The 144,179-nt window shown below is 41.5% G+C and overlaps 1 protein-coding gene across 1 annotated transcript; it reads left to right on the forward strand.

Annotated features, from left to right (window-relative positions):
- Positions 1-16,791: 16,791 nt before the first annotated feature.
- On the forward strand, positions 16,792-85,785 carry LOC126089677 (keratin, type II cytoskeletal 68 kDa, component IB-like). Its single transcript, XM_049906929.1, has 3 exons — positions 16,792-16,873; positions 77,627-77,897; positions 83,759-85,785. Exons 1-3 carry the CDS (start codon positions 16,792-16,794, stop codon positions 84,000-84,002), a joined length of 597 nt encoding a protein of 198 aa, XP_049762886.1. The 3' UTR covers positions 84,003-85,785.
- Positions 85,786-144,179: the final 58,394 nt, after the last annotated feature.

Below are 144,179 nucleotides of genomic sequence, written 5' to 3' on the forward strand. Positions count from 1 at the left end.
CAGTCTGAAATGTGGTTACTTGAAACTTTTAGAAATTCAGTAATAACTTGTAAGTAGGCTGTTTATGTTTTCTCTATGTAAGTAGGCTGTTTAGATTTTTATATTGGTAATGCCACGTAGCGCTCTGTATGAAAATGAAATCACTGGCTGTGCTGTGTGCAGCCTGTGGCTAGTTTGCATTGTTGTCTGCCATTGTAGTGTTAGGCAGCGGCAGCTGGATGTGAACAGCGCGTAGCGTTGCACAGTTGGAGGTGAGCCGCCAGCAGTGGTGGATGTGGGGAGAGAGATGGCGGAGTTTTGATAATTTGTAATACTGGATGTCAATTATGAATATTAAGGTAAATACATTGTTTGTTCTCTATTAATATCTTTCATTTGCTAACTATCCCTATCAGTAGTTAGTGCCTTCAGTAGTTTGAATCTTTTATTTAGCTGGCAGTAGTGGCGCTCGCTGTATTGCAGTAGTTCGAGTAACGAAGATTTTTGTGAGGTAAGTGATTTCTGGAAGGTATAGTTTAATGTTACTCAGGGCCATTCTTTTGCAGGGATCTTTGATAGTCAGATTGCGTTGCGCTAAAATTATTGTGTGTCAGGTTAAGCACAGTCTTGTATAAATTGTTCTAAGGGGACGTTTCAAACTTATAGTTCCATAGTAAAGGACATCAGAATACATACGCGATTCATAAAGTGAGGCACATCCAATGAAATAATAGTACTGTTTTATATCTTAAAAAGTACAAAAGTGACAAAAGTGACGAAATATTTTCACAATAAACCTTAAAAGTAACAACTTTTAAATGATTTGTGCGATTTCAACAGTCTCGGATGATAGCATAGCCCTACAGCTATCTTCTCTATAAGCTGTTCATTTGTATCTATTTTATTTATTTATTTATTACTTTTTATATCTCTTTCATTGTGCAAATGTCTGTCAGAACATTGTATTCTCCACAATAACACACCAACTGAATGCAGCAAGAATGCCTCATATCTTGTCATCCTTACGAAATAATTTAATGAATATTTTACTATTTTTGCCAGTAGCTTTATTTAAATATGATTACAGTTGATATTAACCACTGCAGTTTAAAAGTGGTGAGTTTCATATGTTATCTGACACCACCATTGAGTAGAGTTCTTAAAGACGCTTCTATCAAGTAGACTTATGTACTTATTTAAACGATATTTAACAAAATTTAGTTTCATTTAACTTGAGCACACATGCACAAGAATGTTGGTTTATGTTTTAATGAAAAAGGTATTATTTATACTTATTGTAAATGGTATGAGCGTGAGTGAATGTTTATAAGACTCTTTTTAGTAAACATTGATATAATTTACTAGTTTACCACAGAAAGTGATCAAGATGAGTCAATCAAGTCCGTAAAGTATAGGAACAACGTATTTTTCAGGGGAATGGCTTTCAGCCAATGAGAATTAGGCAGTGGCGGAACACTACTGGAGTCAAGTGAAGGCAGGTCCTTTTTGAGTGGTACACTCAAGGGAGTGATTCAGGACATGTTTACGTTAGATCCGGAAGAAGGTAGGCCTACTTGAGGTAATGTGTGATACTCAGTCATACAGGTGATAGAGTCTGGGTGGTGAGCGACAACTATGGTGTTTTAACTTTCGAAGGGTCTTTAACTTTCTTGAAGTCTGATTCAGAACTTCAACTTTTTCGCTTGCATTATGCAGCTGAGACTAGACAGAGTAAGAGTGTCTACTCTTTATCTCTAATGTTTTGATGTTTAAATAGTCATGTGGATTTCCTTAGCACATCTTGGTTGACTATTTAGTTTGGTGGTTTTGCTACCATTCTTGTAACACATTTAGTTAAACGATATTGCATTTTAATAAGGTTATCTTGCTGGCTGTTTTATAATTGGTAACTGTAGGACCACATTCCGTTTATTGGAAATTACGTAATTGAATGAACATTATTCATCATAATTCTCAGGCGTCGTCTATACAAGTTTCAGATGATAGAATGAAATGAAATATGCGTATTGATTTTGTGGCCGGGATCTCCCTTCTGGGAAATTCGGCCGCCTAGTGCATGTCTTTTTCTGACGGCACTTCGGGCGCTTTGCACATCGTAGATGATAACAGTGCTGATGAGGACAACGCACAAATCCAGTTCCGAGAGGGGAAAATCCGCGACCAGGCTGGGAATCGCACAACTAAATTATTTATTCAGGGACATGTCTCGAGATGATATCTCGTCATCATATTATACTGGCATTACAAAAACATTTAACACATGTTTACACCATTATTAATGCTTCTTTACAGGAATACTGTGATCATACTGTGGAGAGGGAGAGGAGAATAACTTAGTAAGAGGCGATGTCAGTTTGTGTATTCGTTTTCTGCTTACATGAAAATTTTATAATGCAATCACTCACTTTGTTCTTGTGGCTTTTATGTAAAGCTGTTTTAAGTTTCCCAGATTTTAATGAAGCAATGACGACATTCTTGTTATTACAGCGTACTCAACCACCATTTTTTTGACTCCTCGGTCCAAATAAGCCATTAATCACTTTCAGGCATACATAGACTGCAATAATTTTCCAGAAAGGGTTACAACATACTGCGCTGCATACGTGGATTACTTTGACAATATCCTGTCGTTTCACAAGAATTACTTTCCCTTCGATGGTCCAGGGATCGGTTATATGTCAATTGCTACTGTCAGCCTGGAGTGAGAATACACAAACGTAAATGTTAAACCATACAAGCTGTTAAAAAGAGTATTTCGATTGACGTTGACGAATGACAATTGTCGACTTACCTGCTCTACCGGACACTTTAATTACAATTCCTTTTCCGAAAATAATTGCCGGCCGCTGTGGCCGAGCGGTTCCAGGCGCTTCAGTCCGGAACCGCGGTGCTGCTACGGTCGCAGGTTCGAATCCTGCCTCGGGCATGGACGTGTGTGATGTCCTTAGGTTAGTTAGGCTTAAGTTGTTCTAAGTTCTAGGGGACTGATGACCTCAGATGTTAAGTCCCATAGTGCTTAGAGCCATTTACACCATTTGAATTTGGAAAACAATTTGCGAAGTCTTTGTGGACGCTGTAAGTACAATACTTACTTGTAAATTTATTTTTAAATCCCAAACTTCCTGTGCTTTTCCTTTCCGTGCCTTTTATGAAAGTATTAAACACAATATATGATAATACAATTATTTCGTTTCGTTTGCAGTCTAAGTAACAGAAAAATTGAAAATAAAAAAAAGAAAAAGAAATGTTTACAAACAGGGAATAGATCCTGCGATCATCCCAGTACCCTTCGTGCACTTTGCGCTACGCCAACCGCTGCCTGGAAACTACGCTAACATAAGTGGCTTATGACTTGCTCGATTTACCATAACCTTCCCTTGTTGTGTAGACAAGTCTATCTGCCTCACGTGAATCGCTGAGAGCATGTAGAGCATAGTGATGTGTCTGTGTTGTTATGACTGAAGAAAAGGGAGAGGACGGAACACGCTGTTGTCACATAGCTTGCCTTTCTCGACTAGCACCAAGGGGACAGTCTAGCCTGACGTCAGCCTCTTTCAGACAGATCGCCAACAACAGTATCACCTGCCCTTACTTCATGAGACGCTTCGGAGAGATTTGAAATATTTTTGGATATTCACAACGTCAGCTGATCAGAAACTCAATATCTTAAACATGGCTGCGATTCAGCAACTGTATAAATCTGAAGAGGTTGAAAGAAATCAGCTAACCTGTTGCAAATCAAAGGTTCATTAGGCCTTGACCATGGTTTCGATTTTTTGTAGATATATCTTCTTCAAAAGGAGTGGACCTTGTTACATCATTACGATCGGCTTCAGATTACGTAATTTACCAACATATGATGTAGCAAGGTCCACTCCATCTGAAGAAGATAGTTTTATAAAATAGCAAAACTTAGGTCAAGTGTTACATAAATCTTGGGCTTGCAACTGGTTGGCTGATTTTTCAACCTCCCCAGCTTTACACCAAAGTTCTCAATTTATTACGAAAATACGGATAATAACAGTAATAGTCCACAGATTGCTGTTCTTTGCGTTTTTGTTATTAAAAAACTTCTGACCATTACCTGCCCACGCTCCACATTTAGGTTCTGTAAATGTTTCCCTGTTCTGAGATAAAACATTGTAGTGTTTTCTTTATCCGCATCGCCTTCAAAATTGCTTCTTGAAAGGTCTTCTTTCCTTTCACGGAACTTCATTTTGTACCAAAAACTGAGTATTTTACCTATAACGAAATGATAAGCTAACCTCATAACCTCAACTTCCCTATTTGGGCGCATTCTTACACAATGACACACGATTATGTCAACTAACAGTGTATTATCTTCGAAGCGGTGCGGTGGGTGTGGTGTAACACTTTTGATGTTGATGCTATCTGCTGCATGGCATCAAGACTGGCAGTTTGCCTTCAAACGTGTTCATAAATACGTTTTGCGCCTGAAAATAGGAAACTGAAGGACTCATCATTAAAAATCAGTGACATGCAATAGAGTTTTGATGAAGTTTTTGAGGTATAATATACATTGTTTTTTTCTCCATTGCTTGGCACTCACTATACGAAATACAACTACAATGAGTTCTGTAAAAAATAAAAACCTGTCAGTAAGTTGATGTGGGTCTTTAAATAGATGTACAGAAGCTGTCGATTAGAGTTTAGAGATGGTAACTTAGTTACATACTGCCAAGTGACAATTGTAATTAAAATACGGAGAGAAACTGTGTAACACGGAACGCATCCGGGGGCAGGTTACATTTACGTTCACCAATTTATTGGTATAAGTTTTCCCTTAGCATATTTGTTGGTATAAGTTTTCCCTTAGCATTTCTATTCTCTGTTCGTAATACGAAATTTATTTACGACCACAATTCTGACACTGTCGTCCCTTTCTAATTATTTCTATTGGGCCTTCAGTATTTGTGATATTGAGTAGGGAAATAATAAGAAGATTTTTACGAACATGTCAAAAAAAGTGATTCAATGGTGTAGACAAACCAGACTGGACTTCGATAGACACGAAAGCAGAAGAATGTATGTGGCGTCACTACTCTCCAGAGTCTCTCATTCCCAAGCATTCTCCAATTCCATCAGCGTTCCTGAAAGGCGATGTTCTCGGAAACGTGAGGCCATTGTCGATGAAACGCTACGCTGTTCCGCGGAAATTCCTCCAAGTGTGGCTGGCAGCCGAACGACAGGTAAATGAATTACTGTTGGCTACGCCTGCTCGGGCAGTACATCGCTGGCTGCTGTCCTCACCAGGGGTTGAGACATTTTGGCTGTACACATTATTTCGTCAACAGGCGAACCACCAATTAAACTTCAAATGCTTAAATAAAATGGGGAAAAATAGGCACATGAACATTGACGAATACTGGTACAATGTACTATAAAATATTCCGCACACCACGTAATTCGATGAACAAATTATGCACTTACTTTGAGAGGATCCATTTCGAGGAAATGCGAGTGAGCTTGCCCGATGTGATTACGTGACTGATAGCGTCAACTTTTTTGTATTTCGAATAACCGTTTTGGAAAGTACGATAAATCTACATTGTTCTTGCTTCTTTGTTTTCATTTGTAGTGTCCTTTGGGCCCACACTTCTGTCATTCTTCGAGAATGTTGTTTCTTCGCTTCTTGTGTCTTCTTACTTCCAGTTCTTAATTTTTTTCTGCCCCGGAAGCCTACCTTTTCTGTCACTTCTTTAAAATTTACATCTGTTACCTTTACAACTTTTGAATGTAGTTCTGTATTTTATCTTAACCTGTATTCTGATTCGCTGCTTTTGGTTCTTTGCATTTTTCTTAGGAATCTTCTTCCAGTTTTTCTAATTTTTCAAGCTCACACTTCGTAGTTAGTTTTAAAGTTTCTGTTGCAGAGAATGTTTCTCGTCTTACCACTGTTTCATAGCATTTCAATATTGTGTTCCAGGATTTTTTATTATAGATGTTTCTTGTTATTTGAAAGGCGCTCTCCAATTTATGTATTCTAGTCTCTATTGTATTTTATTTCACGTTGTTTGATGTCCATTGTCTTAGATATTTAAAACAGTGTACTTTAAATATTGTGTTGTAATTTATTTTATTATTGATGTTGGTTATGAGCTGTGTTTCTTCAGGTGATAATTGTAACCCTACTTTTGGTATTTGACGTTGTAGTTCTGTGAGTTTTTCTTGTGCATTTTCCAGGGAGTCTGTTGTAAGTGCCATGTCATCGACAAATGCTAGGCAATCTACTATTGTTGTATTTTATTTCACGTTGTTTGATGTCCATTGTCTTAGATATTTAAAACAGTGTACTTTAAATATTGTGTTGTAATTTATTTTATTATTGATATTGTTCATGAGCTGTGTTTTCTTCAGGTGATAATTGTAAGCCTACTGTTGGTATTTGACGTTGTAGTTCAGTGAGCTTTTCTTGTGCATTTTCCAGGGAGTCTGTTGTAAGTGCCATGTCATCGGCAAATGCTAGGCAATCTACAGTAATCTTGTTTGGCTTTCTTCCTAGTTGTGTACTTTTAATATTTATGGCCTTCCTCTATTCGCTAACCACTTTGTCTAAAGCGCATTTAAAATGTAGAGGTGACCAGCCATCTTCCTGTCTTACTCTTGATTGTTTTTCAAAATTTCCTGACAGTTCCCACACAAATTTTACTTTTTACGCAACGCGGTTAAAGTTGCTTTAATTATTTCCTTTATTATTATAGATGCAGATTATTCTACTCTATTTGTAGACCCCTGTTATTCTTTCTTAACCGTTTCATTTTCTCCGACTCCTTTGGTTTCCTTTGGTCAAGATTTCCTGCACTTCTTCGACTGGCCACGATACTGCCTGCAGCACGTATTGTATACGTCAACAGCAAGATATCTGTAGATAGTTGTGGAAGTAGTGACGCCATAGCTGTTCTTCACTATCTATTACATATTACTGACGGAGACTGTAGCTGAAATACTCTTTTAAATACATTTGAAATTTTTTTGCCATAACGGTCTGGATCAAAACTACCACTTACCAATTCCCATTCGACGCTATGTTTTCCGGTGCCCAAAGCTGTCTAGCTCGTTCTCTAGCATAACTCCCGTGTGGGCGAGCATACGAACACTCAATAGTATAGACATAATATGAGTAAACTGTTGGTAACCAAAGTCGCCTGTAAGCCTGATTTCAGTCAAATACACTCATGATAGTTGATAGGACGAGGCAATGGTTCCGACGAAATACTCCCTTCGGCACTAGGTTCAAACTCGGAATGACCAAAACGATTAGATATTACTGAACGTTTTCTTAAGGCTATTTTTTTTATAAAAAATGGTGATTACTAAATATGTGCATTCGTGAAATCATGTGGACTCAAGAATTTGGTATCACCACCTGATGTGGAAGCAGTCGACATCGCCGGCATAACGCAACTGCGGATTATCTCAGTCTCCACCCTTGATGCCTCTAGCGGGATGCCAAAAGGGCTGGCTAGCCCTCTGATAGTTGGGTTGGCATAAAGGAGCGCATGACATCTAGCGCACCTTGTGTCTTCCCATGGCCCTACTTTTTTACATTAATATTATGTTGCTAATTGACAGGGTTGGTGATCGAACTGCTGCATGGGTCCTTTGCAAGAGGTCGCTTGCTTTAATCGTAAGTATATGTCCAAGTGATGCTAAATGTTATTATCTTTACATAAAGAAAAGTATTATCTTCTCAACAATCTCGTGAGCTACAATCTTAATTTATATATATGAAATTAGTGAATTTACTCATTCCACTTTTGTTGCCTATGTTTGGGGTCACTTTCAGAACTCAAATTAATTAAGTAATGTAATTCTATTGAATTTTGAATTGCTGATGTATCAATGAATTACAGCAATAAAATGAGGAATAAGAACTGTGGCTTATTTAAGTTTAGAAAAATGATGACAAGTTATTGTTCATTCTTTTATAACTACATTCGAGCTGATAAATCTCACAAAAAAAACTGACAAACATGAATCACAAGGGATGGTGTTTGACTGGCAAAGCATTTATTGGGGTGGAAACTATACAAATTCTCCCCTGAGTTGATTCCTCTTAGAAAGCAGTCGACTTTGTTTACATGAATCCACTGTGAGCCCCAATTCTATTCAAATGGAATCAACTATGACCAAGAGCGCCACGAAGTATGGTTCACGGAAAACAGGGAGCAGTGAATATCATTTAACAACCCTACGCCGGTGCAGCAATAATTTACCCTTTCAACTTGATTCAGGCGGCGGTAGAAGACGGCATGCTGTGGGTGATGAGCGCCATGGTGCTGCAGCTGTAATGTTCTGACGCGTCCATGAAAACTTACAAACTACGCGGACTGGAGTTCTGATTAATAGGAAGTGGGAAACTTCCTTATCACAGCCCTGAAATCCCGGTAGCCTTCAGTGTGAGGTGCATCCGTTTACTGGTCTGGCCAACCATTTTGACTCACTGACATGACGGCGCGTGCTGCAATTGTCAAACGTCAGACGGCCGACTCAGGGCCAATAAATTCACCCTCGTGCCGCACGATACGTCCGAGATGATATACAGTTCCACTTTCGGTACTCTTGGATACTGCCACTGGCCCTTAGTCCACCACAAGTCGCAGACCACAAGAGCCACCCACTAGGGAAAGACCTGAAGTTCCACACCAGGGGGGGGGGGGGGGGGGCAGAAGACGAAGAAGCAAAGAATTAATCACTTTACACCAAGCCTCGGTATGGGAGCCGAATTAGCAGAAAAAACCCACCTCCATGTTGCATTAACCAAGAGAACTACGCTCTACTCACTGAATCTCCCCTCTTGACTGTTCTGCTGGCCTGGTAGCCAATACAGACATGGCAGCGGGGTTCCCACACTGGGGGAGCAAGAATCTGCTTTAGATATCCTGAGAGGAGTTAATCAGCGACTCAAAATCTCTCTTGTCGGAAGAAAGAAGATTTTCAAATAGGGAGGCGTCTTTCTCATGGTAAGCATGGACACTTTTTGGCAAAAAACGACTACCTAGATGGGACCACAGGCCCTCATGTACAGAGAGATCTGATCTTTCTCACCCTTTCAAATTTCTGAAAGAAGGCTATTAAGCTTCCTAGACACTCATGCCCAGGAAATACAGGGTTATTACAAATGATTGAAGCGATTTCACAGCTCTACAATAACTTTATTATTTGAGATATTTTCACAATGCTTTGCACACACATACAAAAACTCAAAAAGTTTTTTTAGGCATTCACAAATGTTCGATATGTGCCCCTTTAGTGATTCGGCAGACATCAAGCCGATAATCAAGTTACTCCCACACTCGGCGCAGCGTGATGCGAGCTCGCAGTTCTGGCACGTTTCTTGGTAGAGGAGGTTTAAACACTGAATCTTTCACATAACCCCACAGAAAGAAATCGCATGGGGTTAAGTCGGGAGAGCGTGGAGGTCATGACATGAATTGCTGATCATGATCTCCACCACGACCGATCCATCGGTTTTCCAATCTCCTGTTTAAGAAATGCCGAACATCATGATGGAAGTGCGGTGGAGCACCTTCCTGTTGAAAGATGAAGTCGGTCCTGTCGGTCTCCAGTTGTGGCATGAGCCAATTTTCCACCATGTCCAGATAGACGTGTCCTGTAACGTTTTTTTCGCAGAAGAAAAAGGGGCCGTAAACTTTAAACCGTGAGATTGCACAAAACACGTTAACTTTTGGTGAATTGCGAATTTGCTGCACGAATGCGTGAGGATTCTCTACCACCCAGATTCGCACATTGTGTCCACTTCACCATTAAGAAAAAATGTTGCTTCATCACTAAAAACAAGTTTCGCACTGAACGCATCCTCTTCCATGAGCTGTTGCAACCGCGCCGAAAATTTAAAGCCTTTGACTTTGTCATCGGGTGTCAGGGCTTGTAGCAATTGTAAACGGTAAGGCTTCTGCTTTAGCCTTTTCCGTAAGATTTTCGAAACCGTCGGCTGTGGTACCTTTAGCTCCCTGCTTGCTTTATTCGTCGACTTCCGCGGGCTACGCGTGAAAGTTGCCCGCACGCGTTCAACCGTTTCTTCGCTCACTGCAGGCCGACCCGTTGATTTCCCCTTACAGAGGCATCCAGAAGCTTTAAACTGCGCATACCATCGCCGAATGGAGTTAGCAGTTGGTGGATCTTTGTTGAACTTCGTCCTGAAGTGTCGTTGCACTGTTATGACTGACTGATGTGAGTGCATTTCAAGCACGACATACGCTTTCTCGGCTCCTGTCGCCATTTTGTCTCACTGCGCTCTCGAGCGCTCTGGCGGCAGAAACCTGAAGTGCGGCTTCAGCCGAACAAAACTTTATGAGTTTTTCTACGTATCTGTAGCGTGTCGTGACCATATGTCAATGAATGGAGCTACAGTGAATTTATGAAATCGCTTCAATCATTTGTAATAACCCTGTATATGTTTTTACCATTCGCTAAAAGAACCTGGTGACTTCCTGGCTTAGGGGGAGTTACAGTCATCCCTTTACTAAAGTTGCGCACCAGCCACACTGCTCGAATGGTCCCAGCTTTTAACATTAGAATGCTTGTAGTTTTATGTCCATCCCACCATTTGCAGAAAAGCTTATATTACAGTAGTCTCTGTTAAATGACTTCCTCAACCCACTTACTGCCAACTGGCCGCCTTTGCAGTGATCTGTCCCTGGGTCCAGGTAAAATGTTTTGCGAGTCGGCATCCTCCTGCTCCAACCCTAAGTGGGAAGAATGGAGTGCCACATCCCGAAGTCATTCTGTAGGTAAAATTCACAGAGCACTGCTTCGCCGAATAACTTTCACAGCCAGGTCGCTAGTCACAACATTTATGGCTCGCAATTCATCTTTCTCCCTGTTCTCTATCGCCTCCACTATGGCCTCTTAAGTACAAGTTCTCTACAGGTTACACATGCAGTTATACGAAAATTCTGCCCACAATTTCCTCCTCTAAAAATTCATAAGCCATACATACCAAATGTAGTACTGGGGAACATGGAGATCGTGCCCTAAAATATGAATGTTAATCTGACTGCCAGTGTAGTTAAAGTGAGTGAGTGGTGCGCCACCTCACACCTTTTGTGCTTGTTTGTTGACAGATTTTGGAAAGGGATACATAATTAATGAGCTTGTGATCGACCTGTGTCTTGTCAGACACATTATTTACAGATTTTCGCCTTGTCTAACCACTCAAGGAAGTATCAGCTGATTAGCATAATAAAGCTTGTGTCTGCTACAATGCAAACAAGATGATTTAAAAGACTTATCAGTCTGTTCTGCCAAGTAATGACAATGGGCAGACGTGCAGTTGCAAATAACGTATAGCTTTCATAGTAAAATTCTTCCGTGAGAACTTTTTAGACAATAAATGTAGGATTTGAGCAACGCCATCTAGTTTTGAGTTTGTTTATAATAATCTGACGTACTGGACTGGTGCTAAACAACTTTTATAATCACTTGTAAAGAGTTTCTTGAGGCTTATAACACCGTTGTTAGATGTCTTAATCATAAAGCAGCGCACATAGTTTTACATTTTAGCTCTTGGCCACTTCTCGCCACTAGGAAACCGCAGTTTGGCATCACGTCACGGAGGAAATGATACTATTTTCTTCTGAAATGGCGTTGACTTCATCTCAGGGAAGGAGGTCTGAACTTTTTTCATCAACCTTTGATACATCAGAAGTGAGCCCAATGCGATAAACACCTGACCTACAGGCCGTGGTCGCTTTTTTGCCAAATCCTCTGAACCAGATATGAAATTCTCGATGGCTGTCGAAACGGTTATTTTATGCGACGTCACTGGAAGCGGACGTATATGATGAGGTTTGTTCTTGACGAACGCTCAAAGAAACAACACACACAATGAGAGGTCTAGCGAGCCTCGTGATGACTGGGTGTTGTGTGCTGTCCTTAGGTAAGTTAGGTTTAAGTAGTTCTAAGTTCTAGGGGACTGATGACCATAGATGTTAAGTCCCATAGTGCTCAGAGTCATTTGAACCATTAGAGGTCTAGCGAGCGTTGCTTCCTTATGTAGGTAGTGGTACCTTGGGTTGATCTTCACATTCGGTTGACATGAAAATAGGTAACGGGACTTACTTGCACGAATGACGTGGGCCAGAAGCCGTGAAAATGGAACCGTGCTCTTGCTCCTTCGCTGTTGTAGTATTCGACATCGTTTAAAAACGTTTTTGTAAACATTCTGTATGATTTCTTCGACGACAACCAGGCTGCTGACACTTTGTTTTGGAACAGCATAAATACACTTGCTTTTCGTTTGTCAGGTTCGGTCGTACTGAATCAGAGTTTCGGGCAAGTCAGCTTTTCTAGATAAGTAACAGGTCCGTGCATCACTGATATTAATTTTTTCTGGGGAAAAAATGTGCAGTAATGGATATCTATGAACAAGTGCCTGCCTCTTTGCCGGAGCATTATTCTGAAGTTTGTAAGAGCTGCTCTGCAGTAACTCCCGTATAATTTTCTTCACTGTCGATCCGACAACTTCAGTTGCTGACCAGCTACTCACAATGGTTTCTGCGCCAGTGTAGGAATTTTTGATTGTTTCTCGACAATTTTTGACTTTGTTCCTGGACAGTATCTCCACTTTCACTTGACATCACTAGCACTTCATTCACTGAAGGGGAAAAGTAAAGCTCCCGCGAGGCCGTTCGTACCTCATTTGGTAAATAACTGTTGTTGGATGATGGGATGTGTATAGATATTCATTTTGAGTAAGTGAACATGGAGCTTTCGATGCGTAATTACGACAGGGTCTTACATTCTTCCTCCACTTATAAATGATAATTCGATGTGCCGCATCAAATGAAAAGACGAATATCGATTCAGCACGGCGGGCCACACACTCATTTTAGCGGATAAAATGCCTATTAGATAATTCGGTTTTACATCACTTGATTTGTATTTCTGGAAACACATGAAGGCTCATGTGTGTCAGAACCCCAATAACAGTGAGGAAACATTCGTAGATATAATTGGTGCTGCGAGCGAAGTTCGAGATCAAGCTCATGAAAGATTTATTAACGACCAGCGATCCGTAGTTCGACGGATTGAGATGTACTCCCAAGGAATTGGCGCGCACAAAGAGCATTTGTTGTAAGATATATCGTAATTGAATTCAAATACTAACAGTTAAATAATTACGAAAACAAAAATCAAGGCCGATCTAACCTCATATTGCCTTATTTACAATGTATGTACGTGTTTCGTCCAGGTGGACCGAATGTGTTTGTGAATTCCTAAGAGATCAGACTGCTGAGGTCATCGGTCCCTGCCGGACTTCATGGCCGTGCGGTTCTAGGCGCTTCAGTCCAGAGCCGCGCTGCTGCTACCGTCGCAGGTTCGAATCCTGCCTCGGGCAAGGATGTGTGTGATGTCCTCAGGTTAGTTAGTTTTAAGTAGTCCTAAGTTATAGGGGACTGATAACCTCAGATGTTAAGTCCCATAGTGCTTAGAGCCATTTGAACCACCATTAATCGGTCCCTTCGGAGGGAGGGACCGATGGATAACAGTTCCCATGTTAATTTACTTAAAATTACATCTAGACCCGATATACCTCTCTCATGTTCAATTTGTCACTTACTTTTGGATCATCTTGTATACACTTCAGTGCGTGGCAGTGTGTAATTTTTAATGTGTCATGTACAAAGATTTCTTCTCATTCCATTCTAGGATGCAATGTGGAAGAATTTATTGGACTATATATCTTGTGAGAGCTGTTATTAGCCTAATTTTGCACTGACACTCTCTAGAAGAGTTGCTTTCGTCGCAACTACAAGCACTGTACGCTGACGGCGATTCATTTATGTTCCATCAATGAATCCACTAAATTATTAAGAGAGTCAGCGCTCACAGTTACACTAGATAATGTAATACGCCGCCTTCATCACTTGCGCCACGAGCAAAATTGTCAAGTTTTGTACAATACAAAGCGGTAACTAAGAAATATTGGAATGTGACTTGTTTTTATAATGCAGTTTTATCATGTTTTAAGTCTTTTGACCGTGCCTCTGTTTACTATACTTCATGTTTAATACACTAGTTAACAAAGACAGACGTGTCTAATGATGATCGTGTATGTCGATACTGGTTACAGAACAATACTTTTAGCGATCAAAGCCTGTTGAAATTTAACAAACTCTACGAGCGACGTGATGAGTGCAGGCAAATATTAGTAGTTTTCACAGTGAAACCTAATCCTTGAAAATGTATGAGTAGGATTACGCCAGCTATTAGCTATTATTCTCCGAAATTTTTTGGAAGTCTTGGTACAGACACACTCACCGTTGTTTTTATGCATACAACATCAAGTGTTCGTTTAGTTTGAAATGGGCTCTCAAACGATAGAGCTGTTTTCCATCTATCTACATCTACATGGATACTCTGCAAATCACATGTAAGTGCCTGGCAGAGGGTTCATCGAACCACCTTCACAATTCTCTATTATTCCAATCTCGTTAGCGCGCGGGAAGAATGAACACCTATATCTTTCCGTACGAGCTCTGATTTCCCTTATTTTATCGTGGTGATCGTGCCTCCCTATGTAGGTCGGTGTCAACAAAAAATTTTCGCATTCGGAGGAGAAAGTTGGTGATTGTAATTTCGTGAGAAGATTCCGTCGCAACGAAAAACGCCTTTCTTTCAATGATTTCCAGCCAAAATTCTGTATCATTTCTGTGACACTCTCTCCCATACTTCGCGATAATACAAAACGTGCTGCCCTTATTTGAACTTTTTCGGTGTACTCCGTCAGTCCTACCTGGTAAAGATCTCACACCGCGCAGCAGTATTCTAAAAGAGGATGGACAAGCGTAGTGTAGGCAGCCTCCTTAGTAGGTCTGTTACATTTTCTAAGTGTCCTGCCAATGAAACGCAGCCTTTGGTTAGCCGTCCCCACAACATTTTCTATGTGTTCTTCCCAATTTAAGTTGTTCGTAATTGTAATACCTAGGTATTTGGTTGAATTTACGGCTTTTAGATTAGACTGATTTATCAGGTAACCGAAGTTTAACGAGTTCCTTTTAGTACTCATGTGGATGAACTCACACTTTTCGTTATTTAGGGTCAACAGCCTCTTTTCGCACCATTCATATATCTTTTCTAAATCCTTTTGCAGTTAGTTTTGATCTTCTGATGACTTTATTAGTCGATAAACGACAGCGTCATCTGCAAACAACCTCAGACGGCTGCTGAAATTGTCTCCCAAATCGTTTGTATAGATAAAGAACAGCAAAGGGCGTATAACACTACCTTGGGGAACGCCAGAAATCGCTTCTGTTCTACTCGATGACTTCTCGTCAATTACTACGAACTGTGACCTCTCTGACAAGAAATCACAAATTCACTCACATAACTGAGACGATCTTCCATAAGCACGCAATTTTACTACGAGCCACTTGTGTGGTACAGTGTCAAAAGCCTTCCGGAAATCCAGAAATACTGGAATCGATCTAAAATCCCTTGTCAATAGCACTCAGCATTTCATGTGAATAAAGAGCTAGTTGTGTTTCACAATAACGATGTTTTCTAAACCCATGTTGACTGTGTGGCAATAGACCATTTTCTCCGAAGCAATTCATTACGTTAGAACATGATATATGTTCTAAAATGCTGCTGCATATCGATGTTAACGATATGGGCCTGTAATTTAGTGGATTACTCCTACTACCTTTCTTGAATATTGGTGTGACCTGTGCAACTTTCCAGTCTTTGCGTACGGATCTTTCTTCAAGGGAACGGTTGTATATGGCTGTTAAGTATGGAGCTAATGCATCAGCATAATCCGAAAGGAACCTAACTGGTATATAGTCTGGACCAGAAGACTTGCTTTTATTAAGTGATTTGAGTTGCTTCACTACTCCGAGGATATTTACTTCTACGTTACACATGTTGGTAGCTGTTTTCGATTAGAATTCTGGAATATTTACTTCATCATCTTTTCTGAAGGCATTTCGGAAAGCTGTGTTTAGTAACTCTGCTTTGGCAGCACTGTCTTCGATAGTATCTCGACTGTTATCGCGCAGAGAAGGCATTGGTTGTTTCTTGCCGCTAACATATTTCACATGCGACCAGAATCTCTTTGGATTTTCTACCAGGTTTCGAGACAAAGTTTCGTTGTGGAAACTGTTGTAGGCGTCTCACATTGAACTCCGAGCTAAGTTTCGAACTTCTGTAAAGGATCGCCGATCTTGGGGATTTTGCGTCTGTTTAAATTTGGCATGTTTGTTTCGTAGTTTCTGCAACATCGTATGCTGCTTGTGGAAGCGCACGTGTAGACTCATATCGACGTCAAAACTTTAGTTGGATCTAGAAGATCTTGCCGCGATGCGTGTTTTAACATGAAATTTGTCAGCTTGTATTTCGCATCCACGGTCAAATAAATTTATATCACGTAGTACCAGTCGTCCTTACGCCCCTTATCGGCTTCTCCCTGCTCCCAATATTTTTATGAGACTCCAGTAGTTGTCCTCTTTTGGATTATCTACGCTAATACCAGTAACTGAGTGTATCCTTGATTTCACGTCAGAGCACGGGTGTTCCCACGATCCACTGCGCGTGGTCCGTGAGACGTCGACGCGGGGCAAAGCACTTCTCGTCACGAAGCACTCGTCGCCAAAAACGGAGGGCGGACGCGCGCTGGCTGCCGGAAGTAGCGGGGGCCACGCCCCTGGGCCGTGTCACAATGCGACATAAGGGATTCCCGCGCCGCGCCGGGGGCAGGGAGGTGTTAAAAGGCCGGCGGAGCGCGCCGCGACGCCAGCCGTCACCATGGCGACGCCCCGCCACCTGCCGCTGCTGCTCGCACTGCTGCTGGTCGAGCTCGCCCGCGCCGCACCCACCGACATCGCAGGTCAGTAGGTCGTCCAGTCACTGGAGTACGTGCGAGGCATTAGCATCGAAGGGTAATGTTTGCTGCTGGAGTAAAAAGAACTGCCGTACGGTTCACGACCTGGTGCAAGCCTGGCCAACCGATGAGTGCAGCCACTGGACTCGCATTCTAGAAGAACAAAGATGTCCTTTCTGCCATCCAGTTTAGGCTTTCCTGACCCATTTCAGGATGGTTCCTCTGTATAAGTAATAGCCTGTTTCACTCATGGAGTACGACAGGGTTCTATTTTGAGTCCACTCCTATTCCTTATATATGTGAACGTCCTTACATTTTCATTAAGCAGAACTGGTACTTTTTGCAAGCGATTCTAGCGTCATAATAAACCCTATTAAGAGAAAGTAATATATATACAGGGTGGTCATTGTTCGTGACCGGGCCAAATACTTCGAGAAATAAGCCTCAAACGAAGAAACTACAAAGAACGAATCTTGTCTAGCTTGAAGGGTGAAACAAGATGGCGCTATGGTTGGCCAGCTAGTGGCGCTGCGATAGGTCAAACGGATAGTAACTGCGTTTTTTTTTTTTTTAAATAGGAACCCCCATTTTCATTGCATATTCGTGTAGTACGTAAAGAAATGTGAATGTTTTACTTGGACCACTTTTTTCGCTTTTTGATAGATGGTGCTGTAGTAGTCACAAACATATGGCTCACAATTTTAGACGAACAGTTGGTAACACGTAGGTTTTTTAAATTAAAATGCAGAACGTAGGTACATTTGAACATTTTATTTCGGTTGTTCCAATGTGATACATTTACCATTGTGAACTTATCATTTCTAAGAACGAATGCTGTTACTAACATGCCGGCCGGAGTGGTCGTGCTGTTCTAGGCGCTACAGTCTGGAACCGAGCGACCGCTACGGTCGCAGGTTCGAATCCTGCCTCGGGCATGGATGTGTGTGATGTTCCTAGGTTAGTTAGGTTTAATTAGTTCTAGGCGACTGATGACCTCAGAAGTTAAGTCGCATAGCGCTCAGAGCCATTTTTTTTGTTACTACCTGTAAATACCACATTAATGCAATAAATTCTCAAAATGATGTCCGTCAACCTCAATGCACTTGGCAATACGTGTAACGACATTCCTCTCAACAGCGAGTAGTTCGCATTCCGTAATGTTCGCACATGCATTGGCAATGCGCTGACGCATGCTGTCAGGCGTTGTCGGTGGATCACGATAGCAAATATCCTTCAGCTTTCCCCCCAGAAAGAAATTCGGGGGCGTAACATCCGGTGAACGTGCGGACCATAGTATGATGCTTCGACGACCAATCCTGTTATGAAATATGCTATTCAATACCGCTTCAACCGCACGCGAGCTATGTGCCGGACATCCATCATGTTGGAAGTACATCGCCATTCCGTCATGCAGTGAAACATCTTGTAGTAACATCGGTAGAACATTACGTAGGAAATCAGCATATATTGCACCATTTAGATTGCCGTCGATAAAATGGGGGCCAGTTATCTTTCCTCCCATAATGCCGCACCATACATTAATCCGTCAAGGTGGCTGATGTTCCACTTGTCGCAGCCATCGTGGATTTTCCGTTCCCCAGTAGTGCATATTATGCCGGTTTACGTTACCGCTGTTGGTGAATGACGCTTCGTCGCTAAATACAACGCGTGCAAAAATATCTGTCATCGTCCCGTAATTTCTCTTGTGCCCAGTGGTAGAAGTGTACAAGACGTTCAAAGTCGTCGTCATGCAATTTCTGGTGCATAGAAATATGGTACTAGTGCAATCGATGTTGATGTTGCATTCTCAACACCGACGTTTATAAGATTCCCGATTCTCTCGCAATTTGTCTGCTACTGTTGTGCGGATTAGCCGCGGCAGCAGCTAAAACACCTACTTGGGAATCATTATTTGTTGCAGGTCGTAGATGACGTTTCACATGTGGCTGAACACTTCCTGTTTCCTTAAATAACGTAACTATCCGGCGAACGGTCCGGACACTTGCATGATGTCGTCCAGGATACCGAGCAGCATACATAGCACACGCCCATTGGGCATTTTGATCGCAATAGCCATACATCAACGCGATACCGCCCTTTTCTGCAATTGGTAAACGGTCCATTTTAACACGGGTAATGTTCACGAAGCAAGTACCGTCCGCACTGGCGGAATGTTACGTGATACCACGTACTTATACGTTTGTGACTATTACAGCATCATCTATCACAAAGCGATAAAAGTGGTCCAAGTAAAACATTCACATTTCTTTACGTACTACACGAATATGTAATAAAAAATGGAGGTACCTATTTTAAAAAAAAACGCAGTTTATATCCGTTTGACCTACGGCAGCGCCATCTAGCGGGCCAACCATAGCGTCATCTGGTTTCCCCCTTCAAGGAAGACGACTTTCGTTCTCTATAGTTTTTTCGTTTGGTGCTTGTTTCGTGAGATATTTGGACCGGTCACTATCAATGGACCACCCTGTTTTTCGCTTTCGAATTTGAAGATAATGGATGAGGATAATGGGGAAGGGGCACTACATTAGTAAATTGTGTCGAAGTTGAAAATTTGGTGCTGGTGGGAGGCGTGCGAAGGGTAGTCCGTGCAGCTGCAATAACCACTGTGCCCTGATGGCTTCCGTAGTAAGTAGGAGATAGGGGTTCGAATCCTAGTCTAGCAGAAATTTTCAAATTTCCCCATAGACTTCCGTCAATGCCCACACCCAGCCAATGTCTGTAAATCTTTCCTGTCTTAGTTACTAAAATATTTATCTGAAATTCTACTCTCGCTATATTCTGCTATATCACACTATTCATTGCAAAACGTACACTTTCATGGCCGTAAACGACCTACTAATTAAAATACTCTTTGGTGTTATGCCGTGGTCGCATGAATTAATTGTTGAAAACCAACATTTCGTAGTCATCTGCGGTAAACATCTGTCGAAGAGGATTGTAGCTTTTTCAAAGATCTGATGGAAGCCCCGGCTCGCTACCGTCAATAGTTAGGTCGTGCATCAGACCTTCAAAAACGTCAGAACTCCCTTGAAAATATCTTCCGCGAATGGGGCCGAAATGCTGGGTTTTAACAAGAGACTGATCCGGCCATGGCACAATAGCCCGTGGTGTTTTAAATAGATGTGACACTATATTCAGTTTTGTACAACGAATACCGTCATATGAACAACGGATGTAGCAAATGCACAGGAGTCAGCAAACAGGGGTAGAATGCTTCAAATTTTTGGGTGTAATTATTGATGATACCTTCACCTGAACAAGCATATTATTGAGCTGCTTAAACGATGAAGGTCAGTTACATTTGCTTTTCGTATAATTGCTATTATTGGAAACAAGCAAATCATCGCCCTGATATATTTTGCATATTTACACTCTATTATATCTTATGGAATAATTTTCTGGAGTAACTCATCACTTAGAAAGAAAGTATTAATCGAACAAAAGCGAGCAGCAAGAATAATGTGTGTTCACTCGCAGTCGTACTGTACGTAACTATTGAAGGGGTAAGCCAATTTAACTGCACCTTCACACTATATATGTTTCCTACCCAAGTAGTAGTGTCCATAGCTACAGCACAGGAAGAAAAAAGTCACTTTTATTACCCACTATTAAAGTTGTCAGTGGCTCCGAAAGGAGTTCAATGTGCATCATTAAAAAGTTTTGATAATTTGCCCAGCAACATAACATAGCTGATTGTTAGCATCACAAGTTTTAATTCCAGTGTAATATCATTCCTTTTGCAATACTTCTGCTTCACAGTACAATTTTTATTTAAAAACTAGTAGGCTGTAAAAAGACTAGTTTTTAAAGCTAGTCACATTAATAGGAATGAAAAATAATATGTTCATTAATGTTAAAACTGATCATGTGTACATATCCTGTAAACTGACTCTTCCGTCATTATTTAAGCAAAAAAAAATATTCAGATGGTCTGTGTGACATGTACTGTAACGAGGTATCCCAGTCAAACTGAGTTTCCTATTCGTCACTAACAGTAAGATCAATGGGACGTTAAACTATCAACTTCCTTCGTTCCTTCTACCACTCCATACGCCCGTGTGCCCGTTTTGTTGCTTCTTTATCGAAGCAACTTCCGAGCTGGCCTCAAATGATTCAAAATCGGGGCACTTCTGTCACAAAAGAATCCCATACGATCGCCGGGAATCGAACTCGAGACCGTGCGTTGGTGTTTTAACTGTTGGGCAGATGTATAACTAGTCGTCAATTACGTGAAGCAGTTATGTACTCGAATTTTCATTGGCGCTTCAGTGTCACGAAATCATCGAGAGCAGAAACTCCAGGCAATTCTGGCGAGGCAAACTGTGTACACTGACGAGAGCTGATCTTGGGACCAGTCAAGGCTTTGCAAAGTGAGCCCAGAATGCACAACCTGAAAATAGTAGTTACGCAGGTTCGAATCCCACTCTAGCAAACAGCTTTAATATGTTACGTACATGAGATTGAAATCTTTAATGTCAAATTTTTACGTATGACAGAGGATTCCATATTGAATGTTTCGAGTAAGGAATCAATGGTCGTAAACAAATACGAGGGCTATTCGGAAAGTAAGGAACGATAGGTCTCGAAATAGAAAGCGCAGTGAAAATAAAAACTGTTTTATTTGCAACGGTTAGCTACACCTTCCAGCTACTTCTCTACACAGTCGCCGCTCAGACTTAGACATCTGTAGTAGCGTTGTACCAACTTTCCAATTCCCTCATTATAGAAGACAGCCGCGAGTGCTTTTCGACAATTTTCTACTCTGGACTGCAGCTTGTCGTCTGTGTCAAAATATTGTCTTCATAGCCAGCGGTTCATTTGTGCAGAGATAAACGTCAGGAGTAGCCAATTACGGGCTGTATTGTGGGTGATTAAGTACTTCCCATCTAAAACGCTGCAGGAGCATCTTCATTGCCTCTGCAGATTGCGGCCGAGAATTGTCGCGTAGAACGAACTGCAGGACTGTTATGTTATGTGGATTGCATAGCTTCAGGCGAAATCTTTCGCCAGGCCCTCGTACTTGGCGGGAGACGCTAATTTCTAGCCATCTTTACGTTCTCAGTGTGAGCTCAGAACTGAAAAGAGCGACATGATGCGATCGACGGGCGTACCAGACGCAGTGCCCAAAACACGTGTGCAAAGCTTAATCAGATTTTTACTGTATTTTCCATTTCGCGAGCAATCGTTCCTTACTTTCCGAATAACCCTCGTATTTCACGTAGTAACACGTTATGAATGGTGTTAACACGCAAGAAAGAAAAGTATTTCAAACTGCGTATGCTTTCCATCGACTTTAGTGGCACTATCTGTATAGAGCAATACACAATCTTCTGCTACCTGTTCGCGATGGAATTTTTCGTGTTCCTGTATGAAACAACTGTAGAAACCGAAGAGGAACAGTAGGGACAATGAGTGTGACAATTTTTTATACTCAGTTATAACATGCACTAAGAATGGTGGTTGTCACTTTGAACAGTAGCTGTGAGCTTAAGTTGATCTGTAAGGTGCAAGCTGTTGACATAATAAAGAACTAAATAGCAATTTTCGGCTACTAGTTTTTTAGCTCTAATACTCAGTTTAGGATCCTCGAGCATATGTATAGATTCGACCTAGAAAATTCTGAGCACCCAGTGTGTACTGACCTTGTTTAACAATTTGTTCTCAGATTGTGATCATGCTTCTGTGAGGTGTAGGAACAATTTCTTTATTAATTTATTGCTGTTAATCCATCAAATGATTATCTAATTCGTATGTATAAAAATCATTCTACACATGTATGTATGTATAAATGTACTTTCCACATATACTCCTAAACCACTGGATGGATTTCAACCACAGTTAGTACATGTATCACTTACTACCTGCAGAGAAGCACTGTGAGGATATAAACCACATACCTACCATACATTTGGGGGTGGAGACGAAAAGGTGCACAACCCAGGAACGTCTGGAGCAAATTGGTATATATATGACCCGTTATTTGTATAAAAAATACAAATGTCATGTGGCATTGTCTGCTGTGTGGATCCACTTGCCTGTTGGAAAGGGTGTTCTCCCTCCCTACAGACTGACCCTTTCCTTTCAGATATGTCATAGTAGTATTGTATAGCTAATGGATACGTGTATCTCTTTTTTTGCGTCATCAGTCTTCTGACTGGTTTAATGCGGCCCGCCACGAATTCCTCTCCTGCGCCAACAATTCAGATATGTCATAGTAGTATTGTATAGCTAATGGATACGTGTATCTCTTTTTTTGCGTCATCAGTCTTCTGACTGGTTTAATGCGGCCCGCCACGAATTCCTCTCCTGCGCCAACAACATCTCATAGTAGCACTTGCAACGTACGTCCTCAATTATTTGCTGGATGTATTGCAATCTCTGTCTTCCTCTACAGTTTTATCCCTCTACAGCTCCCGCTAGTACCATGGAAGCCATTCCCTCACGTCTTAACGAATGTTCTATCATTCTGTCCCTTCTCCTTGTCAGTGTTTTCAACATATTTCTTTCCTCTCCGATTCTGCGCAGAAGCTCCTCATACCTTATCTTATCACTCCATCTAATTTTCAACATTCGTCAGTAAAATCATCTCAAATGCTTCGATTCTCTTCTGTTCCGGTTTTCTCAAATAACATGTTCCACTATCATTAAGCGCCGTGCTACAAAACCACATTCGCAGAAGTTTATTCCTCAAATTAAGGCCTATTTTTGTTACTAGTAGATTCCTCTTGCCCAGGAATGCCCTTTTTGCCAGTTCTAGCCTGCTTTTGATGTTCTCCTTACTCCATCCGTCATTGGTTATTTTGCTGCCTGTTGTGTTGTTGTTGTTGTCTTCAGTCCTGAGACTGGTTTGATGCAGCTCTCCATGCTACTCTATCCTGTGCAAGCTTCTTCATCTCCCAGTACCTACTGCAACCTACATCCTTCTGAATCTGCTTAGTGTATTCATCTCTTGGTCTCCCCCTACGAATTTTACCCTCCACGCTGCCTTCCAATACTAAATTGGTGATCCCTTGATGCCTCAGAACATGTCCTACCAACCGATCCCTTCTTCTGGTCAAGTTGTGCCACAAACTTCTCTTCTCCCCAATCCTATTCAATACTTCCTCATTAGTTATGTGATCTACCCATCTAATCTTCAGCATTCTTCTGTAGCACCACATTTCAAAAGCTTCTATTCTCTTCTTGTCCAAACTATTTACCGTCCATGTTTCACTTCCATACATGGCTACACTCCATACAAATACTTTCAGAAATGACTTCCTGACACTTAAATCTATACTCGATGTTAACAAATTTCTCTTCTTCAGAAACGCTTTCCTTGCCATTAATCATACAGTAAAGCTGCATGCCCTCGGGAAAAATTACGGCCGTAGTTTCCCCTTGCTTTAAGCCGTTCGCAGTACCAGCACAGCAAGGCCGTTTTGGTTATTGTTACAAGGCCAGATCAGTCAATCATCCAGACTGTTGCCCCTGCAACTACTGAAAAGGCTGCTGCCCCTCTTCAGGAGCCACACGTTTGTCTGGCCTCTCAATAGATACCCCTCCGTTGTGGTTGTACCTACGGTACGGCTATCTGTATCGCTGAGGCACGCAAGCCTCCCCACCAACGGCAAGGTCCATGGTTCATGGGGTTGCTGCCTAGGTAGTAGAATTCCTTAACTTCATCTACTTCGTGACCATTAATTCTGGTGTTAAGTTTCTCGCTGTTCTCATTTCTGCTACTTCTCATTACTTTCGTCTTTCTTCAATTTACTCTCAGTCCTTATTCTGTACTCATTAGACTGTTCATTTCTCTCAGCATATCATGTAGTTCATTTCCACTTTCACTCAGGACGGCAATGTCATCAGCGAATCGTATCAGTGGTATAGTTTCATCCTGAATATTAATTTCACTCCCGAACCTTCCTTTTATTTCTGTCGCTGCTTCTCCCATGTAGAGATTGAACAGCAGGGTGAAAGACTGCGTACCTATCTTACACCTCTTTTTAATTACAGCACCTCGATCTTGGTCGTCCACTCTTATTATTCCGTCTTGGCTCTTGTACATATTATACAGGGTGGTCCATTGATCGTGACCGGGCCAAATATCTCACGAAAAATTACAAAGAACGAAACTTGTCTAGCTTGAAGGGGGAAACCAGATGGCGTTATGATTGGCCTGGTAGATGGCCCTACCATAAGTCAAACGGATATCAACTGCGTTTTTTTAAAAATAGGAACCCCCATTTTTTATTACATATTCGTCTAGTACGTAAAGAAATATGAAAGTTTTAGTTGGACCACTTTTTTCACTTTGTTATAGATGGCGCTGTAATAGTCACAAACGTATAAGTACATCTACATTTATACTCCGCAAGCCACCCAACGGTGTGTGGCGGAGGGCACTTTACATGCCACTGTCATTACCTCCCTTTCCTGTTCCAGTCGCGTATGGTTCGTGGGAAGAACGACTGTCTGAAAGCCTCCGTGCGCGCTCTAATCTCTCTAATTTTACATTCGTGATCTCCTCGGGAGGTATAAGTAGGGGGAAGCAATATATTCGATACCTCATCCAGAAACGCACCCTCTCGAAACCTGGCGAGCAAGCTACACCGCGATGCAGAGCGCCTCTCTTGCAGAGTCTGCCACTTGAGTTTGTTAAACATCTCCGTAACGCTATCACGGTTACCAAATAACCCTGTGACGAAACGCGCCGCTCTTCTTTGGATCTTCTCTATCTCCTCCGTCAACCCGATCTGGTACGGATCCCACATTGATGCGCAATACTCAAGTATAGGTCGAACGAGTGTTTTGTAAGCCAACTCCTTTGTTGATGGACTACACTTTCTAAGGACTCTCCCAATGAATCTCAACCTGGTACCCGCCTTACCAACAATTAATTTTATATGATCATTCCACTTCAAATCGTTCCGCACGCATACTCCCAGATATTTTACAGAAGTAACTGCTACCAGTGTTTGTTCTGCTATCATATAATCATACAATAAAGGATCCTTCTTTCTATGTATTCGCAATACATTACATTTGTCTATGTTAAGGGTCAGTTGCCACTCCCTGCACCAAGTGCCTATCCGCTGCAGATCTTCCTGCATTTCGCTACAATTTTCTAATGCTGCAACTTCTCTGTATATTACAGCATCATCCGCGAAAAGCCGCATGGAACTTCCGACACTATCTACTAGGTCATTTATATATATTGTGAAAAGCAATGGTCCTATAACACTCCCCTGTGGCACGCCAGAGGTTACTTTAACATCTGTAGACGTGGTATCACGTATGATTCCGCCAGTGCGGACGGTATTTGCTTCGTCATACATTACCCGTATTAAAATGGACCGTTTACCAATTGCAGAAAAGGGCGATATCGTGTTGATGTATGACTATTGTGATCAAAATGACCAACGTGCGCGTCCTATGTATGCTGCTCGGTATCCTGGACGACATCATCCAAGTGTCCGGACCGTTCATCACATAGTTATGTTATTTAGGGAAACAGGAAGTGTTCAGCCACATGTGAAACGTCAACCCCGACCTGCAACAAATAATGATACCCAAGTAGGTGTTTTAGCTGCAATCGCGGCTAATCCGCACAACAGTAGCAGACAAATTGCGCGAGAATCGGTAATCTCATGAACGTCCGTGCTGAGAACGCTACATCAACGTCGACTGCACCTGTACCATATTTCTATGCACCAGGAATTGCATGGCGACGACTTTGAACGTCGTGTACAGTTCTACCACTGGGCACAAGAGAAATTACAGGACGATGACAGATATTTTTGCACGCGTTGTATTTAGCGACGAAGCGTCATTCACCAACAGCGGTAACGTAAACCGGCATAATATGCACTATTGGGGAACGGAAAATCCACGATGGCTGCGACAAGTGGAACATCAGCCACCTTGACGGATTAATGTATGGTGCGGCATTATGGGAGGGAAGATAACTGGCCCCCATTTTATCGACGGCAATCTAAATGGTGCAATATATGCTGATTTCCTACGTAATGTTCTACCGATGTTACTACAAGATGTTTCACTGCATGACGGAATGGCGATGTACTTCCAACATGATGGATGTCCGGCACATAGTTCGCGTGCGGTTGAAGCGGTATTGAATAGCATATTTCATAACAGGATTGGTCGTCGAAGCACCATACTATGGCCCGCACGTTCACCGGATCTGGCGTCCCCGGATTTCTTTCTGGGGGGAAAGTTGAAGGATATTTGCTATCGTGATCCACCGACAACGCCTGACAGCATGCGTCAGCGCATTGCCAATGCATGTGCAAACATTACGGAAGGCGAACTACTCGCTGTTGAGAGGAATGTCGTTACACGTGTTGCCAAATGTATTGAGGTTGACGGACATCATTTTGTGCATTTATTGCATTAATGTGGTATTTGCAGGTAATCACACTGTAACAGCATGCGTTCTTGGAAATTATAAGTTCACAAAGGTACATGTATCACAATGGAACAACCGAAATAAAATGTTCAGACGTAACTATGTTCTGTATTTTAATTTAAAAAACCTACCTGTTACCAATTGTTCGTCTAAATTATGAGCCATATTTGTGACTATTACAGCGAAAAAAGTGGTCCAGCTAAAACATTCATATTTCTTTACGTACTACACGAATATGTAATAAAGAATGGGAGTTCCTGTTTTAAAAAAACGCAGTTGATATCCGTTTGACGTATGGCAGCGCCATCGAGCGGGCCAACCATAGCGCCATCTAGTTTCCCCCTTCAAGCTAGACAAGTTTCCTTCTTTGTCGGTTTTTCGTTTGACGCTTTTTTCGTGAGATATTTGGCCAGGTTACGATCACTGGACCACCCTGTATATCACCCATGATGAGTGTATAGAGTAGTGTTGCGCATTATCATGGTGAGATGAAGGACAGGGAGCCTGCACATGGCCTACTGCTCGGGAATAGCACCGAGGGGGCCGCCGAGTTCAATGTGCCTATCCGACGGACGGATCACCATAAAGTGTCGCATGTCTTCACTTCTTTAGACAGTGCGGAGAGGTTTGGTATTTTATGCAGGACACTGGAACAAGGAATAGGAATGACGATCAGGAACTTTACAGGCCGCCTCTTGCCCTCTTGCCGGCCAAGTATTAGCATCGAAAATTTCATCCAGTACCAGGATTCGAACCGGCTTATCTCTGAGTCGAGCGCAGTGCACAAGCATGCGTTAGCGACCTCCTCTAGGAGGGTGTGAAAAGGGCTGACATGGAAAAACGTTCGAAAACGACCGGTTGCTATTTCTTTCCTACATTTAGTTGAGTTGTTGTACTTTAAAGGTATGAAGTGTAGTCTCTTACCTGTATTTTTAAATGAGACAAAAAATTAAAAAAAGAAGTAATGCGAGTGAATGCGATGATATAGGCGATGTACTTACCCTTTACAAATGTAAAAAGTGTTTGTGTCATTTTTCACACCAAAACAGCTGAACAATTGCGCAGGACCCTTTGCATACATACACTGGAACAATTACGTTTCCTTACGATTTCCATGAAACCGGACACAATTCGTTACAGATACAAATGAATTATGTATACAAATATGTGCGAAGCGGGACGTAATCTTCTGCCAGAAACGCTTTCTGTTCTATTACAGTTCCGATTACATCCCTCGGCTGTTGTTAGCGATATTACGCAAGCAACTCTGCAGCTTGCCTTCCATGAGGACGACAGGAGTGTGACAAGATTTCTGAGACACGTTTTTCGAGGTAGTCAAGGAAACTACCATACTACGAACGAAGTAACGACTTGCCATTTCACTAGACTTCTGACAGATGCGATATACAAACCGCTCTTGCTTTCGACAACGCTGAAGGAGCGCACTTTTAGATATGAGACCGTTTTTCCCGTAGCGGCACAGATGTCAGCCAACAACGTTCCCATGGATCCCTTCGCGTTTCGTACTCGTAACGACAATGAAGCTATCGCTGTGTAATTTGAACTAAAGACCCTTTTGAAATTATTGAATTTTCATTTCAATGATTTAACTGCGGTTTCTTGGCGAAACATTGTATGTTGTACTAATTAAATGAAACACATGTGTAGCCTTGTTTCACAAACTTTATTATTATTGTACGACCTATGTTTCGTGTTATATGCCCATTGTCTAGTACAAATTGCTCACAGATGAGAACCAAGCCAACATAAACATTTCTGTTTGTCAATCTACCCATTCTTGATTTAAACTGTAACAGTTATCATTGTTGACAATTATTACCAAAGGATTTACAAAATTCATTTGGACAGCTTTTACAGTTACTACGATTAAACATAAGTTGGAGAGTGCTATTTTTGTCACTATCTATCGATGAATGAAAGCACCAAGGTTCTGCTCCTAAGAAGAGGCTGTAACATTGTCTAAAAGGAGTGAATAATTGAATTAATTTTGCTCATTCAGTAATAAATGTGCGATACAGACATTTGTTTCTTAATTTCTAATATTTCTGAGTAAGATTTTCACCCTTTCGCTCTACATCTAGGACTTAAATGTATTATGTATTTGTCGTTTCCGTTTCAGCAGTATTCAGCAAAGAATGGATCTGTCTTCCTTAATCTCCAGCTTCTACCGTGTTCTCTGAGCCTAGTACATACTGACCACACAGTCTGTCAATGTAACAAAACTGCCACTCTTGGCAGATAATCTTATAAGCCTAACTTTTCATGATGTCTGGTTGTTTACCTTTTGAACTGAAGAAACATATACCTAGTGTCTGTGGGACATAGAAAAACGTAGTGCGACCATTTACCTTTAAAATGTCGCTTATTATTTTTGAAGTTTTACCTATGCAAGGTAAACTCCATCACTTGCTTTTCGGTCTGTCTACATTGTTTATAAGGTACAGCAGGGTCTGGTTTGCTTCTACAGTCTTTCATTGAGAATTTTGTCAATAATATTGGAATCAGATTCATTATTTATGGCTATTGTTTTTACTGTACTGGGTTCCAAGTTATAATCTTCTTCGAAGATGAGGATAGGAAGGAGACGGTGGATCATGTGGTGGGATGCTGCATGTTTGTAGGGCTTAGGATTTTGAGAGGAACGTGGGATGAATGTGTCAGTAAAGGAGTATTTTCGGTAAATTTTAAATTTATGGTTGTTATTTCCTTTACAGATGAGAAACAGCAACCATAAATTTAAAATTTAAAAACCACACCAACGTAATATTTTATGTGCAAAGGAGGTATGCCTTTTGAAGAGATAAACTTTCGATACTTTTAACAGCGGCTGTTCTTGAAATCACCAGCAAAATGTGTAATGCTTTTTGAGATGTTGCGGACATCTTAGTGCACTCAAAAACTGATATTTATCTTGACTATTGTGTTAATTAATTTTATAGTGTCACTGTATCAATTAATTTTATACTGGCTTACGCGTTTCGGCGCTACGTCATTCTCAACAGCTGTACAAAAGAGATATATGACAGGGCATCAGTGAAAATACATTAGTACAATTACATAAAACATCTCAGTAGAAACGGCAGAAGCACGTCCTCAGTGAAAAACATTAATAAAATACATGGTATGAACATCATAAAAAATAGGGAGATAGAATACACAAAAAACTGTGACACATTCTTAGGTAAAACGAAGCTTAACTTCTCAGACATGGATATAGAGTACCTGGTCTACATTACTTGATGGTACCTGAATGCAAAATGGTTCACAGAACACATCGAAGTATATGATGAAGAAACGCCCAGGTGGCAGTACTACATGGTGCTCATGAAAATTTTGTGTTCTGAAATACAGAATGTAATTGATTGATACAATGTAGTTATAAATGAAAAATAACGTTCTATCTATTACACCACCCAGTTTAATATCTTACAAATATCACATTGTGTAAGGACTCTGGCGAAAATGATCACCAAAAGATGGCGTCATTGTACAAAAATTTAATTAAAACAAGTGAACATCTAGCTGTTCGATAAAATAATATATTACAGCAATGCGGAATTTAGTATTCATTAACGCATACATAAAAACTTTGGGCTCAGTGTATTGATATTGGAGTCATAAGATAAAACAAAATTTACAAAGTTACATGTAAAGTATAACTTAGTATGTAACAATTTTGCAGAGATAAGCATCAGTGTAAGTCCGAAATGGAATTTATCTGATGGCAGGTATACACCAGATAAGCGTGTATTTAATGTACAACTCAGCTATGGTACACTGTGAGTGTACCATTAAAAGTCTAGTGGTCTTGTATAATAACGTTCCACTTATGATAGTACCAGCAATATACCGGGTGTTCGGAAATTCCCGTTACAAACTTGTAGGAATTGCAGAGACGAATGGATACATAATATTTCAAACAGAAACCCGTTTCTATCGCGTTTTCAGTTCAGATATTTAACGCTTCCACTTCTGCGTGAGAAACTGAATTAGGCTTGTTGCAGTACAATTATTGGGCAACAGTCTGAAAGGAAACATAACGAAACCTCGATTTATCTCTTAAGTACATCGAGCAGCTGTTGTAATGCATCAGTACTGTTCTGTACGTAGAGCATGCTGGGTTCTTGTTTAGTTTGGAATTATGTAAACACTTAATGTTAAAGGGTTAATACTTCAAATGTTCTTAAGTGATAAATGATCGTACCGTTATGTTTCCTTTCGAATTTTTACTTAATAATTGTACTGCGTCACGCCTGATTCAATTCCTTAAGCAGGAATGGATGAGCTAAACATCTGAATTGAAACCGTCGTAAAACGGAAACGGTACGTTTACTGACATGGACTCCTATTCAAAAGCCTCGGGCATGGCTTTGTGTGATGTCCTTAGGTTAGTTAGGTTTACGTAGTTCTAAGTTCTAGGGGACTGATGACCTCAGCAGTTGAGTCCCATAGTGCTCAGAGCCATTTGGGCCATTTTTTTCCTATTCAAAATCTTATGTACTCACTCCTCTCTAGAAATCCTTGCAGTTTGTAACGGAAATTTCCGAACACCCTGCATAAAAACTGAGATAACAGTATGTACATTTTTTTAAATAAAACTTTTTTTGAAAAAGATTTACGTTTATCTGTAAAATTTTCATTGTTTTGAAATATTGGGTTATTATAGAAAATGGAAAATGGGATCAGTGCTATTTCAACAACAACAGCGACGATTAGAAACGAGCAACAGGGAGTAAGATATAAGGCTTCCACGACCGGTGTTTTTTTGGACAAAATAATTTTCGGTATTGAGCCGCGTCATCGTAAACTACTAAAACAACTAAATTACCGACATTTCGACCGACTTGCAGCGGTTCTCTTCAGGGAAAAAATAACAGCAATAAAATACCGAAAATCGGCTATTTCAGAAATCGGTTATTTCGAGCGGTTTCACAGTCATAAGAAACTGGAGTTGAAAGAACGGGTATAACCGAAAACCTGTTGTTTCAGCGATAACCGCCATCCCTAATGACGGTACTGGTTCGAAAAAAGATTCTTTTCCTCACTTCAGAGCATCGGTTACAAGAGAAGGGTCAGTTCGGTGGGTGGGGTCGTTATTGAAAGCTCAGTCCTCCACCTCGGTACGTTGTTGCTGAGAAATGACTGCCCACTTGCGCAAGGGCGGAACTGTCCTCAACCCGAAGGTTTGAACACTAAAGTGCGCCACTAGACGTAGCTGTATTGGTGGTAGTATGTCCTTCCCTATTTCCGGCCTTTGAACTGCCTTACGGAGGCAGTTATTTCGTTACCTACATTTCAGCATGGGTTCCGAATGGTGCAACGCAACAGTTTTCGCATTCGACATTCACTGCAGGAGGCGAAAGAAGAATTAAGTGCCAGAATAAATTTTATAAACTTCTGAACATTCATCCCTACGCCATTGGATCTGTACTATTATACCGGGTGGGCAAAATAAAAGTGACCCCGAAAATATTTTATGTACCTTAAGAGAGGCAACCTAACTAACATAATGTGCCTAATTGCGGATGATGTAAGTTGGGTTGGCTGTCTTAAGGTATATGAAATATTTTCTGGGCCACATTTATTTTTCTAATCCTGTAGTTACTTACATAGCCACAGGGACACTAGAAATCGAGTACATGCATGTTGTATCTAACGCTAATGCTATCTGTAATTTTAATTAACGTATTCAGTTTAAACTAGTTTATGAGATCCGAGATATTAACATCTTTTGGTTTCACGGATGGTACCAATAAATCTCCAATCTCCAGTCCGACAGTTCTGATAACAACAAAATTAGTTACTTTGCGAATTCTATGTAACACTTTAGGCTGGAAAATTACCTACACGTACAGAGGCCTAAATTATTCAATCTTTTTTATACTCGACCGTTCGGTGGCTTTATGAAGAATGAGTGTCGTGGTTGAACGTAACTGTTTCGTTTAGATGGCTGTGATGAGTGCGCGTGGAGTGTTGTGAGGTATTTGTATTGTTGGTAAACGAGAAAAAATAAGGCGACTTTCTGAACCTGCTCGAATCCTACTCGTCTCTAAGAGGAGCTATTGAACTTAGCGCCACTATCCGACAGAAGGATGCCCTCGCTACATGGGACATCGACAGAGCTTTGGAAGCTATCCCCGCACACTGGCCCTACGTTTGCTGATGGAGAACTTCATGCCACCACCTGTGCTTGCTTCACTGGCCGAATACTACTGTTGAAAATTACTTCCAGTAACAAGATGTGAAGCAGCTCCCTCCAGATCGAGCGCGATCGCTCAAGCGTCCTGGTACTGAATTGGATCTTAAATGAATCGCCTCTCTTGAAGTAGCTCTCTTAGTGCTTCAATTCATTGCTTAAACTTGGGCAGAACTGCCTATTTCCAAACCCATAGACTGTTATACATTTTATTCACATTAGCTTTTTTCCCGGGGCTTCGCCGGCGTTCATCACATATATTTCATATATATATGAATGTCACATCTATTTAACAATGTTGAGAGCGAAAGCGTTGATCTCATAAGACGCGCCGAAAACGATCATTCACTTCATTTAATCGAGTTACTCCTTGTTAACTACTTAACGAAGGTAAAGCATGGTGTTACTTGGATTTTCAGGAGGAGCGAGCTCTACATGCTTATGTGTAGTCCAACATAAGATGATGGCGGATGTCTTGTAAGGAGCCGTTGCTAATAAACGTTTCATTGTGAACTACGAAATCTACGTTCTGCAATCAATGTATTATTATGTGTAGTCCAACATAAGATGAGGGTTGTTGCTAAGAAGCCTTTTATGTGAACTACGATATCTTTGTTCTGCATTCAGTGGGTTAGCAGAATATTGAACAATATTTCTTATGAAGGCGGACGACTCTTTAGATCATGAAGCACAAAATAAGATACCTGGAATTCTTGGATCATGATGCGCAGTTATGCCAATTGCCTATAGTTCCCAAAATGGTCTCAACTCGTCGTCTGTGGGCTTGAAAGATAGAATTTATATTGGTCATTACTGGATCACGATGCGTAATTAAGCGAGTTACCTCTAGGTCCCAAATGGTCTCAATTCGTCGTCTGTGGTCATTTGACTCCAAAGTACAAAGACAGCAGATCTGTTCCCAATGAGAATCCAACTGAATATGATGGGAATCAGAATAATGGGTACAGAAACGCAGATCGGTGGTCTATCGGCAACAGTTTTCCGATAATGATCACTATCAATTAAAAGCTCGATGGGCATGTATTTTTGGGAATCTGTTCGTCGATCAGCTAAGTGCAGTGCGCAGACATGTGCCACCATAATCTTCTGGAACATAGGGCTGTGGCGTGAACCATTGATCAGTTTCATACGCGTCGACGAAAGTCATAGGATTAGTCAATACTCCTGTAATTTGGAAACTGCCAAGGCTGTACCATCACGAGGAGCTAGTATGAGATTCGGACGTGGAGACTCTAAGTTGTCGTTGGTCGGAGGCAGGCAGTTGCAAATCTTCTGTTAACGACTTTGATATGAGGGTTGCTTGGTTTCTGTTGTCTAATACACATCGAGTAAGTTTTCTTAGTCCTGTTGACCCTACGATACGCAACTGAAGCTTGGCGTATTGCATGTATTTTAACTTACTGAGGCGAATATACACTCTAAGATACAATAAAAAACAACCGGATACACCATGAAGGAACTATCCCAATTAGTCGGTAATTGGTAGAACTGAAATGGAATCATCGAACGGCATTGTCGGCCGGGAAACCCCATGCGGGGTGTTCGGCCGCCGAAATTGCAAGTCCTTTTTAGCTGACGCCACTTCGGCGACTTGCGAGTCAATTATAATGAAATGATGATGAAAGACACACAACACCCAATCATCTCGAGGCAGAGAAAATCCCTGACCCCGCCGGGAATCGAACCCGAGACCCCGTGCGCGGGAAGCTAGAACGCTACCGCAAGACCACGAGCTGCGGACATAGGTAAAACTCATACACATGTACAGAAAAACAAATAATTACAGTTTCAGAAAAACTGGATGCTTTATTGAAGAGAAGGAGCTTTACAAACTGAGCAAATCGATAACGCGCTGGTCCTCCTCTGGCTCTTACGCAAGCAATTATTTGGCTTGGAATTGATTGACATAGTTGTTAGATGTCCTCCTGAGGTATTCATGCCAAATTCTGTTCTACCGGCTCGTTACACAGCCAAAACACGAGTCGGTTTGAGGACTGCAAATAATGCTCCAAACGTATTCAGTTTGAGAGAAATCCAGCGGTTTTGCTGGCCGATGTAGGGTTTGGAAATCTCGAAGGCAAGCAGTAGAAACTCTCGCCGTTTGCGGGCGGGCATTATCTTGCTGAAATCTAAGCCCAGGATGGCTTGGATGAAGGGCAGAATATCTTCAACGTACCGCTGTGCTGTAAGGGTGCTGCGGATGACAACCAAAGGGGTATTGTTTTCCTTTTGTGAGCCCTCAGTCTTCTGAATTGTTTGATGCGGCCCGCCACGACTTCCTCTCCTTTACAGAGTGAAATGACTTCCCAGACCTTCACTCCTGGTTGTTCGGCCGTGTAACACACGACGCTCACGGTGGTATTCCACAGGTGACCTGGGCGTCACCAAACACGTCTTTGCTGGTCATCGGGGCTCATTTCGAAGCGGGACTCGTCACTGAGCACAATTCTATAGCCGGCCAGGGTGGCCGAGCGGTTCTAGGCGCTACAGTCTGGAACCGCGTGACCGCTACGGTCGCAGGTTCGAATCCTGCCTCGGGCATGGATGTGTATGATGTCCTTAGGTTAGTTAGGTTTAAGTAGTTCTAAGTCTAGGGGACTGATGACCTCAGAAGTTAAGTCCCATAGTGCTCAGAGCCATTTGAACCAATTTTGAACAACTCTACACCAGTCAATGGGATTCTAGGCCAAACGCTTGTCTAGAGACGCCCCGTACAGTAGTGGGATGTCAACCTGATTGTCACCAGCCATATGGTCCTACGACTAGGAGCGATTGTCTCGGGTGTCTTTTCACTTCATAGCAGGACCCCATTGTTTGTGATCCGCGGCACCCTTACAGCAGAGCAGTACATCGACGACATTCTACGCCCCGTTTTGTTGCCCTTCATGGCCAGTCATCTTGGGCTTACAATTCGAGCAAGACATTGCCTGCCTGTACATGGCGAAAGTTGCTACTGCTTCTCTTGGTGCTTGTCTAACTCTACCTTCACCAGCAAGGTCGCCGTATCTCTCTCCAACTGAGAACGTCTGGAGCATCATGGGCAGGGCTCTCCAACCATTTCGGGACTTTGACGATGTAACGCATCAGTTGGACAGAATTTGGGATGATACCCCTCAGGAGTACATTCAACAACTCTCTCAGTCAGCGCTAAGCCAAATAACTGCTTGCATCAGGGACAGAGATGGACCAATGCGTTATCGCCTTCATCGATTTGTGAAGCTCTTTCTCTTGAATAAATCATCCAATTTTTCTGAAATTATAATCATAGATGTACATCACATCTATCAAATTCCGTCCCATTCGGATAATTAATACGTAAAGTGTCTTTTTTTGTCTTTGTTTCGTCTAAGCACCATGACCGGATGTTGCTCGCTGCTCGCTGTTCTATATGTATGCAGCTTGATCAACGCAGTTCCTCTAATCTTCCTTCGGTACAGTCGTTTGACTACACAAAACTTTATTTTTTTGGCTAGTGGTTTTTTTCGTACATGTAAATTTATACCTCTTTAACTCTGCATCTTTTTTTTCTTTAACTTTCGGTCTTTGAACATAAAATGTTTCTCCACATTATGCAAAAATAATTATTAATTCGTACAGAAAAGTACCACTTTTTATAAACTGTAATCGTGATGTAATCGCAAACTACATGTAAAGGTACTTCTAAATACTCATCGGCAAGAGCCTCTGGACCTATTTCATGGTCGTTCGTTTCCTTTCTGAAAAGGGCCATCTCTAAAAGAAGGAGGAACTTCTAGACGCAAATGGTTACTACCTGAAACATGACATTCCTAAATACGCATACGGTACATGGAGACAATCACCTCTGCTACGTTGCTACCGGCGCAAACAGTAGAAATCTGTTCGCAGCGTGTAGTAAACACGATTTATCTCGTGATCCAACCTCGAAACCGGGCGCGAGACGTGAGTGAATTCGGGATCCGTCCGCAGCCTGTTAATAATGGAAGTGACTTTGTTCATTGCTACTAAGATCTTACTCGACGTACCTTCGATGCATATCGACCTGTGATTCGGTTTTTTACAGTCAGCACAAAATGCCATACGCTTCTTTCAGCAATATGATACTTTACGTCGTCGGTTTGGATATAGAAAACACCGGTTAGTATGTCTCAATTTCTGTTTTCATTCAGTGACGTCAGTAATTGTATTACATTTTTCGTCCCGATGGCCACATTCTTCGCAAAAAACGCAAAATAGACCTTAATTTTTATTGCCTTTGAGTAATGTCTATCTCTGATTAGCACAGACAAGAGGGGCCGCTGGCGTGGGAGTGTAAGTCGACGTTTTATTGCCACAACAGATCTCCTGCGAAGGAAGCTATGCGTCTATTACCGCTCCTACAAATTCCATCAAGCGAAGTATGTCCCCTTCTGTAAAATCTGTTTGCTTGACATGAATAAGCCGGCGTGAGCAGTTATCGTCGTGAAAGTTTTGAAAATTTTTGGTACTTGTACACGATCATAAGTACCAGGGTTGGAACTTTAATGGTGGCAACTATTTATTTATAGCTCGTACAAAATAGATATGTGTTTCAAAGTTTTAATGATCTTCAGACTGGTCACTAGCATTGTGTATAATCCGTTGCTAGCGATGTGGAAGTCGTAGGATACTCTTATCAGCGCCAGTTGTGTTCACAGTTCGAGCGGCTTGGTCTATTCCCCGACGAATTTGTAGCAGTTCTGAAGCGAATGACATGAAGTGTTTCCTTCCGTTTAGAAATCGAGTCGAACTTACGAGGGCTTAAGGCAGGGAAGTGCAGTAGTTGGTATAGCACTCAGCAGCCCCATCAGTCAAACAAATCAGTAACAGCTTGCACTGTACGTGCTTGAGCATTGTTCTGCAGAATGGACAACGCTCAAGCACGTACAGTGCAAGCTGTTACTGATTTGTTTGACCGATGGGGCTGCTAAGTGCTATACCACCTAGTGCACTCACCTGTATTGTATTGTATTGTATTGTATTGCATGTTAACCGGAGACCTACAAACGACGGAGAGGCTCCGTCCCCGCCGCAGCCACAGTGCTCCACAACCCCACGATGACTACCGCAGTCCTCTTCACCCCTACGCCGCCCCACACCGAACCCAGGGTTATTGTGCGGTTCGGCCCCCGGTGGACCCTCCAGGGAACGTCTCACACCAGACGAGTGTAACCCCTATGTTTGCGTGGCAGAGTAATGGTGGTGTACACGACGTGAACTTTGCGCAGCAATCGCCGACATAGTGTAACTGAGGCGGAATAAGGGGAACCAGCCCGCATTGGCCGAGGCAGATGGAAAGCCGCCTAAAAACCATCCACAGACTAGCCGGTTCACCAGACCTCGACACAAATCCGCCGGGCGGATTCGTGCCGGGGACCACTGAAGGAAACACTTCATGGCATTTGCTTCAGAACTGCTAAAAATTCGTCGGGGAATAGACCGAGCCGCTCGAAATGTCAACACAACTGGGCCGGACTAAGAGTATCCTACGACTTCCACATCCGTGGCCAACGGATTATACACAATGCTGGTGACTACTTTGAAGGTCAGTAAAACTTTGAAACAAATATATATTTTGTATGAGTTGTAAATAAATAGTTGCCACTATTAAAATTCCAAGCCTCGTATTAACGTCTTCACCGAGCGCTCGCAAAGCTTGGATGCGGCGATGACAATCGATAAATGTAGAATTACGTGATCATGAATTCGCAACGTGTATGGACTTCATAGATTCCAAGTAATCGAGATGAGCCTGTATAATCCTATTTTTATTGCTGTAGTGTGCTGTGATAATTCTTCGGTCAGACAGAGTGTGACGGTAGATTCGCGTCAAATGCGCACGTTTAGTGGTCCTTCGCCGACCAGGAAGTTGGCCTGTGTCAGCGTTTCTACGTCATCTCTAGCAGGGATAGGCCTCGTGTTTACCAATGTGGTGTGTAGTTGTTCTGCAGTTAATCTTGATCGTCTCAACGCTTTTCACAAGCATCAAAACTGTCTTTGTATCAGTCCCCACCAAAGGCTTTTTTGGAACCATCAGTCGAACCATGTCTGCCACCGCAGCTGTGTGGACACGATTCGGACCTGTCATGCCGGGGGGGGGGGGGGGTTCGATTTCCACCTGTGTTGGAGATTTTTTCCGCTCCGAGACGGGGCGTCTGTGTCGTCTTCGTCATCATCATTTCATCCTCATCGACGCGCAAGTCGCCGAAGTGGTGTTACCTTAGAAGACTTGCACCAGGCGATAAGGTGAACCCGCCGGGGGCCCTCGCCACACGACATCCAATTTCATTTCAGTGGCACCTTTTCTCATGGACTATTGTTGAGGTTGTGTTAATGTGTATATTTATGATCATATGTATGTGCACAAAGCTGATGTGGCCTGTCTAAAGCAGGTCTTGCCATTGACTGGAAAGGACTGAAAGCACAGAACGGAGATACGGACTTCACGAGACCGCCATGGCTAAAGCCCCAGCCGACATTGGATTCAGAATCAAGAGTGGATGATGTTTGGTTTGTGGGAGAATCAAGAGTGTCCTACGCGCTCAATTCTTAAGCCACAAAAAAGTGGAAGATGGAAGGCAGTGTGGTGGCAAGAGTCAAGAGGTACGTTTACTACGCCAGCAAAACACCTGAGTCGAAATTTTATTCCAACCCAGACATGAGAAATGGCTGTCTTAGGGTCTATCGCCACAGACAGGGGCTGGTCACTTCCGCAAGAAGGCGATTTGTTTCAAACAGGTGTTTGTGCAGCTAGCAGAGCATACCCTCCTTGTCGCAGAGATCATGACTCTGCAGCCTCCCAGCTGCAGACGCTCAGATATATACGCTGCGCTGTAGCGACCTCCAAACATTCTTGGAACGGCGAGACTACCAGGAAGCGCAGATCATTGTTCTGTTGCATCACAGCCAGTGCAACTGGTACGTGAAGCCACAAGGCTTGCAAAATGAGTGTTCTGCGTGGGATGATAATGATATTATGTGGGTTATGTCTCTTTAACAGTCGAGGTTCACCAGCTCTTCCGCCTTGGTCCTGGCACGCCATTTACAGTACATCTTGCAGCTTTTTATGCGAAATGAATATTTCGTCATTTGTTCAGCATTAGTGCAAAATGCTTTTCAGATTATTCTATGACATGTTACTTACATGACTTCTTAGTGGGTGACAATTCTGTGAAGGTGCTACTTTAGTCTGAAGTGTTACAGAATAATTTAAAGGACCATCGATGGGAAATTCCAAACCAATATAATTAATTAAAAATCATACAATTACTACATGAGACAAGACTCACAATTAATTTTGTATATTGCTCTAAAGCTATGCGTAAACAACTGAGAAACATTGACAATATTAATGTAATAATACCATGGCAGATCTGACAAAGAGTCAGGGGGAAACATGTTAATAGACACACAAGTGATTTAATTGCACTCACGAGATACTCGGTGATTATCATGATGTTAATTCAAAGGCCAATAGTATCGCAGAAGGGTTTACGTCGCACCTTTGGTCGGAACTGAAAGCATGTTGTTCACTGAACCAAAATACAGGTTTTCAAAACGAAACCTGAAAAATCGAAATATTATGAATTCACTTTGATTTTCCTATGCATCGTCTTGTGGTTGCAGCTCGGTTTTACCATAGTGTTGAAGGAGGAAACTGAAATGACTGCAGAATCAATCATTCGTGGCACCAATAACCCTCGACAATGGGAAACGGCAAACAGTCCGATATTTTAGCTCTGATGGCGGCAGGTCGTAAGCGGTTCTCGGTGGAGTCTGATGCTCAAGTCTCTAAAGAAGCAGTCTGACAAGAAAATTTCCAAGATGAGGAAGAAAAATGAATGTTTTCTTCAAGGAAACGTCACATGGCCACGTTTCACATCTCTTACTATATTCATATTGGCTTTGGTTCTGATCTTGTGTGCTCTTTCTGATAAAACTGCTGTTTCAAATACGCTAGTCCCCTTCCCTGACCATCATCTACTCAGTTACCCAGTAATGTGCGTTCTACCATTTTACACAGAGAAAAGTCTTCTCACTCCTTCTCCATCTCTCTCTCTGTGATCAATGACGCAGTCGTTATGGGCACAGCTGAACTTCTCTCTAACATTTATTTACATTAGTCAATCCCTTTGATCGTTGTATCTCGCAAACATTTGGTTTTTGTGAAGTAAACATAAAAAATGGCGTCACCCGCCAGCAAATGCCTATAAAGGTCAGGTACCCATTTCGTTTTCTAGTTTATCTGAGGCATCCGGTGCTGCATGAAGAAAACTTCAGATTCTCACTTTTATGCGCAATAGTGCTTTCTACCAAAAATTGTTTCTCTTCTTTCTACTTTCCTGGGTTGTGAAACGTTATGCGGCAGTGGGGATGGCACCACGGGTGGTGTTATCTGGTTTGGGAGCCCCAGTGTGGTGTCAGAGAGCTGTCCAGCTCGTAGGCTGTTAACCTGTACCTCCATCGTGCACCCTTCCTACAAAATGATTCTGAGCATTTTGACCTACTTTTATTCTCCTGACAGACAGTGTGATTCTGCACCATCCAGAACGCTTCCAACATCGTCTCATCTACACAGGGTGGTAAGAAACAACCTGAAAAGCTTGTAGGGGTGCTGCGAGTGATTTTATGCTGTGAAATAATTGGTAAGAAAAAAAATTCGGTATGTTGAACTGTTTGCTAGTTATTTAACACTGAACTTAGCAAATTCAAGCAGGCTAGAAGCGGCAGTATCGCCAAAGTTGCTTTTTGTTTGGTTTCGTAGCTTAAATTCATCACCTCCAAAAAAGACATGTTTTTACTGCTAAAGAACATTTGAACAAGTGGTAACTCATCGTGCATTACTGCATTTTAGCGCATAGAAGTGCTCAAATTTGCTAGTACAATGACTTAAGTGTTAAATAACTTGGAAACAACTCAACGTATCGAATTTTTTCTCAACAGTTATTTCTCAGCACAACCTACGCTGCAATACCATTACAAACTTTTCATACTATTTCTGAGCAACCTGTATAAGACACGCAGATCCGAATCATGAGTAAATCAAGAGCAACGTTACGTTAGTCTATTGCTGGCACAGTACTGTTATTTTTCATATTCCTCTGTGTCGATGAAATATTCTGAATCATTATGAGTTTACATACGTTACATGACTGCTTCCGGAAAAATAGTCGTATAACAGCAGCACCAGCGGTGTATTGAGAACTGCGTCATCACTCTATAAAAAAAAAGATTTGAAACGCCCTGCTAAGCCCCCAGGACAGAACAGGTGGTCGGAATTGTTGAAAGGGGCCAAAATGAGCGGCTGCCAGTTACACTCTAAGACATATAACTTTATTTATTTGACCAAACATTACAGTACAAATTCTAGAACTTAGTTTTTGGCTGAATTCGCCACACTATCTTATGCCTTAAGGGCACAAACACTTTAATTTTTTAAAAAAAGGCTAAAAGCCATTAACTCGAAATTAAGATGCCAAAGAGAATATTTAGAAGGCAGAACGCCTAACTTTAAGTAAGTTCTATAATTTGGCTGAAGGCCCGAAACAATCTAACACTTGACAAGCAAGGGACTTTAATTTTAAAACGGCTGAAGGCCCATGACTTAAAAAAACAAGTAAAATAATTTTTAGTAGGCAGATGGCCCAAGGCTTTATCTTTAAACAATATATTAATCAGGCTAAAGGACCGAACAATCTCACACTTGACAAGCAAGGAATTTTAATTTAAAAGTGGCTGAAGGCCCGTGACTTAAAACACCACTAAACACAATTCAACTTTAATTCAAAACCATCGGCTATGAGCCATACAAATACACACAACAGAAAATAAGAAAAGGCAGTGCAACTAATGGCGCTCAGAAGTTTCGGGGGTCGGCCAGCACTTGAAATACTGACGATCACATGGTGAGACAGGCAGTTGGCCCAACCATTCTCGATCCGACGATAACCCAACCAACAGACAGTCAACGGACCCACCGACAAGGTAACTTGCACTCCACTTGACCAGCACACAACTGGGAGTTCAATGCAAAACGTAAAAGGCATGGATGCCCACAACAAAGCCTACATTAAGCTGTCAAACTACACACCATGCTGGACAGCGACAACACGGTGAGGAAAGGACACTGCCTGAATTTACGTCAACGGCCAGGGCAGGTAACCAGAACGTTAACGATCACAAGGCAGAAAATTCCGCTGGTGCACTTTAATTGCAAATAACGAAATATAGTTAGATTCCACTCAACGGTGGCTAAACCTTCGCCATCTCGAACACACAAGTTGTTACTCGCGGGAATGTCCTAACAGCCAACAACGAGAACCAGATGGCACAATGTGAACAGTCTTGACTTGCTGATAAATTAAATCCAAACTGAACTTTCGTGTCCAGGGTCGTTGAGCCACGGACCTCTTAGCAATGGGAACAGCCCCACACACTCCGACACTGCGTAGAGACTGCCAGTGGGAGCAGCCAAACTATGCCCCCCAGAGATTTCCTCGCTGCTCCACACCAACCGACCCATGATTCGCACACCAGCACGGAGACAGCACTAAAATAACTGAGCAGTCGACATCACAAGCTACACTCAATTCCACAAACACTTAGACGAAGAACGCAGCCAATGCTAAAAGCAGTGACCGAGCAATGACACGCCTGAACCACGAGTTGAGACACACACTGCCAACCCAAAAGCGACCAGCGAGCAAATACCCTTCGTCCAGTAAGACGACCAACCGACGATCAACCAAGACCGTCCCCTGTTCAAGTCATGTGTGCCGGCGACGGTCGGGCGAGTCATGGCTATCCAAGCCTCACTGCTCCAACCCGACTAAATTCCACCGCGTCCCAACTGGTTCAAATGGCTCTGAGCACTATGCGACTTCTGAGGTCATCAGTCGCCTAGAACTTAGAACTAATTAAACCTAACTAACCTAAGGACATCACACACATCCATGCCCAAGGCAGGATTCGAACCTGAGACCGTAGCGGTCGCTCGGCTGCAGCGCCTAGAACCGCACGGCCACTCCGGCTGGCGCGTCCCAACTCTACGATTGCCAGGTCCGAACTGCACTGCAGGCGCTTTCCAACTCGTTGCACGACAGACGTCAACCAGGAAGTAATAGCAGTCAGCAAAGATTATACGGCAGGGCTATATCGATAAGCGCTGCTGCTGCCGCTCAGGGGCAGGCAAAGCAGCAACTCTGTGACAACAGAAATTAAAACTAACATAATGAGGTGGCAGTACGGCAAAAAAAAAGAGGATGTAAAATAAGAGGTGGCGCGAACATGAGCCACGCACTGCTCAAGATTGTTAGAACTAAGCAGAACTAATTGCCTCATTGACTCATGAATTCGTAGTTTAACGAAACATCCAAAAAAAAAAAAACTAAATATAACTTATTTTTCGTCACGAAGTGGCGTTAGGAAGGGCCTCTGCCCCCCTCTCCCCAAACTAGCCATGCCACAACCGTTGACAACATTGCCGACCTTGCGTCGATATTGGGCAAAGGCACAAGGAAAAGAAGATCCGCCCGTCCCGAATGAATGAGGGCATTAACGCTCCGCTCCCGAGATTTGGGAAAGCGATCCTACCGCTGATGAATCCGCCCAGTGATGGACGACGAGTGATAGCGAGCCAACCAACCTCGATGTGATTTTAGGCGGTTTCCCACATCCAGCTAGGTAAATGTTGAGGTGATACATATGTCCCACTTGAGATACATGCTACGCAAACATTTAGTGCACGTCCTCGCACTTGAATATGAGATTTAGTCTAGACGCAGACAGGTAATTCCTCCTGGGGGGAGTGTTGGCGTCGCCTGATCACCACCTGCACTAACATTACCAAATCCCACGTAACAGTGCCGACCCGGTAGAAAAATGGCTCTGAGCACTATGGGACTCAACTGCTGTGGTCATAAGTCCCCCACAACTTAGAACTACTTAAACCTAACTAACCTAAGGACATCATACACATCCATACCCGAGGCAGGATTCGAACCTGCGACCGTAGCGGTCGTGCGGTTCCAGACTGTAGCGCCTTTAACCTCTCGGCCACGACCCGGTAGAGAAGCGGGGCAAGACAAGGAAGAAGAAGGAGATAGCGGGAATATTACGGTTCCTGTAACGCATCCTTTAAGCGTACCCGACATAACATTTGTTTCTGTGGAACATTCGCTGTCCAGTTGCTTGTCTTTACCCTGAGGTGGATCTTATTAAGCTAGCACAGCGTATTTCTCCATTGTTGTTACAAGTCGATCCCACTTGCTCTTTAGTAAACACAGTGACGCTACCAGAGAGATTGTGGGCCAAGAGTAACACGTGGCGCAACGAATAGTGGCTCTATTACTGTGCCCTGAGGCAGCAGTGACGTCACATCTCCGCAGAAGATTCATTGCAAAAAGAAGAGAAAAACGTAAACGGCTGCAGAATGTAGGCGGCTTGTGTACGGACGGGACAAGTCGGGGAAATCCGCGCGGCCAACCTTGCACTTGCCGGCTGCGGCCGTCTGGGGAAAGCCCACCGCCGCCAGCGCCACATCCGGCTGGTGGCCGTCACGGGAACCTCAGGTGGCTAATTGGCGCTCTGTATGCGGGCCGCGCCCCGCGTGCACAGTCGCGCCGCCGCCCATACCGTGCGATATGGGTCGCGCAGCCTCGCCTCGACATTCGCGGGCGCCCACGGTCGCGTAACTCGACGTAACTGTTTTGTCACGGCCGCAGTTTGACCTGAAGCAACGGGTAGGCAGTAATACCGGCCAGTGTGTGTATGTGAAATCCGCAATGGTGAATTAAAGAGCTCTCTCAGCACCGCGTTGTAATCGAGCATCTATTTAATAATTTCAGCAGCCACAATATAACGTAAAAAGAGCACACTGTACGCTTTGAAGCGCTGTATAAATCATAGAGCTTGTACCGGGCGGCGATGCGACCCCCCATCGCTAAGTCTTGGCAGTGAAGTGGTCGAGTGCATGTAATCAGTGCAGTAAGACAGGTGGAGGTGGAGACAAGACAGAATGTCAGAAAGGAGTTAGCGTGTCTGGATTTATCCATTACTACGAGGGGAATTCGATAAGTAACGCAACACATTTTTTCCCTGCCGCTTTCGGTGGAAAAATGCGGAATTTATCGTGAGAGATCGTGGATTATTACCGCTTCAGCCCTTACAGTTTCACAAAGTTCTGATAGGTGGCGCCACTATACTTCAAAATGGCGTCTGTAACGGAGTGCTTTCCAAGCAGAGAGTTGTCATCGAATTCCTTTTGGTGGTAAATGTCTACGGAGACCTGGCAGCGAACAAAAGCACGGTGAGTTGTCGGGGAGGCGTCTGTCATCATCGCAACAAGGTCGGGCAAACCTGTCAGATCTCCCGCGTGCCGGCCGGCCGCGCACAACTGTGACTCCGGCATTGTTGGAACGTGCGGACACTCTCATTCGAGGTGCTCGATGGATCACACTCAAACATCTCAGCTGGATGTTTCTGCTCGTATCATTGACACACTCATCCATCAGTTAGAGTATTCACCATATGGGGTACTGAAAACTGTGTGCAGACTGGGTTCCTTGCCACCTAACAGAAGCCTTCCACCTGACTAGCTCAAAGAAGGATGCTCTCTGCGAGAAGCAGTACTTGGATAATAAAGCACTCCGTCTTCAGGCCACAAGTGGCCCATCGAGACCATCCGACAGCCGTGTCATCCTCAGCTGAGGATGTGGGTAGGAGGGATGTGTGGTCAGCACACTGCTCTCCCAGTCGTTATGGTGGTTTTCTGTGACCAGAGCCGGTACTATTCGGTCGAGTAGCTCCTCAATAGGCATCACGAGGCTCAGTGCACCCCGAAAAATGACAACAGTGCATGGCGGCCCAGACGGTCATAGATCCAAGTGCCGGCCACACCCAACAGCGCTTAACTTCGGTGATCTGACGGGAACCGGTGTATCCACTGTGGCAAGGCCGTTGCCTAGTACTTGGATAATGAGAGGTTATTAATGCGGCAACACGTTGGCTCCGACGTTGAGCAGTAGAACAGTAGCATGCAGGCATAAGAGTACAGGCCCTTGAAGTAAGGTAACGGAGATAATGTTAAAATATAAGGTTTTGTAGTCAAAAGAGTGGCAAATAATATGGTGTTTTGGAATCCTGAATGAAACCAATCTGTTTAAAAAAACTGTTTTGAATTACTTATTGAACGTCACTGGTACACCGTGCAAGAATTTGCTCAATTTGTTTTGTCATTACGTACAGCTCAGTGTGTCTTCAAGGAATGGTCTACCACTTGCAGCATCACATGAAGGGACTGGAGACGAGTTTCACGACTTGTTAATGACAATTGGAGAAAACTCAACAGGAAATGCTGCCATCAGTTAATGCAGGACCATCGGGTCTAGTTTCCGAGCGTCAATGGGCCAAGCATCACAAAAACGAGACAGTAACTGACTTTTTCAAATGAACTTGAGCGTCAACCCCGTCGATAGCGTCATGAGGCAGTTAACACGCAGTGTGTGGAGGATGTAATTCAGGCTGGAGGTTTAGAGGCTATTTCTCGTATCACGACTTGGGCCTATCCTTTCAGGGCACCGTGAACACAAAGCAGGATGCTTATTTCAACATTCTCAGCGATCAAGTATCGCCTTTTCTTTTACATCTTCATTGATGTGTATTCAACGGTCACTCTCACCTCCCAAGATAAGAACAGCCGCGTTGACAGGGCTTCTTGACACACGCTCTCCTGGTTTTATGAACACTCACCTATTTCCACATTCCTCGACTGATGCGCTAAATCATCCGAACTTAATCGCACAGAAGCTGTCTGCGACTATTTCAAACATTGGGCGAATCCCCGCAATTTGGTAGTTCTACAGGATCAATGAGTGGCTTCAGCCGGATATGACACACAGAAAAAAACGTGTGGACTCTCTTCCACTCCGTACTGAGGCCGTTATCAAAGCTAGAGGGGATATTAACATGGTGTACTCTGAACGTGACTATTGTTTCTCCTGGTGTGCTTAAATCAATAAGTATAGCGTCCGAAGTAGCAACACTTGGGAAAGAAAATAGTGCGCAGGATTTGACACAAAGAACAATTTACCTCTCTGGCTAATATATACACAATTTAATGTTGTCTTTTTTGTTTTTAGTCCTTTTTTTCACATTTGCCGGTTTACAAGAATTACGGGCTACATACCACCTTTTGGGAGTGTAATGAAAGTCTTATTTTGACCATACAAGTGACATTCTCAGTGACCAAGTATCGCCTTTTCTTCAACATCTTCATGGAAGTGTATACCAAGGTCACTCCCATGCCTTTAAAAGCATCTTCAGTGGTCACTGTAACAGTTTAGTGTCTCTTGCAAATCTGATTGTTACGATTGCAAACAGCTCTCATGTTTTACTGTACCACTATTTAACAGTAGTAAATTATTACTGTAACAGTTTAGTGTCTCTTGCAAATCTGATTGTTACGATTGCAAACAGTTCTCATGTTTTACTGTACCACTATTTAACAGTATTAAATTATTATTATTAATCAAGATCTTTTGCTTCCTACAACACTCCTAATATTCTTCCACCCACAGGTGTTCGAATCTTGAAACATTAAATTTCACTTACCCTGGAAACATTTATCTTTACACATAGTGTAGATGCACTTAAACCACAAACAGTTTGTTCTGATGCAATGGCAAATTGCTTTATTTTCTGTGGTTGTGGAGGTGCCTGCTACATCTCTGTGCACGTGTTTTTTTTTATTTTTCGACTATTATATGTATATGTGTGTCAGTTTAGTGGTGATCAGAATAAGTAAAGAGAGAACTGTCTGAGTACGCTCAGTTTCACTCAGCTGTCTTTGTATCAAATAACATAGAAGTTTACCAGCACAGTAATTCATAATTTTTCTAAGGGGAAGTTACAGTATGTTTTCAGATACAGAAGTCAAATTTTCTTTGTAATGCTGATTTACTTATACTTTTACATTGTGTTTTAAATCATATATGCAAAATTTTTTTCGTTTTTAGCACGGGGAAGGATATGACCTTCTGGGTGTTCATGTGTTTTGTGTGTGTGTGTGTGTGTGTGTGTGTGTGTGTGTGTGTGTGGCTTTGAATGTAGGGTAGGTAGGGTAGGTGGCTGACACCAAACCTGATGATGAAAAAACTCAACTACTACAGAAGTTTTAAAACATAATCTAAAATAAAAGTAAACGAGCTTACTATCTGAAGAGCAGAGGAAGGATATAAGCGCTATGAACATAGGTCGAACAAGGGAATTAATAAGAAAAGATGGTAAAAGCATCACAGGTAAAAGACATGAATACATTAAGACAAAAGGGATAACCACAGAATCTAAAACTCTGAAAACCTTTAGAGGGTAAATGTACAAAGAAAACAATCATAACCAAACCAGACAAGGGAAATAAAGTGGGTCTCATGGACAAACAAGTGTACAATAGCAAAATATAAGAATTCATACCACAGAATAAATTCAAAAGAGTAAAGTCAGACCCAGCAAACACATTCGGGACAAAAATGAAAAAATGTATTGAGAACTATACAACATACACTCGAAGATAGACATGTAACGTGACTGACTATACGAAACCTAATGCTCCAGAACTCTGCTCCAAACTAAAAGTCATATTGTAGATACACCTGTGAGACTAGGTGTAAATTACAGAAAAGCACCCACATACTACTCACCAGATATGTGTTAAACACACTAACTCAGTTTATCAACACAAAATGACACATCTGTAAAAAAACAAAAAACAAAAAAAACAACAACATAGGAACTAATAAACCAAATAAAAGACATATATGTTCCAGCTATGTTGATTTGATGTAGAAAACATAAGCTCCACGATCCTAATCAAAGAAACAATCATGATGATAGAAGGATATACACATACCATTACCACAGGAACTCATCTCAGAGATAAGCACAACCTTATCCCTTATTACCCACCAAAACTACTTTGAATTTAACTAAAAATTCTACTTACAAGAAGAAGTATTTCCAGTAGGGTCTCTCATTTCTTTAAAGTTAGCAAATATTTTCATGAACAATACAGAAAAAGGGTTATTACAGAAAATAGTACCAGGAAAATACGAACTACTACATTAGTGGAGATACATGGATGACATCCTATGCTTGGTAGGCAAACCAGAAACAAAGACAGAACAACAACACACAGAAATAAACATGCTACATATTAACCTGAAGTTCACTTCACAATAATAACAAGCAGGTCAAATAAATTTTCTAGATATATCTATCACAAAGAAAAATAACTAAAACTTATTCAATATTTAGAGCAAAACAGCACAACAGACACAATGCTACAAAAATCATGAAACCATCTACAGTGCCAAAAAATAAGCAGCTGTCAGATACAGGCTCCACAGACTAAACAGAGTGTTCCTAGACAAAAGGAATTACGATAAGGAGCTAATAACTCAACTAGCAGAAAGTAATGGATACAAAGAATCTCTAGTTACAAAATTATATAAGAAAACCCAGAATGACTTAAAAATAAAACAATACAAATAAGTAAAAGAAAACACCACACAAATCCAGCAACACACAACACTCACCACAAACTCAGACACTAACAACAGCACTATTACACAAAAATGGTTCAAATGGCTCTGAGCACTATGGGACTTAACTTCTGAGGCATCAGTCCCCTAGAACTGAGAACTACTTAAACCTAACTAACCTAAGGACATCACACACATCCATGCCCGAAGCAGGATTCGAACCTGCGACCGTAGCGGTCACTCGGTTCCAGACTGAAGCGCTTAGAACCGCTCGGCCACTCCGGCCGGCACTATTACACAATAAGGACACAGAACTAAAGCTCAACAACCACACTGGTACACACTGACATGTAGAAACAAGTTGACACACAGAACTGGTAATATTTTTAAGAAACAAGGAATTAAGGTACCTTACGAAGGCAATTATTAAATAAAGAAAGATTTAAAGAAGGAGAATGAAACTGATATATATAAAAAATCGGGCATTAATCAACAGATGTGAGCTCTATACTATGGACAGGCCAGGAGAACATTTGAAACAAAATATAAACAACATAAAAGAGCCTGAAAACTATGATACCAGACATTCAACATTAGCAGAACACCTCTGACAAGAGAACAGACCCCTCACCCCCTCCCTCTCACCCATCGCTAACACCACTGCAATAGAAACAGATGTAAAAGTAAACAGGCTCAACAAACAAAAAAAATCTCCTAATACAACAAGGAAACTTCCAAATGCAAACGGCAGTCGTAGAAAAGAAAAACGTAAGAAACAAAGAAACAAACCTTAACAACCAAAAGATATTTAAACCAATAAAAGATATTGTAGATAAATAATAATCAGTTGTTGTAGCCACGACAAAAACAGTACAACATAAGAAAACCAACACACCAATCATGACCACCTGCCACAGTGGCATAGAAATATGCTTTAACAAAGTAATAATTGGTGCAGACAGAAGTTAGGACACGTATGTATCCCCCCCCCCCCCCCCCCACACACACACACACAGGAATAGCAGACGCCTCATCCACCTTATCATACCAAACAATGACGGGCGCATTTTGCCAAAATTCACTATGGTGCAGAACTTAATGCTTGTAACATGAACATGATGTCTCACTACCAAGTAACATAGCTCACGTGGTTTTGGATGCGCTAGAGAGTGGTTCTGCAGCATGTACACATGCGCCAAAGACCTCCAGCAGTTGTCAGCCGCGCTGATGTAGGAATGGAACGCCATACCGCGGGAAATCCTTACCAACCTTGGGGCCAATATGTGAGCAGAATGAGATTTGCACTCTGAAGCGCTGATATGAAACTTCCTGGCAGATTAAAACTGTGGGCCGGACCGAGACTCGAGCTCAGTACCTTTGTCTTTCGCTGGCAAGTGCTCTACCATCTGAGCTACCCAAGACGACTCACGCCCCGTCCTCACAGCTTTACTTCTGCCAATACCTCGTCTCCTACCTTACAGACTTTACAGAAGCTCTCCTGCGAAACTAGCAGAACTAACACTCCTGAAAGAAAGGATATTGCGGGGACATGGCTTAGCCACAGACTCAGGAATGTTTCCAGAATGAGATTTTCACTCTGCAGCGGAGTGTGCGCTGATATGAAACTTCCTGGCAGATTAAAACTGTGTGCCGGACCGAGACTTGAAATCAGGACCTTTGCCTTTCGCGTGCAAGTGCAGGAGAGCTTCTGCAAAGTTTGGAAGGTAGGAGACGAGATACTGGCAGAAGTAAAGCTGTGAGGACGGGGCGTGAGTCGTGTTTGGGTAGCTTAGTTGGTTGAGGGCACGGTAGCTGAGCGTGTTCGGTCAGAGGGCTAGCTGCTCCCTGTAATAAAAAAACTAAGATAATGGATCAACAACGAACTGAAACGGGTGTCTTTCGAAGCCCGCCCAGAGCAGATACAACAAACGAAAAAAATGAGAGTGAAAAAAGTTGGTAGAGCACTTGCCCGCGAAAGGCAAAGGTGCTGAGTTCGAGTCTCGGTCCGGTACACAGTTTTAATCTGCCAGGAAGTTTCAGTATGTGAGCACGTTGCAGAGCATGTATTGCCATCCGCGATGATTACACACTCTATTAAAAACCATGTCCCGCCGTTTGTAACCTGCAGCAGACCGTCACCAATCGCGATGACCGGTGTAATTATTGTCCTCATTCGTCAATTTAAGTATTTCTTTCAGTGATCTTCCGTACTATACTGCACCTGTTCTTTCTATGTATGGTCCAGGCTGCATCCAACTATGTTACAGGGACAAATCATGCGAAAGTTACTTTCGTGCTTAAGTTATGACACCAGTGTATATACAGTATCAGTGAAGTGTGATATTCGAAACATTGAACAACGATGTGTGGAAGAACATCAGGAATGAAGTAGTGAGCAAAAAATCGTGAGTACTAATTGTAATTTACTATTCAATAGTTGTAATGTAAAAAACGAGAACGGTTTACGACACTGACAGACAGATTTGTTAGAAGAACCAAATTGTTACAGTAAGATGCTTTGAAATGAAACGAAACACATGTGCTCTAAATAAGACTTTTATTACAATCACAAAAGACGTTATGTAACCTATAATACCTATGTAACATTTAATCCTTGACCCAGAAGTAAGAAAATAAAACGAGGACGATGTAGAGGGCACTGCAAAGAAATTAACTGCAAAATGTAGAGACACAAGCGGATTTACAGGAAAGAAAATGGGGGAAAAGGTCGCACTGTTCTACCATGAAGCAGGAGATGGCAAATGACAGGACACGACACGGAAAGACATGGCGTTATCTGACTGAGCACATTTAAGATGATGAAATAAGGAAGATCACAAACACTGGTCATCTCTCCACAGCTTCATGATGTCCACTCCGTCAGCCTATTCGTCCCAAAACAGACGAGCAGAACTGTCCAGGTCTACGCTATACCAAACTGAATAAAATTCACAGCCCGCATCTCGTGGTCGTGCGGTAGCGTTCTCGCTTCCCACGCCCGGGTTCCCGGGTTCGATTCCCGGCGGGGTCAGGGATTTTCTCTGCCTCGTAATGGCTGGGTGTTGTGTGCTGTCCTTAGGTTAGTTAGGTTTAAGTAGTTCTAAGTTCTAGGGGACTGATGACCATAGATGTTAAGTCCCATAGTGCTCAGAGCCATTTGAACCAATAAAATTCACGACTATGATAAACGACAAGACTTATGCTGCTGTGACCGTAACGGACAACACAGACACGTTAACGATGGTTGAGTTCCATGACTGTGGCTTAAGTACACTGCATAAAAAAAAAAAGAAATAAACCACTCAGAAGGGGAAACGAAATGAAACTTCACGGATTGAGAGTGTGTTGTGATTATTCCAATGATTACAAAACCGAATCAAATTTACAAAGAAATTGTCAGTATGACGTTGCACCTTACTGGCGTGGATGCATGCACTGATACGACTGGAAAGGGCTCCACAAATCTGTTGTATCCTGTTCTGAGTCAAGCTGGCCCACAACCATTGTAAGTTAAACAAAGAAATTTCCCAAATAGTCTACTTTATTTTCGCTACCAGTTTCGGCATTTCATTATGCCATCTTCAGGTCCCATATGTACCTCTAAAAAATAATCGATATTGGCATACTGGGACCATATGTTTCTGGATGTGGTGACTTCGTAGCTCAAGTGCTTCCTTCGAAGACTTGACTGCTTGGCCCATGTCCACAATGGTTCAACTGAGACCATTGTAAGTGGTTCTGGATATCCTGGATGCTGACACTGGGACGGATTTATGTCTGAACTGGTGCCCCACATGTTCCGTCGGTTACAGATTTAGGGATCTTGCTGACCACCGTAGTACCTCACTATCTTACTTCACTATCGTGCCATGTGTGGACGTACATTGTCCTGTTGAGAAATGGCACAACGGTACTGTCGCTTGGGAGGTAATACACCAGCATGCAGACTGTCCGTGACGTGGTGTTGTGTCGTCAGTGTTCCCTCAAACACTACCATCCTCGAGGAATAACGCCAGAAGAACGGGACCTCTCCGAAGGCAGTTACTGTACTCGCCGACGATAGGTACTTGGAGTAATGCAGAACAGCGATAATCGCTGTTGTGGTGTTCAGGGCAGCCTACCCTGGGGACGGTAACTTCCTAGCCCGACTGCTGATGGTCTCCGACCAATGGAGCGAGATGGAACAGACTGTCGCAGGGAGTCCGTTACATGTTGTCGAATGGCAGGCGCTAATGTGAAGGAAATATGATGTGCTTAATAACGGAATACGGCGATCCTTTCTTGTGCGATCAGACGGTGCCGACCGGAGCCTTGGCGATGCGTATGCCTGCCCTCACGTTCTCATGCAGTGCAACACTGGGCTACTGTCACATCCTAATGCCCCACAAACCTGGGTATTGCACCATTCGACTGTAGGCAGAGTGGAACCCATAGTGAAATCCTTTTCAAACTTTGGCAGTTGCTAATAATGATGTCTCACACGAATACACGGTCTCTCTGGGTCCTTTCAAGCCGCTTCTACACCCTGCCAGGTCTGGTAACAACACTAAACACGAAGATCAGCAGTGCACTCTGGTGGCGGATCTATCTGTTACAGAAAATTGCAACTCTGGTCCTATACGCACTCGTCGAAGGTGTGTACGTGAATGAAGTTACAATGACATTCGACGGTGTCTGATACGGGCTCTTCACCTTTCTTGTCATGGTCCGCAGCTCGTCGTCAACTGGCTATAGTTGCTATCTCTGGATCACGGGGCCCTGGGTTCGATTCCCGACCAGGTTGGGGATTTTCTCTGTCTGGAGACTGGGTATTTGTGTTGTTTTCTTCATCATCGTCATCATTCGTGACAGTGGCTAGATTGGATAGTGAAAAAATTGGACTCTGTAAGAACTGGTACTTTGTATGAGCGATGATGACCGCGCAGTTGAGTGCCCCACAAACCAAACATCATCACCATTTCTTGTCAGGCAATGCTTTACGAACTGGGACTACCTCTACGCCTCCATCAGCTTTCCTGTTATTTCAAAAGACCCGAGTCTATGATGATTCAGAAATCGAACAGCATGGTCAGTCTTTAGGGGTACAGAATGAGAAGCATGTATAAAGCAGTTAAGCATGAATTTTGTTTTTCATGTAGTTCACAACTGTTCCGTAGTAGTAAGATTACTATTGTTCGTTGTTAAGTCAAAAGTATGAAAATTGTATAGAGGTTCAGAAAGGTCTGCGGAGGATTGATTCTTGGTGCAGGAGCTGGCGGTTGACCCTCAACATAAGTAGAAGGAACTAGGCGAAAAGACCATTTATTGTTCCATTACGCGTCTGGCGAGCAATCACTGGCAACAGTAAATAACAACCGTAAAACATTTAAGAATTCAAAGCGGAACGACGACATAAAACTTGCTGTAGGAAAAAGAAATGTCAGACTAAGTTTCATTGGAAGTAATCAAATAAAAAATAATTTACCAGTGAAAGATGTAGTTAACAACACCGTCTTAAAATTTTATAGTCACCATGATGGTAAAAATCTGAGAAATTCGACTTCATGTGTAGGCTTATGACAGCATTATGTCTATGCATCATTCAGCAAAGGGACGGGAAAAAAGCGAGAAATTATAGGGGTACGCGAACTACCCTTAGCCCCAAACAATAAGACGGCATACAGAGTAAACGTTATGCACCTCATGAGAGTACTTTTTTTTTCTCTGTATTCCGTATAATTTTTACTCTCTACACCTCCCTCTTTTACGGTGGAAATTATTCCCTGATGTCTTATCACATGTCCTATCAGCCTGACCTTCCTCTTGCCGGTGTTTCCCATATGCTCCTGTCTTTCTCGACTCTGTAGAGAACCTTATCAGTCCTTATCTTATCAGCCAACAAAATTTTCAATATTTCTCTGCAGGAACACTTCTCAAACGCTTCTATTCTCTTCTGCTTCGGTTTCCCCACTCGATGCTGTGCTCCAAACGTACATTCTCAGAAATTCTTTCCTCAAGCTGTATCTATGTTTGATATCAGTAGAGTTCCCTTGCTCAGGACTGCCCTTTTTGCCTGTGGTAGTCTGCTTTTTATGTACTGCTTACTTCGTCCGTCGTGGGTTATTTTGTTTTTAAGGAAGAACAATTCCTCAACTTCCTCTAATTCGTGACCTCCTCAACTTCTTCTAATTCGTGACCACCAATTTTCATGTTACGTTTCCCTCTATTTTCATTTCTGCTATTTCCTACTACTTATGTCTTTGCCTGGTTTACTCTTTATATTATGTACCTGCAAAACTGTTCATTCCATTCAACAGGTCCTGAAATTCCTCTTCACTTTCACTGTGGATAGCAGTATCATCAGCAGATCTTATTATTGATGCCCTTTTATGCTGAATTTTAATCCGACTCTTGAACCTTTGTTTTATTTCCGCCATTGCTTCTTCGATGTATGGAATAAATAGTAGAGATGAAGAGGTGCATCCCTGTCTTATTTCAGTTTTAATCCGAGCACTTCGTTCTTGGTCTACCAATCTCATTATTCCTTCTTTATTCTAGTAGATATTGCACTTATCCACGTTTCCCTATAGCTTACTATTATTTTTCTCATAATTTCGAACATCTTGCACGATTGTACTAGGGTTGCCCAGAAAGTAATGCACAGTATTTTTTTTCTTTCACGATTCTCTATCGAACAAAATGAGAATTACACACACGAAAGAATGGCGTTATATCTACACACCCTATTTTTCCACGTAATTTCCATCCCGTTCTATGGCCTTCCTCCAGCACGAAACAAGGGCGTGTATGTCTGTCGGTGCCAATGCTTGTCCTGGTGGCTGAACCAGTGATTCGCTACGTGAACTTCCTTTGCTGATTGACAAATGCAGCGACAAGTGCCGAGTCGTAATGCGTCTGTCCTCGCGAATGACATCAGCTCGCGGCAACGTGTCACGTGTGACAGCCGTGGGTGGTCTCCCGGACCGCCGAATCGCCTTTGATGGCTTCACCATCTGGGCTCAGCGACTGGCTGTATTTCTGTCGACAGCAGATGCTTCATAGATTTCACACAAGCATTTGTGAATATTCCCCAGAGTTTATTTCTTTGCAGTGAGAAATTCAATGACGGCACGTTGCTTGTAGCGGGCCATTTTGAAACTGCCCTGCAACTACGCCATCTGTCGGGAGTGACGGAAACTTGACGCACTCACTCAGGAGACTTCAAATAATACATACGAAACGTTTCGCATTTGTAGCATTGTTATCGGTTCAGAAACAAAATGCAGTGCATTACTTTCTGGGCAATCCTCGTAGATTTTCGGAAGGCATTTGACCCGATGCCCCACTGCAGGCTGTTAACGAAGGTCCGAGCATATGGAATAAGTTCACAGATATGTGGGTGGCTCGAAGATTGCTTACACAATAGAATCCAGAATGTTGTCGTAAGCAGCGAGTGTTCATCAGAGATATGAACATCGCCAGGAGTGTCCCAGTGAAGTGTGATAGGACCGCTGTTGTTTTCTATGTACGTAAATGATTTGACAGACAGAGTGAGCAGCAATCGGCGGTTGTTTGCTGACGATGCCGTGGTGTGCGGGAAGGTGTCGAAGTTGAGTGACGGTAGGAAAATACAAAATGACTTAGACAAAATTTCTAGTTCATTTCATGAGTGGCAGCTAGCCCTAAATGAGGAAAAATGTAAGTTAATGCGGATGAATAGGAAGATCAAACCTGTAGTGTTCGGATACAGTATTACCAGTGTCCTGATTGACACAGTCAAGCCGTTCAAACATCTGTGCGTCACGTTGCAAAGCGATACTTGCGAGAGGAACAGGAAAGAAAATGACAAGTGATGGTACAGGGTAACCTCCGCCAGGCTCCGTATGGTGGCATGCGGAGTACCTATGTAGATATGGATGTAAATGTAGAGAACTCCATCCCACAATCTGACATCCGACATCTGTGCAACAAAATGCATGAATGTTTGCATGTTTGGATTCAACATTCTGGCGGTTACCCTGGTTATTAATGTAGCAGCAGTTCATATTTGCAATGGTTTATCTAGCGCTTATCTTAACCAGTGATAATACAATGTAAATTACTTAAATATGTTACCTAGACAAATGCATTCCTGAAATTTCATTACTCTACATTAACTATCTTTTGGTGTTGCGATTTTTTTCCTTCAGTGGGAGCAGCAGAGCTTGACGTCCCCAACCGAGTGAACGTCATCAGTGTCACATGACCTTTGGATTTAATCTAAGGCATTGCCCCAAAGCCTAGTGATCAAGAACTTCACGCCATCACCTCCCATTTCCTTGCGGACCAAAAATTAGCGATACTGAAAATTTCTTTTCCTACTGATACTCGAACCGGCTTCCTCTGACGCGAAGGCCACTGCAGAAGTCTGCGTCAGCAACCACGGCTATAAGACGGAGGTAGCAATCTGGAATATTTTACTTTTGTTTTGGTTTCGTGGAGTACCATACTTTTATTTGCTCAAAGAGACATAAAGAGGGGAAAAAAAGGAATTAATAGTTTTCCCGTTTTGCCTCCACGGCTTTAGTTAAGTCAGTTTCGTCGAACATAAAAGCGAGTTCTGGTCACGCTGTAGAGCCCTGACGTCATCCTGATGCAGCATGAGTTATAAAATGTCAGCAATGGTAATAATTTTGACTCCATAAAAACCGGGGCATCTTCGAATCTCTAACTTTTACACAACTGTTATATAATTTGTAAAAAAAATAAACTCACGGGTGTTAGAGCAACCAAAGAAGTGATACGTTGCAGTATGATGCCAGATAATTGCTCACGGAAGGAGCATAAAATTTCTTCTGTCCATCTGCATTGCATGCCGTGAGTAGAATGTCAAGGAAAGCAACTGCGCTATTAAGAGCAATTTCATGTTAACACACCTGGCAACATTTCGAAATATTACGTTTCTGCGAGTGATCTTCTCAGCTAACGTCAACGAGAAAACATCACCATTTAGAGAGCATCTTCGTTGCCGTAGCAGATGCCTTACTATCCAGTCGTTCTTCTCCTAAGGGTCTTCGATGTACTTCCTCACCTGTCTCTTTAACACTTATTCATATCGTACTTTATCTGTCCATTTAATTTTTAACCTTCTTCGATTGCATCACATTTCAAATGCTTCCAAATTCTTGTTCCCCGGATTTCAGATGGTCCGCGTTTCACTTCTGTACATTAGTGAACTACAGACTTACACATTCGTGAATGTTTCCTCCCTCAGTTCCGTATCAACATCTGAAACCAGTAGGGCTCTTCTGTCCAAGAAAGTTTTCTTCGCCTGTGCCATTCTTGTGAGGTATCTTAGTTGCTTCGACCATCTTCCGTAATACTGCTTCGTAACTAGCAGACCTGTTTCTTTTACTTAGGCGCATCCTTTCTTGATTTGCAGTGTTGTAGGACAACAGCCGATATTTATGTAAAAAGGTAAAGAGCACCTTCAGCTGAAAGTTCATCTCCAATTTATTTTTTAGGCTACCGGTTTTGGCGGTATAATACGTGCATCATCAGGCCCTCTATTCTAGGCAGTGGCTGAATTTTCCAATAACAAACGTGTGTATGTCATATGTGAAAATAACCAATCTTCGCACCAGCTTATGCCCGGACATTAGCGAACGAGAACGTCTCCAAGGTAAGGTTGTCGTATGCTAATGGCACTCGTGCATAAGCTGGTGCGAGGACTGGTTATTTTCACGCATGCATACGCCTGTCACTGGAAAATTCAGCCACTAACTACACTGCGCAACAGAATTAAAGCATCACTTTTTTCGAAAACCCGTAATTGTCCCTCTTTTACAAAGCATTAGTTTGAGATTTGGCTCAAAGGTGCTACAACGTTCCTATGTAATGGTGAAACGGCATGGCGACCTCGGCCTCGACACCCCTTCAAACAGCAAGGCGTCGACAAATGTGAAAAAAAAGACCAGAGCTCAGAAGGTGAAGTGAAGTGCAATGTGGGTTAATGTTGTCACGTTGGTATCAGATTTCACCACAATTCTCCCTAACGCCACCGTGGACCTGTGACACGATAGGAAGATCGTCACAGCCCCTCTTATCCACATTTCACCCTTGTTTTGACGCCTCGACAATGAAAGTCATAACCGCAATGCCCAGAGTCGAAATAAGCTGTTTCGTTATGGATGTCCGAGGAAAACATTTCAGACACACCGCCGCACGGAATCAAAACGAAAAGGCATCAGGGGATGTCGTTAAAGGGCCTCAGTAAACCACCTCTTTCCTTGACATGTCGATTCTCACACATTTCGCTTCTTACATAACAGTTCGCCGTGCGATGAGCAAGAGGTAGATGTTCTTGAGAACCTTTAACATTGTTGACACCCTTGAAGGTGTCAAACACTTCCCTATTGACATCGTTTGGCTGTATCCATAATGGACGTGATTACACATCTTTGGAGTGCAGTGCGACCACAAGTTTTGCTCTCGCGTACAGACTGGAACTACTAGGAACCGTTTAAACCAATTCGACAAAACTTGAACGTGATCTACAGTAGCAGATGGTTCTTACGCTTTTTCAGCGCTCCTGTTTTACCCCCTCCTGTGGCGTGATCACAGAGGAGTACGACATTGACACATACAAGAATAAAACGGCAAAGACTTCCTCTAAAGCCTTGAGTTTGGCAAAACCATCAGTGGCACCAGACCACATTTACTGAGTATTTTAAAAATGTACGAGGGCTATTCAGAAAGCAAGGTCCGATCGGGCGCGAAATGGAAACCACAGTGAAAATCCGATGAAGCTCTTCACGGATGTAGTGGGCAATGTCTCTGGCATGCCCATACATCGCGTCAAGTTGCTCTTTTCAGTTCCAGGCGCTTAGTGACGACTTAAAGAATCCTAGAAAATGTGTCTTTCACCAAGTGTGAGTACCATGTGAGAGATTTTGCCTGATGTGATGCAGCCCACATAACATAAATGTCATGTGTTTCCTTCCTCGTGACAACTCTCGGCCGCACTCTGCAGGGGCAATGAAGCTGCTCCTGCAGCGTTTTCGGTGGAAAGTGTTTGATTACCTACGATACAGACCGTAATAGACTCCCCTTGAGTTTCATCTCTGCTCACATGAACATATGGCCATTAAGACGGTGTTTTGGGACGGACTACGAGCTGCAGACCAAGGTAGAGAATTGGTGGAAACCACAGGCAGCTTTCTTCTGCGATGGACGTAGGAAAGTTAGTACAACGCTTCGACAAATGTCTAACATGGAGTGGCAACTATATTGAGAAGTATCTGGAAGCTGTAGCTGCCTGTTACAAATAAAAAGTTTTTTATTTTCACCGTGGATTCCGCTTCATGACTGATAAGACATTACTTTTCGAACAGCCCTCATACCTCTACAGAGAAAACCTGTGAGATACTCATAGGTGCCTGGAGGCTGGCAACTGACCCCAGACACGTGTCAAGTGGTTGCCTACCTACAGGTGCCTCAGGCTCCTTCGCGGGTTTTCTCCAGAAAGGCACATTTTTAAAATTCTCAATGAACGTGGGCAGGTGCCACCGAGAATTTTGCTGGACTTGAGGTTTTAGAGAGACCCTTTACGGATGTAGTCTTGCATGTGTCAATGTTACACCCCTCTGTGATCACACCACAGAAGGGTTTGAGACAGGAGCACTGAAAAAAGCATAAGGACACTTTGCTGCTTCGGATCACGTTCAGATTTCATTGAATGGGCTTGGATGGTCCACAGTCGTTCCATCCTGTACATGTGAGCAGAATTCGCTGTCGCTCTGCTCTGCGATCAAGTTGAATGGGGATGCAGCCCACAATTTCCACAGAAGAAGGTACGAAACGTCAGAGGGTGGCGGCAGTGTTAAAGACTGTCAAGAACGTCTTTCTGGTGCTCATCACACTGCGAACTGTCGTTTTCTACCGCGAAATGTGTGGAAATGGACGTCACAGGGAAAGGTGCGGTTTCGTTGATGCTATTTATAAAGTCCCCTAAGGCCTTTTCGTTTCGATTCTGTGCTGCAGTGTGACCGAAAATGAGTAAGAAAACCGAATATTTAAAAGCTGGGCGTCGAGGTTCTGACCTCCATCGCAGAGGCGTCAACAGAAGGGTGAAATGTGGGTAGGAGGGGCTCTGGTGACCTTCCCGTCGTGTGACAGGTTCACGCTCTGGTGCTGGGCAGAGTTGCGGTGAAACTTGGTGCCAATGTGACGTCACATGAACTTCTGAGCTCGGGCCTTCTTTCGGAATGTGTCGACACCTTGCTGTTTGAAATGTAGACGAACCCGAGGGTGAAGTTACAGGGTGCCACGTTGTTACATCGTTATAGAGAGCCAACTTTCAAACTTACACGTTGGAATGGGAGACACTTAACAGGTTTCGGAAAAGTACTCCTTTAATTTTGTTGGGCAGTGTAGTGTAGAAGGCCTGATGATGGCGTATTATGTGGTCTAAGCCGGTAGCCTACAAAATAAATTGGAGATGAATTTATGCCTGCCGGTATTCTCGAAATTTTTTACTGTTTCACTTCTTGCACTATTGTATCGATGAACATTTTGATGACAAGCATGTCGTTACCGAACTGGTAATTGCAGAAAGGGAACAGGTTATCTTTTCAAATTTAACAGGAGAAACAGAAAACTGCTTTGTACAAAAATTCTAAAGCAAAATTATTCTGTATTTCTCCTAAAAATATTTGTTGTATGGTGCTTTAGATTATGTAATTTTTGTCCAGTTTGCGATACTATTAGCTTTTTTTTTCTTTTTTTGCAGCTGGAGATGTTCTCTTTTTGCATTAAACAATGTGGAATATAAATTAAAAGCCTTATGTTTGGAAAATAAGTAGTTATTTTGCATATTTTCCTCAAAATAAATACGTTTGAACATTCTTTCCTGTTTCATCTCTATTTTTGTCGGATATGTATAAATTTCATTCCATATGCGTCTTTTCTTCTGGAATGTAAACTGACCTTTCTTTACTATTATCCTGTTTTAAGATGTTTGTGGGTAGTTTAGCTTTGTAGGCAGGTCCCTTGGGAAGTACTAGTTTCATTTGAGTACTCCTTAAATAACCTCTGTTACAAAATAGACGTGTGATTTTTATCTTACATTGAACTATCTATGATGTATCTTTGATGAAACTAAATTCATGATACTTTGATAGGGCAAAAGAAATGTTTTAACTTTTGGTTCAGCTTCTCCTTAAGAATCATTATGAAGGCAATTTTGTTTCGTAGAATTTTGGCTACCAGTTACGGTAACCTTTAAAATCCTCTGGACGAGAACAACACTAAGAGGACTGTCACCTCACTAACAGTGTAACATCTTTTCTGTTTCCCCTGTTTTTATCCCGATGATGCCAAAATCCATATCATTCGGAAAAATGAATGGCCTTTCTGAGTATAATGTCGTGATCCACGAAACTCTTCTGTTCCTAACGTTTCGTCCAGAAATGCGCTGAACAGAGGTTTACCAGGAGCAATCTCTGTGACACTCTCTCACTGGTCAAACAAACTTGTGACCATTCGTGCTGCCATTCTCTGTACATGTTCAGCACCCCCTGTTAGAATTATTAGATTCGGGTCCCACATACTTGAACAATAGTCTGCAAGCGGTAGTCAAATGAAAACAAGACAAAAATATTTATTACTTCTAAAGTAGTTATCCAAAGTGCTAAAGCCTTTACTCAACTGTGAGTCTGCGGTCGTCTGCGGGACCGTGTTTGCATCCAGGGGAGCACCTCTTCGTCCGAAGCAACTGACCGCCACGAATATCTTCCTTCAGAGCTCCAAAAATATGACAATCCTACGGGGAGAGATCGGTACTGTTTGGAGGATGAGTGAAACTCCAGCAGCGTTGTCGAAGCATCCTTGGTAATGCGTGGACAAGCATTCTCCGTCAACAGAATGGAGCCGTCCGTCAACATTCCTGGGAATCCACGTTGACCATTTACAAAAATGAAATGCGCCATCCAGTCCAGACGCCCTGAATGTTGACTGACATCATTATTCTGTTGTAGGATAATGCCCGTTCACATGTTGGCAAGGTTGTTCCGACTACGCTGCAGAATTTTTGCTTAGAAGCCCTTACACATCCTCAGTACCGTCCCGATCTCTGCCCGTGCGATTTCCATACTCTTGGAGCCCTGAAGAAAGACGTCCGTTGCCGTCTATTTGCTTCGCATAAGGAGGTGCTCCCTTTGGATCAATTATTGTTCTGTAAGCGACCGAAAACATTTTTCCACGAAGGCATTCACCGTCTTGTCTCATGGTGGGATAAATCTATTTGCAGTTATGGTGATTACTTTTGAAACAATAAATAGTTTACTTTTTTCCTATGTGTCTCGTTTTCGTTTGACTGCTGCTTATAGGATGGTTCACACGAGTGGTCTGCAAGCAATTTTAGACTGATTGTATTTCCATAATATTCTATCACCGAATCAACGTCTCCCAGCTGATTTACCTGCTACTGTGCCTACCATTTCACACACCTAAAAACTGATAGACCCAGACATTTGTATGAGTTGACCGAATACAGTTGTAACTCGTTGATACTGTGGTCATAGGATGTTTCGTTTTTCAATTTTGTGATGTAAACAATTTTACATCTATGAAAATTTAAAGCAACTTGCCAATATTTACACCACTTTGAAATCTTTTCAAGATCCGACTGATTGTTTGTGCAGCTTTTTTCAGACAGTACTTTATTACAGATAGCTGCATCATCTGCGAAAAGTCTAAAGTTAATATTTATTTTGTCTGAAAAGTCATTAGTATACAAGACCGAAAAGGGACGCGAAACCCTTTCCTCGGGCACACCCGAAGACTCTAAATCTCTCGATGACTCTCCATCCAAGATAGCAAGCAGCGTCCCCCTCCAAGAAATCCTCAATGCAGTCACCAGTTTCGTATGATACCCCATAAGATCGTACTTTTGACAACACTCTGTAACAAGAAATTGTTTGTGTAAATTTAATGTCGCTTTATGAATAAAACTGACATGTAGAATACTAAAATGACCGTAGTTTTGCCAAAATAATAATTATTTTGTAGCAGAGGTTGAAAACACCGCTTCAGTCGTAAGTTACTTTATTTTCACACGTTCCTGTACTGCGCTCATAGGCAGCACACCGAGCCTGGTACACGCGGCGCTCGGGGACTACGGCACAACTACGACACCTGAGGATGGGCTTATAACAGTCCGAAACCGGTCGTGTGAAAATAAAGCAACTTACAACTGAAGCGGTATTTTCAACTTCTGCTATAATGATCAGTTGCGGATGTTCTTCCAACAGCATTGGTTGTAATTATTTTGTAAATACTTAGGATATCATTGTTTTTAAAAGACCTAGAATAAAATACTGTTCATTGATTTACTTACACCAGATAATTCACAGTGTCACGTTTTGTATTAGATTCATTTCCATTGTCTTTCAATGCAAAATTAGTGCAAAATTATTCCACTGTTTTCTAGTTTATTCGAAATTGCTTCTAAGTTTCTTGTTGTGTTTTCTTTACAGTGAAAAATTGCAGCCGGAATTAGCAGTTGACTCTTTCTGTTATGTCTGTGGCTGTTACATTGGGCATAAACAAGTTAAACATAACACTGTATAGGAGAGTTTTGTAATGCATATGAATCTTACTTTGGAGTTACGGTTGGGGAACTGGAAATTTCTTGGGCCCTTCGTCTGGCATGTGAAGCTGTAGGTCTGTATTGTAAGGGTACCTCCATGGGACAAGAAAAATTATGCCTTTTGCAGTCCGTCGAATTTTGACGGAGCTCATAAACCGTAATGATGTTTGCTGTTTTTGTATTGTGGCCATAGTACCTGTGGATATTACGTTCGGACTAATTAAACAGTTCTAGAAAGGTGTGGCTGGTGATTATGCTGCTCTTCACTTTCAAAGGCCCAAGTTACCCCAGAAATCTGACGCAAAAGTGAAAGGTGGAATTTTTTACCGAGCCTCTGGTACGCTTCATTTTACATTTAGTCAAAAGTTCTGGAGGAAGCAATGATTAAAAACGAACGTTATGCACTGGACTCCTTCAGAATGCTGGTACATGGGTTTCTATATGAAAATAAATGAGAATTGCCTAAAACTTGATGGTGCTTTAATTCAAAGCTACAATACCACTGGACGAAGAATGTAAATTAAAATGACCTATTAGTATTCACATATTGATTTCTTTAGACAGATTTTGGAAAATGTGATTGAAGAACACGGGGACGTTTCCAGGAAGACAGTCGGTCTGTGGAGAAAACGTATCAAGGAAAGCGGCATACAGCTACGATAGGGGAGTATACACGGGGCTTTGTGGGTGAAACGAAGGTAGCACCACACAAAAGATCACTTTTTACTTAAATTCTCCCTAAACTAAGGTATATGCTTTTTGAATGGCTGTTGCTTGTTATAAGTACTGTTCTTGTAGATATTATTTTCTTATATATCATTTCCCTGTTTGTTGAACACAATAGTTTCTTATGTTAGCGTAGTTTTAGTAAAAGTGAATATTTTGAAGTTACTCCTAAAATACTGAAATAAGAAAAAAATTACTTTCATATCCTTCATCAGCACTGCAAACTCATATATAAACACTAAAACATTAACATAAACAAAAGCCTGATAAAATTTGGTTATCCTGTGTAGTAAGTGTAGGTATGGTACTGAGCCAAAGGCTTTTTGGAAGTCGAGAAATACTGCTTCTTCCCGACTGTCATGATCCATGGCTTTCAGAGTTTCATCTTGAATCGCTGATTATATTCTGTATCCAGCTGTATACAGCTTCAGTGTATTTAAAGACCGGTGTTATGGAGTACCAAAAGCTACTGTCATGTACATTTATCTATAGACAACCACTTTCGGTCAAGCGATCAATTTACGTATTAACGCTACATCAGATTAAAGGAAGGTTGCTTCGTGTTATTATATTCCACGCCAAACTACTTTCATTTAACTTGAATTAATGTCTATTGGTGACACGAAGATGACTGCTTTACCGAGACTGGCTGTCCGTGAATAAGTACCCATCACAGCAGCGTCTAGTGGTTTTCGTGATTTCGCTTCCGTAATCCCACGTTGTTGTTGATTGGTATTGGTTCGTATAAAAGAAAGAAGACGACTGTACTTCTGTTTAGTAATTGCTTCAACTTTCACATCTAGTGTTCCGTTGAAGGGAAAATAAATTAAATTGAAACATCTTAACCATTATGAGGAGATCTGTTGTTTGACATTCATCTGCAAAAATACAGATACGGAACTGGCGACATCTCACGGTGTAAAACTCTGTTAATGAGCGTCATTCTTCTCGGTCTATACTTTAGAATGAAAGCGCTTCGGGAAAAAGCATTTCTAGACGTATGTCATTCTTCTCGGAAGTGTTTTTTTCCATCACGAGCTCCCTGTGAATGTGTCGAAACTGCAGTAGTCGTCAACAACCTGACACCTGAACAAAAGCCAAGGTCAATAGCCGCCTATCGAATGCAACGAGTCCACTTTCACGGGAACACGACGGACGTCAAACAGTTCGAGGAAGTTTACGAGTGGCTGTGGTCCTGAAAACGTGTAAGAGGAAGTCATTACCTAAAAGTTTCGTTGCCCACTTGCCTTCTTGGTTTCGAATGTCTTGTTCGATTTTACATTGTCGTATTCTCTCACTTGATTCACAACCTCTATGAAGACACCCAGATTTTTCATTACGCTTCCTTCCACTATAAACCACAATGTATGCAGTCGACAATACGAAAGCATGAAATGCCATAATCATTGTCTGATAGATTTAAAATTAACAGCTTGTCCATTCTTCGGTGGTATGAATAGTTAGGGGAAACGTAATGGTTAGTGTCCTTTTGTCTCGGTGCATCGAATTTCTCGTTCACACTCTATCGAATTTAGGTTGTTCTGGCGTATCTCATAGGCTCAAGGTGAAATGTCATTCAGTCTCCGTCGGTATTACATATACCTCCAATGTACGTCCAGCATTTATAAGTCTGTGGGACCGTCTAGAACAATGCGCAAAACATATTGGACGGAATTTCTAGTGCCAGTAAAAAAATCTGTATTTTTAAGTTAAAAAAAGACTCATTTCTCGACGAAATAACTTTAAGCTCACGCTGTCTGACGTTTCTCTTGTGAAAACATTCCTCCTCTTAAGTCCAGCTGTGGAAGATATGTTCACTTTTCGTCTACGGTTGCTATAATTCAATAATTAGAACTCCTCTACGCCCATATCACCACCATAAGTTTAATCCCCTCTGGGAAAGGGTTAGTCTGCTGTTCACGCAATCTGAGGTTGGCTATACGTCTGGGTGTGGTTGCTCATTAACATTCTCCTATCCGGGAGCTAGTAGAAGATTTTTGAAGGGTAGCGGTGTAGAGCAGAGGGGAAAATGCATTGGCAAGTTGTGGAGAAAAGAATAAAAGTTAAAATCTGCGTGACAGTCTAAACGAGTGAGAGGAGTGCTGGAGGATTACGCGGCGACAATTCGTGCAAGGGTACTACGTTTGTTAGCGTGAAGTTACCAATGTTGCTGGACACCGACAATGTCTGCTGAACCAACTGCGGCGGCGTCGGTCCTGTAATCTGTCAAAGCTATCAGAGAGGTCAAATTGATAACAAAATTGGCCGCTTAGTGTAGTGTTTCATCTACATTTATATCTACGTGATTACTCAGCTATTCACAATAAAGTGCCTGGCGGAGGGTTCAATGAACCACCTTCAAGCAGTCTCTCTACCGTTCCACTCTGGAACGGCGCGCGGGAAAAACGAACACTTAAATTTTTCTGTGCGAGCCCTGATTTTTCTTATTTTATCGTGATAATCATTTCTCCCTATGTTTTGTAGTCCCTAAGTATTTAGTTGAATTTACAGCCTTCAGATTTGTGTGACATATCGCGCAATCGAAATTTTGCGGATTTCTTTCAGTATTCATGTGAATAACTTCACACTTTCCTTTATTCGGGATCATTTGCCACTTTTCACACCTTACAGATATTTTATCTAAACCAATTTGCAGTTCGTTTTGGTCACCTGACGACTTTACAAGACGGTAAATGGTAGCATTATCTGCAAACAATCTAAGACGGCTACTCAGATTGTCTCCTATGTCGTTAATATAGATCAGGAACAATAGGGGGGTCTATAACACTTCCTTGGGGAACGCCGCATATTACTTGTGTTTTACTCGATGACTTTCGTCTATTGCTACGAACTGTGACCTTCCTGACAGGAAATCACGAATCCAGTCGCACAACTGAGGCGATATTCCATAGGCACGCAGTTTCATTAAAAGACGCTTGTGAGGAACGGTGTCGAAAGCCTTCTGGAAATCTAAAAATATGGAGTCAATTTGACATCCCCCTGTCGATAGCACTCATTACTTCCTGAGTATAAAGAGCTAAATGTGTTCCACTAGAACGATATTTTCTGAATCTGTACTGACTATGTGTCAATAAATCGTTTTCTTCGAGGTACTTTATAATGTTCGAATACAGTATATGTTCCAAAACCCTACTGCAAATCGACGTTAGCGATATGGGCCTCTAATTCAGCGGATTACCCCTACTTCCCTTTTTGGGTATTGGTGTGACTTAAGCAGTTTTCCAGTCTTTCGGTATGGATCTTTCTGTGAGCGAGCGGTTGTATGTAATTGCTAAATATGGAGTTATTGTATCAGAATACTCCGAAATAAACCTGACTGGTATACAATCTGGACAGGAGGCCTTGCCTTTATCAAGTGATTTAAGCTGCTTTGCTACAGCGAGGATATCTACTTCTACGTTTCTCATCTTGGCAGTTGTTCTTGATTGAAATTCAGGAATATTTACGTCGTCTTCTTTGGTGAAGGATTTACGGAAAACCGTGTTTAATAATTCTGCTTTAGTGGCACTGTCATCAGTGACTTCACCGTTGTTATCGCCCAGTGAAGGTACTGATTGCGTCTTGCCACTGGTGCGCTTTATGTATGACCAGAATCTCTTTGGGTTTGCTTCCAGAGTTTCGTTGTGGAAATTATTAAAAGCATCTATCACTGAACTACGCGCTATATTTCTAACTTCTGCAAAACTTTGCCAATCTCGGGGATTTTGTGTCCTTTCAAATTTAGCATGCTTTTTTTAGTTCCTTCTGCAACAGCGATCTGACCCGTTTTGTGTACCATGGGGGTCAGCACCATTTTCGGTTTTCCTTGTCATTTGCGCGTTATTAGCTGTACTGTGGCACTCTGATGTTGAGCTGTATACATGCAGCTGCCGAAGTATCGCAGAAATACAGGGCTTATCGAGTCATGTTACGTGTGCTTTTGGGTTTGATTTTGCCTTGGAAACTGTCTGCCACATCCTCTTCATTAGTCTCTTCGGCTACAAATATCTCTTCATGTTGGTTGGACTAGGTATAAGTCGAAGATTATCCAGGCAGGTGAATGCTCAAATGTTCTGTACTGAAGTTTTTCGACTGCTAAAGCGTCTTTGTGGGCAGATAAACTTTTTTATGTTTCTTAAGCAGTTTAGGATTTTTCTCGCGAATTCCTCGTGCAGTTCATCCACTAGATTTCAAATGTTCTGTACTAAGGTTTTCCGACTGCTAAAGCGTCTTTGTGGGCAGATAAACTTTTCTGTTTCTTTAGCAGTTTAGGATTTTTCTCGCGCATTATTCATGAAGTTCATCCACTAGACTTCATTAGAATCTGGTAACTGTGATTTTACCTTTTCTGAGGTAATTGATCAGGAGAATTACCTAAAGATCTGCGAAAACAGCTGCCATATAATTTCTAGTACATGAAATCGATTGCTGTTTCGATGGTGAGATGAAGTGGTGGCCACATGTCTCATTTATACCAACTGATCCGCGCAGAACATCAGTATTTTTAAAATTTAAAACGGAGCGAAGAAACAGTTTTATTTATCGATGTTTAGTTTTATTTTCCAGAATAACTACGTATAATTTCTTGATGAAATTAAATGGGATTGTGACGGAAAATAAGCCATTTTAAAAAAGCACTTCAGAAGACACTGTCGTTCTTTTCTAAGCGCCGGTGGGGGTGGCCGAGCGGTTCTAGGCGCTACAGTCTGGGACCGCGCGACCGCTACGGTCGCAGCTTCGAATCCTGCCTCGGGCATGGATGTGTGTGATGTCCTTAGGTTAGTAGTTCTAAGTTCTAGGGGATCGATGACCCCAGAAGTTAAGTCCCATAGTGCTCAGAGCCATTTGAACCATTTATCCTTTTCTAAGCTAGTTTTCGCATTTGTTTTTAATTAACAATCACAAATGCGGCACATGTCATTCGTGGAGATTTAATTCTGCTAGTAAGATTAACCATACTCTTTCTTTTAATATGCTTGTTTCATCAGCTGTTTTACAAAAATTTAAACGCCAATCGTTAACTGAAGACCCCCTTGCATGAACCAGGCATCTTCAAATTATAGAACATTTCACGAGATACAAGAAACTGAATTAAAAAATTGAACTTGGGAAAAAGTAGCTGCTATTCAAATACAACTGTTAAAAACATCAATAATAAACGTACTGAAGTGAAAATAATCTTTGTAAGTTAGTAGGCTTCCACGGTCAGTGTCATTTTGAACAAAGTAATTTTGGGTATTAGGTCACGCCTCTGTAAAACAGTAAAGCAGCTAAATTTTCGACGGTTCGACCGACTTGCTGCGGTTGATAGCCGGTTATTGGTGAATATCTTTCCCTATGTACTCTCTGTTTCCGTTATCTCGCAGCTGTCAGTGTCACATATCAAGGACGTCACTGAACAATTTGAAGAGAGGTAGCTATGGCTGTATTGCCTGTACAATCTGGTGGCTGACTGAAATACAACCCTAGTAGGTGACTTGTAAGAAACAGCATGTCGACAGCCTTTTGGCTGTGTCACTCTAGAAAGTGATTGGCAGGTAGCTGCCGTTGGTGATTGGCAGGCAATAGCAAATAGGCAGCTAGTATCCACGGGGGTAGTATTTTCCAGCACCGAAGTGTTAAGGCCGCACGGGAGTTCTGTCGTGTCAGCTCCTTAAGCTGGTAAGCCCCCACGTCAAGTGGTGTTGCTGGCTGGCGAACATACGCGGTTGTGTTTGTAGGTTTATCTCAGTTTTTTCATATAACCGCTGGAGCTCTCTATTTTCTTGCTCCGGTAAACCATGTTTACAACGGAGGATGCAATACCCAGTGCAATAAACTGTCCTAATTACCTGCATTATCCATCTGACATAGTTCATTATATAATAAACTTCCTATGAGACTGATTATTGGTACAACGAAACAAGGAAACTAGTTTCACAGGACATTCGTCATTACTCAGCTATAACACTAGTCACAGCTGCACCATCACTTCCAGTTGAAACGACCTGGTTGTAAAGTCACAAACTGTCAGACGGAACACACTTCGTTGCTAGTAACGCCGTTGATCTTTTTTCGATTGAGTTTGTAATAGACTTTATGTGTCTGGCAAGAGCAGCTCATACTTCTTTGTGAAAACAAAACTATCTCTCATCAAGGTATTATTTGTATTGGACTGAACGATACTCCATAGCTCTTTTCAGTCAACGTTGAAGAAGGTTTTGAAATGTATTGCATTATTCAGATCGGGGTAGGGACCGTCGAATCGAGATCCGGATGACTATAAGTCGGAAATGCATCATTGTGGAGCTAGGGTCACAAAAGGACAACTAATTAGCGGTGAGTGCCAGGTAATTCGGCCTGCAAGTGAACGTATTGGAATGTGCCTAGTAGTGCGGTTTTCAGTAAGAGGGTGCGGCAATCATCATTTTCTTCGAATACATCAACCTCGTAGCGACGTCGATAGCGCCTTGGAGCGTCACATGTCGACTGTCTTACTGTAGTGCTGTTTCAGGATTGTAGCTTAGTGTGTTAATATACTGATGGCGTTACGGTACTTCCTGCGTAGCTAAATTAATAGTCAAGCTGTATCCAACCAATATATATCAGAGTGAATTCGCGTCTAGCGTAAACAGCCATGGATAGGAATTCAAAGTTTGCCTAACTTTGACGGCCCAGCAGAAACCATTATCTTCACTTAATTTAAGTAGTTACTGAATTGTTAAATACGACAGGAATTAGCTGAGGCAAATTAGTGTAAACACACACACTTCCACGTGCTCGTCACTGACTGACTGTCTCTATACTAGGTGGTATACAAAAGTTGCCGAAGTAACTCTAAGAAAAAAAAAAAAAAGCCACACACCACCAAGGAATTATCCGAATGGGACGGAAATCGGTAAATGGGATGTAGATGTACTGATAAACAAATGATTACAATTTCAGAAAAAATTAATTATTTATTCAGGAGAAAGGCCTTCACAAATTGAGCAAGCCTATAAGACTTTGGTCCACCTCTGGCCCTTATGCGTTTAGTTATTCGGTTTTACATTGACAGAGTTGTTACATGTTCTCTTGGATGTGGGTCCGTTTGGCGGGCAACAGTTAGTTTGGTATCCAACCTCTGTCTGCGGCACGTCTTCGCTTGTCATCGCGGCTCATTTCGAAGCGGGACTCATCGCTGAAGACAATTCTGCTCCAGTCAGTGCGGTTTTAAGCCGAAGACGTGTCTGCAGACGCCCTGGACCGTGGTCGAATACCAGCCTGACTGTGGCCCGTCATACTGCTCGCCAACCAGGAGTGATGGCTGGGGTGCCATTTCATTTCGTAGCACGACTCCCTTGGTTGTCATCCGACGCACCCCAGCATAGCTTGAAACGTCCCCTTAGAAAAATTAATGAATTACTGTGCTGATGAACCTCTTACACTATTTGATTTTCAAACAGGTGAGCAGAACTGAACGTACTCACACATTTCGCTCTTTACCTATTCTGATCAACACTAAACTGTCAGCCAATATTTTTAACGCAACGGAATCTGACTTTCAATAATCCCTACAAAAGAATGGCCCTGACTGACATTAACCTATACCTTTCACAGATCACTTACCTCACAAAAATCTTCGTTACTCAAGCTACTGCAATACAGCGAGCGCCACTACTGCCAGCTACATAAAAGATTCAAACTACTGAAGGCACTAACTACTGATAGGCATAGTTAGCAAATGAAAGATTTTGATAGACAACAAACAATGTATTTACCTTAATACTGTTCAAAAGTCATAATATATATAGAAGTTCATGGCATCCAGTCTTACAAATTTCAAAATTCCGCCATTTCTCTCCCCACAAGCTTCATATCGACAATATTCTTCACCCCGTTTTGTCTGCTTTCGTGGGAGGGGGGGAGAACGGCGAAGCAATAACTGTGCAGTCGCGACGACGGTGGATGTGCGGGCATACCCTCCACTTTCAGTTTGTATAAAATTACATTTTCGCAATGTTGTTGTTGTGGTCTTCAGTCCAGCGACTGGTTTGATGCATCTCTCCATGCTACTCTATCCTGTGCAAGCTTCTTCATCTCCCAGTACCTACTGCAACCTACATCCTTCTGAATCTGTTTAGTGTATTCATCTCTTGGACTCCCTCTACGATTTTTACCCTCCACGCTGCCCTCCAATACTAAATTGGTGATCCCCTGATGCCTCAGAATATGCCCTACCAACCGATCCCTTCTTCTAGTCAAGTTGTGCCACAAATTTCTCTTCTCCCCAATTCTATTCTGTACCTCCTCATTAGTTATGTGATCTACCCATCTAATCTTCAGCATTCTTGTGTAGCACCACATTTCGAAAGCTTCTATTCTCTTTGTGGTGTCACCGCCAGACACCACACTTGCTAGGTGGTAGCCTTTAAATCGGCCGCGGTCCGTTAGTATACGTCGGACCCACGTGTTGCCACTATCAGTGATTGCAGACCGAGCGCCGCCACACGGCAGGTCTAGTCTAGAGAGACTCTCTAGCACACGCCCCAGTTGTACAGCCGACTTTGCTAGCGATGGTTCACTGTCTACATACGCTCTCATTTGCAGAGACGACAGTTTAGCATAGCCTTCAGCTACGTCATTTGCTACGACCTAGCCAGGCTCCATATTCAGTTAGTATAATTACTTCAAGAATGTGTTCTGAACAGATAATATTGTGAATCATGTACAGTCAAGAGCGACGTTCATCATTAATGGATTAAAGTTAAGTATCAAACTAATTACGTCCGCTTTCTGAATTCTCATTCCTTGTCATGTTCCAGAACTCACGTCAGTAGAGTTCTTCCCTCGTCACGCCAGCCTGTGTGAGCTAAAACGCGTTCATTTCAGCCTCCACTCGTAACACGGTGTTGGCGCTTCTGCTAACACAAAACTCCTCTTGTCTAAACTATTTATCGTCCACGTTTCACTTCCATACATGGCTACACTCCATACAAATACTCGTACTTTCAGAAATTACTTCCTGACACTTAAATCTATACTCGATGTTAACAAATTTCTCTTCTTCAGAAATGCTTTCCTTGCCATTGTCAGTCTACATTTTATACCCTCTCTACTTCGACCATAATTAGTTATTCTGTTCCCCAAATTGCAAAACTCATTTACTACTTTAAGCGTCTCATTTCCTAATCTAATTCTCGCAGCATCACCCGATTTAATTCGACTACATTCCATTGTTCTCGTTTTGCCTTTGTTGGTGTCCATCTTATATCCTCGTTTCAAGACACTGTCCATTCCATTCAACTGCTTTTCCAAGTCCTTTGCTATCTCCGACAGAATTACAATGTCATCGGCGAACCTCAAAGATTTTAATTCTTCCCCGTGGATTTTAATTCCTATTCCAAATTTTTCTTTTGTTTCCTGTATTGGTTGCTCAATACACCGATTGAATAACATCGGGGAGAGGCTACAGCCCTATCTCACTCCCTTCCCAACCACTGCTTCCCTTTCATGCCCCTCCACTCTTATAACTGCCATCTGGTTTCTCTACAAATTGTAAATAGCCTTCCGCTCCCTGTGTTTTACCCCTACCACCTTCAGAATATGCAGCATTTGTTTTGACCACCATAGTATTCTGTTTCTTTTTTTAAAATCAAGTTGGCACTTAACATTAGTTACTTTACAATATGTGCGAATAGAACATAAATAAGAAACTTCGTGGCAGAGTAAAACTGTGTGCTGGACCGAGACTCGAACTCGGGACCTATGCCCTTCGCGGGTAGGTGCTCTACCAACTGAGCTACCCAATTACGACTCACCCCCCCCTCCCCTCCTCACAGCTTTACTTCTGCCAGTACCTCGTCTCCTACCTTCCAAGCTTTACAGAAGCTCTCCTGCGAACCTTGCAGAACTAGCACTCCTGAAAGAAAGGATATTGCGGAGACATGGCTTAGCCACAGCCTGGGGGATGTTTCCAGAATGAGATTTTCACTCTGCAGCGGAGTGTGCGCTGATATGAAACTTCCTGGCAGATTAAAACTATGTTGGTAGAGCACTTGCCCGCGAAATGCAAAGGTCCCGAGTTCGAGTCTCGGTCCGGCACACAGTTTTAATCTTCCAGGAAGTTTCATATCAGCGCACACTCCGCTGCAGAGTGAAAATCTCATTATGATAACATAAATAAGTTTCCTAGTTGTATCAACATGTGTTTGCGAGACCAGGGAAATTTCTACTTTGACCCATACCTACGATGTGTGATCTTCCGCAGGAGCGGGCGACGTCTTCGTGTTCCCGGAGCCGCACGTGGTGGCGGCGGCGGCCCCACTGCCCACGGCGTCTGCGTCTGCGGCGGCGGCGTCGGAGGCTGCTGGGGGCGGCGTGGGGGCGAGCGCCGTGGCCGAGGGCGGGCTGGCGGGCGCCTCCAGCTTCAGCGGTCCCGGGTTCGCGGCCAGCCACGCCTCCAGCTACGGCGGCGGCGGGGGCGGCGCCTTCAGCTACAGCAGCGGCGCGCACGCCGCCTCCTACAGCTCCAGCTTCGGGTGAGCGTCGGGGACGGCGGGAGGCGGGAGACCAGGCTCCTTCCCAGGCTCGACAAGCGTTCTCTTCGACCCGTTACCCCTCTCACTCTGTGTTCACGTTTTATACACTCTCATCCGAAAAACTGATGCAGCCATGGTTATCCTTTTGAAAGATTCGGTCTTCAACAGCATTTTCGCACAAGAACATAACACTGTATTCTCTACTACCAGTATATTATTATACTAAATATGCAAGAGCCATAGTACAGCCCATGCGTTGGACACAGTTCCTGATCCGATAAATTATCATTTGTAATCTTCACTCACCTAGGTTAACTGAAATTAAACATAAAAATTAATTGAAGCTGTCGTTATGTCTAAGCCATAGATTTAAAATCCTTCAGATCTTTAAATTTTTTTACGACTCATACAAGTTCACTAGAGTTAGTAGCATAATTGAATTAATTAACATTAGTGCAGAAACAGAAAAATACTCACAAACTATTAATTCTTGCTACTTGATTTTCTAACTTTTTAAATTAAACTAAAAGTTTAAGAAAGGAGAGTTTATTCTCTACCCTGTATTGCATTATCTTGCCTGATGTCAAGCATGTGAAGTTCTAACTTCTTGTTTAGCTTTTCCTCCGTTAATGTGATTACAATGAAAATTAACCTCAACCACATTACTGCAAATTGATGCTTATCTTTGTAAGGGAACTCACTCAATAGCCTAGCTTCTTCTGGACGATGAAGCCAGAAATAGCAATATGATAGTTCCTAAAGAGCTAAATTGTGATTGACGTGTTTGTAGTATATCATAAGTTGTGGAAAAGTTTTGCTCTCAAGCGCAAATCTATCTTTTTCTTAAGCTAATTTATGGCACGAGTTCCTTATTTACAGTAATGTATAATGTTTACATGAATAAAGTGTTCGCCTTACAATGGTCAAAGAACAAAAGTAATAACATTGTTCCTCTAGTGAGATGTCTTGCTGTATTCATCCTACATTAGTCAAGCATTTCTTTCAAGTACCTTACGCAGCAGCATTACAACCCACGAAGCACTCCTATCCTAGCAGGTAAGAGTCTCTGAAGAAGCTGTAATTGGAGCTTTGTTCCCGGTAGCAATAAGTTCACTAGCCTCGTACGCGTAGTGTACTGCAGTCTCAGCAGCCCATCTACCAGAAACACTCAGGTGACTAAACGCTTTACCTACAGTAACTAGGAGATAATGCGCAGTAGCGATGTAGTAAGCTCGTACATGGGAAGACAGCGCTTCGAATATCCATTCGGCTATCGGAATTCACTTTTCCGAAGATATGCCTAAATCGCTGAAACTAAATACCGTAAAGGTTCCTCTCCTCCGTCCCTTGTACAATCCGAATATGTGCTCCGCACCTGATGACATTTCTGATGGGCTGATTAATGGGGATCTTCCATTTTTACCTATCGCAACTCATTGCCAATTTGACATATAGTCCCATATACAGGAAATGAACGTTGGGGAGCAAATGGATATCACTGGACGGGATTTTCCCTTGTCTTCCTCGGAACTGTTATGAAGTGTCAAGTGTATGTGTCGTATGGATGACTGCGATGAGATGGCTGTGATGAGTGTTTGTACAGTCTAGCGTTGCGGTACTGGTGTTAAGGAAGAAGGCAACGGATTTGATGCAATCGCTGGTGGCACATGGTCTCTCCTCCTCTCGGATAGCACCAAGGAGAGCCGCCGGAAGGAACACCAACAGTCTCATGCCCTCAACTCGGGAGACACTGCGGAGACGTTTCCACTTGAATCCAGTGCACTGGCGCAAAGACAGATGAAGAGGAACTTTGAGCAACCACTTCTCCTCCCCTTGCCGGCCAAATACTGGCATTTAAAATTTTCCACCACCAGGATTCTAACCAACTTGCCTCCGTGTCGAGCGCCACCGGACAAGCATTCATTTGCGACCTAGGATACGGAGATAGGTAACATAGACCTGTACAGAGAAAAGAAGAGTGCCAATCAGTTTAACTAACTAGATTCACTCAATAAATACGCTGTAGTTTATTCAAGACGACCGCTTTCAACATTCATTGGTGTCATCTTCGGGTCTTTAACATTTTTTGTTGTAAAATGTATTCATTTTACTCTGAACCTCACGCACAAAATATCAAGTGGATAAAACTCAGCGCATTACAAACGTTTTTCATCGCTGAAATATTTAAAAACGTGACGTGCTGACTTTTACCACTTGACATCTTGTGCATGAGATTCAGCGTAAAATGAACATACTCGTATTTTACAACAAAAAGATTTTAAAGCAATGACTGTTGAAACCTCTCGTCTCAAATAAAGAAATTTTTTATGCGATCTTGGCTTTTGAATGGTTTTTATCAATTAAAACAGATAGCCCTGCCATACTCTGAAAATGAGAAAATCCAGTGTAGTTTATTCGCTGGGCAAATAGATTCTCCGTGAGCGATACAAAATCATAGCAAAACATTTTCAACGGCTTCAAACGTGAACGAAGATTTCAACTGAAAGTAATCTACAATAAAGTATAAACCATAGAAATGTTTCAATGCATTATTTATTTTTCTTAAATCTTGCAGCCTGATTTCACTCAGTCCAATTATGTTGTACTCTGCTTACTCTACATTAGTCTAACATGCTTTACACAATCACAGTACGGATCAGACACAGATACCTGTTTTTTCTCTGCGTAAGAGTTCTGTTGAAATCTCAATGAACTTCGCATACTGGTAAGTCTTCATACTCTCGGGAGGATATACGTAGAAAAATGTCTTACTCTCGTCTGAACCTGGCTGATGGACTTCGACTCGACCAGCTTTGTCCCTCAGCAGCGGTTCGAGCGCTATGAGAGCGTATCCCGATTTCCTAGCTTATCTATATCTATACCCTGCAACCAACCTTATGGTGTTCAAGAGACTCCAAAGTATCCGCCGTTTGCTTTTGATGAACAGGACAAAAAGCGTCCTCGGTATAAACTTCCTGATTCTTAAGTCGAAACAGATTAAAGCTCAGTCTAGCTGCCATGCTAATACCAAAGCATGCAGTGTAGCCTGGAGCAAGCCTTTCTAGCAGGCACAACTGGAACAACTTCGGCATTATTGTTTTGAGCGTAAAATAAGTCGTGGCGGTGACTGATGCGTGCGGATGTAGTGTGTAGTATCATGAATGTGTCGTTGTTGACGCTGACGATAACGAAAAAGAGATAGGATGTTAGTGCCGACGTACAGCCTGCCCCTCTCGAACAGCAAAAAGGGGTTCGCAGGGCCCGACGACCACCCAGCTAACGGATCAGCATCACGGCCACAGACCCTCACTCAGTGAGACATTGCGGAGGGGTTTGGAATTTATCCCAGAACGCTGGCCCAAACTCTGGTGATACATGATCAGGAATTTTACACCACTACCTTTTTGCCGACAAAATTCTGGCTGTGAAAATTACTTCCACCATCAATATTTGATTGAGTTACCTCAAAGTTGAGCGCCACCACGAAAGCATGTGTTAGTGATCTCTACTGAGCAGTCATCTTTCGTTGTAACTTACCTAGAAGAGTTGCTTTTTAACTGTAATTTGAAGCGGCTTATATACCGAGTACTACATATTGTTTGTCTCCGCTGCGCAAATCAAACAGGTGACAAACACAGTAGTTAATTCATAGTGGAAATTTTGCCGCCATGACACTGTTGTAGTTTCAAAGGATCATTAGAACAGCACCGACCCATCTCTCCCAAGCTGCTTCACCCAGTCTTATTGAGGTAGGTCATTAGCGATTTCCTGAAGTCTCCTAAGGTGAATGCCATATTCTGTGAAAAGGATCTCGCCGATTTCCTATCCCAGATTGTGTTTCTAATGATCTCGACATCGACGGGACGTTACACCTTAGGTTTGCTTTCTGCGTTTATTTCTCCAAAATTCACCTCCTACCTATCACTGTGTTTATTCATTCTGGTACTGCTGACAGTTTGCTTTGCCCAGAACCCAAAATGACGACATATTGCTGTAACCCATTTCGTCTAACTTGCTCTAATTGGATGTCTATTTTACTTCCCCACATTATCAAGTGATAATTCCATACAACCACCTCCTCCAGAGTATCTGCATCCATTTCCTCGCTCTAATTATCGCTGAATTACCTGCCGTTTACTGTCACTTCCAAATCGATGTTCCTATTGTGGCTTCACAAGTGTGGCGTCACTTATGATTTGATTTCAGACAAACAGGTAAAAACTATAATGGTGTGAGTAGAGAATCATTGATACACCTATTTTCATTTAACCTGAAGAGTTTCGCAGAAAGGCATATGTTGTCTCAGTGAGATGTATTTCTTCTTCTTCGTTACCAGTTGTTGACAAGTGATTTCATATCACTATCAATTTATTCGGCCATGTATTAGATTACCATGTAGTTGAAACTCAACTGCGAATGCAGCTTCAAAAATTAGCTAGACGAATAACATGGTCTATTGTATATTTATAGAGTTTCACGCTATTAAAAGAGATTATAAACTGTATGTTTTAGTTTTTCTTAGCTTTGGAAAATAAAGAATAATATTTATGATCCATCTACAAATAAAACTCACTTCCGATACGTGTACCTAATTGGGAATTTAATTTCGTTCTGCTATCACATCCAATCTAGTAAATGAAATCTGAGGTAGTATAACTGATGTCGTATGGGCACAGGTTACAAATGAGAAGAATGTTCATCATAAAAATTTGACGAGCACGTAGTTTTGTACGCAGTGGGACTGCCAAAGGAGTTGGTTTATTTTTATTTGCTTATAATCATTTATTAATGTAAAGATATTTTCCAACAACATAATTTTACCAGCAACTAATAGTTATCAGCAAGATACTTGACAGAAGTACAGCAGTTTTTCTTCATATTTCGTGAGTACGATTTGATGGCTTTAGGACAGTACAAAGATTGTTTGTTCATTGAAAATAACATCAGTAGAATGTCGGCAAGAAATCTAGCGCTACTGTTAGCGCTGTCCTTGTAACAGGAGTGCATACTGCTGTTTCCACTGTTAAGCTCAGCTATTCGTAAAATGAAATGTTCTTGTCGCTAATTTTGATTTCTTTATTGGTAGTAGTTAGGCTGTGACAGCTTTTTTATGTACAAGAAACAGGAATGGACGACTTTATCAAAGCCTCATACTGTTTTACTAGTACCTGTTGGCGTTCTTCTCGGGTTATACGGCTGACGGTTCTTTGACTGTTCTTCTGTCGTTTCGGCAGGACAAGTGGCTATGCTCTGTCAAAGGTTCTCCATCAAGTTGCTCGCCACCGGTAGTGGATAATGTAACCTTGAGAACTGGATAGCGTTTATGGGCTGTGTCAGTGCAGTCTTTCTCTGCGAAACCATACTGACCATTTTGTATTTCTACCGTTACGTCTTAAACCAGGAAAAAGATTTATCATTGTCGTCTACCTGTGAAGTCCACATTTACAACTAGACAAAACATTTTAAGTGTTAGCCTTAGACATTTGATGTCCTTTATTTGTTCAAGCACCATCATGCTTTTAGGTGGCAAACTGATTTCTAATCCTAATGAGTGATGAAAGTAGAGATTAACAACGTTATGGGGTGTATTTTTTACAGCACTTGGCTGTAGTGAAGAAGGTTACTTCTTTAATGTTCTCTTCTTTGTCACTGTGTATTTGTGTTAAGATAACAAAATAGTCGTTCGAAATTTTATAAAAGTCAAGAAGAAACTGTAAAGTGTTATTCTGATCAAACAGGTTGACGTATAATCGTTTCAGAACGTAGATGTAACCCAGTTGCAGACAGACTAACGGCCTTGTTTTCAGACCGATCTGTGAACAGTGTACGCTAACACAGGCGCCGCCTCCGCCGTGTTTCAGGCCGGCGGGGGCGGCGGTCCATCACTCGGCCAGCTTCAGCTTCAGCCACAGCCAGGGCCACGGCCACGGCCACGGCCAGCAACAGTTCCCGCAGCTGCCGCCAGAGTTCGTACGCCGTCGCGGCTCGTCTTCCAACCCAGCGTTGAAATCTCCGGAGCTATTGCGGCGACTGATGCGACGCCTATCGACTGCCAGGCGAAACGCCACGACATTTCTACGAAGGGCAGCGGCCTCGTCTCATTGACAACTGCTGTGCTAGGAAAAATGTCTCCATGCTCAAGCTTTTTTTTTTTTTTAATTTAATTCCTGCTACGTAGTAGTTACCATCTCAAGTTACCGAAGAAAACCTCAAGTTGACCAAAGCTGTAAATGTAAGCAAAGCACCCGCACGCAGGTGTTGCAACTCACTGCCATAACTCCAACGTTGTGTTCAGCCTCTCACCATTTAAGCATAAATAAATAGCATTGCTCAAATTTTAATACATGATTTGCAACATAACCCTACCGTCTAATTTTTACGCTTATATTTATATTTATAGCGTGTTTTTAAAGCGAGACAATTCCGTCATTCGTAATACAAGATGTGCTCCCATCAGATTCTCAGTTAGTGCACGTTTTCTTATCGCGTTTGTTGTTCAGAATTAGTCGAACGTAAACTAAAACAGACATTTAGAGACAGAATGTTTTTAACACGTTGTTGTAGTCAGGGTATGTATGTAGTGTATACATTCGTGACTCTTTAAACTCTTCCCCTTCTCCAACAGGATATATGAACAGATATCGACAATATTTCTAGTCTAGTACAACCGGCAACGTTGCTCAGGAGTCTGTGGTATCAGACGCAGTGCTGGACCAATTCCTTAACGACCAATTTCTGTATGAAATTTTCCCCCCGTGTGTCGCCTATCAAAGAAACAAACAAAAACAACTGTAACACTGTCTCTCTGTTATGTCTCTAACACAGTTAATAAATGTAATTAATTATCCATTGATTCGTTCTGAATAATTGCATTTTTTGTAGTACCCTGTCATACTTTCGCTGCATACAATTTTAAGTTAGCAGTGCACCTTTTTAGACTACATGTTGAAAAAAATGTTACTGAGTACCTTATAAGTCGTTTTGAATTTTAATGGTCGAAGAGTAACGTCTTGTTGCTTAGTTTCCCCAAAATAATTCAGAAATGATTCTTTGGTTTTCGTTATCGACCCTTGTGCAGCTGAAATATGTGATCTATATTTGCGGAAGACGTTTCTCGCTTTTATTTATCAAAGCATCATCGAAGCCTCTTATAACAATACACAATGTCGAAGGCTTTCTCCACTTGGAAAAATAGTCTAAAGGCGTTTGTAAGTGTAACGTACGTGGAGCAAGTGGTAGCCTTTGATAAGACACTATCCTTTCTTTTTGGAGAAGCGTGGTTCAAATTCCCGTCCTGTTACCAACACTTCTGTTTCCGAGGACTCCGTAGGCACGATTTCTAGAATGGTTCCTGCCTGCTTCGCTCTTAACGACATCGAAGGCATTCGTTTAAGCCTATTATCCCAGTGCCTAAAGTAGATGTTTCTTATACTGATCACTGTTTATTGTCTTCTATTATTCAGTATACGCTGGATGATATAATCTGTTAAACTTAAACACAGTTATTTCCAGATTCTTTATACAACGTATCACAAACAGTTATGGTCAAAAGTATGCAGACGGCAGAAGATCATGTTTTGGGTTAAGGAAATAATGGACGGAATGAATATTTCAGGTGTTACGAGGTCTCTGATTATCTACACATGGGAGACTCGGTTGTGTATGTTTCATTCCCACGTCGACTTTGACACTATGCCCACTGTAAAGCTGCCACTGTTTACGGTTCATGGCTTGTCTAAGATGGAAATTTATGGACTTGCATTTATAGACTTGCATGCATCTGCAGCTGGTAGCTGTAGCGTCCGAATAGTCAGACAAATATGCAATATTTGCTTTTAACATTTATCTGCATTGATAATCTATTACTTATCTAATTAAATGAACTGTATATTACTCTACATTTTTGTAACAGTTTGTACAGAAATAAATAAATCTGTATTGCTGTTTCATAAAATACCTAGTATACACTTAAGCCAACAAATAAAAAATTGAAAATAACTTTGGCTTGAGAAATTGTAAGAATCTGACACAAGAGCATTTGATCAGGAAGGGAAAAAAAAGGAAGAACACAGGATAGAATGTGTAAGCTCCCACCACCAGCGTCATTCCAGACGCAAGGGTATCAATAGTACACATCGGGTCGTTCGCCTCTGGGTGGCATACTGATTTCCGATACTAATGACTGGCTGTAGGAAAGCATTTCCAGATTAACGTGCGGTCGGTACCTTAAGCCTGTTGTCTATGCTATTCTAATCTAACTTCTATTGTATTCTAACATAACCTGCAGTAAACCCCTGTATTCTTCTGTGTGTATGGCTAGTGTATTTCATTTCTACTTGTACCCGGTTTAACAAGCCCATATAGGGGTAGCCCCCCCCCCCCCCAGATATAACAGAAAACTTTCGTTACATGAAATAGTTATTTAAAGAAATGATTTACGAATTTCATCAGTGATGTGTGAGAGGTCTTGGAATAATGAATGTACTGATATGTTGTCTCATGTGTCTTGTAGCGAAACGTTTTGCGGATAGGCGCACAGCTCTTTCACCTGATGTTTACGCGCCAGATCTGGTGATACTGCGTTTTGCTGGCAATCTTGATTTTCATATGTAGTATATTTACCACGACATTTGCGAAAAATTCCCCTGCACACAATAACATATTACTGCACTCCTCTTTCGAAAGGCTCTTTAAAGCTTTTGAAAGTTACAGAAATGCACAGTTCCATTTAACAACCACGATTACTTCATTATTTTGCCGAAGTTATTAACTGGTTCTTCACAAATGGACTAGCTTTAAATTTTGAAGAAGTGCAGGACATCCAGTTTTCGACTGTCAAATCTACTTGCGGATATAAGTTGCAAAAAAAAAAAATAATAATAATAAACTTGTTAAAAAATTCTTCGGATGTATGTTAATGACAAAATGAAAAAAAAGAAAAGTTTTGTAAACTAACTCTGCTACTTTTGTCATAAGAATAATTGTTAACTTTCAGGACGTAGAAATAAGTTAGTCAAAATATTGTGAAGGTATTTTGTACATTTTAATTCACTGATGTCCTACGGATAGAAGTCTAGTGTAACTCCTCACTTAGTGCACTTTTGCCTGAATTATTTTTTCTCTTTTATTTTGGGCAAAGATTTAAAATGTACTTAAAATAATTTGTTTGAGATATCCTTACTATAATTTTTGACTGTAGAACAATGGTTTCGGTAAAAACATTGTTCCCAAATGCCTAAATGGGAATACCAGGAATGAGAGGGATTGCACAAGTCAAAATGAAAAAAAAGAAACATTTTTTCAGTAGCATTCATTTATTTAGTAAAACAAAAGCTTTAATACAAATATTTATTACACGTATCCATCCAATAGTTGAAAAAATACTCCTGAAGAATTAATTTACATTTTTCGCATACCTTCTGTTTTTATCCCCATCCTCCAAGTTTGCGTGCATTTCAAATCCCGAGAGCAATGTTGTCAAAGCTAACTGTGGCGATATTGCTCTTTAGTAATTATTTCGGTGTTTCCGCTCTTCCTCCAGGCGTTAGTAGTCCATTGTACTTTTGAAAATATATTTGTACTATGTTCCTTCTAAATGAGAGTCTGTGAAAATTCTTATTATTTTTATATTTCCTGTAAAGTTCCCATGCATTTTGCATTAACACAACAAAACACAAAATAAATATTTGCCACCACCATTTTTTGATCATACAAATGTACGAAAATACGAAATATTTTCGTCCATCAGATCTACGCCACCCATAAAACGATTCTACGCTTGAACTACGTTAGGCTGTTGAACTACTACTCTTCTTTTCCGCCTGGGTCGAACTGCAGGCTTCTCTGATGCTGTGAACCATCAGTGATCCAGATTGTTTTTCTCTTCTGTAGTCAAAGCTACTGCGAGGGAACTTTGCTATTTTGTTTGGATCATCCGTAGGGCACTTCTGTATTCTATTGCTCATTATTGTGCTCGTGAATTTCATTCAATTTTCTTTCAGTTTTCTGGCCAAATAAATTGAGGAAAAAAAGAAGTCTGACCAGATTTTGTATGGAGCTGGTGGCAAGTCTTTTACTAGTTCCAGAACAATATGCTCACCTAAGCTGATGTTTTTCAGCGGGTCAATATCTTTTCGGCTAAAAGGAAAAAATTGTACTAGGTATCCAAGTGACCCGCAGAGACACCACGTCTTGAAGCCAAATCTTATGGACTTACACGCCTTTGCTCGATGCCTGGCATAATATGATACCACACTCTCGTCAATTGATAAGCGATCATTCAGAAGCCTTATCAGGGTTGATAATTTACCAAATCGATCGCCTGATGGTATTTCGGAGCTATTAGCACAGTGAACGAACTGTTTTATTGTTTCAAATCTCTTGGGGTCCATTGCTGGACTGTGTCGACTTCCCACAGCATTCTACAGCCTTTGAGTTTGTCACATGAAATTGCTAAACTATGGTCACCTTCCTGGTAAGCATATAGGGTAAAGATTTCTCGAAGGTAATTCAATATCCCATGGTCAAGAAAGACTTCAAAGCACTCAACAAGAATAGAGGAGATATCGTTCCTTCCAGTGGAGTAAACTGATTGAAACTGAGAGTAATGTCAGCTTTCTCCCAATCATAAGCAGAGTGATCGCCTGAGCTTCGTTTAGTATTACGTTCATATTTATTAGAATGACCTTCTGGAACAGGTGGAGCAGTTCTGTCCGGTCTGACGACATTTGCTTCACTTACTGCTGAAAGTTGTCGACCAGACAAGTTGTCAATAGTACCGCATATTTCTTCATTTCCATTGACTTCTTCAGTCTCCCACCCATCGTCTGAGGATCAATGTATACATTTTCCTCTGAAAAGTCTTCATATTGCTCGAAAATGGCTTATATTTCAGCAGCAGTGAGAAATATAATTTTGCATGCAACACTTCGTTAGTAAGATTAACGAAAACAGATAAAACTTATGTTTCTGTAGAACACTTACTTCTTGGCAGATATGTTGTAAACTAAAATGAGTGACAACTTTGTAAACATACAATAACCATCAGACAGCTAACATGTTCGATCCAGAGCACTAAGAATGAACGTAGACTCCAAGCATTGTAAAAAGAAATTCACAATTTAATAACCATTACATGTCTCGAAATAAACAAAAACTTAAAGAATATTGTTCCCATTTGGGAACATCGAGCAAAAATGGGTTTGGGAAATAGTTTTTATTGCACAAAAGAAAATAATTAGGATTATATGTAGATTTCATATACATACATCTTGAGGGCATTTTTTAAACAATTACATCCTCGCAGTACATTTACTCACTTACGAAAAGTGTCAACAACCCATTGCAGTATGAGAGTAATAGGGAAATTCACCAATGAAGTCCTAGAAGGAAAAATGATTTGCATTTCCCCTTGTGACACAAACTTTGGCACAGGAAAGAGTGCAATACTCAGCTATAAAATTATTTAACAATTTTCCGAATGACAGCAGTAGATGGAAGCTTTTCCCCCTAACCACTCCTTCTATACGGTAGGAAAATTTTTGAACAGAAATCGTTAGTCAGCAAATCGTTAGTCAGTTAAAAAATGTAAATGGCCAGTATACAGAGAAAGTGTTTTGTTCAGCTGAAACATTCCAATTCACAACTTTTATCGCGAATGTGATCAGGGAACGTGGAACTAATTGTCTCAACAGGTAGAAAAGTTATGAGTATTGCGTGCACAACGAAACATTCGCCCATCTGCATCTAAAAAACAATTTTCAGCGCTTCCTGATGTGCAAAAGCTTAACACTGCGATACTTGAGATGTGCAGCTGATCATCGAACGTTTCCTCTGATCTGAAGTAGCACACAGTAGCTATGCACTTGCTTCGGAATATTCCTAGCCACACTTCTCCGTCATAAATTTGAACGATGGTGCAAGCTCTTTGACGTGCAGTCTGTCGGGAACGTAATGACGGCTATTTGTCAAGCAGGCGTGTGAAGGCGCGGAAGGACCGCTGCGTGGCGGCCGCATTGTTTACGCTGGCCGGCGTGACGTCACGGCGCGGACTTACCCAGCGCTGTCCCTTAACAACTTCCCGCGAGGCGCATCACCCGGCTCCTCCGCTGCTTACGTAACTCAAATGCCAAGGCCGGCGCGGGCTGAAAATAATGTATCGGATCGGAGCTAATAAGTGGCTGCGTCAGGCGCGCGAAAATCGCATTCTGTCTGCCGGCAGCCACGTGTGGGTCCCCGCTGGGTTTCCCAGCAACCCCTCACATTTAACTCCAACCTCTCCAGCACGGTGCCAGCTCCCTCCTACAACAGTAGCTACCTAACTGATGTAGCGTAATTGCCTTGTCGTGACTGATTTGTGTCTCAAGGAAGCGAATAGGGAAGGCTGTAAAAGTACTTATGACTTTCCTTTTTCTAAAGACAGACGAGTAGATTTCTTTCTGCATACTGTCATTTATGCTGTTCATTCAGTGGGGATGGATATACATCCGTATCGACGGCATGTTTCTTCCACCGTCTCTGTAGTAATTACCATCCTACATTGTGCAGGTTTATAATAGAAACTTGTTTCCTCTTTAACACGAAAAACAGGTAGCCGACAGACAGGAACGACACCGCATCTCCTGTGAGTGTGTTGCTACCGCTCCAGAACTAGTTTTGTTTGGAATTTGCATTACATATAATTACAAGGAATTAAATAGGTCAAGTGAAATTCGTGTCTGGCAATGAACCGAGCATTGTGCCGTGTTAGACTCAGAGGGGAATCAGGTAGAATGTTCATAGTATAGAACATTTACACACAAAATTTTAGAGGTGATATTGTCCAAGAGAGAATGCATAGGGATGTGGATCAAACATGCTTGGACCTCAAGTACGTCAAGAATATACTAAAATTGTGTACAGGAGGGGCAGGAATCAAATCCTCGTTTTAGGTTTTATGTGTTTGTCTAAATCATTTCAGAGTGAGTACAGGGAAGATGCACCCCTATTCAGCCTCGTCCATCCGAGCTTGTGGTATTCGCATAGATGTCGCCGAGTAACCTTTCTTAGTTTCTTTTTAATGTAAAGAATAAGCTTGTAGCCGGCCGGTGTTGCCGAGCGGTTCAAAGCGCTTCAGTCCGGGACCGCGCTGCTGCTACGGTCGCAGGTTCGAATCCTGCCTCGGGCATGGATCTGTGTGATGTCCTTAGGTTAGTTAGGTTTAAGTAGTTCTTAAGTTCTAGGGGAATGATGACCTCAGATGTTAAGTCTCATAGTGCTCAGAGCAATTTGAACCAATAAGCTTGTATCTTTCCATCCACACACATCACTTTGTGGGGCTTCAGCGATAGACCTTTTCATAAATTGCTTGTTGTCTAAATTCGGCTATTCAGTTATTAAGACTCAATGACGTCCCGTTTCCTAATAACAAGTTACTTTGTCACAAAGGTGTGAAAATTATTGAACTAATTATTATCTTTAAATTCCTGTTCCTTGATCGCTAATGATCATTGTGATCTACTTTATGGATACTGATTGTACTTACTGATGTTCTGAGGTACTGTCAATCTTTCTTCAGCTGAGTGTATCACATGTGTATGATCTGACGAGATACAATTTTCCCGCATCGAGCAAATGACTGCTGATTAGCTGTGTAGTTATGAATTGTATTTTTATATTGGATGGCTGTCGAAATGCAACGAAGAGAAGGGGTGAAACCTCATCCCGACGTGTACCATACTGTTCTCAAATAGTTCACTGTTAAGACGGCCGATCACTGTCACCAGCGTCACATGTTCTCGCTTCATGAGAGTTTACCCACGACATTGATTAAGAAAATTATGATCAGGAACTGCCCTGAGAATTTCTTACCACCACACTCTCCCGGTATCTAAAGTAAAGTGCGTGCTTATCGACGCGCTGTCCTTGTTCATCGTCCATCCTTCTTTTGCACACGCTGCATTACCTAAACCTCAATTACCTCTGGGTAGAATGAGACTGCATGGCGAATTAGGAGCTTTCAATAAATAGTAGTATTTTGGAACCAGATCATGTACTACTACCTCCATAGAAAAACACTGATGAAAATATATAACAGACATTTGTACAGAATCGAAGAAGTGAGTCAGTGTCCTGAAATGCTATCTGTTTTTTTGGAATTGGTGGAGAACAATGTATTAGAGTCTAAAGAGTTGTGAGTAAGTAATCAACAAATACTGGTGTTATTAAAGGTTTCAGGGGTGGGAGGTGGGGGCTGAGTTGGTAACAGCACTGCGCCCAAAAGCCAAGGCTCTGTGTTCGTGTTTCATTCAGGATTTACTATTTCATGATGCTTCACAACAGTGCTGCAGAGATTATTTCTAATTTTTTAAAATTAGTAAGCAACAATGCGTGAACAAATTAATTATTATTCTTTTGTGTGGTGAAAGTCTTCCTAGTTGACATCCGTGTTTGTAGTTTGCATGTCAGGTTCTTAAGTATAGACGTGATGAGTAGTTTCGTAGGTAGTGGCGAGATAGAACTGCTCGAAATTAGGTTTTTCCCCACTGGATGGACGGATCACCACAGACAGACTCTTATACCTTCACTCCATGAGTCATGAGTCACTATGGAGAGATTTGGGGTCTGACCGGGGTCTAATGGTCACGAACTCTCCCTTTTAAGGTCAAATACTGCTGGTGTAACTTTTTTCAGCAATAGGATTTAGATTCAACTATCTTGGAAATAACAGTAACTGCACAATAGTGCGTTAGCGACCTCAGCTACGCAATCGAGTCTTCTATTAGACTTAACTGAAAATCCCAAGTTAAAGACAATCTTAACGTGAGCTACTCAACTGAAGCAAATACATATTACAAGTTCTTTACTTTGACTGGTCCACGTACACTCTTTGACATAAAACTCGACCGGCGGCCGGCCGCTTCAGAGGCTAAGTCCGCGCCGATCGCGACATGGGACAAAAAAACTGGCCAACTCGCTAATTCTCTAAGTCCGGTTATCTGCACAATCTGGCAACACTGTAGACTGCGGCACTTCCTGGAGGAAAACTTGTCCCAAGATAGAGAGACTCTAGGCTGATTACGCCTGTGGTCTAGCGGTAGCGTGCGTTGTTTCTGTTCATAATGTCAGTGGATCGAGAGCAGCTGGCATAAAATATTTTTATACCCTCTTCAGTCTGAATGCTGAAGACGTGAATGTAATGGTAGCGCAGATTCAATCTATTTCGCTTTGTGACACACCGATATCAAAATTTTATCTAGTAACGATTTTGCGGCAGATTTCCTGCAGACTGTCCTCCTCTGGACGCCGTATGCGACAAAGCTCCGGGATCCATTTGCTGGCTACTGGCAGCGGCCGTGGCGACAGCAGCGGCGCTGCACTCCCCCGTTCTTTATCGAAAGCGCCTGCTACCGCTCATCGCTTTTGATGATTTAAAACGCTTTATTATTAAATGTTGCTCCACAGAAAATTTCTACAATTTCCATTCACGCTCAAAAGCAACGGAGACAGACGCCCTGATTAGTAGGCGGGTAATCGGCAAGAGCTGAGTATGGCCCGAAATTAATTTTATAGACTGGGACGAAATTAAACCACCTCACTACATTCGATGAATTTATAAATGCTTCATACCTCGTTTCTTTTCCTTTCAAACTTAATTATTTGTGCAACTTTTGGTCAATGTTTGGATGTTTTCGTCAAGCCAGAGTGAGCGTCTGTGGTGTAAAGTGTATTACAGTTCTTGTTTCATTCCTTATGGTAAGTCTATGCGATAAACTGTGTGAATACCTTGCAATGCATGTTCTATAGCAGTGCAGGCACACTGCACATTTGGAGTTCCATGTATGGGTTCATGAAGTATTTATTGTTGATCGGAAGTGATAGTTAAGGTCATCACATTTAAACCAGAAAAAATTGTCGGTTTGAAGGTTTCAGATAACGGAAAGGAATTGCTAACGCCGGTGTTAGAAAACGTCTACATTTAAATGCTATTGCAAAAATTTAGAAGATGGGTACTATATTAATGAACATGTGCACTTCATAAACAACCTTCTGACATGTTAGACCTATATGACGAACAAAGCTCAAATTTATATCGTTGACAGTCGGTTTGAATCTTTTCAGGACCTATTTTACAGTGAAGCACCTTGGAATTTGCAAAGCAGAAATCCATGATATTAACTTAATTTACTAAGTCGAAATCGGACGAAGGTTGATGTTTAAAGGCATTCTTCAGATTTCGCATAAGAAATTTTTACTAGCAGTTTGCAACTCCATTAATTAAAATGGAAAATAAAAGGTTGTAGTCAGCGGCTTCTACCGTGATTCGAACTTATAGTACAAGCACTGCAACGCACAAGAGAACCTCTGAGCTAACGACACACTGGCGGCCAGAGGCGGACTATATAGTCACTGCGATGTTGCCTGAGCCTCAAAACGCAACCTTAAACACAGAAACAGAGGAGGTGTAGATTACTGTTTTAACGTCCCGTCGACAACGATGTCATTAGAGACGGAGCACAAGCTCGGATTAGGAGAGGATGGGGAAGGAAATCGGCCGTGCCCTTCCTAAGGAACCATCCCGGCATTTGCCTGAAGCGATTTAGGGAAATCATTGAAAACCTAAATCAGGATGGCCGGGCGCGGGATTGCACCGTCGTCCTCCCGAATGCACACACAAACAGGTGTTACTTATGTGAAGAACGCCGTTCTTGGAGTCCAGAAATTAAATATACTTTCTAATTGTGTCATCTTGCAGTGGATTATATCGTACGAGTCTTCGATGTGGAAAACGAATGTCAAGTGAATTTAGCGATGTAACGCCGACCTACACCCGGAAGTAAATGCACTATCAGAGTGTTGACAAATACTTGCTACGACGCTGCCATTTCTCGGCTCTCTGACGAGGCAGCTCTTCAGCGAAATGCTTGCCGTGATTCTCCGATACGGTTCTTCAGAGTGGAGACGCGCGCGCACGTTTGGTTTTATGCGGCGTTCTCCCCTGATGGTTTCTGACGTCGCCTTGTGGGCTATGTATACATATGAGACATTCAATTATCATTAATCCAGAATGATACAAGTTTCAGCTTCCGGCGTGGAAGAAGGCTGTTGACGCCGACATTATATCATTTCAATGTAGGGAAAGCAAAACGGATCATTCAATGTTTCTCATTCAACATAAAGCATGTGAGATAAATTTCCGTAACCTTCATAATCATCTAAAAATACAAACGAAGTAAAAATACACCGGAAGCTTATTCGAATTGAATGTAATGTAAGATACCAAACGCTTTGCACCTCGATGTCGAATTTGTCCACTTGCAATCGTTTGCAGCATGCACATAGAATGTCATGATTACCACGAGAATGAAGAAATTTGTTGGTAAGGATGGAAGCAAGAAGAGACGCAGTCAACAAATATTCTATTCCCCATGGCATTCATTTCATTTGACACGTAAGAAGAGGTAAAGCGGGAATTTACTTTCGTTAACACGAAAGATATGCCGCACATATTGATAACGAGGAAGTCTGCGTCTTCATACGTTTCCTCCTTGAAATCTGTATGCTCTATTATATACTAAGTAGCCCGATCATTGTTTCAGTAATGTTACCCTCTTGTTTGACCCCGTAACGATGAACAGATTCCAAATGCATGTCTCTGCGTGAGAGTAGCTGTTCGAACCCTTCCTGGGTTGTTTTTTGTGTTTCATTCCTTGGAATTCCTGAAGCAGACCACTGTGCCTTCCCCCCTCGTGGGTTAGGTCTCAAAACTAAACCGCTTTGTATCCAATGGCATAATTTATTCATACTGCATCAGCATAAGACTCTTGCGAGTGAGAGAATGACAATAACAATCGTAACAAGAACAAGCAAATAATGAATGATGTTTATTCCAACGCAGAACGAGAATGGCTTTAAATATAAAAATCTATATCTATATCCATATCTATTGATCTTTGAGTTGGCACAATTCAAATATATTCTTAGCATTTAGTTACTGAATTTAGTTCTGGATGTTTGCAGAGAAAAGGAAAAGTCGGTACTTCTCGCTAGTGTAATATAATGTGAACCAGCAACTACCGTTTCCTTAGAACACGACTCAAGCAGGTCCTCAAGTAGGCACTGCTGCATTCTGTTCCCTGACATTGCTCTGATGACGGTTAATGCAGATAGTTCCGATTATGAAATACAAAACGTATTGCAGGTTAGTTCCTAGGATAGTAACATTAAATTTGCGTTGTAGACGGCACATGAACGTGACGACTATCCATATTACTCATCAATATAAAAAGACAATATGTTGGGAATTTAGCAGGATTAAAAAATGGCTCTGAGCACTATGGGACTCAACTGCTGAGGTCATTAGTCCCCTAGAACTTAGAACTAGTTAAACCTAACTAACCTAAGGACATCACAAACATCCATGCTCGAGGCAGGATTCGAACCTGCGACCGTAGCAGTCTTGCGGTTCCCGACTGCAGCGCCTCTAACCGCACGGCCACTTCGGCCAGCTTATCAGGATTACTCAAAATGAATTCTGAAATTAGGTGACTGACCGCACAGGTGCTAAACGTCGTCAAGAGTATACGATGTCCTAATCGCATTAGGAATATGAAGATAGTCTTCGACAGCTCGCAACTTTCACATTGCTATCTCCACCCTACTCCAGACAGCTCTCGGTGGAGTTGCACTACGTTGCCGATGTTATGGAAGGCCTTCAAACCGACAACAGACCACATATTGAAAAATACAAGCGAATTCTCTTGCAGCGTAAGCTTATTGTAACTAATCTAAAAATTATTGGAGAGGAACATTGTCCTATTCAAAAAAAGTAAAATGTTACACACTGTTGACGTCAAACGGACATTATCTATGTCCTGTCTTGTGTCCTACTCATCTATAATATCAAGTGTACTATGAAAATGATTATATATAATGGATTATAAGGTAATGCATTGATACCAGATGGTGGGGGCCGGCCGATGTGGCCGTGCGGTTCTAGGCGCTTCAGTCTGGAACCGCGTGACCGCTACGGTCGCAGGTTCGAATCCTGCCTCGGGCATGGATGTGTGTGATGTCCTTAGGTTAGTTAGGTTTAAGTAGTTCTAAGTTCTAGGGGACTGATGACCTTAGAAGTTAAGTCCCATAGTGCTCAGAGCCATTTGAACCATTTGAACTACTTAACACAAAATGACATTAAAAATTTAAGTTATTCACGAGCAGCTAGTTGATAATATGTATGAACATTAAATGACACGACGAACCGTCTTGTTCTGCATATGGATTCAAACCCAGCTCATGCAGACTAAGCAAAGATTTCGTGACTGACGGAAACTAACAGTCATTTCTGATTAGGCATCAGAGAGTGATATACCTCGATTATAGACAGCATCAGTTAGCAAATATCAACTTTAAATTGCATAACGCAAACATTTTTAACATACGCGAATTCCTACCCAGCATCTATTGTCCCTGTTAACGAACTACGAGAGATGTTAAATATTGCTTCTTCACAAGTAACTTACTTGAAATGCCGTGAGGTAAAGCTGTGTGTTAGACACGGATTCGAACCCGGAACCTAATCGGATTGCTATCGAAGCACAGTCAAATGTGACATATCGGAATTTCGCGGCAGTAACTAGATGTTTTAACTGAAATGACGAGAAGAAACATTAATTTTTTCCTTCCCAGGACTCCAACCTGGCACCTACCGCTGTTATATTCTAGAGAAAACTAACGTTAAATATGGGTTTGTTGCACCAGCAGTGACATGTGAGCATGTTTGAACTGAAATAATATGACAAAGAGTTCAGCGCTCACTGGGAATAGAGCCCCACACATATCGTTGTTGACTACACACAAAGAGACGTCAGCTACCGAATTTTTCTCCACCAGCTGCTCAGAATAGCATCTTGAACTTACAGTCATCTCGCAAATAGTTCTGTGTCTCACTGGGAGTTAAAAACGTCAGATATCGTTAGTGTTGACAGCGAATGAAAATACATTAAAAATCAAAATTATTATCCACCAGCAGATAGGTGTTCTCATGCTAGAGCTTGATAATACATAATTAAATCTTTAGTGCCGGGCCAGGATTCGATCCCATTCACGCATAATATGTGAAGGTATTGAGGAATCTGCAGTTCTGAACAAACAACAAATTGTAGCCGAGCTGTATTGCCACGAAGGGATCAAATTCCGCGTTAAGGGCGGTCTGAGTTGCATTCCCAGTTCAGAACCAATTTCATCGACATACAGAAGCTCAAATAAAAGATGGAATAAGTGTCCTGTGACCATACATAGCGTTTGTGTCGTCACTTGAAATAAATAACTAGTATAAGAAAGGTTACTGGTGATTGAGTTTCTACATGTCGCCACTCCAAACTTTATTGTGGTTCAACCTATCGTCTACTTGGTAAATAAGGAATATCATCTTTAATGTGAATTTTCAGACCACGCAGCCATTATATCTCCTTCACTTGGTGTAGCCAGGAGAGAATGGACTCTGTCTCTCCCTATCTAAAATCATTGACAGAAGTAGGAATCGAACCCAGACCATAGGTATAACAACCTACCATCCGTCCAACAGACCACCAAATCCTCTTCTCTGCGAGTCATTTTTCTATCGTAACGCAGTTGCGCCACACTGGATGAGAATTCTGACACACAGGCTCCCTGTAGTAATTTGCAGCATGTTCAGTAAATTCATTTACTTGGTTGACCGAATCACCATGAACTAGCTGCCTCGGCTACCCAGTGCATACATACTACTATTTCGTAATCACAGAAATAAAATCACGTTAATGCCACCTACACACAACTGCCAACATTGTAGGATGCAGAAGTTTAAATAGGAAGTGTCCCTTTCCACTTGAGCTATTCTATTGCGCTATCTGTTACTAGAAAACGTCGTTCAGTCCAAAAGAAAAGCTGTAACTGTTTGTCTCTCAGAAGTCAAGACCTGGCCATATGCACAATCTCACAGTGCTGTGGAATCCAAAAGTTCTGGAGGAATAGTTGCCGAGCTCTGGAGCTGTTGTAGCTACGTGTCAGCTTGTAGCATAGATAAGATGTCGCGAGTTCGAATACACTCAGTGCTACATTTTTTAAAACGCAATTCTGCTCTCTGCTGAAGTTATCAATCTAATGGAACTTTGAACATAATTCCCTTCACTTCTCAACCCAAAGTAGTCGCATGTGGAAAAAGGACTAACTACTGGGACATTTTGTTCTATTCGGGTTTAATAGACAGCAGGCAGCAGATGCATCTCGAAGATGTGCAGGGAGAGCGCATCGTGCCATAATATGTCAGAAAAGTATTTTCTACATTAGCCGTCGTGTGGTAGTGATATTTTATTCTTCTTCAAACTTTGACTGACAGCTTTAACTCAGAACAAATTTTCTACATGCTTGTAATCAATAAACTGCATGTGCATTGTCAGACTGTCATAGGTAACATCAGAGAATTCGCATATATCGTTGATGATTAATTTCTCTCTCATGTTTACTATTGTTTTAACAACACTAAAGGAAACCTTACGAAAATTGTGCACTGTATTATAAGAAATGAAATAAAACCAACCATGATAACCTTACGACGAAAGTATCTGTACACAAGCATGCCTCTATCGACACGAATTAGTAAAATACTACTCACTTAGATTGTGATTGGGTCTGTGTTTAATTGGTATGCTGTGTCATACTCAAGAGGTATGCAAATGTGGCATTTCATAAATATAGTTACGTATTCCTAGAAACCCAAAATTCGCTTGTCAGCAGCGGAAAGAGGCGTTACCTGTTGTGCAGCACTGTAAGTTTTTCAACATTGCACTATGAGCTGAAAGCATTTTCTTGCGATTTCCTTATTGATGTTTGATCTGACTGCTTGTAGCTCTTTCACAGAAGGGATAAAAACGTTTCTGTCAGTGAGACTGGTACTGCGAACCGTAACAGACGCTGTTTCACAGGTCAGCACGTTACCACAGAGCTGGCGAGGATGTATGGGTCTCAGCTTCCTATTACGACGGCAATAGTAACTAGAACTCGTAAACCGCTATTTAAAAGACGAGATTAGTTGAGATTTCCACCTGCAACGACTTTCCTGGGCTGAAAACCGTAAATTTTCAATCTTTTGTTACCCTTCAAGCTATAACAACTCAGATTATTCAATGGAAATGACAGGTAAAATCAAGTGAACTTTGAGGCTTAATTCCGTGCACACCAGGAAGTAACTCGTCGATCACAGAGTTGCCAAACATACGTTGCCTTGTTGCCAAATCTCAGTTACAGTACCAGCAGGAAGAAGACGAACCGATGTGATCCTACAGCGGTCTGGGAAGTGACCATAGCTGGTGTCTCCAAGTCGCGGCTGCTACGGCCTGGAATACGTAATGCGTCTGATTCGCTTTCTGTAACTAGGTTTAGGGACTGGAGCGTAGTTACTAATAATACTCAGAACTGACTGCAAACTGAGCATCAAAAATCAGTAACTCTCATTGTTGTTTTTATATTTCTTTCGTAAGTGCACTCAAAACTAAGAAAGTCATTCACAGGCGTTTTCGTGCCTCGCCGATAGTCGAGCACAACATACAAATAAAAATAAAAAAGAATGAATGTGTGTGTGTGTGTGTGTGTGTGTGTGAGAGAGAGAGAGAGAGAGAGAGAGAGACAGAGAGAGAGAGAAATAAAAAGCAATGAGAGAGAGTGTAAAAAATTGTTGTAAAGAAATTGAATCATGGTATTTAAAGAAATCTTTCATTAAAATGACACGTTCCACATCATTACGAAATGTCGTACTCATGATCTATGGAACAAGAGTTAATCTAATGTAATCTAATCTAATCTAATCACATCATATTGATGATTAGCCATGAAGAGTCATGAATTACCGAAATGTTTGCCAATACCAGTAACCAAATCTAAACTTGAAAATAAAAAGCGACAATTTTTGTAATAAACCGTGACTCCTATCAAGACCCTTTCATCCCTGTTATCTAACCACGAAAGATGTCTGATATACCTCCATTCTGAAGTAACAAAGTGTGCATGCATTTAAAGATGAAGTGCATGATGTGAAGTTCTGTGACGGAGATACGAACCCAACACGTAATCCGGTTGTTAACTAAGAAAAATCAAATGTTACGTATCGGTTTTTCTTACGAGCCGCTAGGTGTCTGAATTTAAAATAAGGATACAAACGTTTGTGCCTAAGCGACAATCGAACTGCACACCTACCGTGCATCCACGAATATAGCTTAAGTATCAGTTGCTTACTCATGAACAGTAAGATGTGTGCGTGTTTGACCAGAAATAACGACACCTGTTGCGATTGTTGGCAACACATGAACAGACATTGAAATTGCGCGTTAATTTTCACTAGCAGGTGGGTGTGCACTTGATAAAGCTAGAAATGAAATTATGAATATTTTTGTACTGGATCAGGTTTCAGACCCACATACTTACCTTTGGAGGAGACCTAGAGAAGATTGCAGTCTTGGGAAAAGGAACGAAATGACTGAACTATACTGTTCCGAGAGATTCAGATCCTCGAAAGAGGAGATACGAATTCGAATCACAGTCCAGCACCAAATTTTTAAACGTCTCTAGTTCAATCAAGTACAAGTAAAATAAGAGCCCTGTCCCTTTAAATGGCTATCGGTTCATCAAATAAAATAAAATTTTCTAATGTAAGTAAGCTTACTGGCGACTGTATTTCTTTTTACCATGACTTCCGCTGTGTCATTTCCCAACGTAAACCGGCTCTGCCCAGTTGGTAATGAAGGAACGTGATGTTTAATGCGGATTCTGGATTATAACGTCTTTCTCTTGAGGTTACCAGAGGTAAAATAAATCTGTTTGTGCCTCTTAAAAGTAAATGCCTGACCCACGCATTGCACCTGTGATAGCTCGTTCCACCAGACCATTGTGGCCACATTACCCAGCCCCAGGAGTGTGCTGTAACGGATGATGTGCTTAGCTTACAAAATTAGTCACGGTGGAAAAAATGCGAGTCTATTAAATGGTCAAGTAGAAGCAAGCTTCTGACGCAGAGATTATGCTATTCTCATGTCAGCAGGATGTAAAGACTCTTCTAGGCATTATAGGCTGGATGTGAAGCCATTTTGATTTTTCACAAATTCAGCAAATTTCTTAGTTCGAGAAAATCCACTGTGAAGTGTGAAGTTGCCGGATAATTCAATTATTACTGTTATTATTAATATCATTTTATTCATACTGCTGCTGTAACAAGTGCTTGAACATCATTTAGTGCCTTTTGGTCACTATAGAAGTAGTTTCCCAAGAACAGGTTCTTTCCCTGTCTACGGAATCCTTTTCATGTTAATATCAAACACCAGCAATTACTCGTAGATTACATTAAAACTAAAGTAATTGACGAAGACGTTACTTGGTAACAAAAACGCACTGCCTTTCTTCATTTACTTTCGCCTAGAAATGGCTATCGAGTACTGACAAACCAAAAGGCAAGAGATCTTACTGCATTCCGATATACGTTGCTGTTAGTTCTTCCACATGATTTGGTCGACATGACCTGTTTCAAGTAGTGTATGACAGATAGTGTTTTAGAAAATCTATTGTTTCCCTTTGCAATAAACAGAAGTATTTTCAGTCTAAGCTCTCGAAGTACAAAATTTTCGCAATATTAGTGCAAATTTAATATTCGCTTCTATAATGTATAAAAGTATTTCACAGTCGCAAAACTCGCATCCGAAACGTTGACCTTACACTTAGTCGCTGACCATAAATTCTAGCTCAGAGTGACACCAGTTTAAATAACCTAATGTAGCAAAGACTGTTTGCCAGTGCTCTTTCTCACCGGAAAATACGCAATTGACTCATTTGGCTCCATAAGTACACTGTAACAGTAATTTCTGTGTGAAATTTGTCAGTAAGCTTTCGCCTTCCAACCGGCAAAATACGGAAGAGTACGGCCGGTAAACAATTAACAAACCACGATTTAGTGCCGATAAGACGATTTCTTTAAACATTGTCGAAGCTGAGGGAATTTAGTTTCTGCTTAAATCGTCTTAAGCAGCAACGTTCACAGATATCTCAAATAGGAAAAAGCTGAATATCCAGGTACGAAGGTTGTAAAACAAACTTCCCACAGTTTGTGTCAGGTTGATCTTTTCGTCTGATAACACTGCGTAAGTATTTTGTCTAGGAGGTATCACAAGTAGTATCCCTGTAGCTGTGGGAATCATTGGTTGAAAACGAGTTTAACACCAATGGGTACAGTGCTGCTATATTATCACAATTATTATCAACCTAAGTCTGAGTTCATCCACAAACTGAGGCGTATTTATAATATTGAAGCTAGACTGTGTATCCTTGTCTTTCTTGAGTGGTCATTGGAAGGCGTTTACATACACGTATACAATACTATGAATACTTCGAACGCTATGGTTAACGTTGCTCTCATAAACTACTTTTTTTTTAAAATTCTTCTGGGTCTTAAGCGTGCAATATGTGTTGTAGATACAGTCTCAGACCAAAAAATTACTTTAGTTTTAATGTAATCTACGAGTAATTGCTGGTGTTTGATATTAACATGAAAAGGATTCCGTAGACAGGGAAAGAACCTGTTCTTGGGAAACTACTTCTATAGTGACCAAAAGGCACTAAATGATGTTCAAGCACTTGTGTTACAGCAGCAGTATGAATAAAATGATATTAATAATAACAGTAATAATTGAATTATCCGGCAACTTCACACTTCACGGTGGATTTTCTCGAACTAAGAAATTTGCTGAATTTGTGAAAAATCAAAATGGCTTCACATCCAGCCTATAATGCCTAGAAGAGTCTTTACATCCTGCTGACATGAGAATAGCATAATCTCTGCGTCAGAAGCTTGCTTCTACTTGACCATTTAATAGACTCGCATTTTTTCCACCGTGACTAATTTTGTAAGCTAAGCACATCATCCGTTACAGCACACTCCTGGGGCTGGGTAATGTGGCCACAATGGTCTGGTGGAACGAGCTATCACAGGTGCAATGCGTGGGTCAGGCATTTACTTTTAAGAGGCACAAACAGATTTATTTTACCTCTGGTAACCTCAAGAGAAAGACGTTATAATCCAGAATCCGCATTAAACATCACGTTCCTTCATTACCAACTGGGCAGAGCCGGTTTACGTTGGGAAATGACACAGCGGAAGTCATGGTAAAAAGAAATACAGTCGCCAGTAAGCTTACTTACATTAGAAAATTTTATTTTATTTGATGAACCGATAGCCATTTAAAGGGACAGGGCTCTTATTTTACTTGTACTTGATTGAACTAGAGACGTTTAAAAATTTGGTGCTGGACTGTGATTCGAATTCGTATCTCCTCTTTCGAGGATCTGAATCTCTCGGAACAGTATAGTTCAGTCATTTCGTTCCTTTTCCCAAGACTGCAATCTTCTCTAGGTCTCCTCCAAAGGTAAGTATGTGGGTCTGAAACCTGATCCAGTACAAAAATATTCATAATTTCATTTCTAGCTTTATCAAGTGCACACCCACCTGCTAGTGAAAATTAACGCGCAATTTCAATGTCTGTTCATGTGTTGCCAACAATCGCAACAGGTGTCGTTATTTCTGGTCAAACACGCACACATCTTACTGTTCATGAGTAAGCAACTGATACTTAAGCTATATTCGTGGATGCACGGTAGGTGTGCAGTTCGATTGTCGCTTAGGCACAAACGTTTGTATCCTTATTTTAAATTCAGACACCTAGCGGCTCGTAAGAAAAACCGATACGTAACATTTGATTTTTCTTAGTTAACAATCGGATTACGTGTTGGGTTCGTATCTCCGTCACAGAACTTCACATCATGCACTTCATCTTTAAATGCATGCACACTTTGTTACTTCAGAATGGAGGTATATCAGACATCTTTCGTGGTTAGATAACAGGGATGAAAGGGTCTTGATAGGAGTCACGGTTTATTACAAAAATTGTCGCTTTTTATTTTCAAGTTTAGATTTGGTTACTGGTATTGGCAAAAATTTCGGTAATTCATGACTCTTCATGGCTAATCATCAATATGATGTGATTAGATTAGATTAGATTACATTAGATTAACTCTTGTTCCATAGACCATGAGTACGACATTTCGTAATGATGTGGAACGTGTCATTTTAATGAAAGATTTCTTTAAATACCATGATTCAATTTCTTTACAACAATTTTTTACACTCTCTCTCATTGCTTTTTATTTCTCTCTCTCTCTCTCTGTCTCTCTCTCTCTCTCTCTCTCTCTCTCTCACACACACACACACACACACACACACATTCATTCTTTTTTATTTTTATTTGTATGTTGTGCTCGACTATCGGCGAGGCACGAAAACGCCTGTGAATGACTTTCTTAGTTTTGAGTGCACTTACGAAAGAAATATAAAAACAACAATGAGAGTTACTGATTTTTGATGCTCAGTTTGCAGTCAGTTCTGAGTATTATTAGTAACTACGCTCCAGTCCCTAAACCTAGTTACAGAAAGCGAATCAGACGCATTACGTATTCCAGGCCGTAGCAGCCGCGACTTGGAGACACCAGCTATGGTCACTTCCCAGACCGCTGTAGGATCACATCGGTTCGTCTTCTTCCTGCTGGTACTGTAACTGAGATTTGGCAACAAGGCAACGTATGTTTGGCAACTCTGTGATCGACGAGTTACTTCCTGGTGTGCACGGAATTAAGCCTCAAAGTTCACTTGATTTTACCTGTCATTTCCATTGAATAATCTGAGTTGTTATAGCTTGAAGGGTAACAAAAGATTGAAAATTTACGGTTTTCAGCCCAGGAAAGTCGTTGCAGGTGGAAATCTCAACTAATCTCGTCTTTTAAATAGCGGTTTACGAGTTCTAGTTACTATTGCCGTCGTAATAGGAAGCTGAGACCCATACATCCTCGCCAGCTCTGTGGTAACGTGCTGACCTGTGAAACAGCGTCTGTTACGGTTCGCAGTACCAGTCTCACTGACAGAAACGTTTTTATCCCTTCTGTGAAAGAGCTACAAGCAGTCAGATCAAACATCAATAAGGAAATCGCAAGAAAATGCTTTCAGCTCATAGTGCAATGTTGAAAAACTTACAGTGCTGCACAACAGGTAACGCCTCTTTCCGCTGCTGACAAGCGAATTTTGGGTTTCTAGGAATACGTAACTATATTTATGAAATGCCACATTTGCATACCTCTTGAGTATGACACAGCATACCAATTAAACACAGACCCAATCACAATCTAAGTGAGTAGTATTTTACTAATTCGTGTCGATAGAGGCATGCTTGTGTACAGATACTTTCGTCGTAAGGTTATCATGGTTGGTTTTATTTCATTTCTTATAATACAGTGCACAATTTTCGTAAGGTTTCCTTTAGTGTTGTTAAAACAATAGTAAACATGAGAGAGAAATTAATCATCAACGATATATGCGAATTCTCTGATGTTACCTATGACAGTCTGACAATGCACATGCAGTTTATTGATTACAAGCATGTAGAAAATTTGTTCTGAGTTAAAGCTGTCAGTCAAAGTTTGAAGAAGAATAAAATATCACTACCACACGACGGCTAATGTAGAAAATACTTTTCTGACATATTATGGCACGATGCGCTCTCCCTGCACATCTTCGAGATGCATCTGCTGCCTGCTGTCTATTAAACCCGAATAGAACAAAATGTCCCAGTAGTTAGTCCTTTTTCCACATGCGACTACTTTGGGTTGAGAAGTGAAGGGAATTATGTTCAAAGTTCCATTAGATTGATAACTTCAGCAGAGAGCAGAATTGCGTTTTAAAAAATGTAGCACTGAGTGTATTCGAACTCGCGACATCTTATCTATGCTACAAGCTGACACGTAGCTACAACAGCTCCAGAGCTCGGCAACTATTCCTCCAGAACTTTTGGATTCCACAGCACTGTGAGATTGTGCATATGGCCAGGTCTTGACTTCTGAGAGACAAACAGTTACAGCTTTTCTTTTGGACTGAACGACGTTTTCTAGTAACAGATAGCGCAATAGAATAGCTCAAGTGGAAAGGAACACTTCCTATTTAAACTTCTGCATCCTACAATGTTGGCAGTTGTGTGTAGGTGGCATTAACGTGATTTTATTTCTGTGATTACGAAATAGTAGTATGTATGCACTGGGTAGCCGAGGCAGCTAGTTCATGGTGATTCGGTCAACCAAGTAAATGAATTTACTGAACATGCTGCAAATTACTACAGGGAGCCTGTGTGTCAGAATTCTCATCCAGTGTGGCGCAACTGCGTTACGATAGAAAAATGACTCGCAGAGAAGAGGATTTGGTGGTCTGTTGGACGGATGGTAGGTTGTTATACCTATGGTCTGGGTTCGATTCCTACTTCTGTCAATGATTTTAGATAGGGAGAGACAGATTCCATTCTCTCCTGGCTACACCAAGTGAAGGAGATATAATGGCTGCGTGGTCTGAAAATTCACATTAAAGATGATATTCCTTATTTACCAAGTAGACGATAGGTTGAACCACAATAAAGTCTGGAGTGGCGACATGTAGAAACTCAATCACCAGTAACCTTTCTTATACTAGTTATTTATTTCAAGTGACGACACAAACGCTATGTATGGTCACAGGACACTTATTCCATCTTTTATTTGAGCTTCTGTATGTCGATGAAATTGGTTCTGAACTGGGAATGCAACTCAGACCGCCCTTAACGCGGAATTTGATCCCTTCGTGGCAATACAGCTCGGCTACAATTTGTTGTTTGTTCAGAACTGCAGATTCCTCAATACCTTCACATATTATGCGTGAATGGGATCGAATCCTGGCCCGGCACTAAAGATTTAATTATGTATTATCAAGCTCTAGCATGAGAACACCTATCTGCTGGTGGATAATAATTTTGATTTTTAATGTATTTTCATTCGCTGTCAACACTAACGATATCTGACGTTTTTAACTCCCAGTGAGACACAGAACTATTTGCGAGATGACTGTAAGTTCAAGATGCTATTCTGAGCAGCTGGTGGAGAAAAATTCGGTAGCTGACGTCTCTTTGTGTGTAGTCAACAACGATATGTGTGGGGCTCTATTCCCAGTGAGCGCTGAACTCTTTGTCATATTATTTCAGTTCAAACATGCTCACATGTCACTGCTGGTGCAACAAACCCATATTTAACGTTAGTTTTCTCTAGAATATAACAGCGGTAGGTGCCGGGTTGGAGTCCTGGGAAGGAAAAAATTAATGTTTCTTCTCGTCATTTCAGTTAAAACATCTAGTTACTGCCGCGAAATTCCGATATGTCACATTTGACTGTGCTTCGATAGCAATCCGATTAGGTTCCGGGTTCGAATCCGTGTCTAACACACAGCTTTACCTCACGGCATTTCAAGTAAGTTACTTGTGAAGAAGCAATATTTAACATCTCTCGTAGTTCGTTAACAGGGACAATAGATGCTGGGTAGGAATTCGCGTATGTTAAAAATGTTTGCGTTATGCAATTTAAAGTTGATATTTGCTAACTGATGCTGTCTATAATCGAGGTATATCACTCTCTGATGCCTAATCAGAAATGTCTGTTAGTTTCCGTCAGTCACGAAATCTTTGCTTAGTCTGCATGAGCTGGGTTTGAATCCATATGCAGAACAAGACGGTTCGTCGTGTCATTTAATGTTCATACATATTATCAACTAGCTGCTCGTGAATAACTTAAATTTTTAATGTCATTTTGTGTTAAGTAGTTCAAATGGTTCAAATGGCTCTGAGCACTATGGGACTTAACTTCTAAGGTCATCAGTCCCCTAGAACTTAGAACTACTTAAACCTAACTAACCTAAGGACATCACACACATCCATGCCCGAGGCAGGATTCGAACCTGCGACCGTAGCGGTCACGCGGTTCCAGACTGAAGCGCCTAGAACCGCACGGCCACATCGGCCGGCCCCCACCATCTGGTATCAATGCATTACCTTATAATCCATTATATATAATCATTTTCATAGTACACTTGATATTATAGATGAGTAGGACACAAGACAGGACATAGATAATGTCCGTTTGACGTCAACAGTGTGTAACATTTTACTTTTTTTGAATAGGACAATGTTCCTCTCCAATAATTTTTAGATTAGTTACAATAAGCTTACGCTGCAAGAGAATTCGCTTGTATTTTTCAATATGTGGTCTGTTGTCGGTTTGAAGGCCTTCCATAACATCGGCAACGTAGTGCAACTCCACCGAGAGCTGTCTGGAGTAGGGTGGAGATAGCAATGTGAAAGTTGCGAGCTGTCGAAGACTATCTTCATATTCCTAATGCGATTAGGACATCGTATACTCTTGACGACGTTTAGCACCTGTGCGGTCAGTCACCTAATTTCAGAATTCATTTTGAGTAATCCTGATAAGCTGGCCGAAGTGGCCGTGCGGTTAGAGGCGCTGCAGTCGGGAACCGCAAGACTGCTACGGTCGCAGGTTCGAATCCTGCCTCGAGCATGGATGTTTGTGATGTCCTTAGGTTAGTTAGGTTTAACTAGTTCTAAGTTCTAGGGGACTAATGACCTCAGCAGTTGAGTCCCATAGTGCTCAGAGCCATTTTTTAATCCTGCTAAATTCCCAACATATTGTCTTTTTATATTGATGAGTAATATGGATAGTCGTCACGTTCATGTGCCGTCTACAACGCAAATTTAATGTTACTATCCTAGGAACTAACCTGCAATACGTTTTGTATTTCATAATCGGAACTATCTGCATTAACCGTCATCAGAGCAATGTCAGGGAACAGAATGCAGCAGTGCCTACTTGAGGACCTGCTTGAGTCGTGTTCTAAGGAAACGGTAGTTGCTGGTTCACATTATATTACACTAGCGAGAAGTACCGACTTTTCCTTTTCTCTGCAAACATCCAGAACTAAATTCAGTAACTAAATGCTAAGAATATATTTGAATTGTGCCAACTCAAAGATCAATAGATATGGATATAGATATAGATTTTTATATTTAAAGCCATTCTCGTTCTGCGTTGGAATAAACATCATTCATTATTTGCTTGTTCTTGTTACGATTGTTATTGTCATTCTCTCACTCGCAAGAGTCTTATGCTGATGCAGTATGAATAAATTATGCCATTGGATACAAAGCGGTTTAGTTTTGAGACCTAACCCACGAGGGGGGAAGGCACAGTGGTCTGCTTCAGGAATTCCAAGGAATGAAACACAAAAAACAACCCAGGAAGGGTTCGAACAGCTACTCTCACGCAGAGACATGCATTTGGAATCTGTTCATCGTTACGGGGTCAAACAAGAGGGTAACATTACTGAAACAATGATCGGGCTACTTAGTATATAATAGAGCATACAGATTTCAAGGAGGAAACGTATGAAGACGCAGACTTCCTCGTTATCAATATGTGCGGCATATCTTTCGTGTTAACGAAAGTAAATTCCCGCTTTACCTCTTCTTACGTGTCAAATGAAATGAATGCCATGGGGAATAGAATATTTGTTGACTGCGTCTCTTCTTGCTTCCATCCTTACCAACAAATTTCTTCATTCTCGTGGTAATCATGACATTCTATGTGCATGCTGCAAACGATTGCAAGTGGACAAATTCGACATCGAGGTGCAAAGCGTTTGGTATCTTACATTACATTCAATTCGAATAAGCTTCCGGTGTATTTTTACTTCGTTTGTATTTTTAGATGATTATGAAGGTTACGGAAATTTATCTCACATGCTTTATGTTGAATGAGAAACATTGAATGATCCGTTTTGCTTTCCCTACATTGAAATGATATAATGTCGGCGTCAACAGCCTTCTTCCACGCCGGAAGCTGAAACTTGTATCATTCTGGATTAATGATAATTGAATGTCTCATATGTATACATAGCCCACAAGGCGACGTCAGAAACCATCAGGGGAGAACGCCGCATAAAACCAAACGTGCGCGCGCGTCTCCACTCTGAAGAACCGTATCGGAGAATCACGGCAAGCATTTCGCTGAAGAGCTGCCTCGTCAGAGAGCCGAGAAATGGCAGCGTCGTAGCAAGTATTTGTCAACACTCTGATAGTGCATTTACTTCCGGGTGTAGGTCGGCGTTACATCGCTAAATTCACTTGACATTCGTTTTCCACATCGAAGACTCGTACGATATAATCCACTGCAAGATGACACAATTAGAAAGTATATTTAATTTCTGGACTCCAAGAACGGCGTTCTTCACATAAGTAACACCTGTTTGTGTGTGCATTCGGGAGGACGACGGTGCAATCCCGCGCCCGGCCATCCTGATTTAGGTTTTCAATGATTTCCCTAAATCGCTTCAGGCAAATGCCGGGATGGTTCCTTAGGAAGGGCACGGCCGATTTCCTTCCCCATCCTCTCCTAATCCGAGCTTGTGCTCCGTCTCTAATGACATCGTTGTCGACGGGACGTTAAAACAGTAATCTACACCTCCTCTGTTTCTGTGTTTAAGGTTGCGTTTTGAGGCTCAGGCAACATCGCAGTGACTATATAGTCCGCCTCTGGCCGCCAGTGTGTCGTTAGCTCAGAGGTTCTCTTGTGCGTTGCAGTGCTCGTACTATAAGTTCGAATCACGGTAGAAGCCGCTGACTACAACCTTTTATTTTCCATTTTAATTAATGGAGTTGCAAACTGCTAGTAAAAATTTCTTATGCGAAATCTGAAGAATGCCTTTAAACATCAACCTTCGTCCGATTTCGACTTAGTAAATTAAGTTAATATCATGGATTTCTGCTTTGCAAATTCCAAGGTGCTTCACTGTAAAATAGGTCCTGAAAAGATTCAAACCGACTGTCAACGATATAAATTTGAGCTTTGTTCGTCATATAGGTCTAACATGTCAGAAGGTTGTTTATGAAGTGCACATGTTCATTAATATAGTACCCATCTTCTAAATTTTTGCAATAGCATTTAAATGTAGACGTTTTCTAACACCGGCGTTAGCAATTCCTTTCCGTTATCTGAAACCTTCAAACCGACAATTTTTTCTGGTTTAAATGTGATGACCTTAACTATCACTTCCGATCAACAATAAATACTTCATGAACCCATACATGGAACTCCAAATGTGCAGTGTGCCTGCACTGCTATAGAACATGCATTGCAAGGTATTCACACAGTTTATCGCATAGACTTACCATAAGGAATGAAACAAGAACTGTAATACACTTTACACCACAGACGCTCACTCTGGCTTGACGAAAACATCCAAACATTGACCAAAAGTTGCACAAATAATTAAGTTTGAAAGGAAAAGAAACGAGGTATGAAGCATTTATAAATTCATCGAATGTAGTGAGGTGGTTTAATTTCGTCCCAGTCTATAAAATTAATTTCGGGCCATACTCAGCTCTTGCCGATTACCCGCCTACTAATCAGGGCGTCTGTCTCCGTTGCTTTTGAGCGTGAATGGAAATTGTAGAAATTTTCTGTGGAGCAACATTTAATAATAAAGCGTTTTAAATCATCAAAAGCGATGAGCGGTAGCAGGCGCTTTCGATAAAGAACGGGGGAGTGCAGCGCCGCTGCTGTCGCCACGGCCGCTGCCAGTAGCCAGCAAATGGATCCCGGAGCTTTGTCGCATACGGCGTCCAGAGGAGGACAGTCTGCAGGAAATCTGCCGCAAAATCGTTACTAGATAAAATTTTGATATCGGTGTGTCACAAAGCGAAATAGATTGAATCTGCGCTACCATTACATTCACGTCTTCAGCATTCAGACTGAAGAGGGTATAAAAATATTTTATGCCAGCTGCTCTCGATCCACTGACATTATGAACAGAAACAACGCACGCTACCGCTAGACCACAGGCGTAATCAGCCTAGAGTCTCTCTATCTTGGGACAAGTTTTCCTCCAGGAAGTGCCGCAGTCTACAGTGTTGCCAGATTGTGCAGATAACCGGACTTAGAGAATTAGCGAGTTGGCCAGTTTTTTTGTCCCATGTCGCGATCGGCGCGGACTTAGCCTCTGAAGCGGCTGGCCGCCGGTCGAGTTTTATGTCAAAGAGTGTACTAAAGCAATATTCTGGGATGGTCCATATAAAAGCAAGATGAACTTCAATTCTGAAATATCTTTCCAGTGAACAGAATATTTGCCTTAACCAAAGTCAATTGCTAAGAGAATTCAATTTCGTGCGATAAAATGACGTTACAAGTAGCATTTATTTTATGAAAACTTTCGTTCAACTAGTATCAAATCCACACTCCTCTTTAATTCGTAACCGATCTAAATTAAGGTCATGTGCGAATCGCTTATTCAGAGGAAATTGAAAGGAAGGTTTGTTGAGGTTCGCTCACTTCTCTTGGCAACTGGACTTTTTCGTAGAAGATTGTAACGCGTGATTTTAACACAGTACTCAGGCCAGACAACCTGTTTTCGACGCACCTAAGAAGAAGACGCACAAGAAATTACGGACAATCACTTGATGATCTTTGCCGCGTTAATGGAAAAAGTTTTATGCAACAGAATAATTCGAGTCCATCTTCCTTCCTTCTCGTCTTCACGTTGATCTATGTAAAAATATAGTAAGATTAATAGGTTTACACAAATTCTGCCATATATTCCCGCCAGTAACTTCACCGCAGACAAAACTTTCATTACAACGAATAACTTCACATTGCCTTCAGGTCACATTAAAATAATTTTCAGACATGTGACGCAATTGTTGTGATGAGATACTGCTTCGAACTTCAACCCCTTGTGCCTAACAACAGTTACATCTGCAGTGCCAGTTCCTTTCATCTGGATAATAGACAAATTAGCTGTATGCGTAAAATAAATGCCCAACACTTGAAACGTATGCTCTTCAGAACCATTAGGCACAGCGTTGCACTAAATATAATCACAATAGGATTATCTTCATAGACAAGAAGCTGCTAAGCTGAAATTGTGAACGTATATCGTACATCAAATACCAGGAACTGGTTGGGACGCTAATGGAATAGCTGCTAGACTGCCAACCCTTTCATTAATCAGCAGCTCAATACTACAGTTCTGTTCGGTCCAACATTGGAAACCATTTGAACAATAGCAAGGGAGCCATAACAATAAGTGTTCTATCTACACGAATCAAATGGCTGTCGTTGATCTGAAACATCTGCCCTCTGCAACCTGGTTCACATTACTGCGTTAGACGATTAATGGTCCAAATATCACATCGACTGTCAACAGTTAGAAATTGCTGTTAAAAAGTAAGAGTTGATTGAAATAAAAAAAATCGCCGCGGAAACGTGGTGAAAAGCAGATGCGAGATTTCGAAATTCGTCCCACAATGCATGATGACTGGAATCCTGCAAATCCAGGTAGACAGGTTTTGTATCGGCTCCACTTAGGCGCCCACTTTGTTTCAGTCCGCCCAGGGAATTTTTGAAGTTCAAATGGTTCAAATGGCTCTGAGCACTATGGGACTCAACATCTTAGGTCATAAGTCCCCTAGAACTTAGAACTACTTAAACCTAACTAACCTAAGGACATCACACACACCCATGCCCGAGGCAGGATTCGAACCTGCGACCGTAGCAGTCCCGCGGTTCCGGACTGCAGCGCCAGAACCACTAGACCACCGCGGCCGGCAATTTTTGAAGTTATTAGATCGTGTACAAAAAGGAGACGTTTGATGCCGGTACTGCAGATACAAGAGAAGGAGAGCAGAATGCCATAACTGTGATTGCAGTAGTTAACTGCGACAACATACAACGCCTGACGCTACGCCCGCTATGGATATTTTCGGGGAGAACACAGGATATCGTCGAAGCTACGAAACAACTTACGGCAGAAACATCCAGCTATGGCAAAAAATGTAACTTGAGTCTCTGGTTTTTTGTTTATTAGGTGAAATCACGGAGATGTGTGTCCTGTTCGGTGTGTATTATATTGTACAGAACGACGTGTTAATATTTTAATCTATTACTGTTATATTTTTCTCATCCATGACGTAATTCATATATTTAATGCCACCATAAAAATTGTTCTGATTGGCAACAAACATTCTGAGCGAGTTCTCAGAGAAAAATGGGTGTTTTGTCGGAATTAAAGTTGGAAAGGAAGTGTCATGAAGACAAGAGAGAGGAAAGTACTAAAGTGCATTCCGCATTACCGATATAAGGTATAAGGACTCATTGGGTCGTCGGAAACATCGAAGTAGAGTAATAATAATGGCAACGAGTATCATTATTACATCCATTACGACATTACTTCAATAATAGGAATTTGATCTAAGAATAAATATGTAATTGCAACAAGGAATCTAAGAAACTCACTGAAAGGTATACCAGGTTTATTCTTTGTTATTACATATGATGTGGCATCTGTTAGTCATAAACAGAAGGAACAGTTTAAAGGGAAAATAAATCTAGTAGAACTTGTAACTAATAAAAATGGTTCAAATGGCTCTAAGCACTATGGGACTTAACTTCTGAGGTCATCAGTCCCCTAGAACTGAGAACTACTTAAACCTAACTAACCTAAGGACATCACACACATCCGTGCCCGAGACAGGATTCGAACCTGCGACCGTATCGGTCGCGCGGTTCCAGATTGTAGCGCCTAGAACCGCTCGGCCATCCCGGCCGGCTGTAACTAATAGAGCACCATTGACGTTGCTCACAAAATTTGACCTCGGCTTTGTGAACATTCGAGAATCACATGAAGGCGACTTCTTGTATTGATTTCTGTAACAGTACAATGACTTAAGGGTAACATTTTTAAAGCTTAGATTTTAATTGTTCCTGATAAAAAATGATCGACCAATGTAAATTAGTGACCCGTTACACCATAAAAGGTGATTAGATTATAGGTGTGCAGCTTCCTTGAGGTAGAAAGCGAAAAACGAGAAGTGTGACCTGTAACGGAGGTCATCAGTCCCCTAGAACTGAGAACTACTTAAACCTAACTAACCTAAGGACATCACACACATCCGTGCCCGAGACAGGATTCGAACCTGCGACCGTATCGGTCGCGCGGTTCCAGATTGTAGCGCCTAGAACCGCTCGGCCATCCCGGCCGGCTGTAACTAATAGAGCACCATTGACGTTGCTCACAAAATTTGACCTCGGCTTTGTGAACATTCGAGAATCACATGAAGGCGACTTCTTGTATTGATTTCTGTAACAGTACAATGACTTAAGGGTAACATTTTTAAAGCTTAGATTTTAATTGTTCCTGATAAAAAATGATCGACCAATGTAAATTAGTGACCCGTTACACCATAAAAGGTGATTAGATTATAGGTGTGCAGCTTCCTTGAGGTAGAAAGCGAAAAACGAGAAGTGTGACCTGTAACGGAAACTTTTCTTCCAGTTCTACCCACAGAAAGCTCTGTAGCAACTGGAGTTACACCTTCTTCCTCGGAGGAAGAGATCGGTGTTTAACGTCCCTTCGACAACGATATCATTAGAGGCCGGCCGGGATGGCCGAGCGGTTCTAGGGCTACAGTCTGGAGCCGCGCGACCGCTGCAGCCGCAGGTTCGAATCCTGCCTCGGACATGGATGTGTGTGATGTCCTTAGGGTAGTTATGTTTAAGTAGTTCTACGTTCTAGGGGACTGATGACCTCAGAAGTTAAGTCCCATAGTGCTCAGAGCCATTTGAACCATTTGTCATTAGAGACAGAGCACAAGCTTGGATTAGGATAGGAAGGAGAAGGAAAGCGTCGGTCCCCTTTCGAAGGAACCATCCCGGCATTTGCCTTAAGCGATTCACTGAAATGATGGAAAAATAAGTCAGAATGGCCAGACACGGTTTTGAACCGTCGTCCTCCAGAATGCTGGTCCAGCGTGCTAACCACTGCGCCAGCTCCCTCGGTCAGCTTCCTTATCGTAGATACACGGATGCTGCCAAATCCGGTTCCAGAGCAACAGAAAATTTCAAGGGAGCTAAGCAGTTGACATTCACTAATTTCATACCGGGCACTTAAAGCTTACTGGAAATTTGGTTTGTTTTCAGTTCAAAAATTACACAACCGCTGAACAATACAGTATCTCTACGAGCAACATGCTGTCCTGCAAAACGTTCTGACACTGGCTGACCGACTCGACATCTGTGCGCATTAGTCTCGATGAGTTTTCCACTCTCATTTACTACCAGAGCCATCAGCATTTTGTCGGAATGTATCACAAATTTCTGCTGCAGCGTTCTTCTATACCCTGACAAAAACTCCAAGGATAGCGTCATGTTCACTTATAGAACGCCTTGGAGGTTGCACGATTTATTACTTCATCGCCTGAAAGTTCTCGCATATAATGGCGCTCAAACGTCAAGCAGGTGGTTATTGTTTCAAAGCTTATCTAGTTTCCATAATGTTCAAAAGACGTTGTAGAGCAGTTTTTCTATCAGGAACAGGACAAAACAGATTACGTGTGATGAATACTTTCGTGCTTCATACACAGTTTCAGTATTTGTAAGAAAATCATTTCTACGAAAACAGTGCGGTACTCATTAGTTCGCTTCATTTATGAACGCTAACGTGAGAAATATCAACGGACTTCTCCTCTTTTATCCTGTTTGCAGTGATTCGTCTAAATGTGGGAGTTACTTCGCCATACTGTCAGCTGCACTTGCTAATTGCAATGTTTTCTGAGAGGAAAACCAGTTTGTTCGTCGCTACTCTGCTGGGATATCAGCACATGTTGTAAGTTTAATTTGTGTGGTATGTTATTTGTGACGCGCTAGTTTTTCCCTTGCCCCTTTGGCTTACAATTTGACACAACATCACTACGTAACTTTCAGTGTTGTAAAAAACATGTACACCTAATAATGTTACAATATCCAATGACGATAGCGTAGAACTGTCGGTACCGATAACAGTAATAAAAAAGAATTATTAGTGGTCTTGGAAAACTTGATTCTTCAAGAATAATATAAATTTACAAATGTCAGGATTTAATATTATACGTATAAGCACAGCCGTTCTGGCCACGTACGGGCCAGTCGGCACCGAGCAACCGCCCTGTCACCCCATTTCCATTGGAATCATTTGGATGCAGTACGGATAGTCGGATGTCAGTATGCCACTGTTCTGGCTGTTGTCTGTTTGGCAGGCCTGATGCCGCTACTACCGTGTCAAATAACTGCTCAGTTGGCATCACGAGAGCGCATCCTCTTCCAGTCATCCCAGCGAGGCAAAACCGCTGTCAGAATTGGAAATCAAACCAGGATTCTCCACAAGGCAGTCAACCACACTGACCACTCAGCTACAGAGGCACACACAGTGTTTAATACGCCAGAGGTTCGTATCCTACCCTTGCTATTACACTGTCAATTTCGAGGTTGTTCTGGGACGTAAGTGTTTTAAGATTAGTTGACAGGGTAATTCGCATTGTTTTCTAGATTTTCTCACAGTTCATTTTGGTGTAGAGCACTATTTGTGTGGTTAAGATCTTCGATCTCTTCTCGAAGTTTTCTGAATGTGGATGAGTCTATTACTCTGTTCCTATTGAGGTGCGGAGGGAAATATGCGTACCTAAATCTTACTCTAAAAATTAATGTCACATATCTCCTCCGAAGTTTCTTCTGGCTACACTACACATTTCTTGGAATATTGCCCTGGACTGAAGCAAAATTCGGAAATATTTGGAGCTTCAGGCTTTCTTCTACATCTAACCAGATATGCTTAGTGAGTTAACGTTGTAGTGCGAATAGTACATGTGCAGTATGTAATAGTATTAATAAAAATAACAGTAATAGTAATAATAAAGATGATGTTGATAACATATGCAGGGTGGAAACGGTATAAGCTGCGAAAATTATGTAGACGGTACATCTCCGTGTACTTGAACAAAAAGTCTAATGAAATACCGTTGTATCATGTTCTTATTTTTGTATTACTGAAAGACAGATATTTGTAGGTTTGATAGCAGATGCACTTCTGTTTGCATTATCCACTGACAGAAACGACCTTGCTTGTGTATTGGCGACATCGACGCGGCAGTCAGAGAAAGGTAACAGACGAATCAGAGCAATGTAAACACTGGACGTGTACAACGACGCGGCGTGGCAGCTAGGTACTACCGAAACAAGCAATTTGAACAGTCATTGCTGTTCTAGGCGCTTCAGTTTGGAACCGCGCTGCTACTACGGTCGCAGGTTCGAATCCTGCCTAGGGCTTGGATGTGTGTGATGTCCTTAGGTTAGTTAGGTTTAAGTAGTTCTAAGTCTAGGGGACTGATGACCTCAGATGTTAAGTCCCATAGTGCTCAGAGCCGTTGGGTTGCCAAGAACGTGTAATTCGTTTTACGTAAACAATGAATTAAGTACAACCAGTCGTTCTCTTTTACAACATTAGTATAACGATGGTAGTGGTAGTAAAGAGAAATAAAATGTGTTTTCCTTAGTATAAAATCAACCAATTACCACGTAATTTGTTGTGCATTAATTACAATCATCTGTTTCCTCTATTTAAAGCAATAACATAACGAAAATTACGTTCAGGTTATTTTCCTTTTCTATAACAGCGCCACAACGAAAATGAAACCCACATTACTTTATTTCCTGTTACACCAATACTAAAATAAGAGTTCAAAATGCCCACCATTTCATTCGACGTATGCTACATTGCGGCGAACCCAGTTTTCGTCGCACTCGTTCACACAGCATCGAAAATCCTCTGCGTAAGTTCGTCAACATTATCTGCTGAACATAAATAAATTCTTTTATATGGCCCAGTGGATTTAAATCAGGACGGCGTGCTGGCCATCGACGTGGACCGAAACGTCCCATCCATCGTCCTGGAAATCGTCTATTCAGAAACCTTCGTACTCTGTGACCAATGTGGGTTGGAGCACCATCGTGGGGGAACCACTTGTTTATGACGTACGGCTGACGGAATAATTTCTAATAAAACTGGTAGAAACGTCTCCTCTAGAAAGATTCGGTAATTGTTACCAGTCAATCGTGCAGATAAAACGTAAGACTCAATAGTGGAATCATCGATTATAGCCGCCCATGCATTTACGGAAAAGCGGCACTGAAAATGTGTTGCTACTACTTGGTGCGGAGTGTGTACTCTCCACGTGTTCATGTTATGGAACTTAGTTATTCCGTTGCGAGCGAAACACGCTCCATCTGTGACGAGTATTTAGCTTACAATATCACGCTGCGCACTTTGTAACAAAAAGCACTCAGAATTCTCGTCGCGGAGGGAAATCTAGCTCTTCCGTCTCTTGTAATTGTACGCAGACGCTCCTCTTTCAAAGTGCGGTGAACTACAGTGTGCGATACACCCAGTTGAATGGCGATGTTTCTAGTATTCTGAGTAGGATCTTGGTGGATGCGGTCCAGAATTTGTTCCCCAGCTTCCAGTGTACGTTCTTCGCGTTGTGGGCCACTGCCTTCTGCGCGGAGTGGTAAAGACCCAGTGTCCCTCTATCTATGTAAATTGAATTCGCACTCGTAAGCTCTATTCTGCCATGATTTATTTGATAATAAAACGAAAACATATCGGAAAAGACAATGCGTTTCTCGTAGAGACTTAACTGTAAAAGGATAAAGATAACTACTGTACTTTGTTACGAATCAACTGCAAAGTATTCGGGTAGAAGTAGAGAATTATGATGATGCAAATCTTGGCGAACAGCAACAAATGTCGATCGTGCAGGAAATGTTAGTGTGAGAAACGTTCGCGACAAATACGTACAGCTGCCCTCGGAACTCATTTTGCCAAGCTATACATTAAATGAAAATCGCATAGTTCAGTGATAGTAAATCTTCTTTCCATCCTAACGTTTAGCAGAGTTGCAATAACGCGTGAACAGGTAACTTGACGACCGCAGACGAACGTCGTATTATAGTAACTCACCCACGGTGGCCGTTGTTGCCTACGCGTTTGCGACTCACGCTCGCGATATCAATAAGCGCAGCGATAGGGGTGGATCGAGTACCCCGTAGTATTTTGATCCTGTTTAATGAATTCTCCCAATATACTGTGCATAATGTTTCCACAAGCCACGTCTAATCCGTGTGTGGTGTCTCTTGTCTACTTTTCCAAAAACATTGTCCCGAGATGAACTGTTCTTTTTTTTCTGCGCCAACCATAGAAAATGGACAAACATGTTACTAGGCGCTTTAAATCAATTACTTGTGTTCTACTAACAGGATTTTTTTGGCAACTTATTCCGTTTACACCCTGTATAGTAATCGTTACAGTACTCTACAGTGATGAATACATAGAATTTCGGAAATTTCAGTCTTAACATTATGTTATACAGTTACTGTCATTAGGCTGGTGTCGAATGTGAGTCCTGACACGTAACAGAAAAGTAAGGAATCAGCGCAGAATGAATGACAATTGGAGGGGTTCACTGGTCTGGGGAAGAACGAAGAATAATAGAGTAAGGTTGTCAGATACAGATGGAGAAAAAAAAACAAATGTAGAGACATATGAGAGAAAGATTTATAGTGTTGACAGTGGGACAGAGATACTGGTTCAGGAAAACAGGTGCTGTATACCGAGAGGGAAGCTACTGCGATGAAAAGGTATAAAACTTTAGATTCCTCTTGAATGCAGAATGAGTTTGGATGAAACTGGGACGTGAGTGATGAACAATGCTGAAGATTACGCTGGTAAACAGAGTAGCTGATAAAGAGGTGCTGCATCGAACTGTCGATAAAAGAACATTACGGTATAACGTGACTACAAGAAGGAATATTGTGAGAAAATGAAACGCCTACAATCATCCTTACGATTTTATTTATTTTGTTGTGACCAGTTCGGTGCTTCAATGCGCCATCTTCAGGCTGTTGTTGATGCGGAAGGGGTTGACACGATTCCTATATGTATGGCATCAGTGGCCAGCATAACTGGTCACGCAGACTATCTGAAAACACTTTGGTGGCAGCACTAACCATCAGTTTTCAGATAGACTGCGTAACCAGTTATGAGGGCCACTGATGTGATATACATAGGAGTCGTGTCAACCCCTTCCGCATCAACTACAGCCTGAAGATGGTGCATTGTAGCGCCGAAACTGTTCGCAACAAAATAAATAAAATCATAAGGACGGGTGTAGGCGTTTCATTTTCTCACAGTAGTAAAAGGCCGTCGTCCCAAAGACCTCCTGTCAGAAGGATAGACATACAAAAACAATAGGAATAGGTTGACAGGGCACGTCGAGAGTCATCAAAGAACAGTGAATTTAATAATGGACAGAAGTGCGAGGGTAAAAATAGTAGACGGAGATCGAGGCCTGGCAGTAGTGCATCATAGGATCAAATATATGTAGGTTCAGTACATATGCAGAGATGAAATGGCTTACGGATGATAGTGTAGCGTGGAGAGCTTCATCGAAACAGTTTTCGGACTGAAAGACAAAACAATAATAGATGCTTACATTGTGGGACAGGCAACTTTGACAACGTCAGGGTGTACCATCATTGTGGGTGGGACGCTCCACTAATGCACTGAAGATGGCGTCATGCGTACACGGAAATTTGAAGTTACTATAACACTATTGGTTATTACCGCGTGAGTAAATCCCCGAAAATGTTACTTGATTGGAATTAAAGTTTGACAGTGATCGTATGTTAATGGAAAGCAATAGGACTATGATTCGTCATCTGACAGATTCCGTTTTGAAAGAGCAGTAGTCAATTTAACAGGGAACGAACCAATGTTATTGTGGTTGTAAGGTAAAACTGTATTCGTGTAAATGAAAAACGGTCGCCAGCCCAGTTAGCCAAAGTGATCCCTAGTAAATATACTGTTAATCAGAAAAACTAACTACTCAATGTAGCTTGACTTTGTAACTAAATCCGTTTAGTAAATTGGACACGAAACAACAGTAAGTATTGGTAAGATAAAAGCTTAAAATGCTTTGGCAGAAAACTATCCCCCGCTCACGAATACCATCCGCATTAAAGCAAGAAACTTAATGTTCATTACACAGCTAACATGGACATGAAGAAATTTTAACACTTTGCACTTGAAAAACGTTGTGTAGAAATGATTATTGAAGTGTTATGGTAACTGATATGATTACTAAATGTTTTCAGTTGTATCATATACTTCACTGTATTAACTAGAGTGCAAGTGAAACATGGGGGCCATGATTCTGTTACAGTCTTCCTAGCCCAGCAGTATTCATAAGAACACAAATGTCTTGAAAATGATTAATACACTTTATAAATAATTTCTCAGATATTATTACTGAACTACTTGCTCATTAAGTGGGTGGCCCTGAAATTGTTCCATCTGTTGAATGATTACAGAAATACTACTTCAAACCAGACACAATAAAGATAAAAACGTAGATGGGAACACAAGGATAAAAACATCACAAACCTACACCATGAAGAACAAATGAGTAGGATTTACAGCTGTAATGGTCAGCAAATGCTTCTTGTGATCACAAAGCTATTCTGTTACTTCAATACTGAGCAAAGTTTGTGATACGAATGAAGATTAAATAATGTAAATACGACTTTTTCTTCAGTAGCTATTTTGGAAAACTCTTACTATTCTCTTTTATCGATCATATCGGGTATTTCATATCAAAGACTGACTAAACATCTGAGACAGTTATAGCTCCAGAAAAGTAAACAATCAGTTTAACAAAGTAATGAATCTGTAGTTGATAAGTAATCGGTCACTCTGGCTTACTGGATCACTAGGAATAGGAACATATTCAGGTAACTGATTGAGAACAAGTCAATGTTGTGAACACAAAGCTGAAATTATATCAAGTATTATTTGCATTTATTATTTGCATATTAAGCAACTTACGATACCATGGTTGTGAGTGGAGAAGCACCACTAACGCACTGCAGTGGCGTCATGTGTACCTAGATATGTGAAGATAAGCACACCGGATAAGCGAAGTAGTTACTTCCAGGAGACATCACACTAATAACGTGTAACATTGGCTCTAGATTTGATAACTGGCTGAATTCGGCTTGGAAGAGATTCTAGAAGTTTCTTCAGATACGACATATCCAGTTGAAGCCAAACATTGGTGACTAAAAGAGCAGAGAAGCGTTTTCAAACAGAGCACTCCTCGTCAAGAGAAGTCTATTAGTATCGAACATAGGTCTTAATTTGAGGAAGAAATATCAGAGACTGTACGTTTGGCATACGTCATTTCATGCTAGTGGAACATGGACCGTGGGAAAATCGGAACAGAGGAGAATCGAAACATTTGAGAGTGGCGCTACAGACGAATATTGAAAATTAGATGGACTTATATGGTAAGGAATGCGGACTTAGTAGAATCGACGAGGAAAGGAACATATCGGAAGCTCTGGCAAGAAAAAGGGACAAGTTGATAGAACATTTGTTAAGATATCAGGGATTAACTTCCATGGTACTAGAGGGAGCTGTGGAGGGTAAAAACTGTAGAGAAAGACAGAAATTGGAATACATCCAGCAAATAACTGAGGACGTGGGTTGCAAGTGCCACTGTTAGATAAAAGGGTTGGAACAGGAGATGAATTTTTGGCGGCCCCCGTCAAACCAGTCAGAATGACGATGACTAAAAAAAAAAATGTTCTAATGGCTCTGAGCACTATGGGAGGTCATCAGTCCCTTAGACTTAGAACTACTTAAACCTAACTAACCTACGGAGATCACACACATCCATGCCCGAGGCAGGATTCGAAAGTAGCAGTCGCTCGGTTCCGGACTGAAGAGCTTAGAACCGCTCGTCCTTTCTTCTGTGCTGCCTGAACACCAGCTTCAGTGATTCACGTAGCGCACAGTGGCCGATGCGATGTTGCAGTATTTATACGTCTGGAGGTTATTGTCTGCGGTAAATGTTATGCAGGATAGATTTTAGCGTAATATTACGAGGCGGAGATTGTACAAGGGAAATACTCTGGAATACATAGAGATCCAAGTTACTGGAGTGCAAGGATTTGTCTGTGCAACGTGGAGCAAAAATGAATGTGTCACAAAGTAACGATAAACAAAGGAATAAAAACAGGGCTATGACTCAAAATATGGTGACAGTCGACAATACGTTGGCATTCCTCCAGATGTCAATGTCTCTTCTGATTCCTCTGACTGCCTTCTCACAGTCTCATTGCTATCCTTTTTCCAATTGACATTACTAATTCACCTCTATCTCTTCCCTGTCTCTCTGCCTGACTGAGTGATTACTGATTGTCTTCCGTGAAATTGTCTTCCCGCTGCTCTTCTGTTCGTAGTTTATCCCGTACTCTGTCGTCCAGGGTGCTGAATAGTCAATCGCATCGCTTTGTCGTTGGTGGACTGAATTATAATTACAACCAATGACTGATAAATGTTGCGTGACCACGCTTCTCATTCTTTGGACACGGTGAGAATTTCCAATCTTGAAGTGGCTGGTGTGTAGCCTGCGAACTCCCGTCTTGTTCTCAGGTGTTCCATGCTGCAGTACTTCAGTTTATGGGTTGAGACTCCCTAGCGTAAAGTTTAAGTGTTTGTCTGCGTTCCTGAGTTGTCAAGAAAGCAGTCACACAACAGAAATTTCACATGCTTTTAACAAGAATGCCTGTGTTTCGCTCAAGCGTCCATATGTACTCATGACTTAACGGTATCATTCTTGTCTCTGTTAAACTTCACATGGGGCAACTTCTGCCCTTTCGAGGCAAAGACTTTGGTTAAGCCACTCCTGTCTGGTTTTAATGGAAGTCTCAAGCACCAAAAATGGCTCAAATGGCTCAAAGCACTATGGGACTTAACATCTGAGGTCATCAGTCCCCTAGACTTAGAAACTACTTAAACCTAACTAACCTAAGGACGTTACACACATACATGACCGAGCCGAACCTGCGACTGTAGCAGCAGCGCGGTTCCGGACTGAAGCGCCTAGAACCACTCTGTCAAATCGGCCGGCTTCTCAAGCCCGGTTGTGGCTTAAATGTCCCTCTCGTCAGCAGTGCTAGGTGATGAAGTGTTAGAAATCGTAATATTTCTTTTACATCAATGAGTAGTACATTGCTTTACCATAATGTCCAAGAAACTGCAATTCAGAAAAATAAAGCTGTCAAAAAGAATGCACCCGAAAATTTGACAATTGCATGTTTTACGTAATCAATTTAAGAAATGTGACAGCAGCCAATTCTCATACCTTTGAGAATGCCATAATATGCACAATAAAAAATGAAAGTGAACATTTATAATAATTAGGATTTCTCTAAGCACTACAGTTGTGGAAATTGCTGCGAACTAAGGTTATAAGAGCCCGTAACTGAGGGAAGTGTTTCTTTCAGTCGTTTTCGCCTCTATTCGAAAAGTTAGCTTTTCCTTTTTTTTCTTTCTTTTCTTTGTGGGCGGATTTTCTCTTTTTTTCCTTTTCTTACCATTCTGTGACTTACTGGTTCTACCTGTGGATCGTGGATTCACGTACTGTGTCGTATTTGTTTGTGACAGTAGGGAGTTCAGCTTTTAAACACTGACACCAGAAAATCGCAAAACCAAAAAATAATTAATGTAGACTAATGAAATTTCGGAAATAAATTCGGCTAGTTAACACATTTAAGTATTAATATTGCAAGATCACAAGTTAACATACGTGCAAGATAAGTTATTGCAGATGTGAAATGCTGTATCATTAATAAACGGTGTAATCGCCAGAATGTTGAATGAAAGCATGCAAACTTGCATACATTGTATTGTACAGGTTCTGGAAATCAGCTGTGGGATGGCGTTCTATGCCTGTTGCACTTGGTCGGTCAATACAAGAACGGTTAGTGCTGTTTCTGGATGACGTTGGAGTTGTCGTCCGATGATGTCCAATATAGCCCGACTGGAGACAGATCTGGTGATCGAGCAGGCCAAAGTAAGATGTCGACACTCTGCAGGGCATGTTGGGTTACAACAGGGGTATTTGGGCGAACGTTATCTTGTTGGAATTCATCCCCTGTAATGCTGTTCATGAATAGCAGCACAACAGGTCGAATCACCAGATTGAGTACAAACTGCAGTCAGGGTACCTGGGATAACCACGAGAGTGCTACTGCTGTCGTACGAAACCGCTCTCCAGACTATAGCTCCAGGTGTGGGTCCAGCGTGTCTAGCAACGCAGACGATGTGGTCGCAGGCCATCACTGGCACCGACACAGAACTAGCATTCTTCAGAAAACAAGGCAGGCCTTCACCCTGCCCTCCACTGAGCTCTCGCTTGACGCCAGAGAGGTTGCAAATGGCGGTGGTTTGGGCTCAGTGGAATGCACGCTACAGAGCATCTGGCTCGGAGCTGTCCTTGAAGTAACCGATTTGTAACAGTTCGTTATGTCACTGTGGTGGCAACTGCTCCTGAAATTGGAACAGTCGACGCTGCGGAATGCGCCGCAGCCATACGCCTAACACGATGGTCTTCCCTCGCGGTAGTGCCACATGACAGTCTATAGCCGGGTCTTCTTGAGATCCTACATTCTCTTGGCCACTCGTGCCAGCAATCATGTACAGTGGCTACATTCCTGCCAAGTCTTTCTGCAACATCGCTGGAGAAACATCCAGATTCTAATAGCCCTATTAAACGATCTCGTTGGCAACTATCTCGTCGGAAACGAACAAGTCGAAAGTTATTAGCGAAAATCGTTCTGATACCTCTGACAGTGGAGTACATCAGTCAATTCTGTTGTTGCTCAGACTGTAGGATAGGCAACTTTCAGAGATGGAACTATGGATCAAAACAAGGAAAAAAGTGTAACAACATAGGATCTAAAATGCACACTTTAAGAGCCACGAACACTTGTTCGATAGAGGAGGGTCCCTTAACTGAAACTGATACATTTATCCTTCTCCATCTGTAACGTCAAGGAATCACCCTGCGTATAAATACAAACACAGGCGTCGGCGCCTGTAACTTCGACGCTCTGGTCCTTTATAACTAGCATAACGTCACAATAATGGAGCAAAACATTAAACATGGAGGTAATGAAAAGCCCGTAGCATTATAGTGTGCAGATGAATACATGAAGTTGAATTTAATTTTACTGAAACCGCCATAATGCCAATTCGAAACATGAGACCTTTGTATAATAATTTATTACGTCACGATCGCTTAGATACATAATAGAATATTCACAAGTCCATTCAAGCGAGAAGGTAATTGCGCACACAGCTGAAAAGTGTCCTCTGTTAAACGTAGCTTTGAACTTCTAAAATTCCATTGGCGCTTTAGAGATTCTGTTGTCCTCATGCTATTTTATTCTCCGAAAGTTAGTTCTTAAATCAGGAAATCGTTAATAGTTGTTGTTGACCGAAGACTGGTTTGGTACAACTTTCCACGGAAGTCTAACCTGTACAAACCTCTTCATCTGTGCATAACTACTGCTACCAATATCCACTTCCAACTGCTTACTGTATTACTGTATTCAAGCCTTGGTCTTGCTCTACAACTTTTAACCTAACAATGCCTTCCATTATCATCATTAGATTACTTTTCGCTTCCCTTATTTCAGTCCTGCTACCCTCAGAATTTCAAACAGTGTTTTCCAATCAACATTGCTAAAAGCTTTCTCTGAGTATACAAATGCTATAAATGTAAGTTTACCTTCCTTTAATCTATCTTCTGTGATAACTCATAGGGTCAGTATTGCATCGTGTGTTCCTACATTCGTCTGTAACAAAATCATCTTCCCCTGGGCCGGTTTCTATCATATTTTCTATTCTTCTGTAAATAATCCATGCCAGTATTTTGCAGCTGATGGTCTGGTAACATTCTCATATGTCAATACCTGCCTTGTATTGAATAGGTATTATTCCATTCTTACAGCCTCAGGGTATCTCGTTTGTGTAATACATATTGCATACGATATGGATCATCTCCCAAGGATCTGAATATTCTGCAGGAATGTCGTTTACTCCAGTGAACTTTTTTAGAAAGAAATCTTTCAGATCTCTGTCAAATTCTTCACTCGGTATCATACCTCACGTTTCACCTTCATTTACTTCCTCTTCTCTTCCTATAATACTCTCTTCAAATTTGCTTGCGTTATGTAGACCCTCCATGTATACCTTCCACCTATCTACCTTGCTTAGTATGGGTTTGTCACCTGAGCTGTTTATACTCATACAGGTGACTCCCTTTTACCCTAATGTCTTTCTAATTTACTTAAAAGCTGTATCTATGTTCCCAGAGTCCTCCATGTTTAAATAGCCTCGCATTTCTCACGTAGCTATATCTGTTTTGCCAATTTGCAGGTTTTATCATCCTCATTTTTGGACTACAGTATTCCCTTCTGTCAGCTTCATTTGCAGTATTTTTATATTTTCTGCTCCCATCAACTAGATTTAATATCTTGTACGTTATTCGAAGATTTCAAATGAACCTTGCACTTTCACCTACTTGATCTTCTGCTGACTTCACTATTTTATCTCCCAAGGCTACCATTCGTTTTTCTGTTGTGTTCCTCATCCTGATTCACTCAGTCGTTGTCTAATATTCCCCTCGAAATTCTCAACTCCAAGTGCCACCTCCTTAATATCCAACCTATCTACAGTTACATCAACTTTAGTCTGCTATCTTTAACCAATAAATTATGTTCTGCATGATATTAATTTGCCGAATTAGCTGTTATAATTTGGATTAAACCATCCTATTTCATACTGTTCACTATAACATAATTTCGGCTTGTGTAGCCATTCTCAAGTGCGAAGTATAAGTTATTAAATGCACTTTGGTTACATTTATCATACTTCTCTACGTCACACAGTCTTTGAAGCAGTGTGTGACAGTAAATATAAAGCCCGGTCAGTCACGCTCTGCTTCTAAAATGGTGTGACCTAGACAAGTATGGTAAATGTAACCCATGTATGAGCATTTAACAACTTATACTCGGCGCCTTAGAACTGCTACACAGCTGAAACTACCTAAAGTGAACAATGCGAAATAAAAGGATGGTTTAGTTCTAACAGTAGTAACCAATGCAGCAGACTGATATAATTCAACAAATTTATCACGGCTGTGGAATATTGTAGTGGGTTATGGCATGCTCCTAATTCCCTCTGAAAATGTTATGCAGTTTAAAATCTGGTTTTCAAATCTCTGTCTTCCTATTACGTTATCTGTTTGGAACTGTCAGGTGTCTCCAAGTCCCCTCCACCTATATAACGATCTTTCATGATTTTTAAACTGAGTATTACCAATGATTTAATTGTGCTCACTGAAAAATTATATCTCCACTTACTTTCCTCTCAGCCGTCTCTGCTCCCCTAGTACTTTTCCTTCTCTTCCTTTTACTACTATTATCGAATCCCAACCCCACCCCATCACAATTTTAGTCTCACTTAACTATAAGAATAGTTTATTTTACTTCATCATAGATTCTTTGACTCTCTTCGTCATCTAAGGAACTAGCTGGTATATTAACTTTTACTGCTTTCGAGGTTCTTCTCTGACTTGGCTACTACAACACGTTCACTATGCTGTTCGTAATTTATTTCCTACATTTTTATTCCCTCTTATTTATAAGGCTTCTTCCTGCAATACGTTGAAATGTCCCCTTAGAACAATTGTACACGAGACTGTGCTTAACCTGACACACAATATTATTTAGCGCAACGCAATCTGACTATCAAAGATCCCTGCAAAAGAATGGCCCTGAGTAACATTAAACTATACCTTTCAGAAATCACTTACTTCACAAAAATCTTCGTTACTCGAACTACTGCAATACAGCGAATCTGTTGCGACTGTGCAGGTGCACATTCACCATCGAAGAGTCTTGCGGAGAATATAGCAAGTCCATAAACCACCACTTGTCCACTCACAAAAAAAATTTGTTTGAAATGTCCTTAGAACCAGCAATGCTGTTATCCAGTCCCTTGCTGAATTATTAACACACGTGCAAACACTAACAGTCCCAACTTCTCACATATTGTCCATATACTATGACCAACAGAAATGTGTGCAGTGAAATGTAACTTACAAGTTACTTAATTTGATGAACTGGTGTCAATTACAATATTATAACATGAGAATACAATTACAAAGGTACAAAATACATCATTAAAAACATAACAATACAGATAACATTTGTAGTAATACAGGCTTTACAAAAGAATAGAAATAAACATATACATCAGTGTTACAGGAATTATGACATAAGTACATACATAAAAGATCAGAATAACTTGCGAAACATCAACTTCACACATGAGCATTAAAACAAAACAGAATAAATAATGTCTCAACATTTTTACAAAGTAAATAACATAGAAAAATTCTACAACATAGCTCTCATCAGCTAAACACATAAAGACAGGAAAAACACAAATACACAAGGGTACACAAACCTATAGAGGGATGACACAAAAGGAAAGGACAGGGTTTGTTTTACTGCAGTATTTTGCATGGAGATCTCCCTTCGTTCATCATTATTCCCAAAAAATCCTATCTAAGCCTGCTTTCTGTATTCTGTTCACATCCTCTGTCAAATTAGTTTTTCTCCACTGTACAGTATCCTTTATTTTCTTCCAAGTCATCATAGTTAGTTTCTTATATAGTCTACCCCTCTTAAGCTAACTTAAATCTACTGAGCTCAGATGCTAAACTAAGGGACGAGGCAATGCAGCAACATATAACAAATTAACACAAACAGCAATGCAAAAAAAAAAGAAAATGGAAAATTGCAAAGCAAGATACAGTAAATCTAAATTACCAAGCAATGCAACATTACAACTAATATGAGCCAATGTGCAGCAACAAGAAAAATAAGTCAGTAGTAAAACTAGCTTAACAGAGTAACACAATTTAAAATTCAGTAGCACTATGCCTGGCAAACAGCAGTAGCAACTTATATCTAAACATGACAAAGCTCAAGCAGAAAAAATATTACACTAAAATGGCCATGTCTAATACCTATGTCACATCTTAACACTAGAGTGATGCATCACGAGAACTTACACTAGCAGATAAGTTACCAAATCGTAAAGAAACTATTTATGCAATTCCTGTGAAGGGAAATGTCTATTTATGTGCCCTCGTTTTCTTGGAAGTAGATCATAAATTTCTTATTGACTGGATCTGTAGGCATAAAATAACTATATTAGTACATATATTAAATTTTTATCTTAACCAATGCTGCAGTGCAGCTAGAAACTAGATATTAAAGAAAATGAGCAAATATCTACAAAGGACGGCATGAAACATCATTCATTAGCCATATGGCATTTCATAATGCCATAAAAATTCCCTCAATTCTAGAGAAAGACGCTTGTCATAATCAGGTGTGCAGATGTAAGTGTGTCGTGTTTGCGGTGCTTTCTACAAAGGTATGTCAAAAGCGAGGATAATGGCCTCCCTTTTTTTTCTTTTCTACCTGAGCGTCTGAAAAGGCTTGTTCTCCAGGTGTCTGATGCAGCTGTGTGCCCACGACGCACGTGCAGGTGGTCACTTAACTTTCTTACGGAAATATTTACGACAGCAGCTTCCGCTACAGTGACAGTCTCATATAAAAATATTTCACAGGTCAAGAATTTGCATTGCAAATGTGTAGAAACAAAATCTTACTGCATAATACACATCGTTGTCGTAAAAATATCATAACATCTCAGTCAATTCTCAAAATCGTTGTAGCTTCCTCCAATAATTTCAAAACCTAAAAAAATTCTCTGCTTATGTCAAAAGTGTCATCTGCCTCAAACATACTTTAAAAATCATGATCTGATACCAAATACATCATTCAAAGCTCTCGTAGTATCACAATGGTTCCGAAAAAATATGAACAGTTCACAAAGTACAGACAAAATACAATTTCGTAAGTGTGAAGTAATCCAACTCTGTAATTGCGTAAACATGTGTCACTGATGTAGTAAAAAAAATATTTATCTCTCTGTTAAATGATCAGATAGGTGTGTAATTTGTGTGTTAGAGAAATATGGTACCGATGTGTAAAGTTGTATAAGCAAATACCATATTAGCTAGGGCTCCTTGTGCTTGCCAAACACATGATACACAAAGTAACCGTGTACCCCCCCGAGGATTATTGTAATTATACCCTCAGGTGTTACAGATTACAGCAATGGAATGAAATGTATCACGGAAAACTTTCTTTGTAATTCAAAAATCTTTAAAAATAAATGTTTTAAGTACAAAATTAATCACTCAAATACGTGTCCTGTAGCGCTATATGTGCGTCTTGCTGTAAGATCATCTCTGTGGAAGTCTCGTAGTTATTGTCCTCCGAAAGCTAAGTTGTGCAGAAGTCAATGTACTTACCTCATGATAAACAAAAGTGAAATGCTATGCGTATAGATATCTTACTTATTACGCTTATTGCCGTGATGAAGAAAGTACTGTGCTGTAACGTATTGTTGTGCTACAGAAAAGGCTGTCTCCTTGTAGCTATACCACAAAAGTTACTACTAAAACATGTTTTACTTCCCAGAATAATACAGAAAAACTGTGCAAAAATGAAACAGAAACACCGCAAACAGATTCTAAGTCTGACAAAGCATACTAGTAATGTAAAGTGAAAAGTTATATGGCAAAGACAAAGTTAAAAGGCAGATTATCTTTCAATAAACGGTTTTACATGTGAAATGTGGTGTAAACCTTTACTCTTCCTGGTACGCAGAGTTTCAACTTTAACGCAATTATCATGTGGTATACGTCGGTGAGGAGTGCTAAAATTTTTCTCAAGGTTGGCGTCTATGTTATTTTTCTCTGAGCCATCCGGCGCACGCGGAAGCCTGCGGTGCAAGTCATTGTCTATTTCTTTGTTGGCGCGCGTCGTTACTGGGATTAGGAGACCTAACTTCCACAAATTCGCCTTGCCGAGAGAGCCCAGCTCTGTTAGAAACCCGCCAGTTCTGATGAAATTCACGTCTGTCGTTTTGTCGGTAGTTTACATAGTTTCTTGTTTGTCGGTCATGTGGTGGAGACTTTCTCCCTGAATTACCACTGCCCGGTGGACCGTTGCGTCTGAAGTTATTCTGTCTCCCGTGATAATAATTGTTCTGGTTGCCAAATTGTCTGTTTCTATGAGTGTCTCTGTCATATTCATTTCTATGGAAATGCGATCTCTCTCTGTAACTATTACTCTGCCAGTGGTTGCCATACGGGTGGTGTCTCTTTTGGTCACGATTTACTTTGTAAAAATAGCCTTGTCGCGTCCAGTTATTATTTCTGTCATCGCGGAATTATGACGGATGTGCCCTGTAGTGATTGTTTTTCTATTTTCGCATCCCGCGACTGCCTGTGTCAATTTCTAATTCTTTTAGGAGTCCCTGAAAAGCTTCAATGTCATCTTTGCAACGTCCTGCTAAAATAATATGTCGTAAATGTTCAGGCAGTTTGATTAAGCAAATGCGGATGAGTTCTGAGGGGCTGTATGGGTTTGAAAGATACTGATTCTTATGCAACATGTCTTCAAAATACTTCATAAGACTGGAAAATTCAGATTGTTCGAAACGTTTCATCATTATGATGCTATGTTTTACTCGATCTTGTGTGGCTTGAGACCAATATGCTGAGAGGAAGGCATGGTAAAATTCTCCTTCACTGTGGCAATCGTGAATGACCGATCGCATTCTTACAGCTGGTTCATTCTCTAAGTAGCCACACATAAATTCTAATCTGTGTTCTAATGACCAGTTGGGAGGAAAACAATGAGAGAATTGATGGAGCCACGCTTGTGGATGAATGTCGTTGGCAGAATTCTTAAACGTTTTGAATTTACGTGTAGTAATGAACAGCTTATAGTCAAAATCATCGTGTCGGTGAGTAGCATATCGGTCATTGTTACGTCGTGTCGGCGGTTCCATCTCAAAATTCGGTGTACCTTGCCAATTTCTTTCATAATTTCCGAAGTGCCCTGAATTATTATTTTGTGGCTGTTCCGTATTTCTATGTCCCTCTTCCCGTGTTGGAGCGCGAGTGTCCTCTGAAATATGTAATTCTTGTATTACCTGCGTCAACTGATCTTGTACTTCCCGGATTTCTCTTTTGTACTGTGTATTGATTTGATTTTGATTTTGTTTGAATTTTCTTATTTGTTCATACTCTTCAGTGTCAGTGAAGGCTACGGGTCTTGTGTCATTCAGATCATCATCTACCTTTGTAGATAAGTTAGTGACCTGATCCGAAAGTTCGGCTACTTTCTCCGATAGTGTACTTATTTCCTCCATGTGTCTTTCTGAACCAATTTTCAGGGTAACTACTGTGTCCTTTAAATTTTCCTGAGTTTTTGCAAGTTGCGTAACCGAATCGGTAGATGCAACTGAGTCAATTTTAGCTTGCAAGGTCTCATGATTTTCATGAACAATAGTTTGCAGTTCTTTTATGGCTGCTTCGTGATTCTGTAATGCATTTTCATGACGCGAAAAAATAGGTTGGAAATGCTCACAAATTTGTGTTTTTACGTCATTACAGACCTTTTGACATTTCGATTCGATGTTATGTAACTCAGTGGTTAAATCTTCACGTGTTTGTTCAAGTGTGGTGTCTAACTTTTGAAGATTTTGTTCCATTGTGTCTAACTTTTGAAGATTTTGTCCCATTTGTTGCATTAATTGTAATAACAATGCATTAGTGTCTGGAATCTGTTCCTCTACGCTTTTCGGCAGTGCATTTGCACCAGCAACATTCACATTTTGACAAGCAGAAAATGTGTCTTGACTTATTTGAGAAAACGGTGAGGACCCAAAACCCAAGTCTACAGTATTTGCAATATTGTGTTCTGTCATTTCGGATTCCTGAGGCGAGCTGTTGCCGACCGATCGATCGATAATGCTTCCCTGTTCACTACCTGTTTGACTGTCTACACCATTATTTGCCGCCCGCTCCATTTCCCTATGCACAATTACCAAATTACTACTTCTAATGTCTGTTAATTCACTACCCAGTGGTGCTGATAAGCTACGCTCGTCGTCACTATTATTTCTCAGTTTACTTTGGAGCCGAGTGTTACGTTTTTCACACGCCATTATTGTCACAATATTTCACACGACAACACAGAAAAACACAATTTGAAGAGGAAAAATAGGGGAACACATTAACATAGCACTGAAAATAATATCTAGTTAATTGTAAGCGTAGCTGCGAAATACTTGGTGCAAATCTACCTGCATGCCACAACTGTTTTACTGCACAATAATGAAAGACTGCAACTACAAAGGAGATTCTCTCTACAATTACGCGCTAGCAATAAACAAAATCTACGCTAATTACACAAACTACAAGAAAAAATCAGAAGATTCCAGTGAGGTATCCTAGGCTAAGGGTCGACATATGAAACGTCCCCTTAGAACAATTGTACACGAGACTGTGCTTAACCTGACACACAATATTATTTAGCGCAACGCAATCTGACTATCAAAGATCCCTGCAAAAGAATGGCCCTGAGTAACATTAAACTATACCTTTCAGAAATCACTTACTTCACAAAAATCTTCGTTACTCGAACTACTGCAATACAGCGAGCGCCACTATTGCCAGCTAAATAAAAGATTCAAACTACAGAAGGCACTAACTACTGATAGGGATAGTTAGCAAATGAAAGATATTAATAGAGAACAAACAATGTATTTACCTTAATAGTCATAATATATATAGCAGTTCATGACAAATTACAAAACTCCGCCATCTTTCTCCCCACATCCACCACTGCTGGCGGCTCACCTCCAACTGCGCAACGCTACGCGCTGTTCACATCCAGCTGCCGCTGCCCAACACTACAATGGCAGACAACAATGCAAACTAGCCACAGGCTGCACACAGCACAGCTAGTGATTTTCATACAGAGCGCTACGTAACGTTGCCAATAAGAAAATATAAACAGCCTACTTACAACGTCCTTTTGATTTTGTATTGGTAACTCTTTACTGACCCGACCAGAAGTTTGTTCGTCCTACCAGTATACTTCACTAATTTTCACCATATTTTCAACCTACTCATTTCCCTTTTTAAATTTCCTAACTCACCTTTTTGATTAAGGAATCCAACATTTCATGCTCTGACCCCTAGACGTCAGTTTTGATGACAACATCCTCTTGGGTAAGTATCCACCCAGAGATCCGAATGAGGGACTATTTTACTTTGGGAATGTTTTGGAGAGGAGGATATCATCATTACTAAGCCTGGCAGTATAGATGCATGACCTTGAGAAATTCAATAGCGGTAATTTACCCTTTCTTTCAGTACTTCGCAATACCAACATAGCAAGAGCATGCTGGCTAGTGTTACAACATCAGGTCAATCAATCATCAAGACTAATGCCCCTGCAACTACTGAAAAAGCTGCTGCATTTCTTCAAGAACCACATATTTGTCTTGCCCCTCCACAAATACAACTCAGATGTGGTCTAACTTACGGTACGGATATGTGGTGTGTGCGGCGTGAGTGTTTTCGTACGGTATAACTGCATCTGTGTTATTACTGATTATTAAATAAATGAAACCCAGTGCAGATCGACACCTAGGACAGTAGAGACGAATCACAAGCTTGGAATTTTACAAGGATGGGAACGAAATCAACCGCACGCTTTCAAAGGAACCATCCCGACATTTGCATGGAGCGAATTGAGAAAAATCACAGAAAACCTAAATCTGGATGGCTAAACACAGATCTGAATCGTCGGGCTCCAGAATTAGAGCTCGGGGTGCAAAGCACTCCCCCACCTGGCTCGGTAAGTTACCGTTGGATTCTGCACCGTCGCGCTTGCATACGTAAACGACCTTGCCTACACAAGCAGGTCACATCGCGTTGACGTAGTTAATGTAAAATTTCCTCGTGTATGTTCAAAGCCTAAAGGCGGAAGAATCAGCAATGATCAACGACATAAGGATGCAGAAGGCAATGGAAACCACTGCATTAAAGACACGTAACGTGTATTCACAGGACATGTGGCCTGTAATTGAAGAAGTGTCATGATGATCTCTCCATTGGCAAAAGATTCCGGAATAGTCCCCCATTCGGATCTCCGGGAGGGGACTGCCAAGGGGGAGGTTACCATGAGAAAAAGATTGAATAATCAACGAAAGGATAACGTGGGCGGGGCGTGGAATGTCAGAAGCTTGAACGTGGTAGGGAAACTAGAAAATCTGAAAAGAGAATTGCAAAGGCTCAATCTAGATATAGTAGGGGTCAGTGAAGTGAAGTGGAAGGAAGACAAGGATTTCTGGTCAGATGAGTATCGGGTAATATCAACAGCAGCAGAAAATGTTATAACAGGTGTAGGATTCGTTATGAATAGGAAGGTAGGGCAGAGGGTGTGTTACTGTGAACAGTTCAGTGTCCGGGTTGTTCTAATCAGAATCGACAGCAGACCAACACCGACAACGATAATTCAGGTATACATGCCGACGTCGCAAGCTGAAGATGAACAGATAGAGAAAGTGTATGAGGATATTGAACGGGTAATGCAGTATGTAACGGGGGACGAAAATCTAATAGTCATGGGCGACTGGAATGCAGTTGTAGGGGAAGGAGTAGAAGAAAAGGTTACAGGAGAATATGGGCTTGGGACAAGGAATGAAAGAGGAGAAAGACTAATTGAGTTCTGTAACAGATTTCAGCTAGTAATAGCGAACACCCTGTTCAAGAATCACAAGACGAGGAGGTATACTTGGAAAAGGCCGGGAGATACGGGAAGATTTCAATTAGATTTCGTCATGGTCAGACAGAGAATCCGCAATCAGATACTGGATTGTAAGGCGTACCCAGGAGCAGATATAGACTCAGATCACAATATAGTAGTGATGAAGAGTAGGCTGAAGTTCAAGACATTAGTCAGGAAGAATCAATACGCAAAGAAGTGGGATATGGAAGTACTAAGGAATGACGAGATACGTTTGAAGTTCTCTAACGCTGTAGATACAGCAATAAGGAAAAGAGCTGTAGGCAGTACAGTTGAAGAGGAATGGACATCTCTAAAAAGGGCCATCACAGAAGTTGGGAAGGAAAACATAGGTACAAAGAAGGTAGCTGCGAAGAAACCATGGGTAACAGAAGAAATACTTCAGTTGATTGATGAAAGGAAGTACAAACATGTTCCGGGAAAATCAGGAATACAGAAATACAAGTCGCTGAGGAATGAAATAAATAGGAAGTGCAGGGAAGCTAAGACGAAATGGCTGCAGGAAAAATGTGAAGACATCGAAAAAGATATGATTGTCGGAAGAACAGACTCAGCATACAGGAAAGTCAAAACAACCTTTGGTGGCATTAAAAGCAACGGTGGTAACATTAAGAGTGCAACGGGAATTCCACTGTTAAATGCAGAGGAGAGAGCAGATAGGTGGAAAGAATACATTAAAAGCCTCTATGAGGGTGAAGATTTATCTGATGTGATAGAAGAAGAAACAGGAGTCGATTTAGAAGAGATAGGGGATCCAGTATTAGAATCGGAATTTAAAAGAGCTTTGGAGGACTTACGGTCAAATAAGGCAGAAGGGATAGATAACATTCCATCAGAATTTCTAAAATCATTGGGGGAAGTGGCAACAAAACGACTATTCACGTTAGTGTGTAGAATATATGAGTCTGGCGATATACCATCTGACTTTCGGAAAAGCATCATCCACACAATTCCGAAGACGGCAAGAGCTGACAAGTGCGGGAGTTATCGCAAAATCAGCTTAACAGCTCATGCATCGAAGCTGCTTACAAGAATAATATACAGAAGAATGGAAAAAAATTGAGAATGCGCTAGGTGACGATCAGTTTGGCTTTAGGAAAAGTAAAGGGACGAGAGAGGTAATTCTGACGTTACAGCTAATAATGGAAGCAAGGCTAAAGGAAAATCAAGACACTTTCATAGGATTTGTCGACCTGGAAAAAGCGTTCGACAATATAAAATGGTGCAAGCTGTTCGAGATTCTGAAAAAAGTAGGGGTAAGCTATAGGGAGAGACGGGTCATATACAATATGTACAACAAGCAAGAGGGAATAATAAGAGTGGACGAGCAAGAACGAAGTGATCGTATTAAGAAGGGTGTAAGACAAGGCTGTAGCCTTTCGCCCCTACTCTTCAATCTGTACATCGAGGAAGCAATGATGGACATAAAAGAAAGGTTTAGCAGTGGAATTAAAATACAAGGTGAAAGGATATCAATGATACGATTCGCTGATGACATTGCTATCCTGAGTAAAAGTGAAGAAGAATTAAATGATATGCTGAACGGAATGAACAATCTAATGAGTACACAGTATGGTTTGAGAGTAAATCGGAGAAAGACGAAGGTAATGAAAAGTAGTAGAAATGAGAACAGCGAGAAACTTAACATCAGGATTCATGGTCACGAAGTCAATGAAGTTAGGGAATTCTGCTACCTAGGCAGTAAAATAACCAATGACGGACGGAGCAAGGAGGACATCAAAAGCAGACTCGCTATGGCAAAAAAGGCATTTCTGGCCAAGAGAAGTCTACTAATATCAAATACCGGCCTTAATTTGAGGAAGAAATTTCTGAGGATGTACGTCTGGAGTACAGCATTGTGTGGTAGTGAAACATGGACTGTGGGAAAACCGGAACAGAAGAGAATCGAAGCATTTGAGATGTGGTGCTATACACGAATGTTGAAAATTAGGTGGACTGATAAGGTAAGGAATGAGGAGGTTCTACGCAGAATCGGAGAGGAAAGGAAGATGTGGAAAACACTGATAAGGAGAAGGGACAGGATGATAGGACATCTGCTAAGACATGAGGGAATGACTTCCATGGTACTAGAGGGAGCTGTAGAGGGCAAAAACGGTGGAGGAAGACAGAGATTGGATTACGTCAAGCAAATAATTGAGGACGTAGGTTGCAAGTGCTACTCTGAGATGAAGAGGTTAGCACAGGAAAGGAATTCGTGGCGGGCCGCATCAAACCAGTCAGTAGACTGATGACCAAGAAAAAAAAATGTTCAAAGTAAAAGATTTTGACACAGTTTATGCATCGTCCGGTGGACTCTGAAACGCTCCTACTGAGATATAATCCATCATTGGTCAGATTTCCTGCAGATTTGGGTTCCTAAGCGTGCAGAATATTTTGGCACATAATCGTAACAATCGGTAGAAGGTCAGGCAGCACTGTAATAACATAAACTGATGTTATGTGATATTAAACTCTCCAACTCTACGCAAGTCGTTCTGAAAACTGCAACGAATTCCCTAATGGGATACGGCAGGTAGCCTATCCGTGTAGGCGAACCCCGCTGTGGTTTCAACTGCCGCTGCGTCAGTGCAACGAGAAGAGTGAGAATTAAACTTACGTAATAGATATTTGCTCTCAGGAGTGATAATATGGTCTTTCAAACAAACCTGAGAATTAGAAATCCTACTGTAGAGACCATATAGCTGGTATGTTCATTTAATTTCCGAATACGTTACGGACCGCAAAATGTGAATATGCGATTGACACACACAGTGGTTACGGTTACTACTAGCCACACCACAAGTTGGGAAACGGGGCCAAATTTCTAGTGGTTTACTATCGAGTTGAGATTTTCAAACAAATGTTTTATTCATATCTTACAGAAAATAGCAGTACGGCCATAAACAGCCTTTCAAACACGCCGCTAACGGCAATCAAGTAATTTATAGCAATGCAACAGTTTAAAAATTTCTTAAAAAAAAACACACACACACACACAGAAGCTAGCAGTACGGCAATAACAGCCTTTCAAAACACGCCGCTAACGGCAATCAAGTCATTTATAGCAATACAACAGTATAAAAAAGTTTTTTTTTAAAAAAAAGAGAAAACAGAAGCTAACAGTACGGCAATAAACAACCTTTAAAAACACGCCGCTAACGGCAATCAAGTAATTTATAGCAATACAACAGTTAAAAAAAATTAAAGAACATTAGTAAACAGGCTACTATGGTAAATACAGAACTTTGTTAATAAAGTACGGTGAGGTAGTGAAGCTACCAACACCGCCATTAAAAAAAAATCAAAGGTCTCAGAAAACACACGATTAATGGCAATAAAGGAATGGAGAAATTTAAAAAGATTTTTAAACAAAAGTGTCCTGGAATATCAATAGAACATAACAGATATGACGGACCTGTGTAATCACCCACTCAGGGATGCTCAGGCTAGGCAGAATACTGACCAATTTAAATACGCCCGTAAAGACAATTGCCACTCTCAGGCTGGTCACTGCACCGACTTTTGGACAGCGAAAACTTGTAGTAAGATGGCTTAACTTGCTGACAGAATTAGAGCTAACCTCGTGTAAGGAAACATTACACCACACAGTCCTGAATGAGCAACCACATGATCAACCAACAAGAAGCATGAATTTACTCAGAGCAGCACTTACAGCCTACGTCCTCAACTATCTGTCTTGCTCTACAGTTTTTGCCCTCTTGCCCTCTACAGCTCCCTCTAGAGTCATGGATGTCATTCCCTGATTCCCTCCTATCCCTTCTACATATCAGTGATTTTCACACAATTATTTCCTTCCTGAGTCTGCGCAGAACCTCCTCGTTCCTTACCTTATGAGTCCACCTAATTTTCAACATTCGTGTGTAGCACCAAATCCAAATGCTTCGATTCTCTTTTGTTCCGGTTTTCCCACAGTTCATGCTTCACTACCGTACAATGCTCTACTCTAGACATACATTCTCAGAACTTTCTTCCTCGAAGTAAGGTCGATATTTGATAGTATAGATTTCTCTTTGCCAGGAATGCTATTTTTGCCACTGCTAGTTTGCTTTTGATGTCCTCCTTGCTCCGTCCGTCATTGGTTATTTTACTGCCTAGGTAGCTGAATTCCGTGACTTCATCTACTTCGTGACCATCAATCCTGATCTTAAGTTTCTCGCTGTTCTCATTTCTGCTAATTCTCGTTACTTTCGTCTCAATTACTTTCATTTCATATTCTGTACTCATTAGAAAGTTCATTCCATTCAGCAGCTAGTGTAATTCTTCTTCACTTTCACTAGTATAGCAATGTCGTCAGTAAATCGTATCATTGCTATCCTTTCAGCCTGAATTTTAATTCGACTCCTAGACTTTTCTTCTATTTCCATCATTACTTCTTCGATGTACAGATTAACAGTACGGGTGAAAGACTACATCCCTTCCTTACACCCTTTTTAATCCGAGCACTTCGTTTCTGATCGTCCACTCTTATTATTCCCTCTTGGTTCTTGTACATACTGTATAGGGTGAGCCACTAACTATTGCCACCTAGAATAACTCCGAAAGTATGATAGTAGCTGAAAAGTTTGTGGGACAAATGTTGCATGGGACAAATGTTGAATGGGAAAAATGTTGCATGGGGGCCATAATATGATGTTGATTTTTTGCTACTAGGTGTGGTCGCTTCAGAGATATGAAGGTCAACTTTGATTTTTTAAATGGGATACTATAGTTTGGCACTTATTGTCTGATAGCGGCTATTGAGACGAATCCAATGATGTGCAACAGTAAGGTCTTTGATGGCCAACGAAGGTCACAAAGGTGGCATGGACGTCCATTTACAGAAGGTGTTCGAAGTGATGACCATTGGTATCAATGCAGTGCTGCAATCTTCTTATCATGGATTGAGTGGTATTCCTTATCACATTGGCACTTATCGAAGCATATTCTCTGACAATTCTCTCTCGTATCTCGTGCAAATAGTAAACATTCGCCGAATACGGCGTATCCATACTAGTATCGTCAAATCATGCGAATGTGAATGGTGTATTCCTTCAAAGAACAAGTCGATATGCTTCTGATTTACGGAGAATGCCAACGAAATTAAAACAAAATGGCTCTGAGCACTATGGGACTTAACACCTATGGTCATCAGTCCCCTAGAACTTAGAACTACTTGAACTTAACTAACCTAAGGACATCACACAACACCCAGTCACCATGAGGCAGAGAAAATCCCTGACCCCGCCGGGAATCGAACCCGGGAACCCGGGCGTGGGAGGCGAGAATGCTACCGCACGACCACGAGCTGCGGACACCAACGAAATTCAGCGAGAGCTAGAGACTTATACGCTGAAAGATAACCTGAACTTACTCACTCTACACGTCGCACATTTAAATACGTGTATGATAATTTGAGAACAACTGGATCTTTAACGCATCGGAAACATATCCAGCTAAGGAAAGTTAATAACGAGGAAACGGAAATTGGTACTCATGCCACTGTGGTTCGAGGTCCTTGTGTTAGTTCGCGTAAAATAGCAAGGGAATCTGGTATCAGCGAGAGTAGTGTTGTTCGTGTTCTGCATCGCCATAAATTTCATCCTTACCATATCAGTCTCCACCAAGAATTAACCGATACGGATAGTATGCGTCGTATTGAATTCTGCCGATGGGCTCAACTTCACATTCAGATGGATGATGCTTTTATTAATTTGATTTCATTTACTGACGAGGCTACATTCACCAACCATGGAAATGTTGATTTGCATAACAGGTATTATTGGGCAACTGAAAATC

This window comes from Schistocerca cancellata, chromosome 1 (assembly GCF_023864275.1).
Source record: "Schistocerca cancellata isolate TAMUIC-IGC-003103 chromosome 1, iqSchCanc2.1, whole genome shotgun sequence".
In the NCBI taxonomy this organism is placed as follows: domain Eukaryota; kingdom Metazoa; phylum Arthropoda; class Insecta; order Orthoptera; family Acrididae; genus Schistocerca; species Schistocerca cancellata.

What these genes read in the sequence shown, in the direction of transcription:
- LOC126089677 (XM_049906929.1), top strand. Translation starts at nt 16,792, where the DNA reads ATGGCGACGCCCCGCCACCTGCCGCTGCTGCTCGCACTGCTGCTGGTC. An exon ending in CGCACCCACCGACATCGCAG is followed by an intron (nt 16,874 to 77,626) that starts GTCAGTAGGTCG and finishes GATCTTCCGCAG; the next exon opens with GAGCGGGCGACGTCTTCGTG. An exon ending in TCCTACAGCTCCAGCTTCGG is followed by an intron (nt 77,898 to 83,758) that starts GTGAGCGTCGGG and finishes GCCGTGTTTCAG; the next exon opens with GCCGGCGGGGGCGGCGGTCC.